Genomic DNA, 144179 nt, shown 5'->3' with positions numbered 1-144179 from the left:
ATTATCAACATGGAACGCTATACCTTGTTGAGCAACATTGCTGGATGGAAATTTACTTTCAATCAACATGGCTGCGTGTGGTAACGCGTAGGGCGGACGCTCCGTCCTTTCTCTAGCGCGTGGGGGCGCGTGGCTAAGCAGAATCCGATGGTCCTTCTTGAAACTTGTAGATCGGCTTCTTCTGTTTCGAATGGTGCGGATCTTGGTCGGAAATGTCGCCGGAAAAATTTTCCGACGGCTGCTGACGGCGGTGGAAAGCTGGGATTTTGCCTTCTACAGTGATTGGGCCTTACTTTGCTCTTGGGACTTTGTAGGAAGGGAAAATAACCTTAATAATGGTTGGAGGTTGAGTTTTCCGGCGTTGTGCCGCCGGTTTGACGGTGGTTGTGGTGGCTGAGTTTTCTCAGGACCAACCTGCTCTGATACCATATTGAAAAAGGTTTTCAGTATATCGATATTGAATAATTACATGAGGAATGAGGAGTATTTATACAAGAAAAAATAGCTAAGCATGACTCAGCTACGACTCACCAAACCTAATCACAATCATAAGAATGACTCAGCTATGACTCACTAAACCTAATCACAATTAATTCTAATTAATTACAATTAATCCTAACTAATAGGAAATAAAAAACAATCAATCCTAATTAATCTTAATTATTCCTAATAAATAAAAACGGAAAAATATTTAAATTTGAATTCTGATTTTCTACAGAACCAATGACATTGACCACTATGAGAGTCACTGTATTGGGCATTTCATTGCTCTAGTTAGATCCAAATTTTAATTCTGCCAAAGTCTTCTATTTGACAGACAGTATTGTTTGATATATATCAAACCATAAGAATGAATAACCTTCACAAGTGAAAATGCCTGCAAAACATAGTGATACGACACCAGTCCTTAAAGAGTATTGTAGGAAGCATAGCATATTCCTATCTCAATGCTGACTCAGCAAGTTAGTTAGTTAGTAGAGAATATTCTAGAAGTGGGTATGGATTATAAATAGAGAGGTATGTCAAGGGTAAGGAAAACCTGGGATTTGGAATAGGCTTGGAACTTGGGAGAGAGCGCACCTCTCGAATGTGCTGCACCTTTGGCTGTTCTAGTTATCACATTGTAATAGCTTTATTTTCTGCATTTCATTTCTTTCTCTTTTCTTTACTGTAATTGTGTTTCTTCTTCAATATATATCAGAAAATCTGGGTTTCAGGACAAAATACTTGTGTTATGTTATTCTTTGTTGAATCTGTAATTTGGATCTTATCAATTGGTATCAGAGCCCTCTGATCTAAGGGGCTTTGAAGGATATAAAAAAAAAAAAAATGGAAAATCAATTTCATAGGAAGAAGATCCCTGTATTTTCTGGTGAAGAAGATATATATGAATGGTTAAATTGGATAGAGTGGTATTTTCGCAAGAATGGTAGATCGGAAGTTGAGTGGCTATCACAAGTGAGAAGAGCCTTGCGGGGAGAGGCTTGGGACTGGTATTTTTGGTGGAAGCTCCAGACTATGGAATTTACATGGTCGCGATTCCGAGCGGATATAGTCCAACAATTTCTACCGTTTGTTGAGATGAAGAATTGCCTCAGACATAGAAGAGAAGTCCCAAAGTTCTATGGAGAAGGTGATGAAGCTTGGGGATGGCTAATCTACCTGGAAAAATATTTCAAAGAAGAAAGAATTCATGAAGATGAGAGGCTGACAGAGGCTGTGAAAGGGCTTAGAGGATCTGCACTGAGATGGTATAACTGTTGGAGTTGGCTTAATCCTAAGGTAAGCTGGAGGAAATTTGAGAGAGCTTTCATAGAAAAATATCTACCTCAGATTTGTTTGGTAGATGATGAACCAGAACCAGAAAATAAGACGCTGAAGGAGGAGAGGATCGAAGGTGATAAAAAGATGAGGGATGAGGTTCAAGGAATGCTCAAATATACAGATCCAGAACCTACGAAATTAGAGAAGGTGCAAAAAATTGAACAGATTCAGAATATGGAGGTCGAATCAGAACTTCCACAACCAGAAATAGAGTCGCCAAAAGAAATTGTGTTGGAGGAGTCAAAAGCCATAAGAGAAAAGAAAACAGAAACAGTTGGGAAGCACCACGTGATCTACAAAGAGATGGACCCACTAGTTGTTCGAAATGAGGAAGTGATGGAGTGATTCCAATTGTTGCAGAAAAACCCACCTATGTCGCCAGAAATGATGAAGGAGAAGAAGATGTTGAAGACGACTTATTTGGAGAAGCGAAACCAGACTTGGGCAATTCACAAGTTTGGGCTGGGCCGCACTAATCAATCCTTCAAAGGGGCTTCAAGTGTGTCACGCGTCAGGCACGTGCCTCACTTATCCAACTCTGCCAACACGCAAGCTGAAACGCTGGTCTCTGGTACAGCACTGATAAAGGACGCGCGTTCAGAAAATACCTCTGGGGCAATTGGAGACTTGCGAACCCTAGAAGGCTTTGGAAGTAATGGGACGAAGGGTGAGGAGAGAAGACTCACTAGCTCGGAGCATCTCTGCAGGTTTGCGCAACTTCAGTTTTTGTGCGTGGACGACGCTCAATTCGAAGTGGAGATTGAGGAAGAACGAGAACGAAGCAATAAGAGGAACGTGAGGAAGGTTTCGATTGGGCCGGCAACAATACCACAGCCGCTGAAGCCACCGGACAAGAAGCGCGTTGAGAGAGCGGAGCAACACAGCCATGAACGATTGAAGCTGCAAATGTGTGCAAAAGACGGATGGGAATATTGGGGCAGAGTAAAGAAATTGGCTCAATTTGTTAACACAGAGGATCAGGTCCAAATTTTTATTAAATTGTCCAAAGCCCATCTTCTGCATGTAACGATTTCGTTTGACATTTGGGCTTGTGAGCCCAAAATCATGTTTGGACCTATTTGTCCCCAAACATTTGGGTGTTGTCCAGCAAGCCAAGAAAGGTGAGAATTCACGATGGAGGAGAGCAGAATTTACGTTTCGAGGTTGAAGCTCCAATTTGATGATTTTCAAGCAAGACCAAATTCATCTGTAGTGTACCAAGGTGTTGTTTGTTATTTGGAAGTGAGTATTAGTTCTAGCAAAGAAGCATTTATTTTTTATTTTGGCAAGGACTTCAATATTGCAAAAGGATTTATATATTCATGGAGGGTTGAGATAGATGTCCTAATAGCTGTAGTTGGATGTGGGGAAGGTACTTGGGCAAATGATGAAAAGATATTTACAGATAGAACTACTGCAGAGGAGCAATGGGATCCCGGCAGAGGTTATATTGCCTCATGTATTAGTTGGCCATTATATTTCAAGCAATGGGACCCCGGAAAACGATCATCACCTTGAGGACAAGGTAATTGTTAGGGGGGGAGTATTGATACGACACCAGTCCTTAAAGAGTATTGTAGGAAGCATAGCATATTCCTATCTCAATGCTGACTCAGCAAGTTAGTTAGTTAGTAGAGAATATTCTAGAAGTGGGTATGGATTATAAATAGAGAGGTATGTTAAGGGTAAGGAAAATCTGGGATTTGGAATAGGCTTGGAACTTGGGAGAGAGCGCACCTCTCGAATGTGCTGCACCTTTGGCTGTTCTAGTTATCACATTGTAATAGCTTTATTTTCTGCATTTCATTTCTTTCTCTTTTCTTTACTGTAATTGTGTTTCTTCTTCAATATATATCAGAAAATCTGGGTTTCCAGGACAAAATACTTGTGTTATGTTATTCTTTGTTGAATCTGTAATTTGGATCTTATCACATAGTTAAGGGAATAGCATGCAAAAACATAATATCAAATCTCAATAGCAATACAGTTTCTCCGGCGATCACCTCCTGTAGGAGTAAGGAAAGGCTTTATTAAGTTGAGCTTACTTTTTTGTTTCCAGGTGTATTTCTGTGGAGCAAAATGCTCATAATTTTTAAGGTTCTTTCTTATCTTTATATCTTTTATGTGATACAAATCTGCTCATGGCCTACCACCACTGCTCAGGCCATGATTTCTTTAAGGAAATCTCCTTGAGTGATATGCAAAGGGATTAGAGACTGTTAGGCCCCTAAAAGTTTATGCTAGGAAAAGATACAAGAAATCACTCCCACCCACTGAGTCCGCACATATGCTGTTAAGGGAGAATATTGTTGCTAACAGAATGCATGATGACAAAAATGTTGCTGCTGCTGACATGTTTAACAGAATGCATGATGGGGACCTTGGTTAAATAGAGAAAGTTGCATGATCATAGGTATTCATGAATTTTGGGCTAATCTTGGGAGGGAATTCAGATCCCCTCGAACTGCTCTGTGCTTGGATTCCATTGTCACTATTTTTCCTTTCTTTAGTTATTTTGTTTTATTGCGTCCCCTGTAATCTTTCTTTCTCATTCCCAGAAATTGGTGTTTGTAATTTTGTAGCAAAATTCTGTTGAATATGCTAAATCAATATCAGAACCCGTTTCTTGTTTCTTCATTACATTTCTGGTAGTAGTTGGTATCTATCAGAGACCTTTATAGTTTTTTATGGAGATTGTTTGTTTTTGTGCCTTGTTTGAAGGGGATTTCTAGTCTTACTCTTCTATTCCTCTCTTCCACCTAATAATATTTATTCTCTTATCAAACAATAATGGACAGGTTGCACTGAACAGATGAAAGGTGGAAAGAAGTTGACCAAATTAAAAGTTAAAACTATGAAGATCAGACACTTCAAAAAAGGGGCCATCTTTGTATCAGACACATATAGGACAGACGATAACTTGTATCACACATGACACAACACTTCAAATCATAATGAACACACTAAATTTTTCTCTGTCACAGTTCCCACGCCAATTTTCATGTTTCTTAGTCGAGGCATCCTAACTGCACTCATAGTTTTATTCAGTAAAATCCCATAGGAGAGACCTAAAAGTCATGTTCGTGTTTAGATTAAGGCTACTTCACAGTACAGGAACACAGGTCATAGTCTTACTGCCTGTTGCCAATAACAGTATCAGAAGAAATGCATCAACCTCAATTAATTGATTTCAAATTATATTATTTTATCAAGTGGTGTAAAACTGTGAGTGTTCACCTCAGGATTCGGGACCACTTATCACATTCAATTCAAGGTCATACAATTTTATTATTTGATGGGCCACGGGCCTGAAAGTTAGTGAATTAGTTAGTTATCGAAACTATTTTAGAATATTTCTAAAGTATAGGATAAAAGGAGAGCGAGTGTGTGTAGTGAGGTATGCATGTATTTAGTATTGGTTTAGTGGGGAAAGTGGGGGACCTCTAGGGAACTCTTTGGAGCTTAAGTATGTTGGCTTTGAGGGGGAGTTGAGGTTTTCTCGGTTTATTTTCTGCCATTTATGTTGTAAGGAGCTTGTCTCCATTTATGTTTTCTTCATTATCAATTTAATAAAATTAGGTTCCATCAATTTGGTATCATAGCACTTCCGATGTAGGGGGTGCTTTCTGGTTCAGATGAAATATATATATGGGCGGAATCAGTGATTTAGAGCTTAGGGAAGGTTTGCAAAAAATTGTGAAGGCATGAGGCAATAGAGAAGATGGAGAGACAAAGGCTCGAATACCAGAAGTGGAAGAGTTAGAGCGATAAAAGAATAAAAGAAGCAGCAACGGCTGAAGAAGCGAACGAGGAAGAAGACGCAGATCAAAAAACAGAAGAAGATAACGACGGTGCAGAAAAAGAAAAAGAAATAGATGAAGAAGAAATAGAAAATGGAGAACAACCAGAGAAAGAAGACGAAAAAGAAAAAAAAAAAAAAAGATGAAATTGAACCAAAAAAAAAGAAAAGAACCAGAACAAAAAAAAGAAAAAAAAGACGAAACAGAAATAGAAGAAAGCAACAAGGAAGAAACAATAGCTATGGAGGGGAAAAGAGCTACGCAAGGAGGGACAGAAGAGAACGTCAGCGGCAGTGACAGGCACACAAGGTACAGACGGCTGACGACGGAGGAGATGGCTGACCGCCGGTGACGTAACCTAAGCTTCAGATGTGGTGCACCCTTTTTCTCGGACCTGTGCAGTAACCTGAAAATCCACGAAAGGTTGTTAGGAGCGGGAGTTGAAAGCGAGAACGAGAACGACGAGTGGTGGCGCACCAGCTCGCAGAGAGAATCGAAGAGAAGAATAAGATATGTGAACGGGTCGAGTCAGTCTTGGGGCGAACTGGTAATGGAGCAATGGTTGGAGTAGGTCATAGCATTGGGCAATACAGTCTTTTCACTTATGGGAAGTAGGCCCAATAGAAATAACATTTACTTACTTAATGGGCTGGTAATGATGGGCACAATAAATTCAGCCCAATAAGAAGGGCAACTAAGCAATACAAGAAGTAGAAACAGAGGTCGTGGGTCATGGTTTGTACAGCTCAATACAATGCTAATTTTTTATCTTGCTGGAATTCGTCTATTCTCCCAAGAGACAGAGGAGGATGCAAGTCTCGAATATGATATATTTGCTGTAATTGGATGGATTTTGGATAATATGATTCATGAAACGAAAATGTTGCAGTTGCTAATTGGGTCAATATGCTTCAAGTAGTGGGATGCTGGTGGATGTTTTCTCGCATCACCTACTACCTTCCTCACCTTGAGGAAAAAGTGAATTTTGGAGGGGGAGTATTGATGGGTCATGGGCCTGAAAGTTAGTGAATTAGTTAGTTTGTTATGGAAACTATTCTAGAATATTCCTAAAGTATAGGATAAAAGGAGAGTGAGTGTAGTGAGGTATGCAGGTATTCACACATATTCAATATTGATTTAGTTGGGAAATTGGGGGACCTCTAGGGAACTCTTGGAGCGTAGGTATGTTGGCTTTGATGGAGAGTTGAGGTTTTCTGGATTTATTTTCTGCCATTTATATTGTAAGGAGCTTGTTTCCATTTATGTTTTCTTCATTATCAGTTTAATAAAATTAGGTTCCATCATTATTGAAGTTGAATAAGTTCTAACATCTAATGCAAATGCTAACAATTCCATCTAACTTCAATTTCATTAGGATCTCAAACAAAAACAATTTAACTTTAACTTTTCAAAAAAGGAATGCAAAAGAAACATACCTGCGGGATCACTATTGCAAGGTTTAGGACTCCCATTGACAATCCTGAAAATACCAACAAATTAATATAAATAATTATAGAATCATATATCCCAGAAAGAATAAATAAGCCATGAATCCTACCCACCTTGGCCAAGCCCCAGTGACTGAATATGCGTGGAAATTAATGCATATGGAACACTGTAAGTGATCTGAAATAATCCAAGAAATTAGATCAAATTAACTGTAGGACTCTGAAATTATATAAATATATATTTCAGCTCGTGCACAATTAATGGAGCCAATTCCAAACTTTCATTTGTGACCCATCATGATTCTCAAATTGAAAGGTATTAGAAAATATGCCAGTTTGAGATAAGGAGATTATCCAGCCAAGACACTTCACATGTATGAGCCACTGAGATTTTTTAAAAGAAAAATGCAGGCACACCATAATATGACTGTTTATTTTGAGGAACATAGGATAACGAAAGGGTCAGTTTAAGTTTAAGTTAAGGAGAATATGTAGCCAAAATCAAGCCAATTAAGATACTTGACATGTATGTGCTGCTGAGATTTTAATAAAAAAATGCGGAAGGAGAGAATTTGAGTCTTTATTTTAAGCAACATAGGAGACAGAAAGGGTGCCTTCAATATTGACAGAAAAAGAAAGAACAATATGCCTATAGCAGTAGATAGAGCAACTCACTGCCAGTGGAAACCCAAGAATGGTAAAGATTGTCAATGCAGCCATAACAATGCCGGACGGTGGTAGATCTTTGCCTACATAGCCAATTTTGTTTGCCACATAGGTTACTACAAGCATTGCAATAAAGCAGACAGCCATCAGGATATTTGAGATTCCCCACACAAACCCAGCTCCCCGCTTCCTACATAGCCTTTCCATGAGCACTGATGTTATTCCAAGAACAACTGAATTAAGCAATAAACCAAGCGCTCCCATCCTAACTCCAGTATCATAATTAGGGCCTTGATTTGGCTCACCACCATAAATCTCTCGGCCCATCCAATCAGTATCAAATAGAAGAAATGGAAACCACCCAATCCATGTTAGAGCAGTAACAGACAGTATTGTCCATATAGATTTTGAAAAATATCTGAATGTCCCAAATAGCTCCCACAGGAAAGCTTCTTCTGCGCTACCTGACTCCCCTGCTGAGTGTGCCCCACTTGAACCTAGAGGCACTTCATGAGCTGCCACGATGCTGATATAGGTGGTGAGGGCAATGAAACCAATGTCGAGAAAGAAAGCTGACTTGAGATTTGCACAACTAATATTGCATGCAGGGGTAAGTGTGAAAGAAAAGACCTTGTACCAACCACTATAGGATCCGGATGCATAACCAAGAATGTTACCAATAGCCATAAACAGGGAAAAATAAGCATTTGCAACACGTGTCCTTCGATGATCCTTGCCTAACATTCCAAAGAAGAAAAAGATATGAAAACAAAAAATAAAGGGTGTCAATTGGTTGTTCGTTTTTCATAGTTTATTACTTCTATTTTTCATAAGAATTCCAATTGAGATTGGATAAAATAAAATAAAAACTAACTCTCTTTTTTCTTCTTCTTTTTTTGGGGGGGGAGGGGTTTTGTGAGGGAGTTTTATTGAGACATTGAGGGCCACCTTTGCAAAACAATGTAAGCCAGATGCAATGAAAATAAAAGATAATTACCAAGTCCTTTCAATTTAACTGAGAACTGCATTCAGCAGTACATATCAAGCAGAAAATCATCAGGGGAGAAAGAAACTCCAGTAAAAATTGATGCAGAACTAATCTATTTTCAATTATTCTGATTTTTGGGATCATTTTATCCATTTTTTGGGAAAAACTAGCTTAGGTCTTTATCCTTTCCTACTACCAAACATGAGAAAGAAGAAAATATTTTTGTCTGCCCAAAATCTGGTACAATATTTGTGTTTTCACACATCCACCAACGTTTAATTCTGAATTTTTTATTTCAGATTTCAACCAACATAGGAGAATGCCATTACAATTTACAAACCTAAAAAATGATTTTGGACATAAAATAATCAAGACCCAAACACCACCTTCTGTAGGCCTACAGAAAATGTCCCAACTAACCAAATTATCTATCCTCATAATCTTCTCAACCCTGTTGGCAACTACGGTCGAATTAAGATAACTAGTAAAGAGGAACAACAGGAAAATAAACCTAAATATTTTTTTTCTCTCTCCTATTTGCTAAGACACCTTCCATATCTCTTTCAATGGAATCTTCTTTTCATTTTTAATTTAAAGTTTTTTATTTAAAAAATCCTATATCAAAATAACTTCACTTTCCAACATAATTCTTCCAATTATCTAGTCATTTAAAGATCTTCAAAATCACAGGGTCTCAAAACAAGAAAAAACAAGATGAAAAAGAAAATACAAGGACTTCAACCAAAGGGACCCCCAAACAAGTAAGGGATGGAGAACCTGGCACAAAGCCAAAGCAGCTGAAGTGGAAGACCCTGAATTTCTGCATTAATAGTAGCTAACCCGTTCTATGCCAAATTCAAATCTCAGTCTACCTCGAATACATGAAGAAGAGGTAACAAGTTTAAAAAACTTATACATGTATAAATAACTTAAACCAACTGCTCATCACCTAACACAAGTAGACAATCAAACTACTTTTGGTAAATAAATGGCCATATGAAGTCATGCTCAATATAAACATGAACCATAGTTGGGCATTGAAATCATTAAGTTGACATGGGATATGCATCTTGAATAAAGATCAAACAGAATCCAGCTGCACCCCCATAGTGATAGGATATATCCTATAATAATGAACCATGGTTCCAAATGCTTAGCAATTAGCACCAATTTTGACCTTTACCAGATCATAAATGTAAACATTTGTTCCAATTTTGTCCCAAACTATCAACTTGGTGACACCTTATCATTGATTAGCCTTGGCACAAGTGACGCAATCTTATTGTGTGGAGTCTGGTATCAAACAAAAATTACCAAGCTGCTAATCTATACCAAAAGCACACATTAACATTTCAAATTGAACACCAACTTTTTATCTACTAATTTGTCATACAAGTTAATTTGTTAAAAATTGAGAGATCAGCATTATGTAATACCCACTTTAATGAAATAATTAGCCATTATAGTTAGATTATAAATTTAAAAGTTTTTGAATCTTCCCATGACATGTTACTTTAATAGTGATAACTCTAATGATGACTATATTGGTGCCAAACTGAATATATGAGAACCTGCTTATATTTAAGAAAAGAGTACTGTCAGACAAAAAAAAGACACCTCATTCATATTGAAGGAGGAAAGTGCATATTCAAGCTAGGAGAAAGCCAAGAAATTAATATGTGATGCTCATATACATTACATTGTGAGTCAGTATTTTTAAGTTGCTATTCTGAATCCAAGTTCATTAACAAAGCACATTTGAGTTATCTTTTATTATTTGTGTATATATGAAGGCATAGATATTCATAAGCACAAATGAATTTGCTCAAGAATAAAAGATATAAGCATCTAGCAGTAAATACAGGAATTTCATTTCAAATATTTGAAACAAAAGTTCTGACATAAAAACATATCAACAAAGAAAGAGCATAAGGAAATAGTTACTTAGTGAGAATTTATTGGTGAAAGTTTTGTTTCTTCTTTTCCTTTATCGGAAAAATCATCTGAATAGTAACCTATTTTTCTGACATAAGTGAAACACATAAGATATTATTGAGATTAGATGTACTTCATGAAGTGTTGGGAAAAGATTTAAGTTTTAACTTCAAAACCGGAAATATAACATGTAATATGATTTTTAAATGAATAGAATTTTTAAACATTATTTCAATCATATAAAAGGTATGACTGCGTATAAAGATTTGCCCTCACCCCTACACTCGCTAGGAAGGGTTTAATGAGGAGTGATTTTTATTATTTCAATCAAATCTATTTCAAACTAAATTCTAAAAATCTAGTAGGCCATTCCATTTTCAAGGGCCTATACAGTACACTCTGTGTCATAAAGTTGTTATTGGCCTACCATGTTGTAAGACCCTCTTTAGATAAAACTTGTAGAACCCAAAAATTTGTCAAACTCAACTTTAGAATTTAGTTGCCTCGGTTGGATGCTCAATTTCCGATGAGCAACAATAAAGTCTACAACGTTATACAGAGCGGAATGTTGGCCAAAACATAGACAATATGAGCATAAAATAAGAGTAGCAAAAATAAGGATGTTAAGGTAGATAAGTGGTCATGCAAAGATGAAAAAGATAAAAAATGAAAATATTTGAGAAAAGGTGGGTGTTGTACAGATGGCTGAAAAGATGAGAAAATATAGATTGAAATGACTTGAGCATATTATTCGAAGACCCCTAGATGCTCATGTAAGAACAAAAGTTTGTTACCAAGAGCATGACACAAAGAGAGGAAAAGATCGGCTGAAACTTAATTGGAGGAAAGTAGTAAAACTAGATTTAATTGAGTGGGAGCTAGATTGGAGGATGGTGTGCCTTAGGATAGAGCAGAGGAAAACTATTAGCAGTGTGGAGGGGTAGACCCCTTTTTTTCCTATGTTCCAGACAACCTTTTTAAGTTCTTGTTCCTGATATTTATTTATCTTTCTTTCTAATTTACTTATTTCTTATTATTTAGTTATTTTTCCTCTCCCTTATTTTACTTCGTATTTTTCATTTTATTTTTTTCAATTTTTATTTATTATTTTTTTTTCTCAATCTTTGATTTTTTTTTTGATTAATTGATTGCCGACCTCCAACTTGTTTGGGATAAAAGTGTTGTTGATGTTGATCTCATAATATCTTGATTGTATCTTAGAATAGTTTATTGATCGGATGATTTCTTAGGAATAATTTCTTTATTACTTTATATTTCATGATTTGTTTTCTCATTTCATTAGGATTTAGAATCTAATATTAGTATAAATATGGATTAGTGCTTAGTAGTTTGTATTAAATTATAACACATCAAATCAATTCATATAATTTTAATGTGAGCAACACCATTCTCCGTGACCTATCCCATCACTGTACCGTTCCCAAGTTTCCTAAAATCTAATATCTCCATGGTCCTTGTCTTCTTGCCAATCCTTGCTCCATACACCAAGGCACACCATTTTTCAATTTTGTCAGAGTTTTTTGGTCGTTAGCCTCAAGGCACAACTAGAACACTCTTTTCTGTGGTTGTAAGCCTTCGTTGCTGATCCACCAGTCTTCATTGTCGGATGCCTTCCGTCTATCAACCTGCATTGACAATTCACCAGCCTCCATTATTGAACCATCGGTGTCTTCATTGCAGTTGTCGCCTTCATTGCAACCCATCACTCTTAACTCATTGTCCACGCCTTCATTTTGCTTGAAGACCCATTGTTGTCGCCTACATTGCCAGCCACCATCTACCTGTACGCCTCCAATAGCTATGTCTTATGGAGCTCATATTATATTATTTGGTTATTTGTCCCTTTTAAAGGGTTCATTGGTAACAAACTTAAAGCTTACATTTTTTTAACATTTGTAAGAAGCTTAAAGCTTAGTAAGTTTTAACTTGACACAAAATCTTTGAATATATGAAAAAAACCTCATAATATCTTGATTTTATCTAAGAATAATTTAGAGTATCATAGATGATCTCTTAGGAATAGTTTCCTTAATTTTTATATTTCATGATTTACTTCTTTATTTAATTAGGATTCAGGGTCCAATATTAATATAAATAGGAATTAATGTTTTATAGTTTTATCATATCATTACAACAGTAAATATAAAATTATTAGTCAAGGTTTTGTTTCTTGTTATCAGAAAAACCGTCTGAACGGTAACCTATTTTTCCAACATAAGGGAAGATCCTAAGATATCATCAATAGATGTCCTTCATTAAGTGTTGGGAAAACTTTTTAACTTAAGAACTGAAAATATTTCAATTTTATATGAATTAATTTACAAAACAGGAAATGTAATTTGTAACATGATTTGTAAGAGAATAGAAGTTTTTAAACATATTATTCCAAACAAACCTACTTCAAACTAAAAAATCCTAAAAATCCAGTAGGCCATTCCATTTCCAAAGGCCTAAACAGTACACTCAGTCATAAAGTTGTAATTGATCTACCATGTTGCTGACCCTCAATGTGGATAAAAAAAAACTTGTAGAACCCAAAAATTGGTCAACTCAGTTTTAGAATTTAGATTCCTCTGCTGTATGTTCAATTGACCGCCAACCATATTATAAAATACTTCACAAATTAATAAATGATCAGTTGCGATCAACATTAAATACTCATGCTGATTATAGTGGCCATAGTTTGGTAAACAAGGCCAAAGCTAGACAAATAGATGAAATCATGCTATAACAGAGAGATGCATTGCACCAGTAACCATCTAAGTCATTTGATGCTGTCATACACTTACGGAGATTGCAGATAACCAACATAGAATCTCACAATAATGACAAAAATTGCAACAGCGTACAGTACAACTAAACATCCAGAGCTACGATACCATGTATAGTCTGATTTCCTAAATAAAAGTAATGCTTCGAGGTTGGACAACTAGATGTTGCTTAATTAGCACTTAATAAGAAAAAGAAAAAAATACTATTCACTCAGGACAAGGAATTTCAATTAGGGCTTTCATTTGCGCTGCAACGATAGCAAATTCAATTGTATCACAGGGAGAAGAAAGTTACCAGTAAGATCGCCAAGCAAAGCTCTACAAGGACCTTGAGTAACGTTGTTAGCCACGTCCAAAATCCAAAACCCGAACACAAAAACGGCCACAGCGTACTGCCGATGGTTCTCGGTGTCGCCAAACCACCACCCAATGTCCGCGGCGTGACCAATTAACAGAACAGAGATGACAATCGCCACTGCTCCGACTAATATGAACGGTCTCCGGCGCCCGAACCGGCTGGTGCACCGGTCGCTCATGTGGCCCACCAGGGGCTGAACCAGAAGCCCAGAGAGCGGGCCGCAGAGCCATATGATGCTGGCCCACGCGTGCGGGATCCCGAGCTGCTGCACGTACGGCGTGAGAAGCGATAACTGCAAGGCCCAGCCAAACTGAATGCCACCAGCCACTGACGCTACCCGAAGCAACAGCCTCAGCGGAACCCTAGCCTGAACCGGCGGTTTAGCCTTCGATGTTGATGGTCGAGACTTTGATGTTGACGGTCGAGCCTTTGATGACGACGGTCGAGCTTTGGACCGGTGAGGCTGACGTTGAGTTTCAGGATTCGCCATAGTGTGTGGTACTGTTCACAGCTCCAAGCCCTCTCTATCTTGTTTCCAATCTCTGTGTGACCGTTTCCTCAGGGTATCGCGGAAGACCAGGAGGAGAGAGAAAATCTGTAGAGAGACAGAGGTGGCGGTTTCGCTGGAGATGGCGCATCGCTGCGTAGTGTGATTCAGCTGTGACGGTGCAGTTCTGTTGCTGTGTGATTCTGTTGGTATGGACGTTTTCTTTACAAAAATACCCTCCCCCAGGATTTATTTACGGATCCGCCCTCGTATAACGGCGTTGATCGTGACGGGAAAATAACCGTTTCTTGAATGGCCAACTGATCTGTTTCCAAGGGCAATCTGAATTGCTTTCCCTCGCTTTTTAAAGTCCCAAACGAATATTAATTATCATTGTTAAATGACATCTTCACCCTTAAACGGAACTGGCACATAAACAACTACGACACCGTTATTGCAGAAAGTGGTTGTGTGTAATTTATGCTAGGTCTATTGAACTCCTTTCCTAACTAATTGTTCGTCATTTTGTTGTTGTTTCGGGTCCGTTTGTTCGATATATTTTGTGATTGGACACTCTTATTTGTGGGATAGGTACGTGCCATAATTTTAAAGTAGACATCATTTATGTAAAGAAAAAAATTATTATCACTTTAATTAAAACTATGAATTAAGAAATTATTATCATTTATGTCATTGTGTTTTTGTGTTTTAAAAGTTAAAAATCAAAATACAAAACAGTTATAACTTAGACATGTTTTCTAAATTTAATTTAAAATTTTAAAAAAATTATTTTTACAAAACAAACTTTATTAAACATTTATTTAATTTATTTTAAATTAAAAAACAATTTTTGAAAATGTATTCAAACAGACTCAAAGATACGGGAGATGAAAATGTCGACAACTCAGACGTAATAAAGTTTATGTTTTAACTTAGATGCAATTTCTTTTTTTTTTTAACCGTATTTATATTTCATTAAAATTAAGACATATGTTATGCGAGGGTCAGGAATGGAAATTGGATGTTATATTGGACGTTAGAAGAGTAGGGTTGTATATGGGATTACTCACGAATCACGATTTGTAATTGTATAACGAAGGAATTTGGTGGGGGGGGGGGAAGGAACTTTACCATTTAATTTTGCTAAGAGATATAATATAAAATAAATATATGTATCATCACTTTCGGTTTAAGCTTTTGGGAGATTTTATTGTATGATATGGCATTATAGTTTATTACCAAGCGTTCATCTTTGTCGCATACATCTTCGTTCAAATCCCACAGCTGTCATGTTACTTTTAGTTTTTTTTCTGCTTTTTACCTTTTTTTATGTATAAAAAAAAATTAAGCGCAAGACAATAAAATAATAAGTACTAGATTTGTGCATTATTTATGTTTTAAAGCTCAAAAGACTCTCACCTTGGGGCATGTTAGTAGAGGCGATTAGGTTTTCGTCTCTAATAGGATGAGTTTATAAACAAAACAAAATATGTAGAAAATAGAGTGTAGCATGTGGTATTAACTCATGTAGCATGTGTCATATATACTCATGTAGCATCTTTCATGGGAACTAATAATACTCGTATAGCATGGGCCATATAACTCTTCCCAAACTCAATTAATAGAGCTCATTAATGATTTTAACTGGTGAAGGGTGTTGGTTACGGTCTATTATATTACAGTAACAAGATTTAAGAAGTGTTCAAGTTATATTGAAGTATTGAAGGGTGTATTAAAGAATAATACAAATTGAGTTGAAAATGATTTTTTACATGATGATACTTTCTTGATCAACTTAAGCAAATAATACTACATTCTGATTTATAGTTATAGCTCTTAATTAATAATAAATATTGAATCTAACTAGCAATACGATAACTTTGTTAGATTAAGGAATTGTTTAAATTCAAAATATTGTTGTGTATGATTATATTTAGGAATTTGTTGAGATAGTTTGTTTTATCAATTCTATCATTAGTTTGTTATGCAGTTATGTTGTGTATAAATACTCTCATTTAGAAGAGAAAAGATATAAATGAAAAGAGGAAGTATTTTCAGTGTTCTTAATTTCCAAACACCCTACCAAGCTTTTACATCTCATTTTCCAACCCCACACTCTTCTAACCTTGAACCCCGCATCTTTGGTTGCACCACATACGTCCATATTTCAAAAAGTCAGAGGTCTAAATTGAATCCTTATGCGAAAAAATGTATTTTTGTTGGGTATTCAGATGTTCAAAAAGGATAACGTTGGTTTGATCCATTTTCCCACAAAATACATGTTACTTTAGAGGTCAGTTTCAGGGAGAATGAGCCTTATTATTTGGGGGGAGACTCCACTTCTTCTTCTCAGGGGGAGCAACCATCATCACAAGTTAATAGAGAAGATGAAGGGTGGATCTCTACTCATACAGCACCTATCTTTGCCTCGGAAACACAGAGACCTCAACCAGATGCAGCACACATTGATGAATCCGAGATAGAACAACATACAGCACCTGAAACAGCCATGGATGACATAATTGCTCACTCAGAAAATCCTAGTCTAACACACATAATTGAAGAGCCTCTTATGGTTGTCCCAGAGACTCAACCAGAACCTGTCACAGAGGTAACATCTATATCTTCTTCTCCTACAATAACACACATACACATCAGAAAATCCTATCGGATTAACAAAGGCATTCCAAAGCAATTTTATGAACCTGACCCCAAGGTTAAAGCCAAATATCCCCTTAGTAACTATGTATATCTACCCAACGCTTATTTGAATCATATGCATTATCTGTTAACCAATTATCTATTGTGTCAATTTGAAATAGTGTATAGGAAGCATTAGATGACCCAAATTGGAAAAAAGCAATGAACGTAGAGATGGAAGCACTCCAAAGTAACTCAACTTGGGAACTAACACCTCTACCAAGCGGAAAGAAAACAATAGGATGCAAATGGGTGTTCACAGCGAAATTGAAAGCAGATGGGAGCATAGACCGATACAAAGAAAGATTAGTAGCCAAGGGATACACACAGAAGTATGGGATTGACTACCAACAAACCTTTGCTCCGGTGGCTGAACTCAACACCATAAGGATATTAATCTCATTGGCAGCTAACAGGGATTGGCCCTTGAAACAATTTGATGTAAAAAATGCATTCTTAAATGGTAACTTGGAGGAGGAAGCTTACATGGACATACCACCAGGAGTACAACTAACTGAGTCAAAAGAAAATTTGGTCTGCAAATTAAAAAAGGCCATGTATGGACTCAAACAATCACCAAGAGCATGGTTTGAGAGGTTTTCTGTAGCAATGAAGAGATTTGGGTACAAACAGAGCAACTGTGATCATACTCTGTTTTATAAACTCTGAGCGCAAAAGTAACTATTCTAATAGTATATGTAGATGATATGGTGCTAACTGGAGATGACATTGACGAGAGGATGTCCCTTGAACATAAGCTGGCAACTGAGTTCGAAATGAAGGATTTAGGTCCTCTGCAATATTTTCTTGGGATAGAAATTGCAATATCTCAAGATGGCATATTTTTAACTCAGAGAAAATATACTCTAAATTTGCTATCAGAGATTGGAATGTTGGCCTGCAAACCAGCTGAGATTCCCATTGAAATGAATCATACACTTGAAATTTATCCCAATCAAGTGGAGGCAGACATTAGAAGGTATCAAAGGCTAGTAGGGAGGCTTATCTACCTTTCACACACTCGGCCAGACATTGCTTATGCAGTAGGGATAGTAAGCAGGTTTATGCATTCTCCCAGTGAAGACCATATGAAGGCAGTGTATCGAATTTTGAGGTAACTAAAAGGAACACCTGGAAAAGACATTATGTTCTCAAAAACCAACAAGAAGAACATTGAAGGATTCACTGATTCTGATTGGGCTGGAGACAAAACAACCATACAATCCACCTCAGGTTACTTTACATTAGTGGAGGGCAATCTAGTTACATGGAGAAGTAAAAAGCAAAAAGTTGTTGCAAGATCGAGTGCTGAGGCAGAATTCAGAGGGATGGCACATTGCATTTGTGAACTCCTATGGATTAAAAATATTTTGGGTGATTTAGGAATCAAGTATGATATTCTTATGAGTCTCTACTGTGATAATAAAGCATCTATTGAGATAGCTCATAATCCGGTCCAACACAATAGAACAAAGCATGTTGAAGTGGATAGACATTTTATAAAGGAAAAATTGGATCAGAAAATCATCACTACACCATTCATCATATCAGAAGATCAACATGCAGACATCTTGACGAAAGCAGTTTCGGGAAGAGTTTTAAACGAGACAATTGACAAGTTAGGCACGTGTGACATCTTTGCACCAACTTGAGGGGGAGTGTTAGATTAAGGAATTGTTTAAATTCAAAATATTGTTGTGTATAACTTTGTTTAGGAATTTGGTGAGATAATTTGTTTTAAGAATTTGTTAGAAGATTATTCGGTTATATCTTTAGTTTGTTATGCAGTTATGTTGTGTATAAATACTCTCATTCAGAAGAGAAAAGATATAAATGAAAAGAAGAAGTATTTCCAGTGTTACAAGTCTTGACAAACTTAATTATGAGTTTGATTTTCAGAAAGGAATAAATTGCTAGGAGATGGGTGATACGAGGGGGATTGTTGATTTCGGATGCTAGTCACAAACCAACGAGTGTAACTCACTTTGATGTAGAATGTAGACCTCATCAATTGTCATATTATTTGTGAAATAGAGATGATGCAATGTAAAAGATATGATGACATGAATCATTGCAAGTTGCTTACTGACGATTGCGATCCAATATGGCTTTCTTTTCGTGCCATTGCAATTTGGTATTTGACAACTTGCCGAAATGTCCAGTGGACTCTAAAGATATCAGTGATAATGCTGCTCTGTGAGGCCCAATATTGCTTGCACATGGAAACATTGGGCTACGGACTGTGAACTCAAGCGACCGAAGAAATAAAAAAGTTAGTAAAACGGAAACAGTGTGCGAGTTTTCCTTCATAGCCGGAAAGCTGGCATCGTTACTTAGTCAAAGGAGTCACCGCCTCATGATACACAGAAGCTAATAAACAATTCAGAATTCAGACATGCATGAATTCTCTGGTATGGAGTAGAAAGCTGTCGTTCTAAACCTAAGAAATGAAAATAAAGACATGTTAAACTATTTAAGTACCGATTTGGTTCAGATTTCAAGCCCTTCGATATATTGCTTGTCCTGATCACATGTCAATTCTCACAAATGCTTTAAAAAAAAAATGCCCTTGTGCTATAAATTAAAGGGATAAAGTATTCTCCAACTGTAGATAAATTATTTTCGTAACTCTCAAAATTAAGTTATTTTGAATTAAAAAAAATATTCTCGTAAATTTAAGAAAAATATTGAAGAATATTTTGATAAAATTGTAGAATAAAAAAAAATTATTGAGTACAAATATACATAAGAGATAAAGGATCACTAGACTAGAGACAAACGGAAGAAGCACGAGTATTGGGAAACGAAAAAGGGCGACTTTTCGGAAATGAAGATTGAAGAGACGCGGTTGAAAATAAAATGGCACGACTCTTGTAAGTTGTAACCTGATTCATAACTATTTATACAACAGTTCTCCGCGTCATTGATCCCCTGCCACACACACTCTGTCTCTGGAATAAATATTAAGTGCATCGTATCTAAATTTAGTGCATCATGTTAATAGAAATATTATACATCACAGGATAGAGAAAGAATTTGAAGAAGAAAGAAAATTTTGAGTGACATGTAATGTTTGTGTTGATGGGATGCACTAAGAGCACATTTGGATGAGTTTTTTTTGTTTTTAAAAGCTGTTTTTTTTTTTCAAGAAAAAAAAACACTTTTTATTTTTAGTTCGTTAGATGTATGCTTTAAAAAAAACAGAAGTCACAAAAAAAAGTCACAAATCTATTTTTTCCGGAAGTCAAAAATTTTAATTTCTAAGAAAAACAACAGTCAAAAGTCAAATATTTCTTTTAAAAACTCAATATTTTTATAAAAATATAAATAGCTTTAATTTTTATAAGAAGCACTTCTGAAATAAAATAAAAAAGAGATAAAAATTACTTTTTTTTTTTTGTGAAACCCAAACAAATGAGTTCTAAATCTTTGGTGACACCAAAAATTTATTAGTGTCTCTGGCTTCCACCGCCATGACGAAACCAACAAACACACGCCCTTCCTTAACTGCAAAAACCTTACCTGCTAAGAAATTCTATTATCCAACAATTAAAAAATCGCAAAAGAGACAACACAACACTTTAGCACTTTACACTATAAATTGCTGCATTCTCAAATATCAAATGCACCAACTACTCTTTAAAGAGAGAGAGAGAGAGAGAGAGAGAACGACAATGTTGGTCGAGCAATCATTTGAGGCCTTCTACGATGAGTGGCTTGTGCGACAACAGAACATGCTAGAACAGCTTCTGAGCGTGTCAGCCATGCCCGATTCTCCAACCAAAATTGACCACCAGAAAATGTTAATCGAACAAGTCCTCTCTCATTACCAGGAATATTTGGAAGAGAAATCAAAGGTAGCTAACGTTGATGTCTTCCTTCTTTTCTCGCCGACTTGGCTCTCTGCATACGAGCGAGCTTTGCTTTGGATTGGGGACTACAAGCCCTCCCTGATTCTCCGCCTTGCAGACGGCGGCGTTGAGGGGTTAACGACGGAGCAGAAGCAGATGATAGAGCAATTGACGAATGAGACTAAGAGAGCGGAGAGAGAGGTGTCGGAGGCAATGGCCGGCGTTCAAGAGAGCGTGGCGAAACCGCGCGTGGTGGGATGCTCCGCGATTGAAGGGCTCAAGAAGCCCCTGATGGGTGTTTCCGAGAAAGCCGACAACCTGCGTGCCTCGACGATGAGGAAAGTGGTTGGGATCCTGAGCCCGTCCCAGACGGTGCAGTTTCTGTCGGCGGCGACACACTTTCAGCTGCGGGTGAAGGAGGTTCAGTATGCAGCAGACGGACCAGTGGCGTTTGAAATTGAATGAGAGAGTGAAAATCCCCAACAAATGTCTCATCTTACGCGTGCGTGCGTGCATTTGGGTTTTTAACTTGGCTGCTGAAAACTGAAACTGGGAATTTTTCACTATTAGGAGCTTTTTTCATGATTTCTCTATTGAGTTATTAATAATTAAATAGAATAGTGTCGAGGACTTCGTGCTACCTAAAATGAGCAAGGTGGCATTTATTTCCTGTTTTTAGTATTGCTGGTAGCAGCAGTGCTTAATAAAGTAAACTTATTTATAATTATGTTTAATGTTATTCAAAGCAACCATTCAATAAAAAATTAAGCAAAAAATATTTTGATTTTATTTTATTTAATCCAATGTGAGTGACCTTGTCGGTTGTCACGGCTATGCCAATACAAGAAATTGACATCTCATGAGTTTTACCTTTTACTTTCTTCAATAAAAAAGTAATATTTGTTATTTTGTAAATTTGTTTCATAAAATTCATTTTATTTGGTGTTTATTTAAAGGAAATTAATTTTTTCATTTTACATGAAATTTTTTCCTCATGTTACACATACAATACATGAGTGAGGTCCACAAAAAGATAATAAGATAAAAAAGTCAAGATGAGACCCACTCATGTATTGTGAGTGTAGCATAACAAAATTTTCTCATGTAAAATGAAAAAACGATTTTCCTTTATTTAAACTCTTCAAGGGAAGAAATAAAGTGATTAAGTATTAGATAAATTTCTAAATGTATAAAAAAAAAAAACTATATAATTCAAGCCCATAGACAGACACATTTAACCCATTGGGCCATACATCAAATTGCTGACTCGCAATCATTTTAATCCAATCCAGCTCAAAATTTATTTGACCCGCATTGGGTTAGTCCAAAAAAACAAGTTGAATGGATATATCTAATTGTATTAGTAGAAATTGCATGTCAATTTTATTTTATTTTTTGGTCTTCAAATGAAAACACATTTGCTGCATTTTTTAATCTTAATTTTTTTAATTACCAAATAAGTAAACTTTGAAAATATTTTACGTCTGAATATTGGTGACAATTTTAATACAGTTTTTATATTTGTCGGGGCCAAAACCCAAAAGCACAGTTTTTAAAAGAGAAAATTAAATCCCAGTTAAATGATATTTTAAAAATAACCACTAAAAGAAATACATTAAATGAGCCTTCTGAATACAATTTATAATTCTTCGGAGATAAGAAATGACAAATTAATGTATCAAACAAAAAAAAACGGCAAATTACGGAATATAGCCTGTTAGGAGAGGCCCAACATTGTCTTCATAGGTTCGTCAAAGAATTTGGTTAGGCCCATTTTTATGATTTATGAAGGGCCAAAGCCCAGTGGGTAAACCCGTTTTACATGGGCTTCAATTAGACTGATCCCGTATCAGCCAATTGGGGAAGACGCAACTGAACTCAAGACTCATCCCCTTTCTCTTTCTTTTCAATTTGTTAGGTTCTTATTTTATTGAAAATAATAAAATTAATAAGTAAAAAAAACTATAAAGGACATCTGATTACTGCATATGTTAATATGTAATAAAATATGTGTTTTTTAATTTATTAAAAATTAATGCGCCTTGATTGCTATGTTTAAAAATTTTAGAAAAATGATATAAAAATTAAAAGTAAAAAAATTGAAAGGTTAAAAAATAAGAAAAATCAATAAAGTTGCAAAGAATGGAAATGAAGAATCATCAAAAGAAAACAAAATAAAGTAATAACTTAAAAGAATTACAAAGATAAAAAATTAGAAAAAAAAATGTCATGCGACAATTCTAGTGAAATAATAGCTTTTGGGTTATATATAGATAGATGCTATTCAAAATGTAAAAAATTTAAAATTAAATATTCTATTATTAATTCTGCTACAACATAAACCAAATAGGAACTTACGATAAATACAAAAAAAATATTGTCAATTTTTTTGAAAATATGCTAGTATCACTATTGAAAAGAGAAGAGTACAAGTTTCTCCTCCATAATTTTTGTTTTATCTTCAAATTGATATAAAACTCCAACTAAATGCTATTATCGGTGAGTTATATAGAGAAATGTGTGTATTTATTTTATGGGAAATGTACTTCTCCTTTAATGATAGAAGAAATTTTTTGCAGTAACTAATTAATACTATATATGTCTTACTGGTAAGATATAATTATAATTTTAAAAATTATTTTGTTCTCTTTCCTCGGAAGGTTATCGGCTGACATGATGAAGAAAAAATAAATAAATATTACAACTATATTTTACTGGTAAGATATAGTGTTAATTGATTGCTGCAAAAATATTCTTCCTTATTTTCTATTTAAAAATAGTACTATTCTATTTCTTGAAGAGGTGAAAACATGCCGAAAAAAATAACTTATAAAAAAAGATAAATAATTAGATTCTAGGGTAATTTTTTCTATAATCTATTGAAAATTCTGGTATAGCGCAAAGATAATATATCGTATCTCATATATCTAACTCTATATTCATGTTAACAAAATGTTTAGTAGATTTTAAAATTCAGGTTTCGATGTTCAATTATAAATATATCGGATAGTTCCGACTTCACAAAAATTTAAAATACACTATTGATATTGATAAATTAAAGGAGATTAAAAAAAAATTGATAATAGGATATCTGTGAAGTTCATGTAATATATATATGCCAACTATTTTCTTATCATGTTTTAACACGGCTGTAGATTATGTTTCAACAATTCCCCGCCAATTGATTAATATATTTAATGGTACTTTATGTAAAATATTTTGTGTAAATAAGTGAAAATATTAGATTTCAAAATAAATTTGGCATAATTCAACCTCAAAACTTTGGCATGAGATCTTTACACACCACCTCACACTCAAAACCAATGCGGTAAAAATCAGACCGGACTGGTCGAATCGATTCGGAATTCGATGGACTAGTCATTTGATCGGTCCCGTTATCATATTGGATCAGCCAAGTACTAGACTTGGTGCGACCTGGCCGGTTTTGTTGAAAACTGGTGACTTGGCCAGGATTTTTTCTAAAAAAAATTTAAAAAATTTTCAATTTTTTTTAAAAAAAAATCATAATTGACATATTTTAGTAATCTGTTACTTTTGACTTACATAAGTTATGTATCTATAATACTAATATTATCTCAGTTATGCACTATGCAGAGAATTTTAATTTAATTTATAGGTTAGAGATCTGAACCTAAAACACCAATATCACAAACATTAAATGTTTGTTTGATTCTTTATTCGACAATAATGTATAATTTATTATTTTTTATATTAACAAGTTTAGAATTTATATTATTTTTTTCAGTTATTTGAGTATGTTTATAATTTTTTTTAATATAAATTATAAATTTACATATAATTATCGTGTCATGCGATTGACCCAATGACCTGATACCTCGACCAAGTCAATGAGCGGACCGGTACCTCGACCAGGTTTGCACGACTAGACATTTATAGTGACACAACATTAGAATTGAGGAAGGCTCTAAAACTAAATTAGGATTGATGAGAATAAACTTAACACAACCAAAAAGCTAGAAGTGGGGTTTTAAGATTTCACATAGACTGCGTATTTAAGTAAAATACTACTAATAATGATCTACCAAAAAAAAAAAAATACTACTAATAATGACTTAAAATCCTCCCACTCATGAAGTAACTTTTGAGGTTGAGTTAAATTTGGTACATTCTTAATTACAACCTATCTGAACACATGGTATTCCTTATAACAAACGTAGATCTTTCCTCTTGTTGAACTAGTTTTAACGGGAATAATCTCTTACAACAAGGGTTATTATCACCACCTAGGCTGGTCAATGAGATTGTCACTACCCAAACTGCCATTTTTGACTGTTGACCGACAATTTTTTTTGGTTCCTTCTTTGTGAAAGTGAAAAGTATATGTCTTCTCATTTTCTTCAAATCAGCTGACTGTCCCTTTGTGGTGATGTATATATCTAGATTCTAGACTAATGGCAAAGCAACTTTATGGCACTACACAGTAGAAAAAACGAGAAAGACACCCTAAAAACAGATGAGACAAGAAAGTGGTAAAATGAAAGTGATATTATTGTACGTTCCTTTTTTTCCCCGCACTAAACTGATTTGGCTAAAATAAAGTACACAAAATGTTAATGAACATATAATGCAAACCTTTTTTTTTTTTCCGACCATAATTAGATATATACAACATTCATAGCAACTTTTGTATACTTTTGTTTTTTTATATCAAATAGCATTATAGATGAATTTAGTATACTCTTATAATTCGAAGTCATCTTTTTACTCAAAAATTAATGCATTTCTTCATATTAACCAGACAATTGACTTAAATCTTTGGGTATCATGAGAATATATATAATTGACAATACTCTCCTCGAAGAGATAGATATAGCGAGCGTGGTTGTGTTTTATCCATAGAACAAAGGAGAAAAAAAGAGTAACACAAAATGAGGTGGAATGGAGTGGCTTAGTAAGTGACAATATCGATTGAAGGAAAAGAGTTGATCTCTGACGCAACATGCACTATACATTTGAAACTTTTGTCTAGTTCGTGCCTTTGAAAGAGTGGGCCCAAACTAAGAAGACAAGGATACTTCATTCACATGTTCCTTTTAGGAAGCTAAGGGGTTGTTGACTAGGACTATTTAAATCCACTTAAATGCGATCAAAAATTGGAGTAGGCGCTGAATCACTTAGCATGGGCCATGTTTCTTTTTCAAACAACAGGGTTCAAAGATAAGGTGAATCTGCAAGGCCAGAGTGATCTTCCTTGCTGTTTGTGTTGTCTTTCATATCATCTTGCATTTAATAATTATAGATGGGGTTTTAATTGCACTGCCACGAGATCTGGTGAATATTCTATAATCCACAGATCTAATGCCTCTATCGACCTTTATGGCTTTATCATGCTGGCAAAGTTAGATATAATATATGAGTAAGAGTAGCATATGCTGTCTCTTTTAACTTATAAGTTATTAATAAATTTCTGGCCAGACTATTATTCTTAATGCATTAGCTTGGTTGAGAATTATTTTCACTGTATCCTTAATTCCAATGAAGGTTCCTCTAATTATTTGCCGGCCATGACATATATACCAGTGTCTTGAACCATGTGCTAGTCACCAAATAATTAGACTCGAATTAACAATATTATAATATACAAACCGATACTAGAATCCAAAACTTTGTGAGATGGCTCTTGCTCTATTTCAAAATCAGATTTTGATTAGAAATTCGTAGTTGAAATTTGTTTTAATCATAAACTTGGGATTAGCACATGGTTTGATATATGGCCCAGCCCCATGGATTATAAATCTTCTAGTGTTGTCTTTTCTAAACAAGCTGATAGAGATGTTTGGCAAAATAGTTGTAATACATTTAAATCATTATTCTTTTGGAATGTTTGACTTCATTGGCATTGGTAGAACATCTAGAAGATCTTGAAAAACATGCCTCAAGATCCAAATATAATTATATATGTAGAATAAAATAATTTAAGAGCTAGTAGAAACGAGCTTAATTAATCGTTTTTCATTCATGACATATATGACTTGATTTCGAATTCAAAAAAATTCTATTACTGATGTTAGTCTTAATATTAACTGCCCCGCATCCTAAAATTTTATCTGCAAAATAATAGTATATAATAGTTGAGGAAGAAAATGACACATGGATTTCCAGTTAAGACATGCAAGTGCAAGCTTAGGGTTATAGTTAGCTTTAGTTAATGCTTTCTTTCATTTTCTCTGGCTTCAGTGTTTCTTAATTGATCTCTTTCAAATAAGTTATCATATCATATCATTCTTTCCCTTTCTTTAGTTGATACCCTAAGCGAAAACAATGCATTTATCATGTATGTTTTTGTAAGGAGATAAAATATAAAATTATTTAAGACTCGTTATTTATGAAATTCTCTATTTTTTAATGAAATTAAGTCAAGAGAAGGTAAAAGCTAACAAATGTGTATGTCTAATATCCGCACTTCAAATCTTAAATGCTCTTTTATGAAAATGTATGTTAGAAATATATAATATAAGATTATTGAATACCCAAAACTTACTGCTTAAGTTTTTAAGTTCAAATATTTTTTTATGGGTTTTACATTTGCAATATCAATATAATTTGAACGATTATTATTCATGACAAAATTGTGTTTCTTTTTAGAAAAATCATATTCATTGTACCGAGTCTACCGACACAGGCATTGACTTTGAAAACTCAATTTAATAAAATACTCTCTTTTCAGTTTTATTTGTTTTATGTTACCTTTTTCTTTATTTTTATTGCATTTAACTTACATTTCAAGTTTCAAATGTAATTCCTTGCTATAAAAAATTATCTGTGGCGTAGAGCATAAATTTTTTAATAAATTAAGCATAACAGTTGGGCACATAAATATGTTTATGGTTGCCGTTAGAGGTATAAATAGACTGGACTGGACTGGCTCAAACTTTGGCTTAAATAAGTCAGACTCGTATAAAAAAATAGGTCTGGTGTGATTTGTTTGCCTTTGTAGGTCTAAATTATAAGTCTGGTTTAACTTATATTTAAAAAATAAAAGTCTTAGTCTAGACCTATTAACATGTTTAAACCTATTAGAAATTCAATAATTATAAAAATAATTAAAATAATTATTAATCAAAATCATTAAAATAATAATTTTATTTAAAATAAATAATGTGATATATGTCAGCCTGTAAAAGAATGCATATGACTTATTTTTTAAATAAATTTTTAAAAAAAATTGAATCTATTCTATTTAACTTTATGTAATATACCGAGTCTAATCTAAAGTAGGCTAGGCATAAGTCCCTATTAAGCTATCTGGCTCATTTGGCCATTTACATACTTGCAGGAGATGATGGATATACTTTTTATTTTTTGTTTGTCTTTCAATAATCTAATAAGCAATTTGTAATTATTTTTATTTTATATTCGAAATACATTATAATCAAAATATTACAAGAAGAGATTTTGAAAGAAAAAAAAATAAAAATTTCCTTCCCGGATCAATCAAAACAAAACATGCGCTTTTATTTTATTTTATTTTTTTAAAATAAAACATGCGCTTTTTTAAAAGGGCCAAAATGTACAGAAAATTAAAAATCCTAAATTCTAAATCCTAAATCAACAAAATTAGAAACAGTTCACGGAAAATTTTTAAATTAGCGAAATTTTGACAATAACTGTCTCAATCTTTCAGCTGTAAGAGTAATTCTATTTTTTAAATTCTTAAATTCATCTATAATTATCCAAATTTTGAGTCTCGAGTCTCGACATTCCATTTGTTAGGTGGGCCAAAACAGTACACCATTAGCATCTTAATATACACAATAAAAATATAAATAACTCGAACAGTTGACGTATAAAAAAAAGTGAGTTCGATATTTCAATCATGGGGTAGGATACTAAAATAATCAATTAGTATTACTATCAATCAATTTTACCGTTATATCGATTATGTTGATCCAATGGTTATATTTATTTTCATATTTGTATAATTATAATTTCTCATATTTAATGCTTTCACATTAAATATGAGAAATCATAATCACACAAATGTAAAAATAAATATAAATTATTAAATATAGAGAATCATAATCATATAAAGATCGAAATAAATATAACCTTTGGATCCATATAATCGATCTAATGGTGAAATTGATTGGTAGTAACATTAATAATAACACTAATTAATTGTTACAATATTCTTCCCCTTCAATCATATAGGCTAAAATTTTGGAATTGCTACTAAAAGCTTGAGATACAATGCTCAGTATTATTTGTTAGAAATGATCAATACCACGTCATCACCTATTACCTCCTCCATCACCACTTCCAACATGCTTATCGTCGCCACCACAATCCTACCACCATCTCACCTATATTATCATGTTGTCGCAAATGTCACCACCACTACCTGTCATCACCATTTTCATTGCTGCTGTTACTGTCACCACGAAATATTTCTTTCATAATTAGTTTTCACGTCTTTTCTAATAATTTTATATTTTCCAAATAGTATTTTATTTAAAAAGTGTTTTTCACATGCTACGCTTAAATGCAGTGGTGGAGTTAGAAAAATTGAAAAATTAGTGTCACAAATCAGCCAATCATGAAGGAAGTTAGTGTCAAAATAAGCAGTTATGAAGAGAATAATCCATTTACAATCATTGAAGATCAAAAAAAGCTTCTGATCTGGAAACCAGCTAGTGCCAAGACACTTGCTGGTTTCAATGTGGCTACGCCACTGCCTAAATGTAAGTTTTTTTTTAAAAATTCTTTCTAAAAAAAGTAAGTCATAATAAAGTCTTTTTTTTTTCAAAAGCCTATCAAATAGGCCCTACATTTGGAAGTGAAAAATGAAATACGATGAAGGGAGTGAATCCTTTCATATGTTATTTAATATAATTATGTCATGTGTGAGTATCCTAATTATTCATATCCAAATCAATAAGGATGGTTTTGTCACTGTCTATCCTAATATATTTTCTCTCTCATCTCCTATAATTTTGTCGATAAATGTATATAATCCTGATATGATCATGTTGAATAACACGTAAGAAGATCTATTCATTCCAAAAAATCAAAGAGATGACAAGAGAAAGGATGGAATGTAAAGATGAGTTTTTATTTTACCGTTATATGTTACAAATTTATAGGGAAAAATAAATAATGTTACTTTAAAAAAAAGGTTAACCAACAAAGTTCGGTACAGTTGATAGATGGCTAATTCCCTTAAGCATATATGTTGACAAGGGTTCAATCTCTGGTATATGTATGAAAAAAACTTTGTTGGTAAAGGTAAAACTCACTTTGATAATCTTTACGCCTCAAAAATATTAGTTATCGGTTGTCGATTGGGGATACTTTGATAAAACTCAAAGAAAACGTTTGTTAAATTAAAATGAATTTTAATAAATAATAATATTAGTTTACAATTTCATTTTAAAAAAAATTAATATAATATACTTTTTCTTCATAATTTAAAAAAAAATCAAAATAAGTTCTCTGTATAAAGAATTTCTCTAAAAAAATATTTTTCTTTCTAAAAATTAAAATTATGATTAAAATATAATTTAAATAAGGATGAATAAATAATTTTAGTTATTATTCCTTCAAAATCTCCAATTTGAGAGATTAAAAAAAAAACTTAATAAAGAAATTTATAATTTATGACAAATTGTTCTTCTACAGACTCCCCGAATAAAATAAAATAAAAGAGTTAACCATAACTTAGGAAAATTTATGTATAAAAATGATTCAAATAATTACCTTAAGAAAAGTAAAGTCACTTGGATTTGGATAAAAAAGATTAGTCTGTTAGTGAAAGATTTCGATAATTTGTATAAGGTCATTGATTTAAACATTAGAGCTACTATTATAGACTATAAAAAAAAAGTACAAACGTCATGGTTTTCACTTTTGTAACAAATAAAAAATGTATGTATAAAGAATTATATATTCAAAACAATGCATTTTCCATGTAAATTATTTACTAATAGTGTATGTGAGTTATTTAATTAAGTCCTTTTTAATTTAAAAGAAAAATTATATTTTATAATGAATTTCACACAAGAATTTTCTATTCAAAGAATGCAAGCAAGATCTAACAATTGTTAGTCAAAGATAACAATGAGAAAAAGACAAAAGTGAAAAATAAAATAAAATAAAACCGAAAAGAATGAGATCATTTATTGAATGCTGCTGGTTGATTGAGGTCAGTAACTCAGTACTGTTCCCTATTGCCGACCTCGCCCATACAATATATATAATTTTTGTCCCTTCCTCATCAATCATTCAACACTTCTTTTTCCCTTTGCTCTTTTTTTTTTCCTTTTCTCTTTAGAATATATTTAAGTCATGTTCAATCGCACTTCACTCTCAAAATTAAGTGTTTTTCTCATGCGTCCCCACCATTAAACATAAATCAATTTCGTTGTTACCATTTTCTTGTCAAATTTGTATTGGACGTGAATTAGACATCTTGAGTGAAGAGTTGTATAATGCAGCTAATATACAATAATAGTCATCGTTTCTAGCTGGTAACTATAACAATGACGAAGCCAGATAATTTTTTTAGCCCATGGTCAAGTATGGAGAAAGTTATTATTTTTATAATTTTCTATTATTTCAATAGTTTTATAAATAAGAAGCCAACTATTTTTGAAAATCAGCCAATGTCAAGGCACTTGTTGGTTTCAACATGGCTCCGTCATTTAGGAGGGTGATAATGTTAGAATGATTGCTTTTTCTTTTTTTTCTCTTTGTAAACTCGTACATACCCAAATTAATAACTATGTTGATTTATTAAAAAATATTGTAAAGAATCAATTCAACCCAAAAGTTTAAGCAGTTAGGTAAAAGCTTTTTTAATAGTTCATATTATACTCCAATACGCCAACTTAAGGCGAGAATTGAATCTGGGACACGAGGCTCTGATATCATGTAAACAACTAATTTAACCAAAAAATTTAAGTCGTTAGGTGAAGGCATCTTTAATAATTTTATTATACTCTAATATATATATACAACTTCTCACCTTAAGTGGTTCTAAAAATCATCTATTGTTTGGCTGTACCCTAATTTGTTCCTTTTTTCACCAGTAGAGAATCTGATTCAGTCATACATGGTTCCGTGATTGTCTTTTGTTAATCTACTTGACATGCCTTAGCTGTCAGTTCCCATTAACTAATTGTTTGCGGTTGGTACAAGTATACTGTGCAAATATATAGCATTCATTGGCTTATTTTTTGAAATGATTTTCATTCCTTTTCTAGTGCCCTGCTCATGACCCATTGACCCCCCCCCCCCCCCCCCACCCACCCAGCTCAAAATTACTTTGAAAGCAAAAAGATAATTGATAATTAAAAAGAGAGAGCATAATATGCCAATGACTATAAAATGGTGTTTCTGTGCAGCTGTATAGATCCGAAAATAAATGTACACTTCTAATTTGTTGCATCAAAAGACAAGAGGTCTTTTAGTCACGGACGCAATCTTACCATCTTATCTAGCCTTCGGCTAAATGCTAATTAAACCGTCAACCTTTCTTTAATTGGCTAGTAAAAGATTCACTAGCCTCCTTAGCATCTAAATCGAATTATAGTTTCATTATTATTAATTATGTTTTTTCAAATTGTGTTGAAGTACTGTTTATCAACATTGGACAAAAACATGTGCCGAAGTAAAGATTAGCACTTGGATTTGAAATGTTGTGACTAAATATTATAAGGGGGCATTTGGGAGGAGTTTTTGTGTGTGTAGATATCCAAGCAAATGAGAAGGGTATTTCAAGTTGTTTATATTTGATATAAGTTTTTAAAAAATTCACTCAATAAATTGATTTGCCCATTATTTCTCATTTCTTTGAAAATTATTATGAAAAACACTGTTTAAGAATACCACTTTGAAAGTGGTGTTTTGAGATTAACGGCAAAATGGAAAAAAGGTGTACGAAGTAGATGACGAAAATGACCCTCTTCTATCTCTATTCGAGTATTGTGCAATATTATTTAGTCAAGGGTTATTTTTGTAATTTCACCTCGTTTTCTTAGCAATATTTTACCTTCAACCAAACATAGACTCAGAAAACTTAAATCACAAATTCTCCGGTAATATTTCGGCCTACCAAACAACTTTTTTTTAACTTTCCCAGAAAACTCGTTTTCCCACTATATTCCTAGTAATTATAATTCCCTGGTAAATTTTTTTTTTCTCCTCCACCAAACGTCTCCTAAGTTTCTTTGTAACTAAATCTGATAAGTAAAACATAAAAATTGCATTTTCTCTTTTTGTCACATTAGCTGACAATGTCTGATGAGAGAAAAAAAAAAGAACAGTTTTATTGTTATAACTATGTCTTACTGATCAGACTTAGTTAAAAAAAAGTAAATGTAGGTAGTATTATTTAAAGTGGCTGTTGAAATACTTTTTCATATATATATATATATATATATATATATATATATATATATATATATACACTATTTTGAATTAATTTTAAATTTAATTTATTAGGTCTTAAATTTGCAAGGAATCTCATAACGAATATATGGGGTACGAATTCTCGTTATGTGCCTGTCAAATGATATTGACCTTGTTTCTTTAATGCCAAAAACCCATTGCGGTAGCACAATGTGTATAGCAAGTAATTAGATGATTGATTGTCTATTGAATTAACAACTTGCGTAGATTTGTCGTGTGAATAATGTTTTGTTTTTCTGTTATGTTTTAATTTTCAGTTAATATTCTGCCACACTGATGCTATACTTACACGGTTACACCATCAATTTTATTTTATTTTTAGAAATAAAAAAATTTAAGAGAAGTTAAACACCAATATTACACAGGATTCGAACTTACGCTTTTGTAGAATATAAGCCAAACCATTAATCAACTGTAGCAAACCTTTAGCCTCAATAAAGGGTTCGAATTTCCTTCCCCCAATAAAAACAAAGAAAGCGGTATAGCTTTTAATAATAGTAAAATTGTGTATCATTTTAAAAGATATAAAGTTGTGTAATTTTAAGAGAGAAAGAAATAAAATATGGTATTCAACCGTGTGTATTTTATTGCTTGATCAATGTTTAAATAGAGTTTACATCAAAACAACTTCCTATTCCTACGTACAGTTTTACATGAAGCAAAAATAACAAACACTAAAACTATCCTATTTACTAGTTAACAAACCTAAAAGTATGCTAACAATACACAAGGCTAGCTGATAGAAACTGCCGAACTGAGATCAAAGATTTGCATGAGATCTTCGACTAGTATGTAGAATATTATATTAACAAACATAATATTCTCCAACAGAAAGAGATAGATGAAGGAGAAGAGAGAGTTGACAAAAAAAATAAAGGTGTGAATGTCTTTATAAGAGTAAAATGATATAATTTGTGTTATTTAAAAAGATAAATATTTTTCCCCTTTTTTAATATGTAAATTTTAACTTATTGTTTTTGCTACTTTATGTGTTACTTTACTTTAAAATTCGTCCCAAGTGATGATGTCATCCATTATCTATACTACTGTCTTGGTGTCCAAATGGAACTTATTCACGGACATTTGAGCAAGGTGGCCGTCCGTAACAGGCTAATCGAGTTCTTGATAATTGACGGTTCGATGAAAGAAAAGAAGGTTGGCAAAATTCACATCGATCGGCATGTTCCAAAGTAGAATAACATATCCCTGTTTAATATATGCTTAAAATAATAATAATTATTTTTTTAAATATAAAGAGAGATTTTAGTGATTTTTTTGGTATAAATCTTCAGGTATTCGATCGTTAACTGCACTGATTAATTCAAATTCGAGTCCAATAGAATCACAAGGGTGGTAAAATTCGTTCTATCAAGTTTAATAAATTTTAAAATAGTATAAATAAATTAATCATAAATTAAAGATATATGTATATATTGTGCTATATAGAATTATATATAATGAAAAATCGATATGTGTACTGTGTTGAACTAAATTATATATATATATATATATGGGATCTACGGACAAGATTAAGAGTGTAACTTACACTGGTATAAAATGATCTTGACCCATATATATATATATATATATTGTAATCCAAATTTGATCATAGATTATTGTATTTGCTTACAAATTATTATTTTTTATGAATTTTGTACATGACAGATTCGATACAATGTCGGTGTACGTATTTTACGAGTTTTCATAAAAAAAATTATACACAACGAGAAAACAATCCTAGGAAGCAACATATCTGAATTCTGAGTGAAGAAACCGGCAATATCCTCAAGGACAAGTATGCCACGCACTGCCGGTGGGTACTGGAGAACATGAATTCCATGGCCAGATACTATGCATGTTGTTATTTGAAAAATTAAAATCTAATAGGCTTTTATATGAAATCAAACTAAAGCATGCATACATTTATGAAAAAAAAAAAAAAAAAAAAACTTCTTCTAATTTTTTTTCCCACCGGCAGATTGAAAAAGAAATCCACAGAAAAAAGGAAATGCAGTACCAAATAATTTTATTATTATTTTTTTATTTCAATTCAATATTTGGATTTTAGAATCAAACACGCACTATAACCGTAGATATACTTAAAAGAAGAGAGAGAAATTATCTTTTGTTAGATGTTTTTTTTTACTAAATGCTTTTGCTACCATATTAATTACTTGCGTCAATTAGTGTTTGATGCGACAAAAAGACTTCGAATCCTTTAATCCAAGGAATTCTGCTTGACCCAAGGCTTTGGTGAAGATGTCTGCTAACTGTGATTTGGAACGAACATGAGCAGTAGCAATATTGTTAGAAATAATGTGATCACGCACAAAATGGCAATCCAGTTCTATATGCTTTGTGCGTTCATGGAACACTGGATTAGCAGCTATGTGAAGAGCTGCTTGATTGTCGCAAAATAGTTCCATGGGATCATTATGAGATACACCAAGTGAAGCAAGAAACCCTTTTAGCCAAATTAATTCAGCTGTCGCAGCTGCCATAGCTCTATACTCTGCTTCTGCAGAAGAACGAGACACAGTTACGTGCTTTTTCGTTCGCCAAGAAATTGGTGACGTTCCTAGCATAACAAAAAATCCTGTGACTGATCTTCGGGTTAGAGGACATGAAGCCCAATCTGAATCACAATATGCATGTATTTTAAGATCACAATCAGATTTTAAAAGAAGGCCTTGCCCCGGATTCCTTTTAATGTATTTAAGAACTCTCATAGCTGACTCCAAATGAGCTTGTTTAGGTTGTTGCATAAACTGAGACAAAGTATGAACTGCATAACTCAAATCAGGCCGTGTAATGGTGAGATAAATCAATCTGCCTACAATTCGCCTGTATCTTTCTGGATCACTCATTTCAGGACTTTCCACTAGTGCCAAACGATGATTTTGTTCAATTGGTGAGTTAGCAGGCTTACTACCACTAAGTTCAGCTTCATGAAGGATGTCAAGAGCGTATTTCCTTTGGCAAAGAAAAATACCCTTTTTGCTACGAGCAACTTCAATACCTAAGAAGTACTTCAAGCTTCCAAGATCCTTAATTTTAAAACATGTATTCAAATACTCTTTCACTTCTTTGCATGCTTGTGAATTGTTGCCTGCTAGCACTATATCATCAACATAAATTAGAAGAGCTAAAAATGTATCACCTTTGTTCAATGTGAAGAGAGTATAATCCGCATGTGATTGTTGAAATCCATAGGCGGTCAAGGATGCGCTGAGCTTAGAGAACCAGTTCCTTGGTGACTGGCGTAATCCGTATAAGGATTTGCGAAGCTTGCATACCTTATGACTTGTACCATTGCTGAAACCAGGTGGAAACCTCATGTAGACTTCCTCGCTTAACTCTCCATTCAAGAATGCATTGTGGACATCTAACTGGTGCAATTCCCAGTTGCGTGCTGCAGCCACTGCCAAGAGAGTTCTGACATTAACCATCTTTGCTACTGGTGCATAGGTCTCATTGTAATCTTCACCTGCTACTTGATAGTTACCGGCAATCACTAATCGAGCTTTAAATCGTTCAATGGAGCCGTCTGAGTGATATTTAATTTTGAACACCCATTTACTTGGAAGAGCTTTACGTCCCGAAGGCAGTTCAGTTACTTTCCATGTATGGTTATCCTCCAAAGCATTAATTTCGTTCTTCATTGCTTCAACCCACCGTGGATCACGTAAAGCTTCTTTGTAATTTTTGGGCTCACTACATATATCAAGTGCTGCAACAAAAGTACGGTGTTGAGCAGAAAATTTAGACAAAGTAACAAAGTTAGACTGAAATTCGGTCCCATTATCAGTTCGAAAAAATTTAATTGTCTTGCCAAATTGAGTTTGTATCATCGTGATGAATTTAATGAGACAATTACTTGTTTCTCGTTTTTCTGCTAGCATAAACACCCATACTGCTCTGCTATAATCATCAACTAATGTTAAAAAATAATGAGCTCCAGATGTAGAAGGTGTTTTATAAGGTCCCCATGTATCACAATGCACAAGATCAAAGCTCTCTTTATTTCTAGCGGAACTGACAGGAAAAACAGAACGAGTGTGCTTGGCACGAAAGCATACATCACATGCTTTATCGTGTACAACCTTATTTTGAAAATGAGAAAGAGGCGAAATTAATGAAACTACTTCATATGATGGATGTCCCAGCCGTTTATGCCATACTTCCAAGGAATCGGATGTGTGAGTTGCAGCAACTGAAAAACTTTGAGGCTGAAAAACATACACTCCGTTGTTGAGCTTACCCAAACCAATCTCCTTCTTCAGTGCCTGGTCCTGCAAAACACATTCTTTGTTAGTGAAGAGAACGCTGTAGACTCCTTGTTGCAGTAGTTGCGAAACTGAAATCAAGTTACAACATAATTGTGGGACATATAAGACATTTGTGAGTTTAAGGTGCTGGGAAAGCACAATCGTCCCTTGATGTTCAGCATAAGTGATTGAACCATTGGGTAAGTTTACAGCTAATCGTTCCACTGGGACAACATCAATTAGCAAATTTATTGATCCTGTCATATGTTGGGAGGCTCCACTATCAACAAGCCAAGGGAGATTAATAGCCTTACCAGTCAACTTCTCTCCTTCAACAAGAGCTACTAGCTTGGTGATAAGTTCTGGTGTGAGAGTGGAGAAGGCGTTGACTTGCTGAGATACAACTGGAGGGGCGGCTTGCTGGATAGGAGAAATCTGAGCAGCATTCGCAGTAGGGACGTGGTCTGATGCAAAACATCCTCCATGGCTGCAATCGGAGCGCCCTCTGCCACGACCTCGTCCGCGGGCACTCCCTCGATTAGGAGGGTAGCCATATTTCGACCAGCAACGTGAGGGATCATGATTGTTTTTGCCACAATGAGGACAAGGGCTACGATCAGGTGGCTTCTCAGGGAGCATGGGCTGCGCGGCCATCTCCTTTGCTGTATCCGTTCGAGCAGCATAACTTACAGCAGTGTTGCGTGCGTCATGGCTACGAGCAATAGTGCGGTGTGTCTCTTCTTGAGTGACCGTAGCATAAGCCTTGTTGAGAGTGGGAAGAGGTGTAGTGTTTAGAATTTGCGAACGCAAGTTACCAAACAAAGTGTCATCCAATCCCATAAGGAATTGGTACACGCGGTCATGTTCTCGTTCCTCTTCTGCTTCCTTAGCATATGTGCAGTCATCCCCACACGCGCAAGACTTGCGGGTTTTGTTTCCTTCGAGATCATCCCATACAGCTCGCAATTTGGTGTAGTACTCCCCAACGGTGCTGCCATGTTGACGGATGGTAGTGAGACTCGCCTTTAACTGGTATTGTCGTGGGAAGTTTTGAACAGCATATCGTTCCTTCAAGTCCTCCCACAGGTCCTTCACTTCTTCAAAGCATTTGATAAAGGGTTGCAATGTCGGATCAATGGTGTTATGAATCCAGCCATTAATCATGGAGTTGCACATAACCCATGCACGCCATTCCGCGGCGTTGTCTTTCTCCGGTTTCTTAACATCTCCAGTGATGAAACCGAGTTTATTCTTTGCACTCAGTGCGTTTTTCATGAGCTTTGCCCAGTTGTCATAATTGGCTTCTCCGCGCAACTGTACTATCGTCAAAAGAACACCTGGATTATCGGAACCTCCTAGATAGAAAAGGGAACCAGGGTCCGTAGGTTTTAAGTTGTTGCTGTTTTCTCCTGCCATTGAAACTTGGACAAGCTTTCACACTCACTTGTATTTGCGGAAGTTTTCGTAACCTGCTCTGATACCAAAATAAAATATGGTATTCAACCGTGTGTATTTTATTGCTTGATCAATGTTTAAATAGAGTTTACATCAAAACAACTTCCTATTCCTACGTACAGTTTTACATGAAGCAAAAATAACAAACACTAAAACTATCCTATTTACTAGTTAACAAACCTAAAAGTATGCTAACAATACACAAGGCTAGCTGATAGAAACTGCCGAACTGAGATCAAAGATTTGCATGAGATCTTCGACTAGTATGTAGAATATTATATTAACAAACATAATATTCTCCAACAGAAAGAGATAGATGAAGGAGAAGAGAGAGTTGACAAAAAAAATAAAGGTGTGAATGTCTTTATAAGAGTAAAATGATATAATTTGTGTTATTTAAAAAGATAAATATTTTTCCCCTTTTTTAATATGTAAATTTTAACTTATTGTTTTTGCTACTTTATGTGTTACTTTACTTTAAAATTCGTCCCAAGTGATGATGTCATCCATTATCTATACTACTGTCTTGGTGTCCAAATGGAACTTATTCACGGACATTTGAGCAAGGTGGCCGTCCGTAACAGGCTAATCGAGTTCTTGATAATTGACGGTTCGATGAAAGAAAAGAAGGTTGGCAAAATTCACATCGATCGGCATGTTCCAAAGTAGAATAACATATCCCTGTTTAATATATGCTTAAAATAATAATAATTATTTTTTTAAATATAAAGAGAGATTTTAGTGATTTTTTTGGTATAAATCTTCAGGTATTCGATCGTTAACTGCACTGATTAATTCAAATTCGAGTCCAATAGAATCACAAGGGTGGTAAAATTCGTTCTATCAAGTTTAATAAATTTTAAAATAGTATAAATAAATTAATCATAAATTAAAGATATATGTATATATTGTGCTATATAGAATTATATATAATGAAAAATCGATATGTGTACTGTGTTGAACTAAATTATATATATATATATATATGGGATCTACGGACAAGATTAAGAGTGTAACTTACACTGGTATAAAATGATCTTGACCCATATATATATATATATATATTGTAATCCAAATTTGATCATAGATTATTGTATTTGCTTACAAATTATTATTTTTTATGAATTTTGTACATGACAGATTCGATACAATGTCGGTGTACGTATTTTACGAGTTTTCATAAAAAAAATTATACACAACGAGAAAACAATCCTAGGAAGCAACATATCTGAATTCTGAGTGAAGAAACCGGCAATATCCTCAAGGACAAGTATGCCACGCACTGCCGGTGGGTACTGGAGAACATGAATTCCATGGCCAGATACTATGCATGTTGTTATTTGAAAAATTAAAATCTAATAGGCTTTTATATGAAATCAAACTAAAGCATGCATACATTTATGAAAAAAAAAAAAAAAAAAAAAACTTCTTCTAATTTTTTTTCCCACCGGCAGATTGAAAAAGAAATCCACAGAAAAAAGGAAATGCAGTACCAAATAATTTTATTATTATTTTTTTATTTCAATTCAATATTTGGATTTTAGAATCAAACACGCACTATAACCGTAGATATACTTAAAAGAAGAGAGAGAAATTATCTTTTGTTAGATGTTTTTTTTTACTAAATGCTTTTGCTACCATATTAATTACTTGCGTCAATTAGTGTTTGATGCGACAAAAAGACTTCGAATCCTTTATAGAAACATAATTTAAAGTTTAATTGCTAAATTTATGTATAAAAGTTCAATGTCATGACATATCTTCACTAACATAATTTAGCCTTTTTAACAGCACCTCACACACTTTATATAACTTGTAGATCCACCTCATACTTATTGTTGGATTAAGCCTAGGCTTTCTCCCTCGCGTTACTTAGGCCTCGTTGATCACACACCATCCTTTTTTCTTCATCGTATACATAACGAAAATTATTACTTCTCACCCTCAGTTTACCTCACAAAAACCCAATTTTGATCTTAACATAACTTCAAAGTCAGCTTATACATTAATTCACTTACGAAATTATACATTATTTTTTATTTTGGAACACGAAATTATACATTATTAGTCATACTTCAAACCAACTTCTATCTTGTTCAGTAAAAATATTTTTTTTAAAATCATTATTTTAAGAAATAAGCTTAATGGAGCTGCAATTAGTTTTCTTTCTTTCTTTTAACGAAGCGAATCTTCATTAAAACAGCGACATTTCTATGGTTTATACTTTCCAGAAAACGAGCAACTTGTCAGATAGTATTTATCGTCTCTTCCCTCAATCACTATTATTTTGTCACCTTCTAAGATTTTCCACGCGGTCCCTCCCCATTTGTGTATTCAGCACATTATATAAGTCAATTTCGGCGGCTAGACGCTTCCGTGTTTCGTTGGCTCTGCTCTCATGTCTCCACTTCCCCCGTTTGAATTGCATCATAAATCGCCAAATCTATATTATATTTATGTATAAAAAATCAATATTAACACTAGGACTTTTTTTTTTTGCTAGGATAGTAAAATAAAAAAAAGACCCCGCTATTAAGGAAATAGAAGATTATGCATTAATATCCACGTAATACAGTCACGTAAGTTGTGACATGTAATATTGGCTGAATAATTTCTTTCTTTCTTCTTTTATATAAAAGAAACAAGTATTTGGATAAAAAAGAATAACTGAGGGAGAAAAACGATTTGAACGAGCGACATGGCATACTTTTTTATAAACCATCGCCTCAACTAATTAAATGTTCAACATCTGTTTACCCAAAAAAATATAAAAATTCAACCTCTTAATAAAGATGTTTACTTACCAACTCTGACCCTACATTGGATCTCGATAAAGCAAGATATTGGCCCCTCTTAATAATTCTCGGAACATCGACTAAAGTGTAATTTTTCTTGTAAATTTTTTATTCTCACCTGAATAATATTTTTTATCAGATTTTTAATGTGATGTGATTCGTTATGATTGGTAACGAGTTATGTTTGTCAATAATTTTGTAACACGTGATATGTTTTTGCAAAGAAAAACTAACTAGACGAAATTTGTTACTAATATTAGCAAATTTGGTACACAATGTGGTCACGTGTTATGAAATTATAAGCGAACGTAATTTGCGACTAGTTATAACAAATTATATTATATAACAGTCTAATAAAAAATATTATTCACATAATATTTGAATAAAAAATTTGTCAAAAATAATGATACTTTCGTCACTGTTCCCCAACTCATGTCTCTAACAAAGTGTCATCTCAATAATTAGAATTCATGAGTTCGACTCTAATATTATGTAAAACAACCATTCTATTCAACAGTTCAAACTGATTTTTTTTTTTTTTTATCGGCTCAAGCGTCGTGATTTGATTTGATTTCAATTTTAAAGTGGATTTTGCCAAGGCAAGATATTGGCTTCTTCAACAATTTTTTAATCTTAAAACCTAGGCTGTGTAAATTGAATTACAATTTTGTGTGCAGAACATTTTCTATTTGCATTGTCATGTATGATCCGTCGTAAAGTTTAAAAGAAGAAAATTATGTATCTACTTTATGTCAATGCCCGGGTCAAAAGCAGTAGAAAACACTAACTTGCGGGTCCCTTTTACTTATATACTAATTTAATCAAGGAAAAATTGTGTATCATTTTAAAGGATATAAAATTATGTCATTTTAAGTGAGAGAAAGAGATAAATAAAAAAAAAAAAAGAATAGACAAAAAATATAAAAGTATGAGTCTCACCTCTCTTTATAAGAGTAAAAGAATATAAGTTGTGTCATTTAGAAAGAGAAACACTTTTACCTTTAATCAAACCCGTTTACTTATTTAACTACTCCAAAATTTGACGCACTCTTGTGGTTAGTCATAATTAATTTGCATACTATTAATTTCCAACATTAAAATGGGAGTAAATATGGAGCGTATTCTTTGTTTGGTTTATATCTAATATTTCCTTTACCAATAATTTTTTTTATTACAGAATTAATATTATTTTTTTAAGTCAAGCCCATGTCTGTTTTAACTTTATTTAAATTTTTTTTATCAAAAATTAATTATTATCTTTTAAATATTTAATTTAAACATTCACCAAAATATTTATTAATAAAACAACCCACTTAATTCTCGTGTCTTTATTTCCTTTTAAATTCTCCGTATGTTGGTTGGTTAAGTAATGGATCGTTTTTTATTACTAAATATCTCATGTGTAATCTTAAGCGCCAACTATATATATGTAATGATGTTGCGCATTGTTAAAATTTTGATTTATTATTACGATTTTTTTTTCATCAAAACGATTTTACTAATATTTCAAACGCTTTCACATTTTTATGATTTTTTTACATTACGATTTTACGGTTTACGATTTTTTAATCTCTTTCCGATCTTATTTAAGATCTCAATTTTAACATTGCGTACTTAAGAGTAATTGTGTTTTTAGGTATTAATCTAATACTTGAACTCGAACACATAAAGTAGAAAGTATGACACTCCCTTAATTACTAAGTCAACTTCTTAAATTCTAGCTCTAAAGTTCATTTAAAATATTCTAATTCAGTAAAGTTTTTATATTTCAGAGTAATCCCATTGTCAATGAGATATATGACGTGGGAGTGCATTCAATCGGATAATAACAAAAAGAAACACTGCATTCATTTTAATAATAAGGAAAATACTATTCTTTGGCATAAAAACACTGTTTTATTCGCGCTAATAGAAAAAAATAAGAGAGAAAAGAGATTATGGTGAAAGAGAAAATATGACATGAAACCCTTCCAATTTTACTATCCGCAAAGAATATTATTTTCTTTTCCTGTGACAGAAGAAGATCATTTACCTTAATAATAATAATATAACTTAATTATTAGTGAAGGTATTCGCATCCCCCAACAAATTATTATTTTAATATCATTTTATTTTTAAATAAAAGATAATAAAACAAATAGTCCAAAACCATACTCTGTTTATTTTTATTTTTTAAATAAATAAAATGTGAAAAATGTAAATATTTTGATGTATAAATATTATTTTTACTGAATTAAACGTAACTAATTTTTTGAGAATTAAATATCTCATTTTGTTGCTTATAAAAAGCAACACCATTTAAAAATCACCAGAATTTTAATGGTACAATTAATACTCAATTGCGTTGGTGTAGTTTTTGACTTTTTTCATGGTTGTTATTTACACACACCACACGATTTTTTTATTTTATTTTAGGAAAATATTAGTTTCAAGTTATAGAAAATTAATATCTCATATCATAAATACTTTAATATTTATGTTATCATTTTTTTTTCTAATTATAACCCCACCACTTTATGTCTTGGCCTAAGATGAACTTTCTCTTGCAAGATAAGAGTAAACAAACTCTTTTTTTAATCTCCAGATGAGGTCGGTCTTTTTTCTTTTGTATTTATCTTATTGGTAATAGGGTGCTATTTTTTAAGGCAATCATTGTTTCCGTCTTCCGAGTTCAAGTCAATGGCATGTATGTACATTGGCTGCTTCAGTAAGACAGTAACCGTGCACATCCGTCGACTTGGTGGGTCTTCTTCCACACAAATGACAAAACCTCATTGGAGAAACGAGAGTTAATGGATCAATTATTTTTAAAAAGAAAAAGAAAACACGTGAGTGCTTTAGGAAAAGAAGCATTAACAATCAGCACTCGGGTGAAAACATAAACGAAGAAAGGGACCGTTGTAACAGAAATACGAATTACGACAACAACCTTTTAAACCATAATCCAACGATGTCGTTTTACCTCAGTGTGTGACATCGGCATTGGCAACTTGCTACTCCAATGAGCGCCACTTTCTTTGTCTTCAATGTAACTACTTAACGCGATAAGACCCAAAATAAAAACTATCTCATTGTTTTTTCTTTTTCTTCTGCTGCACTCTCCAAAAACATGTTCGCCGCCTTTGCTTCCCCGCGAGTCCTTTATCCACTTTTTCTTCTTCTTCTCCTCTCATTCTTCTCACTACTCAACAGTGTCAAATCTGACGAGCGTCAAATTCTACTGAAACTGAAATCCTCACTTGAGAATTCAAATTCAAATTCAAATTCAAAAGTGTTTGACTCATGGAATGCAACCAATTCCATATGCAGTTTCAAGGGTATCACTTGCAACTCCAACGGTTCCGTCACCGAAATCAACCTTTCCAATCAAATGCTATCGGGGGTTCTCCCTCTGGACTCGCTCTGCAACCTTCAATCACTGGAGAAGCTCGTGTTCGGTTTCAACTCTTTGTATGGAGGAGTTGCAGAGGAGCTTAGAAACTGTGTCAAGTTGCAATACTTGGACTTGGGAAACAACGTTTTCTCGGGACAATTCCCTGATATATCTCCTCTTAACCAATTACAGTACCTGTTTTTGAACAAGAGTGGAATCTCAGGAACTTTTCCTTGGCAATCCCTTCTGAACATGACGGGTATGTTGCAGTTGAGTGTTGGAGATAACGCTTTCGACCTCACTCCTTTTCCCACGGAGGTGTTGAGCCTCAAGAACCTTAACTGGCTCTACCTGACGAATTGCACCATTGGAGGGAAAATACCGGTTGGGATTGGTAACCTCACGGAGCTTACCGAATTGGAATTTTCCAACAATTTCATTTCCGGTGAGTTTCCCGCGGAGATTGGGAACCTTGGGAAACTGTGGCAGCTTGAATTCTACGACAACTCCTTCAAGGGGAAGATTCCGATTGGGTTGAGAAACCTCACTGGGCTTAGGTATTTTGATGGTTCCACTAATCAAATCGAAGGGGATCTCTCTGAATTGAGGTTCTTGACAAATCTGGTTTCTCTTCAACTTTTTGAGAACAATTTGACAGGGGTGATTCCACCCGAGTTTGGCGAGTTCAAAGACCTGGTGAACCTGTCTCTGTACAGGAACAAATTGACGGGTCCTATTCCTCAGAAGATTGGTTCTTGGGCAGAGTTCGATTTCATCGACGTGTCGGAGAATTTGTTAACCGGTCCTATTCCGCCGTATATGTGCAACAAGGGGAAGATGAAAGAGCTGCTGGTTCTTCAGAACAACCTCACCGGCGAGATTCCGGCGAATTATGGAAACTGTTTGACTTTAAAACGATTCAGAGTGAGCAAAAACTCGCTCTCGGGAACCGTCCCTTCTGGGATATGGGGATTGCCCGAAGCTGAAATAATCGATATTGAAGAGAATGAGTTAGAAGGTTCGGTTACTTCAGATATCCAAAACGCGAAGACGCTTGCTAGTATAATCGCCAGAAGGAACCGGTTATCCGGGGAAATACCAGAAGAAATCTCAAAAGCGACGTCGTTGGTGAGCATCGACCTGAGCGAGAATCAAATTACGGGGAACATTCCAGAAGGAATTGGCGAGCTTAAACAACTCGGTAACCTTCATTTACAGAGCAACAAGCTATCTGGGTCCATACCTGACTCTTTAGGTTCGTGTAACTCCCTCAATGACGTGGACCTGTCATGGAATTCGCTCACCCAAGATATCCCTTCATCGTTGGGTTCCTTACCTGCTCTGAATTCTCTTAACCTGTCACGCAATGAACTCACCGGTGAAATCCCGGGGAGTTTAGCGTTGCTCAGGCTCAGCCTCTTTGATCTATCGCATAACCAATTGAAAGGTCCAATACCACAAGCTCTAACCCTTCAAGCTTATAACGGTAGCCTCACCGGAAACCCTGGTCTCTGCAGTCTCGACGGAATTAGCTCCTTCCCTCGTTGCTCTGATTCCGATGGCTTGTCCAAGGACGTTCGCACACTCATCATTTGCTTCGCAATAGCTTCGATCTTGTTACTCTCGTGTTTGGGGCTTTACTTGCAGTTGAAGAAGAAGAAGGAGGAGGAGAAATATGGAGGAGGAGGAGAACGTTCTCTGAAGGAAGAATCTTGGGATGTTAAATCCTTCCACGTGCTAAGTTTCACGGAGGATGAGATTCTGGATTCCGTTAAGCAGGAGAATCTCATAGGGAAAGGAGGTTCTGGGAATGTTTATAGAGTCACTCTCTCAAGTGGGAAAGAACTCGCCGTTAAACATATCTGGAATACCGATTTCGCCGCCCGGAAAAAGTCTTGGAGCAGCACTCCGATGCTCGGAAAGCGCGGCGGGAAGTCGCAGGAATTCGATGCGGAGGTTCAGACCTTGAGCTCGATCAGGCACGTGAATGTGGTGAAGCTTTATTGCAGCATCACGAGTGAGGATTCGAGCTTGTTGGTGTATGAATATTTGCCAAATGGAAGCTTATGGGATCGGCTTCACACGAGTGGGAAGATGGAGCTTGATTGGGAAACGAGGTATGAAATTGCGGTTGGTTCAGCCAAAGGTTTGGAGTATCTGCATCATGGGTGTGAGAGGCCTGTGATTCACAGGGATGTTAAGTCGAGTAACATTTTGTTAGATGAGTTCTTGAAGCCTAGGATTGCTGATTTTGGACTAGCTAAGATTGTTCAAGCCAATGTTGTCAAGGATTCTACTCATGTTATTGCTGGAACCCACGGTTATATTGCTCCGGGTTAGTACACTGTATAACTCTTCTTTTCTTTTCTTTTCTTTTTTGTTATTCTTGTGTGTGCTATTTGTTTCCCTTATAATGTGTGATTACGTGTATTAATGTATGAATGTTCAAATTGGAGCAGAATATGGGTACACTTACAAAGTGAATGAGAAAAGTGATGTGTACAGCTTTGGAGTGGTGTTAATGGAGCTGGTAACTGGTAAAAGGCCAATTGAAGCAGAATTTGGAGAAAACAAGGACATAGTAAGCTGGGTGCATAGCAAGACACAAAGCAGAGAGAGGTTTACGAGTGCAGTGGACACGAGAATCCCAGAGATGTATAAAGAGGAAGCTTGCAAGGTGTTGAAAACAGCAGTTCTCTGCACGGCAACTCTTCCAGCTTCAAGGCCCACAATGAGAGCCGTGGTTCAAATGCTTGAGGATGCTGAGCCTTGTAAATTGGTTGGAATTGTCATCACCAAAGACGGAAGTGGAAAGAAAATAGGAGTGAAAGACAAATAAAGATCTTCCACTGACTGAAGATTTTTGGATCATCAATGGGAACCACCTCCACTAGTTAACTATAGAACGTAAATTTTACTGGATGGAGGAAGCACTGTAAAATATCAGTCTCAGCTTAATTAATCTGTATTTTGAAGTGGAAGACTAGCATGGGAAAAGGGTATCTATCCACCTAATATAATCCCAATAAAAAGGATGCAAAATCCTTTTCCTTACGAATGCAGTGAAAAAAATAATCCAAATGTAGAATTGGTTTTTCCTGATTCCAATCTATCATATTGTAAGAGGGTTGTGACAAATGAATATTCCTTCCACTTTTTCAATTTCGAATAATCCAAATCTAATGCAAACTCAAAAAATACAAGACGATTGTGAGATGTGACTTGTTAAACAGCAGGAAAACTTTCGGTACAATAGCTATAGGTACATTTATGTTGAAAAAAATAAGAAACCTAAACGGAATTATAAAGAAAAGTATGAATAAAGATAAAAAGAATAATTAATAAAAGGGAGTACCGTCCCATAGTACTAAAAAAAATTGTGTAAATAGCGCAGAAGGAGAGAATGAAGGACAGCGCTAATATCTCAAAAAAAAAAAAAAAGGAAAGAAAGAAAGGACAGCGCTAACTGAATGCTTAATTTACATTTATGAAAATGTCAAATACCTAATCCCTGAAACTCCGATAGTATGTTCATGCATCTGATATTGAATGTCGTGAATTTCTTGTATTGTTCAATGTCATTGTCGCTGTCTTCTACTCTTCTGCCTTTTCTTGTATTATTCATTCGGAGTATGCTTTGGGGTTTCTAGACGTGGCCATTAATTAATTAAAGTAACCACTAAAAATAAATCAATAAAAGAAAGTGTTAGACATATATAAAGATTTTTATACCACAAAAAAAACTAATTAAATCCAAAAAATTAAGTTTTTAAATAAGATTACATTAATAATTTTTTATATATCCATAACACGCTCCTTATATGTGAGCCCACTGGACTTGAGGGGAGAATAATACATAAGCCCACTTACCTGTGCTAAGAATTTTCATAATAGAAAATGGAAGAAAGTGATGATCGAACCCTGAACATCGAAGCACTAATACCATATAAAGAATCAAATCAACCCAAAAAGTTTAAGTTGTTAAATTGGGGCCTCTTTAATGTTAATTGTATCAGAGTTTCGGTATCCCGAATTCAATTCTCGCTTCTCTTATTTTCTTTGTGAAATTTCTTAGCAGATGTAGGCTGATACATCATCCACTTACAAACCAAATGGGCTCTTTTGTGAATGAGCGTGTTAGAGATATATATAAAATCATTAATGTACCCTCATCCAAGAGCTTCTTAAGTTTATGAATTAGATTGATTCTTTACAGAAAGAATAAAAGAAAATCTCGAGAGGACCCACAAAAAAAATTAGATTCATGACTATAAATTAAGTTAGGGTGTAGAAGAATTATTTTCTACTACTAATGACCCTTCAATTTTTGTGCAGCATTTTTTTTAATAGATGTGGCCTTCATATATGTATATATTATGAGAAAATTTTCTCCTACTACATTAGAAAATTGAAACCCGTTAAGTTAATGGATCATGTGATTAATAAATTAAAATCATACAATTATATATAACTAGATTAACAATTGACATAATTTTCTTAAAACAATTTTATGACTTCATCTTGAACTGGTCACAAATCGGACTAGTCGTGAAACGATGAACCGATTGAAATATTTTCAAAAAAATTAACAATTGACATAATTTTCTTAAAACAATTTTATAAAATATTTTCATTTATTTAAAAAATATTTATAATTTGACAAAATTTAAAAATAACGTTCCCTCATTCTTGTTTAGCTGATAAATTATTTGTCTGGTTGGTTCTTTGAGGATTAAAAAAAAAATTAAATAAGGATTCTTCAATTCTAAGTTATGAAAGGTTCTTCACTCCAAAAATCGCCATCTACTTTTGTTTCCTTTTCTTTTTTCCACCAAGTTCATTTCGTTAGATAGAATAGAAACACAAGGCCCGGTAGGTTACCAAAAAAAAACACAAGGCCCGGCCCAAAAACCAAGTACATCTGATATACAAAGACAAAAGAGAAAGAGCGCACGCTGCCTTCACTCAAAAGATCGGACATCTAATTGTGTTCAGAATAACAATATGGGCTGTTGGGTAAGAAAGGTATCCAACATAATTTGGGCCTGTTATGGTGACAGAAGAGGGTTACAGCTCATTACACTGAACACAGGAGAGAAGGAAACAAAAACCCAAAAGGCTAAAACCATGGGCTGACGATGACAAGGGGATTAAAAATAGCCCACAAGCAGATGGAGCCATGATGAAACTGATGACAAGAGTGAACAAAAATCATGTCAACCCAAAATGCTAATGGCCTGGTACCATTGTCTTATGGTTGTGAGTTATTAATTCCTCGGACCAAAATGTCATTTTTTTGGCAAAAATTTTATCCAAATATCACGCGAACAGTATTTTTTACCAAACTGCCACGTTTCATAATTCGCTATCACTGGTAGCGAATTTCGTGGCCAATAATTTCGTGACACGTGGTCATATTACAGACCACCAACAAAAAGCCCAGAGCAAGGGCTTGGGGGAAAGAATGCCGCTACCAGTGATAGTAAATTATAACACGTCAGCTTTTTCCTGCGAAAGTGTGTCACGTGTCATAAAATCATTGGCGATCGTAATTTGCTACAAGTCGTAGCGAATTACGCTCATGTGGCAGTCTAGTAAAAAGTATTGTTCGCGTGATATTTGGATAAATTTTTTGCCAAAAAATGACATTTTGGTCACTGTACCTAATTCCTCAACCCCAAAACCCAACAAAACGTACAAAACCCTAAAAAAATCCAAGCGAGATTCAACTATGGTTCATACGGGCATGTAGAGTTAGTGAAAATAGAAGACAGAACCTGTTGGGTTTGGGTTTGAGGCTTTAAGCCCAAGGATAGTCATAAATCTTGTTGGTTTTCTTGTTATGCTTTAAGGTAAGGCGAAAAGGATTCACAAACAAAGAACTCACTCAACAAGAGCCTCAAATAGCAATCTCCATATGTTTTTATTCAATAATGTCTTAAACCTTCCGACCTATGATGCACGGACACTGACACGAGACACGTCAGGACACGACATGCCGACACATTAATTTTAAAAAATGACATATTTTGATACGCTGAGACACGTCTTGATATTAAATAATATTTTTAATATATGTAATATAATTTATATTTAATAGAGATAACAGTTCATAATAAGTCATATAACTAATCAAGTATTCAAATTTCATAACATAAATATAAACAAAAATTATTTTTCGTACCTTGTTAATTTTTCATGTCAAATTTCATAACAGCAAAAAAATTGATTTATAAATGATTTTTTTATTTTTAGTTAATAAAATAAAATTAAGATTTAAAAAAAAAACGTGTCCGAACGTTGACAACATGTCAAAAAAAGTTGACTGCATGTCAAAACGTGTCGAAGAATTGACTACGTGTCCCAAAATATTAACCGCGTGTCAGAACATGTCCGTGTCAGACACGTGTCCGTCACCAACAATTAACAAAACAACACGAGTCCGTCTTTCGGAGGTTCCAACCACTTGATTCCCCGTTGCATGCTGTTCAAACTACAAAATAGTAAAATCCAATATATGTTATCAATCATTTATTGTTACTGATTGTATTTAGAGTTTAACTTTGATGTATTGTAGTGTAAAAAGAAAAAAGAACTTTTACACAAACATTTACTGATACGTTATAAAACTTTTTTATATTAATAATGCAATAAAAATAAATGATGTATTTAGTAATTTTTTAAAATTTTATAGCAAAAACAGCAATTAACAATTATTACACTCCTCTTTAAAATTAAATTAATTATTTCGGGGAACAAATGAATTACAATTACCAAAAAATAAAATCACTAGAGCACAGCAACATGCCTCAATTTTTGGCGAAAAATAATACCTAATCTTTTTTTTCCTTTTAAATAAAATACTGTGCGTATATTAAATCGAAAATAGAGCATAAATCTTACACAAAATGTTATATAAATATAAATATTGTTTATTTTGAATAATATTTCTGTCTCCGGTGCTAATAATAAATATTTTAATTAATCTCCGTCTTGAATACATGAAAAACAAATCTGTTAAGATTTTGATCTCAACGAAAATAATAATTAAAAATAATTTTCATAAAAGTACAATCTTCAGCCATAACTCGGGATGGAAGGTTTAAAATAAAAATAAAAACTATATCATGTTCAAATTGCAATATCATAGAAAATCTTGAATAAAAATTATTGTCAAATCACAATTATGTCGTAAAGTATAAATTTTGTTGTCACCTAAAATTTCCTTTGTCTATAAATCTTTCTTAACATGGATTTAATCATAAATATAGATTTTATTTTTTTATATTAGAAAAACTCTATATTTTGTAAGGGCATTTCCCCTCTCTCATATAAAGAAACTCAATTTTATCATCATGTATTTCAAATTTAGGGATACGAAATCCTTTAATTTAAGAATACTAATTTATCTAGCACACACATACTAAAATTATTTTCCCAAGGAATTCCGTAAGTTTTTTAAGCAGAAGATTACTCTAAAGGCTCATTAAATATTATCATACAAATAAATAATAGATCATTTCATGTTTTATTTAGTATGATTGTAATCAATTTAACTATGATGATTTTATCATTTTTTATTTTAATATTTTCTCTCTCTTTCTCTCATCTATCGTTATTGTATTTGGCTCAAATTTGAACTCACAATTAATCTAATCCGATTAAAAATTTTATTTTTTACTATTTTATTTTTTGCTTTTTTTAAGGTTAGGCAATTCATTCCATAATATAAAGCGATTTAAATCAAAACTTATCCCGACTGTCACAACAACAAAGGATAGATATAAAGCCTACCCAAGTGTAGTGGTTTAGTTGGTAGCATGGGGACTGAGTGGTGGGAGAGAACCTCGGTTCGAATCCCACCAACACCATCTCGGGAGGGGCATAAGTACCGTAATCCTTGGACTCGCACCCGAACTCTGAATTAGTCCTATAGGCGGTTCAAAGAGTCGAACCCGTGGAGATACTGGAAGATTCTGATTCGCCTCAAAGAAATAATTAATATCAGTTTCCAAAAAAAAATTATAAAGCCTTAGAGCTTGTATTCCATCACTGTTATTTCCATGTTTGTTTGAGAGAATTGTTTTTTATTTTTATTTTAAGCTCGATGCTATCACTAGTATATATTCATGAGTCGACATATATATCTCTATAGATATGCACTCACACACACATACACATGAAAGAAATAGGAATTGTCTGACAAAGATTACCATTATAGTTTTATTTAACAAAAATATTATACGTTAAGCAAAAGCATGATTACATTTATATGTAGACTCGATCTCTCAATTACAAGATCCGATACCAATAGATTATATATTACCGATACACCTTCTACAATATATATATATATATATATATATATATATATATATATATATATATATATATAAAGGTTTTATTAATCTCGTGTTAAAGAAATAAGTTATCTCGTGTCATAGAGATAAATTTGTGGACTCCACCACCTGAAAAAAAAAAAGGTGACATAGTTATCGAAAGATGTGTAGAAGAAAAAGTTATCACATGTAACATAAGAGTAATTTTTCCCATATATATATGAGAAAAATATTTCTCAAGCAGCTTGAGATAAGTTTATCTCCAGCTACTCCAAAACTTCGTCGTTTTATTTATTAATTTTTTTATATTAATTGATTCACCTTTGAATGGTCATGATTTCCTTTTTCTCTGTCTTCCTCTATCACTATTGATCCATCTTTGTACGGTTATGATTTAATAGCCGGAGATAAAATTATCTCAAACATCTTGAGAATCGATAAGTCATATATATATATATATATATATATATATATATATATATATAGGGTAATAGTTTTCTCATGTAGTAGGAGATAAATATTATCTCCTACAGACTCATGTGCAGGTGGGGTCCACTTTCAGGAGGAGAGAGAAAAAGAATAAAGTAGGACCCATCTTGAATTTGTATGTGTAGGAGATAAATTCTATCTTATGCGACATAAGAATAATAAATCCCATATATATATATATATATATATATATATATATATATTACCAATACACAACAGGTTACTAATTGACTTCGCAAAGATAATCTTTATTCTTATACCATAGAAATTAAAGTATAAATAGTATAATTTGTTTTGGAATATTTTGCCATGATGTGTTGGGACGCGGCCTTCAGCAGCATGAAAAACTTGGTTGATGATATTATATCTGCGGTGTAACCATAGTTAACATTTTTGCATGTATAAATTTTTTTAAATGTTTAAGACATTCTACGGCATTAATAGAAAGAATATTAATGCTCAATGGGTATCAATCAGTTGGCGACATAAGATGAGTAGGTCGAGAGAGGATCTGAGTTCAATTTTCATCAAATATATATTTGGACAGACGAAGAGTTATAACTGTGACTATATCCCGACTTGGGATTAGTATCGTAGCCGACTAAAAGAATTGAAGCTTAAGGGAATACTGAGGAACCAACTTGTCTTAAAAAGATAATTAAAGTCGGTATCTCAAAAAAAGAAAAGAAAGAAAGAATATTGATTTAATTAGTGAGGAATTTTTTTTTTTTAATTAAAGTTGTTGAATTCGAATTTTGAGAATGAAAAATAATAATTTTGAAAGAGTCCCCAATATAACAACTTTAATTGTGTTTAAATCAAATTAGTTGGATAATTAATATATAAAAAAGAAAGAAAGAATATTGATAGATCAGAATTATCCATCCATAATGGCTGTCTACTCGTCACAAAAGCATAACCATCTTTTTTGGTTTTAAGAGAAAAATATTTGTTGCCTCGAAAAGAAATTGAAGGTCCATGCAAAGCAAGATTAAAGCAACTCAAGGAATTGGCATGTCAGCGTTTTAGCAAATATCCCTCTTTGCCAAATCAACACTCTGCTTTTGGAGAGTGGGCATCTTTGCTTGCTAGTTGCTTTGCACCTCCATCATTGAGCACTCATCATACAGAGATTCCCACTCATCCTATATGGGTTCATCAACCCCTTTTGGGCTTTCAACGAAGGGGTCCATTTAATTGTTCAATTTGGATTTGGATTCTAGTTATGTGGTTATATTATTTGATCAGAACCACTTATTGATGATGAGATCAGATAGAGAAAAATATGTAAGTTTTAAATAAGTAATTGTGATCAAACAATATGACCATATAACCATTTTAAACATGAGAGAATCCACTTAACTGTTCAATTTCTTGATTGCGAGTAGCTTATTCCCATGATGTTATTTGGTAACTGTAAAGAACCAATTCAACTCAAAAATTTATTCTTATGATGTTATTTGGTAACTGTGAAGAATCAATTCAACCTAAAAGTTTAAGCTGCCCCCGAGGCTCTGATACCATGTAAAGAATCAATTCAACCAAAAAATTTAAGCCGTTAAATGAGACTACATTAATAATTTTATATATCTCGATAGTAACCCTACTTTACAAAAAAAAACAGAAGATTGTTAGGTAACCCCAATTCTAATAAAAGAAAAAGTAACCCTGATAGATGTTTCAGTAAAAAAGCCGAAAGACATATGAATAAAAAAGAAAACGTTCATTCAACGACTCTGTATGTTTGTTTACTTGTCCATTGACTAAAGAAGTTTGAGCCCTTTATTTTTTTTGAGGTTTCTATTTAAAATTAATACCATGTTCAAGCTTAAAAGCTCTTGAAATTATTTTGTTATTATCGCGGCATGATAATTTAATCAATATCATATTGAGAATGCAATAGCATAATAATTTAAGAAATGAAAAGAGGGGATATAATTATATAAATTTTGAATTAACTAAATAATAAAACCACAAAGTATATCTATGTGATGCAACAAGGATCTAATTCAAAACAAATAGAGAGATGACACGAAGTCCCTGACTATATCCCACTAAAGGCTACAACTTTATCCATTCAATGAGAGGGGAAATTGATTCACAAACTTTTAAGCAGAAAAATACAGGACAAACGGTAAAAAGGGAAAGGAAAGGAAAAGAAGACCTTATCTTGGCACCTTTAATTCTCCACGTTCACTTGTTCTGGCATAAAAACAAAACAGAAAACCTTTCTATGAGCTTAACCTGAATGGTCCCAAAGAACGGGTATGGCAGCTCAGTTCATCTCTATCCTGACAGCAGAGAAAGTAACAATCGTTGTTTCGTCTTATTTTTTTTTTCATAAAACAGATTAGGATATTATGCATTTGCTTTACCATTTACCAACCGTAGATTTATAGAATCAACTTGTTACCATCTCATTTCAGCTTAAGAAGAGGTGTTGAGTGCTGTGAAGCAATTGTGTTAAAATTTGATAGTGATAATTTTGTAGCTCATCTGATTCTGCTCAACTCAAATCAAACTAATTGAATAATCGATGAATTGATGAATAATATACCAAAAAAAAAAAAATAGCATAAACTTGTTAGGAGGAAAGAGAAGGAGAAAAAGGGAAGCACATTTGCATAAGATTGCACTTAACATATACAAGTCAAGAATAAACGTGGTTAGAAACCGTTTTAAAAACTGAAATGATTTAAAAAACCAATTTTTTTAAAATGATTAAGAAAATTAATTCAGTTTTTTAATTATGGTTTAGGTTTGATTATCCATTTATTATAACAGTTTGAAAATCTAAAATAACTAAACCAAACTTAAACCAATATATTATCTTATCTTACCAAAGAATATAATACTGATTTTTACCATTGGGCTTTGTACTTTTTTTTACTATATACAACACTCCCACTCAAGTTGTAGCTCTAGCATATAAATCATAAGCATCAAGTTTGTTACATATATACTCTATTCGAGGATCCCTCAAAGACTTAATAAATACATATGCTAATTGATTATTAGAGGGGTACAAAATTACTCATAATTTAACCAAAAATAACCTTTTCTTAAACAAAGTAACAATTTATCTAGATATGCTTGGTTCTTTCATGAAAACATTATATTGGAAGAAATATGTAGTGCTGCTTGGTTATCACAAATGAGAGTTGTTGGTCCAGTGTCTCCAAACTTGAGCTCCCCAAGAAGTTGCTTTAGGCAAATGAGCTCGCAAGTAGTAGTAGCCTTGGAGCGATACTCTGCTTCAGCACTTGATCTGGCAATTAGGTTTTGCTTTTTACTTTTCTAAGAAACCAAGTTGCCTCCAACGAAGACACAATATCCAGTAGTAGATCTCCTATCAGTAGGACAACCTGTCCAATCAGCATAAAAGTATCTGACAACTTTAACATGACCTTAATCTTCATATTCAAGGCCTTTTCATGGAGATGCCTTAATATACTTGATAATACAAATGACGACATTCCAGTTCTTGACATAAAAAATTAAGAAACTGACTTACCACACTAATTGCAAACGAAACGTCAGGCCGAGTGACTTACCACTACTATGTATATACAACTCGAAATACATGATATGAGACTAAGTCCCTTATACTACTTCTAATATATATATGGAAAAAATATTTCTGCAGCCACTTTAAATAAGCTTATTTATAGCTACCCATTTATAACTATGTTCTCCCGGGAGAACATAATTATAACAATAAAGTTGTTTTTTTTTCTCTCTCCACATGAGCAGACAGTTTTTGAAAAGTAAATGAGGAGAGAGAGAAAAAGTAACTTTTAATGTTATAACTATATTCTCTCGGGAGAACATAATTATAAAGGGTAGCTGTAGATAAGCTTATATAAAATGGCTGCAGAAATATTTATCTATATATATATATATATATATATATATATATATATATATATATATATATATATATATATATGGGGCAAGATATTCTTACACCGGTGTAAGAGTTAGAAGTCTTACACTCAATCTTAATCATTGATCCACTTGTATCCAATGGCTCATGTTACTAAAAAATTAGAGCCCTTAGATATAAGTGAGATCAACAGACGAGACGAGATTAAGAGTGATCCTGACCCTATATATATATATATATATATATATATATATATATATATATATATTAAGCTCAGTCTTATCATTGTTAATTATCTCTATTATGACATTCTGATTTTGTTGAGGTGGATATGTGCGGTTTCTGTAGCATATTTTTGTTTTTCTTCAAGTCATTTGAGATTGTTCTTAAAAGTTAAAACTATAGTCTATTTTCAGTATGAATAACATACTCGTTGTTAACATATATCAAATTCAAATGACCCCAAGCGAGTAGCTGTTATCATATATCAGTTACAAAAACTGGTTTTGGATAATAGGTTTTGCAACCGATTTCAAACTAGTTCGGTAAAACAAAACCAGCTATTAAAAAGGAAAAATCGGTTGGTTTAAAAATCAAACCATTAAAATTAATTCACTATTGGTTTTTAATAAAAATCAAATCGAACTGCTCCATGATTACACGGTCGTCTCTCTATGGATTTGTTTGAATAGGCTTTTTTTCGTCTTCAAGAGCTGCTTTCACTTTAAGTTATTTTAGATGTCTGCTTTTAAAAAAAATAAAAGTCACAAAAAAGTCAAAAGTATACTTTTTTATAAACTAAAAATTTTAACTTCTAAAAAAAAGCATAAGTCAAAAGTCAAATATTTTTTTTCAAAAATTAAATATTTTTATGAAAATATAAATAACTTTAACTTTTGTAAAAATTATTTTTAAAATAAGGAAGAGATAAAAACTACTTTTTGCGAAACAAACGGACTCTATATTGTGATTAAATGTAGAATATAGTCCCCACCCTTTAAATGCAAACTATTCTAAACACAACCCAACCAACCAGAGTTTAATATATTTCTATCGAGCAGTGTAAAGTTCCAAAAAGACATAGAATATTTCAACAAAAGATAAAATTGAAACATGTTAGAATCAGATAAATTGATTATAACTACACCTTATTTCTTCTAAAATAGAAACATGAGGGAATCAGAGAAATTAATTATACGCGGTACTAACTCTTTTTGGAGCTATGTGTGGTGCACGATTTGAATAGACACACATACTGCTACACACCTTCTCATTTCTTCTGCACTACCACTTAATGTGCAAGAATGGAATCTAGTGTCACAAAAAATATCCAAGTTAAATATTGAAGATATTTAATATATAGAAAAAGTAAGTGGAATTTACTGTACGAATTGGATATTGAAGAATAAAAGAAATAAGTGGAATTTACTGTGCAAGCCAATTGCAACTACTTTTTTAACCAATAACTCATTTCTCTATATTTTTTCCCACTAATTTTCTTGAGGGGTGGTGGAGCAAGCATGTCAGAAGCAATCTAGAATTGTATATTTTTTTTGTTTCAAGACTCGTGAAAATTGAGAGATAACTATTTGATAATGTTTTGGTTCGTAAACATAAATTGATTTTATCTCTGTACGAAGGACCAACTGGTTTTGTACATTAATTAATTTTAGTGTAAAAAAATTATGTAAAACCAAACTGATGTGCAGGATTTATTACAATAAAGCTGTATTCACCTATGTTACAGATCACGCACATGCGTATGCATATCTCAGTGGTTGGTAATCAAAGTAATCAGAGACGAAGGTTGAGAATAAAGAATTGGTGTCAAAGAGCACGATGATTCTAGTGTAATTTCTAGAGCTTAATACTTCTGAAATTAGTGTATAAAAAGTGACTTTTCAATAGTTAAGGATACAACGGTCGAGTTTGAAGTTGAAGCAGGAGCTTCTGTCGATTATTTTATTTCCCAAGCAAAAAGAGACGTTTCATATTTATTTAAGGAAATCATAGTATCATGATATTCATCTTTCATATTACATTCACATAAAAATATCTCTTTTTCTTTTTAAATTAGTGGGCCCCATTTTATTTATAAGCTTTATTAATCTCATGTAATATGAGATAATTCTCTCATGCAATAGAGATAATTATGTGTGGCACCCATCCATTATAAAAAAACAAAAAAAGAATAAAAAAGTAATGTTACAAATCGATGTATGTGTAGGAGAGAAAAATTCTCTCCTGCAATATAAGATTCTATTTTTCTTTTATTTATCTCGCATCATAAGATTATTTATTTTCTACTACATGAGAGACATAAATTCATTTATTTAAAAGAGTATATAATCTCATATTGTAGGAGACATTCCCTCTCATATCATAGACCCAACACATGGTGAATTCCTATGTTAAAAAATTAAAAAATAATAATATAAGGTTACTCTCTTTTATTACGTAAGAGAATAATTTCCCATTATTTAACTAGAAAAACGAATAACCATTTTTTAGAGGGGGTAAAATATACTTCTGTTCTTTCCTGTTCCTTTTTCTTTAACAATTTCATTTCAAAAAACTAATTGTTGTGATCGTGAACAGACTTTATGCTTTACCCAAACAAAAAACAAGCCTTCTAACATGCTGACTGGATTTAGCTTGTCTATAAAATCAATGTTATATAACTTAATTTGAACTGAAGTGTAATGAAATAAGAGTTAAGTATCTATCGAAGGATAGAGTATCTCGAAATCGATCTATTCTATGTAGTACCGACACCAACACATGACACCATATGATATTTTGACATATCAATTCTAAAAAAATTAGATTTCAATATGTTTGAACATGTTTTAATATTAAATAATATTATATATATATATATATATAATATTACATTTTATAGTCAATAACTTAACAAACAAATGAAATAAAACTAATAATATCCATCAATTTAATAAAAGAAGATTTAAAGAAAATAAATCATTTTCATAATTCCATTACATTGACATAAAACAAAAATAATAGAATATCCATAGAAAACCATAAATTATGTAGACTACATTCATTGAGCATTTTCATCTAGAATAGCACTTTCTTAAGTTTTTGTCAAATGTATTTTATTTTTTTTCAAAATTGTAATTTTATTAATGTATTTTAAATTTTTAAAAACTATAATCTTATTACAAAAATACCCTTTGACCGTGTTCAACACAATCAAATTTGCGTGTTGGATTGGTAAACGTGTCAGAAGCGATATAATCCAAAACTCTTTGATAGTCACCGAGAGTGCAATCACCAAGAAAGCTGTGAACGGGGAGAAGTGTGTGGGATATGGTGGCTTTAAAATCTGACAAAGTAATAGCTCGGATAACATGTGCCTCTTTTATGAGAGAAGAGAAGACTATACAGGTGGGAGAATATTTATGAAAGAGATGAACCTTTAGCCAAATCCTCACTATTGCAATAATATGTTTTTTGGTCATCCTGGATGGTGAGCTGTGGAAGGGGTAAAACCCTAAAGTTCTATATGCTCAGAGCGGGATTCAGTGGCAGAGCAGGGCTCCAATTTGAGCCCTGGCCAGAAAATTATATATGTATTTTTTTTTAATTTTAGTTAGTTCATATCATAATATATTTAAATTATATTAAATACAGAGTATCTGAGCAGACAACACTAAGAAGAGTTATAATTTTATATTAAATATTCTTTAATTTTACTAAAAATATTTTTTTTTATACAAGTAAAAATTGAACACTAACCTAATATAATTTACCCAAATCTTTTACCAAAAATATTTTAAGTTTTAGATAGTGCCAAATTACAAATTGTAGCCCGAGCCAAATTACAATTTTGACCTTGGCCAAACTATAATTAATTATATAATTATATATAATGAATACAATTTGTAAAAATTTAGCCCGATCAAAGTCACACTCAACTTGCGTGTGGCTCGGCCACTGACGGGATTGGACCCTTGATGAAAGTCTTCCGGCGGATCCATTATAATTGGCTTGTGAGGATAAGAAGAACACATACAAAAACAAATAATAAACATATTCAAATTAAATAAATTATGCAATCAACACAATCATATAAACGAACTTTAAAACATTCTTAGAAATTTAGAATTGAAGCATGTATGCCACGAATTTTTTAAGATCACGGCACGAAAGTTAAACATTCTTTTCTAAATTTAATTGAAGTTAAACATACTTTAATCCTTCATGAAATTTGATAAATCTCTCGAATGAGATCTGCTTCACCGAAGACAATAGGGCTGGGGCCAACAGCCTGCCGTTTTATCTATTAATTGTAGACCCCTGTTGGTGTTTCAAGGTTGCTGTTGATGTCCTATTTTTTAGAAGTTAATTAGTTGTTTTTTAAATTGATTAGTCTTTTGTTTAGGAGTTTGTTTACTGCATTTTACTGTTATTGCTTTGTTAGTTTGTTGCTAATTTTGTGGACCAACAAAATCAGCTGGTTAGTAGCAACCGTATGAGCTCAATTTTGTATTTAAAAACAAGTTTATTAGCCAGAATAAAATAAGCTGTTGCACAATATTGTTTCTGATGTTTGTTTTTCTCATAAAAGATCAACATTGGTATCAGAGCCTTCTTGATCTTAAGGGGCTGTGAGTGACTTGAGAAATTAATGGAGGGAGGATTGAGTGGTTTTTCAGGAATGGCTCCACCAATATTCGATGGAGAAAATTTTCAAGCATGGGCAGTGAGAATGCAAGCCTATTTAGAGGGTTGCGATTTTTGGGAAGCTGTAGAACAAGATTATGAAGTTGCTCCCCTTCCTGATAATCCAACCATCAATCAGATCAAGTTTCATAAGGAGAGGATAACAAGAAAAGCAAAGGCAAAGTCTTGTTTATATGCTGCTGTCTCACCTGCCATTTTCAGCAGAATTATGGCTTGTGAATCAGCTCAAGCTATTTGGGACTTCCTCAAAGATGAGTATAAAGGAGATGAGAGGATTAGAAGCATGAAGGGGCTGAATCTAATCACACAATTTGAGAGATTGCAGATGAAGGAGTCTGAAACGATTAAGGAGTATTCTGATAAGTTGGTAAATATTGCAAATCAAGCAAGAGCTCTAGGCACTGACCTCTCTGATAATAGGCTAGTGCAAAAGGTTCTTGTCTCCTTGCCCAAAAGGTTTGAAGCAACTATTGCATCTTTGGAGAATACCAAGGATTTGTCTCAAATCAAGTTGGCAGAATTGCTAAGTGCTCTGCAAGCACAAGAGCAGAGAAGGTTAATGAGGCTTGAAGGAAGTACAGAAGGAGCTTTGCAGGCTAAAGAACATCATAATGTAAGATGGAAGAAAGGAGATGACAGTAGTGGTTCGGAAGCTGTTGTAGGAGAGAACAATGCAATCAACTCTAAGAACAATTGGGGCGGGCATTCCTCATGTAAGCATTGTGGAAAGCAGAATCACCCACACTTCAGATGTTGGAAGAGGCCAGATGTGAAGTGCAGAAAGTGTCATAGGCTTGGACACATTGAAAGGTTCTGCAAAGAAAAAGGAAATCAGCAGCAAGGTGAGGCACATGTTGCAGACCAGCATGAGGCAGATCAATTATTTGCTGCCTCTTGTTTCTCCTCTAGTGCTCCATGTGATAGTTGGCTTGTTGATAGTGGTTGCACAAATCACATGACAAGTGATGAAAAGCTATTTAGAGACCTTGACAAGTCATTGCAGTCAAGAGTGAGAATTGGAAATGGAGAGTATCTAGAAGTGAAAGGTAAAGGGACTGTAGCAATAGAGAGCTATGCTGGAACTAAGCTGGTTTCTGGTGTGATGTACGTGCCTGATATTGATCAGAATTTGCTGAGTATGGGGCAGTTGGTAGAAAAGGGATTTAAAGTGATATTTGAAGAAGGGAAGTGTTTGATCTTTGACTCAAATGGTCAGGAGCTGTTCAGAATAAAGATGCAACAGAAGAGTTTTTCTCTAAATCCCCTTGAGAATGAGCAAGCGGCATTCAAGTGTCCGGCTAGTGATTCAGAAATATGGCACAAAAGGTTGGGGCATTTTCATTACAAAGGCTTACTATTCATGCAGAAGAATGAAATGTCAACTGGGTTACCAATCCTGGAGGAGCAGATCACAAGGTGCAAAGCTTGTTTTTTGGGCAAACAGACAAGACTTCCTTTCAAAGAATCCACCTGGAGAGCTACAAAGAAGCTACAACTAATTCATACAGATCTTTGTGGTCCTCACGTGACTCCTTCACTAAATGGCAGCAGGTATTTTCTTATCTTCATTGATGATTATACTAGAATGTGCTGGATTTATTTTATGAAGCAAAAGTCAGAAGTTGCTGAGATATTTCTGAAGTTTAAGAGATAGGTTGAGACTCAAAGTGGCTGCAAAATTCAAGTCATCAGATCTGATAATGGAACAGAATACACTTCACAAAGGTTTAACACTTTCTGTGAGGAAGCTGGAATTGAGCATCAACTTACTGTTCCTTATTCTCCACAGCAAAATGGAGTTAGTGAAAAAAAGAATAGAACCATTATGGAAATGACTAGGTGTCTGCTGCATGAGAAGAATCTACCAAAAGAATTTTGGGCAGAAGCAGCAAACACAGCTGTTTTTTTGTTAAATAGACTGTCTACAAGGGTACTGGAAAAGAAGACACCTTTCGAAGCTTGGTTTGGTTTCAAGCCATTTCTAAAAAATTTGAAAGTGTTTGGTTGTCTGTGTTTTTCTCACATTCCACAGGTCAAGAGAGACAAGCTGGGAGAAAAAGTTGAACCTGGAATTTTCATTGGCTATAGTCTGGTATCAAAAGCCTACAAGATCTATCAACCACAGACAAAGAAGGTGATCAATAGCAGGGATGTTCAGTTCCTAGAAGATGAGCAGTGGGACTGGACAGATGAGCCACAAGCAAAGCATAAGGAGGTCTCACTGGATTATGATGAGCTAGTAGATGATGATCCAATTAGAGGTACCAGATCTCTGACTGATATATATCAGAGGTGTAGTGTGGCTGTTTTGGAACCTTCAAGTTATGAGGAAGCTAAAAGTGATCAGAGGTGGATGAATGCTATGAAGGAAGAGTTGGCTATGATAGAAAAAAATCAGACATGGGAGCTAATAGAAAGACCCGAGGACAGGATAGTGATTGGAGTAAAATGGGTTTTCAGGACCAAACTCAATCCTGATGGCTCAGTGAATAAGCATAAAGCCAGGTTAGTGGTGAAGGGATATGCACAGGTTTGGGGAGTTGATTTCTCAGAAACCTTTGCTCTGGTTGCAAGACTAGATACAATTAGAATGATTCTTGCCTTGGCAGCTCAACAAGGATGGAAAGTGTATCAGTTAGATGTGAAATCTGCTTTTTTGAATGGAGAGTTGCAAGAGGAGATTTATGTTGAGCAGCCAGAAGGCTTTGTCACACCAGATCAGGAGGAGAAGGTTTATTTGCTGAGAAAAGCTCTCTATGGTTTGAAGCAAGCTCCTAGAGCATAGTACAACAAGATGGATGAGCACTTGCTGGGTTTGGGTTTCATAAAAAGTCTTAGTGAATCCACTTTATATGTCAAGAAGTTAGCATCTGACTTAGTGGTGGTGTCTCTTTACGTGGATGATATGCTGGTAACAGGGAGTAATAATTCTCATATTACTACATTCAAAAGGAAAATGATGAAAACGTTTGAAATGACTGATCTTGGTGAGATGTCATATTTTTTGGGGATGGAGGTTAGACAAACTGAAAATGAAATTTTTATCTATCAAAAGAAGTACTTGAAGGAGATTCTGAAAATATTCAACATGGAGGAGTGCAAGAGTGTAAGTACTCCAATGGGTCAAAAGGAAAAGTTTCAAAAGAAAGATGAATCGGAATCTGCAGATGAAAGAGTTTATAGGAGTTTAATTGGCTGCCTTATGTATCTCACTGCAACTAGGCCAGACACTATGTTTACCGTAAGTGTCTTGTCTAGGTTTCTTAATTGTCCAAGTGAACTGCATATGGTAGCTGCAAAAAGGGTGTTAAGGTACTTGAAAGGTACTCTTTCATATGGAATCAAATTCTGCAGAATTCAGAAGTTTAAGTTGCAATGGTATTCTGACAGTGACTGGGCTGGATCAGTGGATGATATGAAAAGTACTTCGGGTTATTGTTTTACATTTGGGTCAGCTTGTTTTTCTTGGTGTTCAAAGAAGCAGGAAATAATGGCCCAATTAACTGCAGAAGCTGAGTTCATTGCAGCTACTGCAGCTGTAAACCAAGCATTATGGTTGAAGAAGCTGATGGATGACCTGCATTTGGAGCAAAAAGAAGGCATAGAAGTATTTGTGGATAATCAAGCTGCTCTAGCTATTTCACAGAATCTAGTATTTCATGGAAGAACAAAGCATTTTAAGATCAAGTATTATTTTTTGAGAGAAGTGCAGAAGGCTGGAGAAGTGAAGCTAATGTACTGCAGTTCAGAAAACCAAATTGCAGATATATTCACCAAGTCATTTCATGTTAGTCGATTTGAATTTCTCAGGGAGAAGCTAGGAGTGTGCAGCACTTGATCCAGGAGGAGAATGTTGGTGTTTCAAGGCTGCTGTTGATGTCCTATTTTTTAGGAGTTAATTAGTTGTTTTTTAAATTGATTAGTCTTTTGTTTAGGAGTTTGTTTACTGCATTTTACTGTTATTGCTTTGTTAGTTTGTTGCTGATTTTGTGGACCAACAAAATCAGCTGGTTAGTAGCAACCGCATGAGCTCAGTTTTGTATTTAAAAACAAGTTCATTAGCCAGAATAAAATAAGTTGTTGCACAATATTGTTTCTGATGTTTGTTTTTCTCATAAAAGATCAACAACCCCCACCCTATTTCTTGTATTCACATATAATGATGAAATAATCGGGATTTCATAAAATTTCCAATATCGTAAAATAAGCAAGCAAGTTTATTCAGAAATGACCCAAGTAGATTCTCGTAGCACAACGTTGAATGATACACTTTCAATCTCGCTAGGTTATAGGTTTGATATATGTTTCATAAAATTATCTCCCACAAACATAAAAATGTGTGAGCCTTATGTGAAAAGAAGAGAAAGAAAAAAAAAACATAAGTCTCACACACTACTTTTATGTGTGTGTAGTAAATGATTTTATCTCCTACAATATTAGAGACATTAAACTCTAAAACTTATCCTCTACATTAAAGATATTCATAACATTTGAACAATTTCTATATAATTATTATTTACTGAATAAATTTGATGATTATTCGTTTCTATTAGTTGGTTAACAAGGAAGCTTTTTATGCATGTTTAAAATACAAATGAAAGATTGAGCTTTTTGAAGAAGAAAAAATCATCACAATGATTTTATTTTTCACCTTCTTATTTTCTATTTCGTAAACAGTAGCTGTATTTGTAACATGATTATTTCTTTCTTTTTCGATTAGTTTTCCCTAAGATATATGTTTAAACTACGTTTGATTAAGGAAGAGTTTCATCAAAGTTATTAGATACAATATCATGTGTATTAACCTATTTTTACAGGTCAAGTACATCCTTAAAGAAGTTTGAAGTAATATATAATTAAAAGAGACTCTAATAAGAATAAATACAAACAAACATCTCGTTCTGTCAATATATTTTAATGATGTTAAAATTTGTTCAAAAGCTGTTTTAAAAAGAGTAATAATATTAATATGTTGGTTCCTGAGCACTGAAAGTGCATTTGTTCTTTCATATATTTTATAATTGAAGTCACATAAATGTTTGAATTTGGCTAGGGTGGGAATCCATGAGAAAGAGATGGATCACACCACCTGGTAGAAGAAAAATATTATTTATTTTCTTCTTCCAAAAGAAAGCGTAATTAATCACATCAAGAGGTCCTGGTCAGTGAAATATGCGTTGATCAGGATCAGATGCAGCATACTCTACATGCTGTACAGGATATATGAGTATAAAGTACACTTGCATTGGTGTTATTCCTCACATGAGTTGGTGATAGTGGAGTATAAACGTAAAGCCTCTTTACCAAAGATGTTCACCTCTCTCTCAGTCTCAGCAATAGTACTACAACAAGAACCTGCCTTTTTAACATCAATTAAGGCTTGTCACTGCTGCCACAAGTGATCCACTCAACCATTCTGTCTTCTATACATCCTTATTTATCTCCTTCCTTGCAACGTTTACACTAACCACAAACATAACCTTCTCTTCTTCTTCTTTTTTTTTCTCTCTCAAGATGGATCATCCATTCATTCTCTTTGTTATTGGACTCATTATTTCCATGGCTAGTATCTCACAGGTTATTAGCAGTACCAACCAGTCTCAGTTTTTTTCTCTGATGAAGGAGTCTCTCTCAGGGAACTACCCTCTGGATTGGGATGTCAAAGCTGGGAAACCAGTATGTGCCTTCACAGGAGTTACATGCAACAACCAAGGGGAAGTTATCAATCTTGACCTTTCAGGTTGGTCACTTTCTGGAAAGTTCCCTTCAGATTTATGCACTTACATGCCAGAGTTGAGAGTTCTCAGCCTTGGACACACAAGGTTCAAGTTTCCTACAAACAGCGTAATCAACTGTTCTCATTTGGAAGTGCTTAACATGAATCATATGTATCTGACTGGCACACTTCCAGATTTCTCTCCTTTGAAATCTCTTAGGGTCCTTGATTTGTCATACAACGCCTTCACAGGTGAATTCCCCATGTCAGTATTCAATCTCACTAGACTCGAGGTGCTAAACTTCAATGAAAATGGAGGTTTCAGCCTGTGGCAGCTGCCAGATGATATTGACAGGCTGAAAAATCTCAAGTCCATGGTGTTGACAACTTGCATGGTGTATGGCCAAATCCCAACATCCATAGGGAACATCACTTCTCTTACTGATCTTGAATTGAGTGGGAATTTCCTCACAGGCCAAATTCCTGCAGAGCTTGGATTGCTGAAAAACTTGCAACAGCTTGAGCTTTACTATAACCAACACCTTGTTGGTTATATACCTGAGGAGCTGGGAAATCTCACAGAGCTCATAGATTTGGATATGTCAGTGAACAAGTTGACTGGGAGCATCCCTGCATCAATATGTAGCCTTCCCAAGCTTCAAGTCCTGCAGCTTTACAACAATAGCCTCTCAGGAGAACTCCCAGGTGAGATTGAAAACTCAACAACATTGAGAATGTTATCTCTTTATGACAATTTCCTGAAAGGACAAGTCCCTAGTAAACTGGGACAATTCTCAGGAATGGTAGTTCTGGACTTGTCAGAAAACAGTTTCTCTGGTCCATTGCCAACACAAGTTTGCAAGGGAGGTAAACTACTCTATTTTCTTGTTTTGGATAACATGTTTTCTGGAAAGATACCAGACAGTTATGCAAACTGCATGATGCTGTTAAGGTTTCGAGTCAGTAATAACCACCTGGAGGGCTCGGTTCCCGAGGGACTCCTTGGTCTACCACATGTTTCAATCATTGATCTGAGTAACAATAATTTGACTGGTCCAATTCCTGAGATCAGTGGAAATGCTAGAAACTTGTCTGAACTGTTCCTACAAAAGAACATGATCTCAGGAGTCATACCTCCTACAATCTCTCGAGCCATTAACCTTGTCAAGATTGATTTCAGCTATAACTTTCTGTCTGGTCCAATCCCTTCGGAAATTGGCAATCTGAGAAGGCTTAATTTGCTAATGTTACAAGAGAACAAGCTGAATTCTTCCATCCCAACTTCACTCTCCTCATTGGAGTCACTCAACCTTCTTGATCTTTCCAACAACCTTTTAACAGGAAGCATCCCTGAAAGCCTCTCAGTACTGCTACCAAACTCCATTAACTTCTCACATAACTTGCTTTCGGGTCCAATTCCTCCCAAACTGATCAAAGGAGGTTTGGTTGAAAGCTTTTCAGGGAATCCTGGTCTGTGTGTGCAACCAACATATGCTAATTCATCGGATCCAAGCTTCCCCACATGTTCAATTGCCCACAAGAGTAAGAGAATAAACACCATCTGGGTAGCTGGGGTATCTGTGGTTTTAATCTTTATTGGAGCTGTCTTGTTTCTGAAACGTAGGTGCAGCAAAGAGACAGCTGCAGTGAAACATGAGGATACACAACCTTCTTCATTCTTCTCTTATGATGTTAAGAGCTTTCACAGGATCAGTTTCGACCAAAGGGAGATCATAGAATCCTTGGTTGAGAAGAACATAATAGGACATGGAGGGTCTGGGACAGTGTACAAGATTGATTTGAAAAGCGGTGATACTGTTGCAGTCAAGAGGCTGTGGAGTAGAAAATCCAAGGATTCAGCTCCAGAGGATCGAATGTTTGTAGACAAAGCATTGAAAGCAGAAGTGGAGACCCTGGGAAGTATTAGACACAAAAACATAGTGAAACTGTACTGCTGTTTCTCCAGTTTGGAATGTAGCTTGTTGGTTTATGAGTACATGCCAAATGGTACTCTATGGGACTCCTTGCACAAAGGTTGGGTCCATTTGGATTGGCCTACTCGCTATAAGATTGCACTTGGGATTGCACAGGGTTTGGCATACCTCCACCATGATTTGGTTCTTCCTATTATCCATCGAGACATCAAATCAACTAATATCCTTTTGGATGTTGATTACCATCCCAAGGTTGCAGACTTTGGTATCGCCAAAGTTTTGCAAGCTAGAGGCGGGAAGGATTCCACAACAACTGTTATTGCTGGAACTTATGGTTACTTAGCCCCAGGTAAATTCTCTGACCAAAGTCAAGTTTTTTAAACTATTGGTAAATTTACATAAATTGATTGATAAAAATGTTGCTTAAGCATACATTAGCTATCTAAAGCAATAAGACCTTTTTACCACATAGTATATATATTAAATAAAAGTAGCACTTGGGATTTAGTCAAATAGTCATATATGGTAACTCCTCTATCATCTCTTAGTGTTTTAACTTTTAGTCCTGTGAGTTTGTTGAGTATCTAATTCAACTTGTTTTCATGGCTGTCACAGAATATGCATATTCCCCCAGGGCCACCACCAAGGGTGATGTCTACAGTTTTGGGGTGATTTTGTTGGAACTGTTAACTGGGAAGAAGCCCGTTGAGTCAGAATTTGGAGAGAACAGAAATATTGTCTTTTGGGTTTCAAACAAAGTAGAAGGCAAGGAAGGTGCTAGACCAAGTGATCTATTTTACCCTCGATCCTCACCCATATTCAAGGATGACATGATTAAAGTGTTGCGAATTGCCATTCGTTGCACGTACAAAGCTCCATCTAGTAGACCAACAATGAAAGAGGTTGTTCAGTTGCTGATTGAGGCAGAGCCACGTGGTTCAGATTCTTGCGAGTTGTTAACCAAAGATGCATCAAATGTCACCTTATTATAATTGAGTAGATTAAAAGGGTAAGAGGAATATATAAATACAACCAAGATAAGCAGTCTCTCCCAATGTAACTGAGAGACTCATTGTAAGATTAGAGAACAAATTAATCTCTTTTTTTTTCCATAGACAGGTAGTTTGTAGATTCTATCTTTGACTCTGGTTCTTCTCTTCTCTTCTCTCTATTGCTGCTTTCCTTTTCTTATATATACTATTTCGAGTTTTGACTTTTGTAAAAATTTGAATTTCTAATTGCTATCCAAGCTTTACAGTAATGCACAGTATCTATAAATTTCATAGGCCCACACTTGAGATCATTCGCCAACTTGCTTTGTGGAATTTGGGTTTTTCCTTTTCTATCCTAGCTTTTTATTTTGAGCGATGTAAGATGGCTCCAATAAAAGGAGCATATGTTAGTAAGGACCAGAAGGTTGTGATTCGAAAGGAGCTCCTTTTTTAATAAATAAATAAATAAATCAAAATGGGTTCCTGATTCTGAATACAATATTAAGGCATTATTTGTATGTGGAGGGGTCCCTTACCAAAGCCATCCAATGGAGAAAAAAAAAAAAAAAAAGTTGAATGGAATGATTGATTGATGAGAGCATCTTGTCTCCATTTTAGCCAGTGAAAAAGAAAAAAATAGCAGCATTGAAGCTTTTCCTTTTTCCTTTTTGTTAAAATGAGGCTTTAGGGGGAGGGGGAGAGGCATCAACCATGTTTAACCGTAGGTAGTGTGAGCCATGAACCTCCACTCACAAGTTGAATGCCACTTTACTTTATTCAAAGGAATTTTAAGTGTGAAATTAGATGAAAACATTGTCCTGAGCAGAAATTGAAAAGCTCTCAATGCTAGGACGATACTATCCCAAATTGAAGCTCAAGTAGTAGTATGCTAGGATAAAAAGAAGAGGAAAATCCCATCAAACTCATTACAATACAAGAAGATCATATATTCATATAGTAACCGAGTGAGGCTACAGGAAACGTGTGAAAATCAAGAACAAGAAAATAACAATATGATGAAACCTTTATAATGATCTAAATGCAAATTGTAATTAAGAAGCACAAAGCACAAAATCATTGGCACATGCTTGCTACCTTGTATGCAAAAGTGTATGCAGAGACAGACAGTCACACGTGTGTGTGCAACACTAGAACTAAATCTACGTTTCTCTTACATTCTTATGTGCATTATGAGTGGATGGCGGGGTCGCCCTAGAAGAATGAGATTCACAAACATAACATTTCTTTAGGCCTGGTGGAGTGCCCACAAAGGAAAAAGTGAGAAGGTTCGATAAGAAGAATAGTTTTCTTAAACGAAAAGACCCAAGGCATCAACTTCCAAAGCATGCTTGGCTGTGAGAAGAAGCTAATTTCAGGACAGGTATGTTCTGCCTAAGTACAATAGGAACCAAATTGTTCAGATCAGACACACAGATACCCAGCGGCACATTTAGGATTTGGATCCTCTCATGTGAAAAAATAATTATCTGATCATGTTATTTGATCACAACTATTCACTTAAAAATCACATCTTTTTTTTTTTCTTATCTCATCGTCAATGAATGATTACACATTATCACTTTTTCATGTGAGATATCCAAATTCGTATCTAATATATATTGTCTATTATTTTCTCATCTCATCAACAGACCCAAGAGGGTGGAATAGATGACTTTCACTGAATTGAACAGTCACTCCAATCAAAAGCAATTGATGTTTGTTAGAACTTAGAAGAACGTACCTATTCGTGCAGCAAGGAATTGTTAAATATGAAATTAACTCCAATACCCGAAGTGTAAAATGGCCAATTCATCCAAAATGATGCACTATAAAGACAATAATTGTCAACCTGAACAGTAACAAAATAAATAAATATATAAGACACAACACAACACGTTATCTGTTTATAATGAGTGTACCCCACCGGGGTCTGCAATCCAAGTTAAGACAAATTTAATATAGCTTAACTGGTAATAATTTCAAGTTCCAATGGGGGATCAATTTGACATTGTTAACATTATTGGGAACATTGCCAATCTTAAGCACTTCAGGAATTGAAGATGCGGAGTGTGTGCCTGCTCATCTCTTAAGAGTAGAAAAATTAGTGGCGCACCCACGTCGAGAGAGAGTTTATAATGGGTCTAAAATAATTTTCCTACATCTTTTTGTCATGGTTTCTAAGGTGGCGTTTGGTTGAAAATTTCTTAAAATTTACTTACGTAAATCAAATTGACAAGGTAAGAAAGCAATGTTTGATAGAAGATTTTACAAAATTTCTCTAAGTATTGTATTTGCATAGCATTCCTTATTTATTCATAGAAAGTAAGGCAAAGTTACTATTTAGAAAGACAACTTGAAGGTAGTATTTTACATTTAGCTAGCTAAATGGCAAAAGAGCAACTCACTAGTAGACTTAAATACCCTCATCTAAAGTGCCAAGGTTTCACTTTTTTATGGGGTTATATTTGTAATTTGAAGTTATTTCTTCATCTATATTTTACCTCAAACCAAACATATACTTTATAAATCTTACTTAATTTGTCCAGTTTAATTTTTTCTAACCAAACAATTTTTTTTACATTTTTCTACCAAACTCACTTTCCAATCATTTTCCTATCAATTACATTTCCCTAATATTCAAAAAAAAATTCATCAACCAAACATCCCTTTAAGTCTAGAAAATGTAACCAAAGAAAGTTAATCTCACTGTAATGTAAATTTACTAACTTCAATAAAATTGACTCCCATAAAAATACAAGTGATTTATGGGAGTAAAAAAAAAACATGTACAGTGAGAATTTTTTATTTTATTTTATTCGTCGCTTGTCAGGGATTGTCTTGTCCCGTGTCAAAAAGGTCAAAGCCTGTAAGGTAATACTGCAAGTTTGGTCTCTCTCCAGGAAAACTCATGCATTAAATGTTTGTTGCTATTAGGATTAGGGTTATTTCAATCCCAATGACAATCATCTTTCATGTTCAATCTCAACTGTTGAGTGGTTGATCATTCTATTTCCTATTTTTGAATCGACGAAAATCAATGTAATAAAATAAAATGATATTAGTTGCTATTATTTAAAATAGAATAAAATAAAAAAATAAGGTTCAATGTATCTCATTTCATTTAATATCTATATATTTTTTCTCCTAATTTAGAAATGTAAGATGAAAAAATTTATTATTTACTAATCTCCTTACAATTCTTCTCATCTCATTTATTCAATGATAAAGAAAAAAAAATTGTAATAAAATATCTAAGTAATGAATTGTCAATGTTATCCTATTTCATTATTATTATTGCATTTCACCCATTATTAAACATGCTATGATGCTAACATATACTTCGTATCATAATCAGCCACTATGAGCACCGAGGAGGGTAAGATATTTTCAATATTTGTGAGAACTAGGAGCCACCTGCAAATAATATTGATTGTTCAGTTCTACATCTTTGGGCCGACTTTAGTTTTAGGCCCAGTTTAGCTCTCCAAGTTAGATGATTTATAAAGTTGGGATTGGGATCTCTTTGAATTTAAATTTCATTTATTGTTTGTCTAATTTATTTTTTCCATTCATACATCTAATTACACAACATCAATATGACCTTTATTTTAAATTAATGAGGATTAATAGTTATGAGAGCCTAAATAAAAAGAAAAAACATAATAAAATAAATAAAGAAGAATGAATAAATAAATACAAAAATAAACCAACATATGAAAAAATAACTAAAAATTTAGCATTTGGAACATAGGAAATAATAGATTTACCCCCTACACAATATTGATAGATTTCCTTCACTTCATCCTAAGACAAGCGATATGTTAATTTATTTTCTTCTCTATTAATTCTTGTTTTACTATTATTTGCTAAGTAAGTTTCTACTGACCTCTATTTCTCTTTGTGTCATACTTTTGGTAGCAATATTTTATTTTTATGGAGCATTTAGGACTTTTTTTTAAGAATATATCAAAACCATATCAATCAATATTCCTTGTCAAATTTTCTTTTCTTTTTTTGGAGTTATTCAACCCTAATTACCTCTTTGAGGCGAGTTGGCTCCCTTCGGTATCCCCACGAGCTTCGACTCTTTGAGCCGGCTATGAGACTAATCCGGAGTGCAGGAGATCAGTGATGGCTAAAGGTTCAGCCCCCTCCCCAAGAATACATTCAGCAGGAATCGAACACATGTCCACCCCCACTAACTCAGCGTCAAGTTACCAACTGAGCTGCACCATTGGGTCAAATTTTCTTTTCTTATTTTATTTTTCATTGTATAAGTATACATCCACCTTAATAATCCCACTTCCATCACTCCCATTATATGATTTATTGTTTGTGCTACCAGTAATTAGTTTCGCACAATTAGTATCATTAAAAAAAATCAATAGTTTTTAAATATGTGACATTAAATAATTCACTTATATTATAATTCTTTTACACACGAGTAAATCAAATTGAAGTTTACTTATTTAAAGTATTTTAACAAAGAATGAATATTCAAACCAAAAAATAGAAGGGGCTTGCTTGTACCCAAAAAAAAAAAAAAATAGAAGGGGCTTCACTTTTTATATATTTTTTTATTTTATGACAAAAGGTCTATTTTTTTATCAGTTTAGTTCTTCACAAATTAATTGTTGCAATCTACTCTATCATTAATCAAATCGACTTCAAATTCAATGCTGTCCGTTTGTTAATTTACCGCTGATGAAAAATATGAAATGCATGACTTGGGCGTGGCATTTTAGTAAGCATGTTTCTCTCTCATTCTCTGAACCACCGTTGGTAAAGGTGAGGAAATTAAATCAAATGAAACAAAGTTTAACTTTAATGTTTAGGAAGTAAAACAAACTTTAACTTTTTTAATAATTATTTAAAAACCATAACATCCTCTACGATCCGGACAAACCGAAAAAAAAAAAACAGAGAGGGAGATAGAGAGAGGAACACATGCTTGTTCGTGAATTAAATGCTGTTTTTTGTAGACAGCATTATGGATAACATTATTAACCCACATCATATATATATTTTCATGTTTCATCTTTTTCACTTCTGGTCCACACAGAAGAAACTGTTTAATTGTACCCAAAAATTATTTTTATTGTAAAACAAATAGTTGTCAAGTGCACGATAAGTTACCAAGGACATGCATTGTGAATTTTTTTAATATTGTTTGGATATTTTGGTTATCTCGGACTATTTAAACAAAAACAATTTGTCCAAAATCTGAATATAAATAACTAGTAAGTTAATTTTTCCAAATAATCCTCTTCACTATCATTGTCATTTAAGTGTTCATCCATTCCCACTTTTTTTAAGCCTCTAAATCTTAATTACTATAAACTATAAACTACAGTCTACAAGCAATTTTTTTATATAAAAGAAAGGGAAATGTCATAGTTACTATCAAATCTTAACCGTTGATTTCTGTTAATCTAACGGTTATAATTTAACAAAAATTAATAATTAATTAATAAGTATGATCCCATAAATTATAACTGTTAGATTGAAGGAAATCAACAGTTGAGATTTGGTAGTAAGAGGTAGTAAAAAAAGAGGTAGTAAATGCCTGTTTGGATCCTCTCTTTTTTAAGCTAGAAGCTACTTATAAGCATAAATTAGGTCAAACAGGTTTTGTGAAAAACTCTTGTAATGGAAAACTCTTTTTTTTATAAAGAATAAAAAAGCTAAGAGCTACAAGCTCCTTTGAAGAGTTTTTTTTAAGCTCTCATTTGTTTTTCTTGAATTGTGCTTTTTTTTTAAAATAAAGAGCTATAAAGATAGAGAGAGATAAAATTTTCTTGAAATATGTGTTTTAAGCTAAAAATTATATGTAATTATCAAACAGCTTTTAGCTTCTTCTTTTTAAGCTCTTTTTTTTAACTTTAGCTTATAAGTAACTTCTAACATAAAAATGAAAAGAGATGATCCAAACAGGTTTAACCTCCCCCAAAAAGAAATTAAAAAATGGTATCAAATACTTGAATCGGAAATCTAGCATTCTTTTACAGTAAAAGTTGGATATGCCATATTTACCAAAAAAAAAAAAAAAAAGTTGGATATCACATTGGTTTTTATATTTTGTTAAGTAAAACAATTTAACTAAATTTGACTCTTTTTAATTAATTTATTCATTTAAAAATGAATAATTGGAAAAATCCTTACAAGTTCAATGAATTAGATTATTATTATTATTATGTACCAAAAAAGATTATTATTATTATTATTATTATTGTTACCATTTAGTGGTGGGGGTGTAACCGGGTAACATAGCGTTCAAGGCACACAACAAAACATAAAACAACATAGCTTTTGTATGTCTGTCATACATAAATATAGGGGCAGGGCGGCTATTTCATTTATTAGTTATTAAACAAATAATTAACTACACTCATCTACCTTCTAACGTTTCTTTAAATGTAGCATCTTTTTGTTTTGCATGTTTAGCTGTTGAAGAAAATTAAATGAAATGGGAAGAAAAAAAAGAAAAAGATAGTTGTAAGTATACAACATGTCGCCTTAGCAGTTTTTTGTTGGCATTTTCTCTAAAAGTTTTAATTCGTGAACTCATTTTGCTTAGCTGTGCCACCAAGTGATCATTCGTTTTCGACAAGTTTAACGATATCCAGGACAAAAACAAGTTAATCATCTCACATATTTTGGATAGTAAATCAATATCATTGAATGGATTTATGTTTAATGTATTTAGATAATTTCATTTTAATTATCTTGTTCCATTTTTATTTTTTTTGAAATAACTTTGTAAACAAACAAAAATGATCAATTTATTAAAAAAAAATCCCTTCAAACATGTTATTATTTCATTGCCTATTTTTTATCGTGCAGACTGTGTTTATAAAATATTTGTTTAGATATGAAACTATGTGATCAGGCTCTCTCGCAAGTAATTTCTTTAGAAATCAAATATTTGTCCTTTCTCGAAAGTGAGCATTAATGCAATATGTACTAAGATAAGAAAATATTAAATTTGCGATTGTACAAAATTTTACTGATACTTTGCCACATCATTGTTTGTTTTTATATTTTTTGTTCAAAATAAAGATAATAAATAATGATATGTTAAGATTATATTAGACATTTATGTAAAACTCTTTCCACATATGATCAATAATATGTCATACAAGAAAATTATTAAATAACTTAAATATATCAATTCATATATACATTTTGAGACATATTATTCTTATATCGGTATAAGAATAATAAGTCTTGTGATACATGGTCATTGATTCACTTGTATTAAATAATTCACGTAATTAAAAAATTAGAGCCGTTAAATATAGGTACAATTAACAGGTAAGAATCAATATGTAGTGTATACTGATATAAAATAATCATAATCCACATATATTATATACATATTGTTTTAATTAAGTAAATTTTTATTTTCCTATTTTACAATTCAATTTACTTGAAAATTAGGGCCTGATATTTACATACATGTTATTGGTTTGAGATTAAATTCTCAATTTTACAATTGTTCCCAATTGAAAGGAAATGAATGATCTATCTAACAATTTATTTATTTTTGGAGGGAGGTTTATTGTATATAACTTTATACTTGTATTTTCGTAAGGAGATAATTCCATATATTCGAACCTGTGACCTTTTCGATCACAACATAACAATCTTATTCTTGTTCAAATGCTCATTCTTAAATCCTTCTTGTATAAATTGGGCTAAAAAACTATTATGGTGCTCACATGAGCAAGTCTTGTTTTATTCGACGTGACCCTTTGTAAGACATCACTTGGGATAGTATATTATAAGTCATCACAACAATGTTTCAATGAGAAGCACAATGTTCATTAATGGGTTTGTTGACAATCAAGTTAGAACCCTTTGTTGCAAAGCTTGTCTGCGGTAAGACCCCAATCTTATTCATAAAGGCTTCTCAGTCTATTTGTCGAAGGCAGATCTTGGATTTAGAGCAATGATTTGTGTAGGTGCAGAGTTGACGAATCCAAAATTTGGAGCGACAACTTGCGCAGGTAAAATTGAACATTCGGTTCGAAGAAGGAATGAAATTAGAAGACGCATTTGATAATAAGTAAGGAAGTGTCAATCATTTGGAAAATTTAAACCATTGACGAAATTGGGGAGTACAACCTGAAAATCAATCTATTTTTTAAGCTAGCAGATGACGATTGGGATTCCTAACACTTTAGTTTATGTTGATAGTCCTATATATCATATATAATAATTCTAATGGAGAGCAAAATTGTGTCGATGATCCAATCTATGATGATTCCGATGAAGAACAAATTTTTGACAATGATTCAATCTATGATGATTTCGATGAAGAGCGAGGTGTGATGGTGATCCAGTCTTTAATGAATTTGATGGAGAATTAGAGGACAGAGAATGTACTCTTGTTGTGTTCTATGGGATGCAAATGACCCGGGGGTTGGAGCCCAACAATGTATTAATGATTACATATGTTCTTAAAGCTTGCAGCCATGTTAGTGATCGAATGTCCAAGTGTGTTGGAGTTGAGGATGCGCACAAGGTGTTTGATGGGATGGATGCGAAAGACCTGATGGCTTTGAATATCGTTGTTGTTGGGCACGGACTATAGGGTCTTGCAAATAAGGCATTGAATTCTTCATTTATTTTGTGCAATATAATTTAAAGAACATTAATGTGGATTCAAATGCGATAACTTGGAACACTTTGATGTATGAATTTTCATATAGGGATGAACCAACAATGATAGTCTTTGATATCTTCAGGTTGATAATTATAGATGACGGTATTGAGTTTGTTGTGGTATCGTAGACTTTTGTTATATTTTTTATTAAGTATAATTTTGTAACAGGTAAGCATTTGATACATTTTAAGCAAATATTGCATCATGAGTTCTGCCCACCTTTAGCTACCATCAACGAAAATAAAATAAATTCAAGGGCAAATTTTTCCAAATTGGGAAGGATGATGCACTTAGAATTGGCTTACATGGGATGTACCAACAATGGTAATCTATGATATCTTCATAATGATGACTGCATATGATGGTGTTGAGCCTTATGTGGTATCCCAGACTTTTCTAATATTTTGTATTGTGCATAATTTTTGTAATAGTGAAACATTTGATATATTTAAGTAAATGTTATGTCATGGGTTCTGCCCATCTTTAGCTACCACCAATGAATATGAAACTGATTCGAAGACGAAAATTTTCCTAGCTAGGGAGGAATATGCAATTAGAATTGGCTTACATGAGAAGGCTTATATTTAAGACGTGTTTTTGATTCATTTTCTTAATATTTTAATTATGGATTTAATATTTTATATGTTATAAGAGATAAAATTATCTCATACACATACATAAAAGTGTGTGAGGTTCACGCGTGGCTAAGAGAGAAAGAAAAAATATGGACCCCACACACTTTTATATGTTCAAGAGATAATTTTATCTACTATAATATAAAAAATATTAAACCATTTAATTATTAGGTTGATTTAATTTAAATGATTCTTTATTTTATTTTCTTTTTTGTAATAAGGAGGAGAATGATTCCTTATTTTAGATGTATTGAATGTTGATTTATTTATAATAAGCTATATTTAAACTTTCTTTTTAAGCATATTTTAGACACTTTATAAAAAGGTAATTAGGATTCCATTTATAGGTATTTTGAATATTTCCTGCCTACCTTTGCCTATCATTCTAAAAGACCCTTAGATTACAATCTTAATTAACATTTATCTTTCTCTCTCCTCTTTAGATTCTAATCTAACGGTATTAGAGAGTGGTTGGCAAAGGTAGGCAGAAAAAATGGTATGTAGAATAACCTATCCCATACATATATATATATATATTAGGTTTACATTTCTATAGCTGCTATATGGACAACAGTCAAATACTTGCCATATATATACATGAAAGTATTAAATATGAGGAATCATAACCATACAAAAGATGAAAGCATTAAATATGAGGAATTATAACCATACACATGACCTTGCTGTACGTAAAGTGATTGTAGAAATAATTTTACCTATATATATATAGAGGAAGGTTATACTTACAACTTTTTTTTTTACAACCTCTTACAACCATATCTTAACACCGTTGATTTTCGCCAATCAACGGTTATGATTTTCGCAAATTAAACTCATTAATTAATTATTAATTCACAATAAATAATAATCGTTGATTGACGAAAATTAAGGATGTTAAGATATAATTGTAAGAGGTTGTAAAAAAAAAGGTTGTAAATATAACTTTTCTTATATATATATATATATATATATATATAACAATAAACTTGAAGAATAAAAGGAAATAAAAAGAAAAGGGGTATGTTTTCCTATGGAGAAAACATATCCTGCTACTCATACATAAAAAATTAAGTTGATATTAATTTTTTTTAAAAAAAAGTGAATCTACATACTTTATGTATATGATATAAGATAATAAATCTCCTACACGAGGAGACTTATATCCCCCGAAAGAAAAACTCTAAATTGCCAAAAGCTCTCACATGCATAAATATAGGAGCTACGAACATTTTCTCAAAGATTCATAACTATTAATAAACATTCATCGATAATAATGATAAGATACAAAATGTATAAGCATATATCATCTATACCTTTTTTTTTATAAAATTTTAAGTTCCATTATCTCAAAAGAATAATATATATATATAAATATGACTGTTATGATAATTTCATAAATAAAATTCTTATTTATATATATGTATATAATTTAAGTTTAGTTTGAATTGACTGAATTTTCAAATTTAAAACTAAAAATGATTTAATTAAATGACAACCTTTTTTTGTATTTTGTATTTTGTAATTTGTAATATTTCAGTTTTAATATTTACTATCTATGGTGGATAATATCAGTTTATAAAAATGGTTGATAACCCGCGGAAAGAGAGCTAAAAAGCAAAAACTAAAAAGAGGTGCACAATAAAATCGTTGTGCAATGCCATAAAAGCCATTAGAATACAATTAAGGAAGCAAGTCAAAAATTCTTGTGACACTGATCTCACGTCATTTCACGCTTTCACAGTCAAAATGGCCAAACAGCCACGATGTACTCAGCAACCCCAAAAGCGCCCCTCACCTTACGCCATTGGTCTCTCTCTCTCTCTCTCACACTTTTTTTTATTATTTTTAATAACACCGATGCAAATGGGTAAACTTAAAACTGGGTTAGTCACAGGACACCCACACTTAAAATCATATTTAAAAGCATAAAAAACAGAGAGAGAGAGAAAGAGAGAGGGTAGAGCAGTGCATAGGAGAGACAAAACGGTGAGTATAACCAAAAAGAGGAACAAAGAGAAAGTTGAAAATGGCCTTTCACCGGCCTTCCCCAAACCCAAAAAGCTCAATGCCTGCAAAAACTCCCTACTTGAACCAATCAAATTTGCCATTTTAGACAACAACACCCACTACTCTCTCTCTCTTTCTCTCTCTAATATCCTCTGATAGAGAGAGAGAGAGTGAGAGAGACAAATCCTAGAGACTGAAAGTGGCAAGGCTACCATTTCTGATGCTGTTTGCTACAATGGGTGTGGTGGAGGAGGATGACACAGTGGTTCCCTTTTCTTCTTCTTCTTCTTCTTCTTTCACACCATGCAATGACCCTTATGCCCTTTCTCCCAAACAGGTACCTTCTCTTCTTCCCTTTGTAAATCCGACATCGTTTCCTTCCATACACAGTCACAGATGAGACACGGGCATGAGCTGTACAATGTAGCTCTCTGTGTCTCTTCCTTCTCTCTTCATTGCGTCCTAAAAGGCAGACAGGATGGAGCCAGGCATAACATATTTTTATATATTTTATATATATATATATATCTATATCTATATCTATATCTATCTATATATTCTCATCTCAAAATATAAATTTTGTTCCTTTTTTTCTTGTGTTTTCATCAAAAGTTGCTGCAAGAACACTTTTTTCTTTTTTTTTTTGGGTGGGGGGGTTTCTCATTTTTGTGTTTTTTTTTTTTTCTTTCTTTGTTGGTATCCTGAGATTTAAAGGAAGAAATAGGAGCATACGACTCGTCATCGATCATGGGTTTTGGTTTTCCCACACTAGAATGTCAAGAAGAAGACACTGTATCGAGGATTTTTCATGATTTATTGACTTTCACATGTATGTATCCTTAAAGTTGTACTCTTTTTCATTACTAATGATCACGATGATGATTATGTATCCTTTTCTCCATTTTTTAAATAGATTACATTGTTTTATTAGCTCCTTGTTCGTTATCTTTTTTTTTTTTTTTTTTTTTGGGTTTTTGTTCTCTCCACATACTCACATTGATGCGTGCTATGTTTTTCTTTTGGGTGTAAAAAAAAGCATTGGTTTTTTGGGGTTTGTTGAGTCCAATAAGGGGGTTTCTTAAATTTGGAGATGAGCTTAAGGTTAAACGAATCAGTCGGGCTTTTTTCTGTGTGATTTCAGACCGAGTGAGAAGTCGCTGATTTTTTCTGTTGTTCTATGGGAAATAGTGTACTGGAAGAAGGAAAAGTGAAAATAAAAACAAAAATAAAACACTTGTTCAAATGTGGTCCAAGAATGTCAGGAAGCATTGTGGAAATGAAATCTTTGGTCACTGTTCCACCCTTTGTGCTTCACTGATGCGGCTGTTGCAGCATGATTTGACTCTAGTGGGGCTTGTGTTGTATGACTTTATTGTTTGTTGCTTTGTCTGATTAGGATTTGCTGTGCATTGAGCAATGAGCATGTTCCTCTTGCTCTTTAGTTTATGAACATAATGGCCTCCATGTATAAAATGGAAGAGTAACGAAGACTCGCTGGGCTACAGTGTTTTGGTCAACGCCTTCAGAAATAAACTACAGAGACCTTTCTTTAGTTGCAAACGTTTTGAATCACCTTTCATTATTAGCTTCACCTTTTTCATTCATTTATGGTCTAATTTCGTAATCTTTAATAGTTCTTCTTTGCCAATGCATTAGTTAGAGTCCTGTATATGTTTTTATTCTGTCACACATCATACTCAATACCCCGTTCATTCTTTATTGAAGCAATTATTTGCATCCTGTGCTAATTTGTGTGTTATTGCATAGCAACTTCTACTTATTGTCAACTACAAGAGTTGGCATTACCTTCTGTTCCTCTAATAAATGTGCATTCTGTAAAATGTTTGAACTCCCGTAGGAATGCTTGGCGATTCTCTTCATATATCAATTTCTCATGTATATATCATTATCAAACAAGAACCTTCATGGATTAGTAGAGATTGGGTGGAATTTCCTACAACTAAATAGATTTTATTTTTCAACTTTTAATTCATATGCTCCTAAAATCCCTTTCCATTCCTTTTATTTTTTTTCTTCAGTTTTGTTAATTGTAAGGTGTCATTATGTAAGTAATTTACCACAGTATAACAGTTCGCCTTGTCCTTGACTCACAATTTGCCTCACTAATTGTTTCTCCCCATGTTAGTCCCTTCTGTACATGTTAGGTGAGTTGGTTGTGGGTTGTCTTATTATTGTTCAGGCAGGGAAGCATCTATTTCCATGATAATCTTAACTTTTTAATTTGAAACTTTCTGTTATGTTCTGAATAATTTCTTTATCTTTAATTTTTATATTAACAAATTGACCGCCATCATTTTACATGCTGTTGAGTGATTCCTTCCTTCTTCACCTTGTCTATCAAGTTGGGGTGCATTTTCCTACATTGAATAGTAGGCAGTATTTCATAAATTAGGTGGTTGGTGTGTGCCCTATTGTATTAGGACTCTGCGTGCATGCATACTATATGCCAAGGCTTCAGTTTTAAAACAGAATGATCTTGTTTCATAGGATGGGGTGGATATGAACTTGGCCAGCAAAATGATTCCACTAAGTGGGAATTATCATGTCTATGTGGCTTTTGAAGATGAAGCATAATTCTCCATCCCTCTGGGAAATCTTATTTCTTTTGAGATTAAAAACTTGAAATGGGTGTCCGTGTACTTGTCTTCCTTGTTTTGAAGGGTGACATTTGCACATTCTGGTTGCTGCTACATTCAAGAGTCTTTCTTCTTGTTTTGTCATATGCTGACCGTTTTTATAAACATAATCTGTAAAGAATCAATTCAACTCAAAAGCTTAAGCTATTGGGTGAGAGCTTCCTTAATGATGTATATTATACGCTAACATAATCTGTCAGCTGAAACTTTATATTTTAGTTATGACCGTAAGATTTTAAAGATACAAATGGGCAGAGGAGATTAAGTTGTGAGCATATCTCTGCTAGGTGCAGAAATTTTCTTTCTCACCAAAATATTTTCAAAACTTTCCTAGTGTCATGCACTTGGTGGTATTCTATGATATATTCATAACAGCGCAATTTGTTGTGTTTTTGTTCCCCAATTCTTCTGTCTTTGATATATGTGGAAACCTAGTACTTCCAATTTTCTCTATGATTCCATTACCTTGAAACTTGTTTATCTAGGCAAAGCATATGATATTTGATCCTCCTAGTCGCCCGCCAATTATTAGTTTATATGAAACTATTTGTCCAGTGTCTTATGCCATTAAAATTTCGCAACTTTTCTCAAACATAACATGCATGTGATATGGACAAAGCAGCAAATTTGCAGTTCTGATCTAACCTCCATATAATTAATAGTTTTCTCAAGTTCTGTGGTTCTCTGCCTTAATGTCCAACACTTGCTAGGAAGTTGAAGGCACATGGAAATTATGCAGAATGTGACTTCCGTCAATATTTTATCCTCTTATTTATTTATTTATATATATATATATATATATATATATATATATATATATATATATATTACCCCTCGGTTTATCGATACTCGACTAATTCTATTTGAGTCGGGTAAGACCACGTAGGAGGCAAAATCATCGCTATCAAGTTTTTAACACAACAGTATTTCCAGAGACTCAAACTTGAGACTACTGGTTAAAATGAAATAATCCCTTACTAGTTGATCCACGTGTTTGACGGTATATATTATGGAAAAAATATTTTTGGTTTTGTTGCTGAAATTTTTTTCTGTCACACTCACATAAAAGTAAGTGAGTCTTATTGTTAAGAGAAGATAAAGAAAAGATTAGAAGGACTCACTTACTTTTATGTGAGTGTGGCGGAGAATTTTTTTCTGTAACAAAAATAAAAATAATAAACCCATATATTATACTTTTTAGTGGTAACGTTTACATTTCTTTCTCCATTACATGATTATGTTGTTTGTTTTGATTTAAATATCATGTTGACGGCCCATGACCATGAGTGCTCCTTTACTCAATGTGAGCTCAAAATTTTTCTTTATATTGGTTGTATGCTTATTTGTTGGTCTTTGTCATTTGAGCCCTCTTTGCTTGGGTGCTGGTAGGATCCACATAAAATGGGCTTGTTTATCACCAAAAAATGTGTGATAAAATTCTTTACTTTTTACAGCAAGTCAGCAAAAGGCCAAAAGCACTGTATAAGGAACACTAGGGGGCATTTGGTACGAGAGTTTTTTCAGGATTTTCGGGAAACTGAATTTTTCTAAATTTTAAATTTTCGGATTTTATCGTAAACTGAATGTAAAAATTATATTTTTGAAAATTGAGATTCTCGGACAAAAAAAATTTCTCCTCTACCAAACGCTGCCTAAAAACATTAAAAAATAAAAAAGGTGATGCAATATAACACAACGGTAATCTTAAAGGAGTAGTGCAGTTCCTTTTTTTCCTTTGGTTTTTGAAAATTTTGTTTTGGATCCTAGTTTCTTTCTTTGCGATTCATCCTTTTCTTTTTAAATTTGTGGTGCAATGATAATGAATTATTCAGTTTTGTGTTTCTTTTAAGTGTATTCATTTCGTAATCCTACGATGTATAAAAAAAAATATCCTAGCCCGAATATGATGCTGTTGGCCCAACAAACTACAGAAGGTGCTGTCATTGTTTGGTCCCAACAAACTGCACATAATTGAATTTTCATTTTTTGTTGACAAATTGTTGAAGTTGATACATCTGACAAATATGCAAGCATTACTATTCTCTACATTAATTGAACTTAGTCTATCGTTTGCGTGACATCTTATTCTACACAAATTTAAAATTGAACAAAAGAACTCGATCTTTGATGACTTCGAAGTAGTTGCACCTTTTGGATTTATTTTGCATGCAAACTCTAATGTTTTACAATAATATTTCATATCATATAAATAGTTTTAAATTATATATAAAGGTATTAAAAATGTAAACTAGTTATTTAGTTGTATCATTTTTTTTACTTATAGATTAGTATATCAAATAACAATAATTACTTACATCCTTTTCAGATCACAGGTTAAGAGAGAATTATACTATAGTTATAAAAACCAAAAATTTAATATAAAAAATGAAGAAATATACGTAAATATGTATTTATCTTTCTTTTTTTAAAGAAGATATTTAACTGGCGGGTAAAAATCATGAAAGCCTGGGTCCGCAATAGAAACGTAGGATCTGATCAATTGAATGTTGACAGCCCAACCGTTGATATTAAAGTATGACCAGAATCTGTGCCTATCACTTACCATGCAAACATCCTTGTTCTATTTTTTTTTTGTCGTACATTTTTTTTTAGTACATTACATCCTTGTTCTTTACCCCTGCCCTTACCCACCAAACATTGGCAATAAAACAAAAAGTATATGGGTTTTATGTTTGTCATTTTAAATGATATAAGTTATATCATTTTACGAGAGAGATAGACACAGAGAATGAAAATCAAAGGAGAGAGAAAGTTGATGATTTTTTTTAATTTAAATTTTAAATAAAATAATAAAATTATGTGTCTATTTCTCTCTTAAGATGACGTAAATTTATGTCATTTAAAATGACAAACACTTTTACTAAAATATAAAAGATTTAAATTTAGGAAAAATTATTTGTAATTTTAAATGACATAAAATTATGTCATTTTAAGAGAGAGATATACGCAAAAAAATATTTTTTATTTAAAATTTAAATTAAAAAAAAATCACTTACTTGCTTCTAATAATTTTTCATTTTTTGTGTCTCTCTCTTCTAAAATGACATAATTTATATCATTTAAATGACAAACATGAAACCCATAAATTTAATCCGTAAGTGAAAAAAAAAAGATAAATATAAAGGGAACAATGTTTGTTTAGGGTAAATTTAATCCGTAAATGACATAAACTTATGTCCTTTTAAGGGAGAGACAGACACATAAATTTTTTTTATTTAAATTTTAAATTATAAAAAATCACGAACTTTCTCTCTCCCATAATTTTTATTTTTCTGTGTTTATCTCTCTATTAAAATGACATAACTTGTAACACCAAACCCAAATATAAAAGATAAAAAATAACTCAAACAAGTGAAATGACAATGATGTTGGGAGTTGTTTGGTTGTGGGGAGAGCGTAAACCAATGGCATTCCTGGAATTTCGGGGTTACGGGTATCAAATGAAATCAAAATTCAAAAAACAAAGGCTCAACGGCTAGTAGTGGGGGGAAAGCAGCGAGCGAGCCAGCCTGGGAAAGTTAAAAAATGCTGTCAAACCCACGTTTTAACCAGGGTCAGCTAGCCATAGTTAATTTCTAACCGTACATTTCAAATTTAGCCCTCTTTCTCTCTCTATATATCTCACACAATAAACCTTTAACACTCAAATTTCAAAGAGAGAAAGCGAGCGTCTTAATAAACGCCGCTTCATCTGTTTTAGCCTTTTTTATTCCCCTTTTCTCTAGGGTTTTTGTTTCTTTGATTTTCCCGAGAAAATGAGAGAATGCATTTCGATCCACATCGGTCAGGCCGGTATCCAGGTCGGAAATTCCTGCTGGGAACTCTACTGCCTCGAGCACGGCATTCAGGTATGGAGCAGAACTAGATCTAGATCTAGATCTACAACTAGGGTTCTTATTTTATTTTATTTTTTAATTTTGAATGTGTTTTTTTAGGGTTCTGAATCTGTGTTTGTTGTGCTTTTGGTTTTTAGCCCGATGGACAGATGCCAGGTGACAAGACCGTTGGTGGAGGAGACGATGCCTTCAACACATTCTTCAGCGAAACCGGTGCCGGAAAGCACGTGCCACGCGCCGTTTTCGTGGATCTGGAGCCCACCGTCATCGACGAAGTGAGAACCGGTACCTACCGCCAACTCTTCCACCCGGAGCAACTCATTAGCGGCAAAGAAGACGCTGCCAACAACTTCGCTCGTGGACATTATACCAGTTAGTGTTCCCTGTTTTCAGTTTTCACCCTTTATCATCATTTTTTCTTGTTTGAATTGAATTCTGATTGATTAATGTTTGTTGTTGTGGTACAGTTGGGAAGGAGATTGTTGATCTTTGCCTTGATAGAATCAGGAAGCTTGCTGATAATTGCACTGGTCTACAAGGTTTCTTGGTGTTCAATGCCGTGGGTGGTGGAACAGGTTCAGGCCTGGGTTCGCTTCTCTTGGAGCGTCTCTCTGTTGATTACGGCAAAAAGTCAAAGCTGGGTTTCACTGTTTTTCCCTCACCACAGGTTTCAACCTCTGTTGTTGAACCCTACAACAGCGTGCTTTCAACCCATTCACTCCTCGAACACACTGATGTCTCTGTACTTCTTGACAATGAAGCCATTTATGATATCTGCCGCCGCTCTCTTGACATTGAGCGCCCCACTTACACCAACCTCAACCGCCTTGTCTCGCAGGTAAAAAAAAAATAAAGAAAATTGAATCTTGATTTTGAACTTTTTAATTTTTGGTATTCAAATTCGATGTTGAAATTTCACTATTGAAATTTTGCAGGTGATTTCGTCCCTCACTGCCTCTTTGAGGTTCGATGGAGCACTGAATGTTGATGTAACCGAGTTCCAAACTAACTTGGTTCCCTATCCAAGGATCCATTTTATGCTTTCCTCTTATGCTCCTGTGATCTCTGCTGAGAAAGCATACCATGAGCAGCTTTCTGTTGCTGAGATTACCAACAGTGCTTTTGAACCATCTTCTATGATGGCCAAGTGTGACCCACGCCATGGCAAGTACATGGCTTGTTGTTTGATGTATCGTGGTGATGTTGTTCCCAAGGATGTGAATGCTGCTGTGGCTACCATCAAGACCAAGCGCACGATCCAGTTTGTGGATTGGTGTCCCACTGGGTTTAAGTGTGGTATCAATTATCAGCCTCCAACTGTTGTTCCTGGAGGTGATCTTGCCAAGGTGCAGAGGGCTGTGTGCATGATCTCTAATTCCACCAGTGTTGCTGAAGTGTTCTCCAGGATTGATCATAAGTTTGATCTTATGTATGCTAAGCGTGCTTTCGTGCACTGGTATGTTGGTGAGGGCATGGAAGAGGGTGAGTTCTCAGAGGCTCGTGAGGACCTTGCTGCTCTGGAGAAGGATTATGAGGAGGTTGGTCTTGAGTCTGGTGACGGAGAGGATGGTGAAGGAGAAGATGACTATTAGAATGGAAATGTTGAATATGCAGTATCGTGTGCGTGTTATGTACTTTTTCGTTTTCTTTGGGACAAAAATTTGTATGTTGTTTTTGGTTGCTGCTTGTGATCAATGTTTGTGCTCTTCATAGCACAAAAGTTTAATCTACATTTTCTACTTTACGTTTCCATAATTTTTCATCTGTGTCTCTTTGGGTGATGAGTTTGATATGTTCAATCTGATTTTATTATCTGTTGCCACAATCTTGCTGTGGTTCTCAATAGCCACAATTCACAATCCGCGAACATAGTTTTGACATAATTAACATGCATTTGAAATAAAGAAACCCTCCGTTGCCACAATTTATTATATGTTCAATCTGATTTTATTATCTGTTGCCATGATTTTTCATCTGTGTCTCTTTGGGTGACGAGTTTGATATGTTCAATCTGATTTTATTATCTGTTGCCACAATTTACTTGCTGTGGTTCTCAATAGCCACAATTCACAATCCGCGAACATAGTTTTGACATAATTAACATGCATTTTGAAATAAAGAAACCCTCCGTTGCCACAATTTATTATATGTTCAATCTGATTTTATTATCTGTTGCCACAATTTACTTGCTGTGGTTCTCAATAGCCACAATTCACAATCCGCGAACATAGTTTTGACATAATTAACATGCATTTTGAAATAAAGAAACCCTCCGTTGGGAATTTCAGTATTACTCATTAGACTAAAGGAGCGTTTATTTTAAAAATGAAATTATTGAAATGGACATGTAATTAAAAAATTAAATTAAAAAAATACTTAACGACGGAAAAATGAGGCTAGTAATTAGTCATTTGTTTTGAAATATTGGGAACCGAGAACACTTTCTCCTATTGCACAGATATTTTTATATTATTGTAAGAATAAGAAAATTTACACCAAATTTTGATTATTGATTTGTTAGCATTTAATGATTCACATATCTAATAAATAAAATTAACGACTAAGATTGAGAGTGTAACATGAAATTGTATGATTGTTAATTTCAGCTATATCAAATTATTCTAATTTTTTAATTATGTGATGAACCATTTTGAAATAAAGAAACCCTCCGTTGGGAATTTCAGTATTACTCATTAGACTAAAGGAGCGTTTATTTTAAAAATGAAATTATTGAAATGGACATGTAATTAAAAAATTAAATTAAAAAAATACTTAACGACGGAAAAATGAGGCTAGTAATTAGTCATTTGTTTTGAAATATTGGGAACCGAGAACACTTTCTCCTATTGCACAGATATTTTTATATTATTGTAAGAATAAGAAAATTTACACCAAATTTTGATTATTGATTTGTTAGCATTTAATGATTCACATATCTAATAAATAAAATTAACGACTAAGATTGAGAGTGTAACATGAAATTGTATGATTGTTAATTTCAGCTATATCAAATTATTCTAATTTTTTAATTATGTGATGAACCATTATAAATACAAGTGAACAATAGCCAAAATCACGTGTAAGACTTCATTTCGAAAGAAAATCAGAATACATGACTAATTATTAGCACACCTAAACAAATTGATTAGCCAGGCAAATTCTTTTATGTACATTGGTGAAAATGAGCAAGCATCTTATAAATGATGGTTGTTGTACGACTCTAAACCTCAAATTCCCTCGATATCATGAGGTCGTAGGAGTGTAAATGGTGCAGAAACATAGAATCAGTTATAATAATCAGATAATAAACTATATAAATATAAAATGTTGTATGGGTATAGCATCATTCTACCAATTATATTTGTACTTTGATGAAGTGGGGGATTAAAAATAGCACTTAAATGTTTATCATTCTTCGTTTTAGGCAAATATAAAAAATATATACCATCGCATCTTTCTCTTGCGAGAACGACAGAATAGTGTGAGAAAGAATTTTAACTTCTACAGGAACACCTCAGTGAAAGAACAAACGAACCTCTTGTCGTTTAAAGCATTATGAAGGCAAAATGACCAATCATTACTTTCATAATAGAGATTTTTTAAAATTTAGAGGGGCATGTGCCATGGATCCGTGCATGTTAGCAGCCACAGAAACATAATTTGATAAATTTTTTGACTTTCATACTTCAAAGTAATGCTTAAATTTTTGTAATCACTTTATTTCATTTACAGCCTGACACAAGGTAGATGAAGCATCTGTCGTTTGCATCAATGAGTTCAGAGCAAAGTAGCAAGTTTAATATATTTCAACAGCGTCCAAGCTTTTGGACAAGACTATTCTCTATCTCAATTCTCTTTTTCATGAAAGAAGCATACTTAGAAACCAGCTCCGAATCTCCAGCATTCACTGAAAGTTTGCAGCTCAGAGAAGTTTTTTCCAATTTGTCCATGTACATATCAGATATGGGTATAAAACCACCCTTCTTGTTGCAGAGCCAGCCATGTGCAGCTCTCAATGCAGCTCCAAGAGAAGCTGAATCTGTTACCAAGTTTAATAATTTTTTATTTAATTAGTTGAGTTTATTGCTTACAAATAAGAATAATAACAACAAAATCCATCATTTATATGATTAAAAAATAGGTTGCAGTGGAAATATGTATATACATAAATTAGAAAAAAAAACAAAAAGACGAGCTACCTTGTTTCGCTTAAAATGTAGTGTAAACTTCAAACTCAAAAACTCATGGTCAACTTTAGTTTAAAGAAAAGTAGATATTTTTTTGTTCATATTTCATTATAGGAATCTATAAAAGGGTTAAGACAGAACTTAGAGGTATCTAAACGTTAACATAGTAACATATAATGTTTCATAATGAGATTGTCAATTTTTGCTTACCAGGTCTTTCAACTGTATAGACATCACAGCCAAAAATTGAAGCTATTGAGCTAAGGATGCAATGATTTGCTGATGCTCCACCAGTGGCTATGATTCTCTTTGGAGGAGAAGGCATGCCAAATCTTTCAGCATGAGCTCGCATTGAGAGAAATTGACCCTCAATTAATGACCGTACCTGTAATTTAGCTTATTGGTCAATGGAAATGATTTTATGTAGGATTTCAACTACCCTGATGAATTGACATGCATTTCCTAACCTCAGATGGAGGATCAAACTCTTCTACTTCCCGTTCCTTCGCTCCATTCAGTGAATTTTCTGAGAAATTTTCTATAGCATAGCGGTGGAAACCAACTGGGACCATTAAAAACTTGTTAGTAACTTCTTAAGTAAAGCAAAGTCAATTTATTATTCAGTACAAGTAATTTAGTAGGTGCGAAAATTAAATAGCCACCTGGAAGAGGAGGCAGAATTTCATGCTCCTTGTAATAGAAACCAAACTTTCCACCTATTAACAAAAAAATTGTTAGAATGGAGAATGGATAACGTACAAGGAGTTTTGTGATACCCACCATTTAAAGGTTGTGTTTGCTGCAGAAATTTATTGAAGACATCCCAAGATTTCTCTGCATAACGGTTGCGCACATCTGACATTTGAGATGGGGAAAAGAGTTAGAAACTACAAGAACCATTTATATGGTTGTATATGCGAACAAACAATACATGTATCAGACAAGAGCAATGACAGAGTACCTTCTCGGGTAAGGGATCCATTTTTGTATACCAGCATTACCATGTAGCCTTCGGCATCAACTGGACTAGGGAAGACATGTCCTTCTAATCCTGGATTAGGATCTTTAGTGATCATAAATACCTGAGGGATAAGCCAGAATGTATTATGAGTAAAAGTGTGTTAGTTTAAATTTTTTAAAAAATAGCTTCTATACTAATACGAAAAGCATATAGTGGGATTTAATTATAAAATAGTTACTATTCTTCCATTGGCAGCAAATGCAGCTGCTGTCATTTCCTAGTTTTCCACTAAGAAATTAGGACAGATCAACAGAGGTAAGGTAACTTAACACTATGTATGTATCTTAACCTACAGTGTCACTAGTGCCGAGGCTGATGGCGAGATCTCCAGGAATATTTAGGGTCAAACCTGCATATATCCAAAATTGTTAATTTTTTTAGACGCGCAGGGGAAAATATAGGCAATATAAATATTTTTCAGATGAAGATGGCAGAGCAGCAACAGTACAGGAATTAAGTTTTGGGTTTTTGATTTTCCCTGGGTGGTTGGGGATGATTTTCATCATTTAATCTTTGAGAAAAGTATATAATTAGATCCCACTAGAAAGAATATAAAAAATCAGAGATAAATGACAGAATATGTTAATGAAGAAATTATGGCACCTGCCACACTATTAGGATTGTCTCCTGACCACTGAACAACCAAGCAGTTCTTGTTAAAGTGATACCTAACAGGAACAAATAAACTTCAGCCATCAATCTAAGTATTTTGATGTAGCTCATGCAACAAATAAGTAGACAAATAACCATAGCAGTTTTATATTTGAATTTAAACAAATATTTCCCCGTACACTTAATATGTCATAAGACAACAAAGACCAAGTCAGCCAGCAAGTGGGTGTGAAGAAATTTTATATCTTTATAATACAACATTTGTCTAAAGTTTTTGCAGACAGCTATGATACAGATAGCTTCGTAGAAAACAACAGAAAATGCAGATTATAAAGAATTATATTTAACCAAAAATTACATCCAAGCCACACCATGTAGGAGATAATTAGAGTAGCCTGCATTTGGTTGGCAATTGTTGCAATTTTGCGAATGGGAAATATTTAATTAACAACGTATCCGTACTCATTTCAAATTTCAAATGACGCTATTTCTCTTTGTATAATTCAACATCAACTCCAGCTGACAATATTTGGTACTCTAATTCTCTGTTATACGCTACATAGGTTTTGATTTGTTGTGAATCTAGATAGGGAACTACAAAATTCATTGGACACTGATAGAATGCCATACAGAATGTAACAAACTTTCTGCTATTTAGCAAAACATAGGATAATTTTCGTTTGCATTCCAAAAAAGAGAAATAAAAAAAAAAAAAAGTGTGCAACAAACCTTTCTACAAAATATGGAGCAATATTTCCAGCAACGGCATATGCAGGGGCTAACTCTCCAAGTTTTGACTCCAAACCAGGGGCAGTTGCCTGCAACAACCATCAGAATTCAAATATATTGATAGAACAGGAACTTAATAACACTAGTCACTAATCCCATGGCCATACTTGGAGATGAATCAAAAACCAATTCAATAAGAGTTGAGGGTAAGGTAATAGGAATAAAAACCTCTAGTGCAACTTTAGACCAGGCCTTTCCCTTTATGTCCATTAAATTCATGCCTCCACCATCAGAATGATCAATAGCAGCATAAGCACCAATCAAAAGGGATGCCATGAAGGAGCTAACAAGAGAGATCCTTTCAGTGTTGTTATAAATTTCTGGCTGGAGATCAAATATTTTCTTAATCTGGGGGCCAGTAAATCTTTCATATGCACGGGATCCAGTTACTCTAGCCAATTCCATGGCCCCCCCACAAGCTTTCTCTATTTCCCTACATTGAGCAGTGGTGCTACAATCCATCCATATTGGTGATTCCTTTATGGAAAAAGCATTTTGAAGCTGATCCAACAATGGCTTCTTAGATTCCAATGATGATAATATCTGAGAACTACCAGTCTTCCAATACACACTACCATGTTGCTGTCCACTACCAGAAACAGTAGCAATCTTGGAAAAATCCAAATTTGATTTGGAGAGCTTTTGAAGCATGAGGTCAAGAGCTTCCACCCACATCAAAGTGGGTGAAACAATTCTGCCATTGCCAGAAGGGTCTCTGTATACCCCATCTTTAGTCTTGTAATGGGGCAACTCAGAATCAAAGTGAACAATCTCAGATGCCACTATGTTGAGGTTGGAGTTCAACACAGTTGCTTTTAACGACCTACGAACAAATAAAAATTGAAACTTTAATTTTCCAAGCAATTTCAAATTTCAGATTACATCAAATAAAAACTGAAATTGGCGATGCAATTATGGAATACAATACTTACTGGGTAGAACTATCAAATCCTAGAAAGTAAGAGTCCTGAGGAAGAGAGAATTCGGCCATTGTAGCAAAGCACGATACTGCAACGATGAGAGATTGTGCTAAATTTCGAAATATAAGAACAATTTCGTCGCCATACAATTATCTATAAATAACTTTTACAGCGTTGATTTTGGATTGGATGAGAACGAATTGTTTGGATAAAGATCGCAAAGGTTAGACTTAGCTGTAAACTTAACGTTCATGTTCCTGATTTTCACTAGCTCTACGCTACATAAATGTTATTTCATTTTCTAATAAAAATTAATATTAGAAAGTTAATATCTTCTACTGATAGATAGATTTTTAAAAATATTAATATCACATGAATTGGAATAACTATATAAATTCTTTATTAAATGATATTTTTATCAAAAATATTTATTTTATTTTATTTAATATTATATAATGCATTATCAAATATCGGACAATATTATCTTATAGTATTATAAAATTTATTATCTTATATAATATTATATCAAAAGTGGAATAACATTAATATTTAATCAGGTCTTATACAATCAGAGATTATATTATAAAAATTCTTTTATTCTATGTACGTAAGAGTCAATATTTTTTTTTTCCTCTTCTCTTTTGAAAGTTATCCCCAACTAATACGAAAAAATAATGTTATATTTATAAATTTTTTATTTATAAATTTTTAATAAAATTATATCATTTAAAATAAAAATACATTTTCCATTATTAATATTATAATCCCTCACATTAACCGAACTTTACTTCTTTTTTTTTATAGCCACCGAACTCTTACTTTTATAACATAACAAAGTGCCAAAGTTAATTTATTTGTTCAAAGAAGATGTTCAACGTTGGCGTTGCCAACACTGCTATCTGTTGAATAATAATTTTTATTTTTATTTTTAACATAAAGATTAACTTATTTTCTAGAGGAAGAAATCATAGATTAAACTTTAAATATTTTGCTACAGTATAAAGGTTATTAATAATTAATATAATAGTTGAATATATAAATTTAATTTTAAAATAATGTGTTAAATTAACAAATAATCATATGAAAAAATGTAGAAATATTTTATAATTTATGACAGTTTCAAATTTATTGACATTTTAAAAAAATTCAAAATATTAAAATATAATTTTTTTATTATTTTTATAAAGACCAAGTTTTTTATTTAGTTACATATCATAATTTGAAATCAGAACTCCAATGTCTATACTCTTATATTTATATTTTTTTCAGTTCATTTTCAAAAACGATTTATTCGTTATCAAAGTGAGAATACTACTGTATGCTATCAGGGTTTCAGGATTTAGAATCTTCAATGGTGAACTTTTAACTCTGACTTTTTTTTTTTTGGTAGTCTAACTCAGTGACTTAACAAGCACAGTGACTTAACAAGCACATAATCATTGTTGTTAAAAATTAGTGTAAAAATATAAAAATTTATGTTTTTACGTTTTTAATAGAGTGGTGTGTGTTAAAAAGCAACTAAAAACGGTCTTTGATAAAAACTGGTAAAAACGTCGCGTAAAAACGTAAAAGCGATAAAAACTTATGTTTTTACCGTTTTGACCGTTTATACTTAAAACAAAAAAAAATTAAAAAAAAAGAAATTAAAAAAACCATATTTTCATTTTTCTCAAATCATATGCACATTATCTTGGTATCTTTTTGTTTGGATATATGTCTTTTATAATTATGTCTTGTAAAACTGCAAATCTATTATAAGTTATGCTATGAGAAACGTTTTGTGTTTTTCGATTATTGTGTGCATCGAAAAAAGTGAAATTATATCCTGATGAGTGATGGTCCAAAATCTGCAGAGTGTATAAAGCAGTTAGAGCAGATTGGTTATCCATTACTTGTTAGTTATCACTGTTTATAATTTTACTACTTTGGTTATAAAAAATAATTTTCCTTTTTAGATAGATAAGTGGCTCAACACATATGTTCATTATGTGATTTTTTTTACATACATATATATAATTTTGTATCTTGACCTTAAATATTAAAAAATAAAAATTTTACGTTTCGTGTCGTTTCTACGTTTTACGTTTATAAGTTCTGACATCCCTTTCCGTTTCTACGTATAAACTTGAGTTAACATTGCACATAACAACACATTTGATTCACGGATTACCAAAGCAAAAGATAAATTCTCAACATTACCAAGGCATCTTCAATAATTTTGGATAAAGAAATGATACAACAACTAGAAAAGTCAGAATCCAATTAGGTAGTGTTTGGTTGGGAGCTTTTCAGCAGATATCTATCTTTCTCAAGTATGGCTTTTAAAAATACCATGTTTGTTTCAACGTTTTTCACCAAAAACCCATCTATCCAATTTGTCTGGATTTATGAGAAACATAGATCCGCACTGTTTAGAAACCCAATTTGAAGGTGGGATTTTTCGAAAAACCGATTATCTGGCTTTTAATGCACTGTTGATTTCATAAAGCTACCTAATTTTCTCAGTAAAGTTTTTCCCCACCAAACAATTTTTTTTTACATTTTTCTACCTATTTCACTTTATCTATCTTTCCAATCATTTCTCTATCTATTTCATTTCCCTACTATTCCAAAAAAATTTCCTGAACCAAATGCCCATTAAAGTAAAAGAGGCTTTCCTCATTTCAGAATTAGGATAAATCATCAAACTTCAGTAAAAATTTACAATAAAATTTGAGATCGCCTGCCTACAAAGATTCAATGATTTAAACCCTAGTCAAGCAGTCTGTGATCAAGTGAGCCAACCCAAGTTGGCTTAAAGGCTTTGATATTAATTGCGTAAAAGCATTAACATTAAATATGTAGTGATCTACCTAACCTAAAATATTACATCACTATATTTCCTTGGCCCTCCCTAAAGTCATGTATACAACTGTTTTCCAAATCAACATCTTGAAGGCAACTAAATATACAACTCAGACGTCTATATGCACCTGCCAACCCATTATTTGAATGCAGAGAAGGCAAATAATGTGTAGCAACTGAAATCTGAGCAATCTTAGTCTCTGAAGCTAATCCTAATACATGGGTGAGAACTTATGGCTGAAGGCTTTGAAACACCTGAATGCAGAGAAGGCAAATCACAGCAGCTGCTATCGAAATAAATCAGGGAAAGACCACATTATGAACCTCGCAAAAATGTCAGAATCCAGAAATTCAACATGTGCAGCCCGCCCAATGTATGAATCCAAATTCTTGCCATAGGCAGAGGCATCAAAGTTGACATCACAGCGCATGAAAACTCGACGATGGGAGGGGTTGGCACGGATTTGGTCCAAACAATCATTCAGCATCTCTAGGAACAGTTTACCCTTCTTTGAAGTGTCATGTGAAGCAGCCTGGCATGATTCAATTCTAGCAGAATGGTAAGGTACATAACCATCCTGAAAAATGCTTTATCAGTTAACAGCAAACCAAATAAATTCTAAGTAAAAGCTAACGTGTCACAAGGAAAGAGAAATTGCAGCACAGAAAAGCAAGGAAAAAAGGTTAAAAGGGAAGGAAACATCACTTCCTTAAGAATAATGCGTTACCATACTGTACCTCACAATTTTAACATTTCACTGGATTTAATTAGGAAAGATAAAATACTTCTCCCATGCTTCAAAATCATAGTTCTTTTGAAGACAATCAAATCTATCTGCCAGCATAAAGTAAGGCTAACAAAATGAAAAACTTCAAAAGCTTGTTTGGGCAGTTTGGATTCAGATGCGCCAAGAGCACAAGACTCTATAAATTTACATTATTATGTAATAGAAGACCTTCTTCACATGCAAATTAATATGTTTTACGATCGATAGTTACGATTCCAATTTTATATAGACCCATATTAAATTCATGATGATGCTTATGTATAACAACCCAATTGCTAAAAGAGTAACAGTAAATAACATTCTAAAAAATGATTTTACGAATCATAAGAGAAGGTAATACCTGAGGGGAAGATAGCAGTATAATATTCCTAAAATGTTCCAAGGTCTTCTGCTGAAAAAAGAAAGAAAGCAAAGGAAAGAACTCTATTAGAAGCTCATCAAAGTAAATAATTCCATATAATATATATGGATGATTCATGCCTTGGAGGGAAAAGTATATAGAACCCTCTTCAACTTTGGGTTTTGGCAAAGCAACACCTCAATTTTCAATTTCAGAAATGAACACCCCACAACTTCGAGTTAAATCTTATTAGCCGCTTCCATCCATTTTTTATTATCCATCCATCTTTACTACCATCCTTGCCCTTATATTTTTTAGTTGAATAATTCAATACCAAAAATAGCTATTATGCACCAACACAAAGTAACCATTGAAACATTTGTCAAAGACACAGGCCTTACCATATTAAAATTTGAGGGGTTCTATTCATTTTTTCCCTAAAATAACAGTGCGTTCAAATGGAAACAGAAAAGATGGGAATAAAACCAACCTAAGTTTATACCATTGATTACATTTTATAGAATATTGTTCTAAATAGAGTAGTATGGAGTAGTTTAGTGTGAGGGACGAAGTCCCACATCATGTATATATTTTTGTAAGTGCTTTTCATTCAATTATATAATGAAGCTTCCGTTGTGTAGTTGAAACACACAGATTCCAATATATGCTTCTCAGGTTATGATATTTAACATGGTATCTAGGGCCTAACAAGAGGAACCTAATTCGTGCCTTTTTGGTGGGCCCATTGTCCACTGAGTAAATTTTTTTCCGAAAACTGCCACGTCCATCAGTTTCCGGCCTTAGTCCTTCTCCAATAGCCGACCAAGAGCCTTTGACTAGCGTTAACCATTGTTGACCAGTGACTTTTCCAGAGTTTACCAGTGACTTTTACGTGTTTACAGACAATTTTTTCGGCACATGTCTGTCTCTTCAGCTTACCCAATAGCTAGATCTGGTCCTTTTGCCCTTCCTGGGGTTGTCTTAACACCAATGGCTTCCAACACCACTGCTTCTGTTGTGCACACGGGTAATAATTTGACTGGCTTAATTCCAACTCCATCTCTTGGTAATAAGTCTTTATTCTCTTTTCTTTCTACATCTGGTTACTTACCTAAATTTACTATGGCTAATGGTTCCCAAGCATAGTAGTTAATTGCTTCGCAATAGCGCCGTATGGGCGTTGTGGTGCCTTGCGGCAAGAAACCGCGCCACGTCACACCGAAACGCAATAGCGGCCATTGCGATCGCATTCGAGGCCAAATTGTGACCATATTGCTGTCATAAGGCAAAATGTCAATTTTATCCTAAATTTAAATGTGTAACAGAAAATTTTTAAGGGTTTTTTAGTCTATCTGCGTCTCTCTCTGCCACTTATGCTATCTTTGTCTTTAAAAAATCTTTCTTTTTGTCATTATTTCTGTCATATATCTATTCCGCTATTTTCGCAACCGCAACCCGCTATAGCGCTATAGCATTTTTCGGGGTTGGCCGCGACATGCCGCAATCCGCATTTGATAACTTTGTTCCCAAGTACAGTCTTGTGGGGTTGGAACTGTCCATCTCTTTCCCTCATTCTATTAATAATGTATTTTATGTCCTTGCTTCCCCCTTTAATCTTATATCCATTAGTTGATTAACTCGTTCTATGATTGTCTCGTATCTTTTACCAAAGACTATGTTGTTTTAAAGGATCAAGGTTCGGGGAGGACTATTGGTGTCGGGTATGAGTGTAATGAGGCTTTATCTCATTCAGGATGAAGACAAGCTATGATTGATGAAATGTGTGCCCTTCAGAGGAGTGGTACTTGGGATCTGGTTCCCTTTTCCTTTGGGAAGTATGTTATTTGGTTGCAGATGAATATACACTGTCAAAGTTGGTTCTAATGGTCAGGTGGACCGTCTCAAGGCTCGGTTGGTAATTAAGGGATATACTAAGGTGTTTGGCCTAAATAATGGAGACATGTTCTCCCCAGTGACAAAAATGACCTCTGTTCGCCTTTTTTTTACTATGGCTATTATCTGTCATTGACTTTTTTATCAACTGGATGTCAAGAATGCTTTCCTCCATGGTGATCTTGCGAAAAAAAATTATATGGAGCAACCTCCTAGGTTTATTGCTCAGGGGAGTCTGGCCTAGTTTGTTGTCTTTGTAAGTCCCAATATGGTCTTAAGCAGTCTCCATAGACTTGGTTTGGAAGATTTAGCATTGTTGTACAACAGTTTGGCATGACTTGGAGTGAAACCGATCACTTAATACTCTATCGCCACTCTATTTCAGGATCTATTTATTTGGTGGTGTATATTGACATTACTCAGGTAAAACATCTCTACCATATTTTTAGACAAAAGACCTTGGAAGAGTCAAGTATTTCTTAGGGATAGAGATGACCCAATCCAATGATGGTATTGTGTTGTCCCAAATGAAATATGCTATCGACATTCTTGACGAGACAACTTTATTAAATGCTAAGCCAGTTGACACTCTTATGGATCCAAATGTCAAGCTTATGCCAAATCAGGGGAAGCCATTCTTAGATCCAAAAAGGTATAGAAGATTTGTTGGAAAGATAAACTACAGTCACTCAACCAAACATCTCGTTTGTTGTCAGTGTGGTAAGTCAGTTCCTGAATTCTTCTTGTGAAGATCATTGGAATGCAGTGATTTATATTATCAAGTACATCACGATAGCTCCAGGAAAATGTCTCTTCTATGGAGACAATGGTTATACCCTGGTTATGGGGTACTCAGATGCTGATCGGGCAGCCTCATTAACAGGAGATCCACCTCTGGGTTTTGTGTATTTGTTGGAGATAATTTAGTATATTGGAAAAGCAAGAAACATAGTATAGTTGCCAGATCGAGTGCTGAAGCAAAGTATCATTCCATGGCCACAGTAACTTGTGAACTCATCTGGCTAAAACAACTACTCAAGGAGCTCAAGTTTGGAGACACTGAACCAATAACTCTCATTTGCAATGATCAAGTTGCTTTGCATATTGCTTCCAATGCAGTGTTTTATGAAAGGACAAAGTACATTGAGATAGATTGTCATTTCGTCAGAGAAAAGATTCTCTTGGGAGATATCGTCACATTTTGTTAACTCAAATGATCAACTGGCTGATGTTTCACTGAGTCAGAGGTCCTCAAATAGATTACATATGTAACAAGCTTGGTACATATGATTTATATACTCCAACTTGAGCAGGAGTATTGTAAATATAGTTTAGTGTCAGGGACGAAGTTCCACATTATGTATATTTCTGTGTAATTAATTTTCATTCAGTTATATAACAGAGCCTCCATTGTGTAGTTGAAACACGCGAATTTCAGTATATGTCTCTCAGGTATTCAACAAATACATATCTGAATAAGTTACCATTGGCTTAGAACAATTCAACATGCAAATCATACATATCAGATTTTAAAAACCACATCAACATTACTTATCATTTTCAAATACAATGAAAACATTGGAAATGCAGATAATATTCAATAACTCCAATTTGACACCAAAATTAGCATGCAAGATCAAGCATAATAAGTGCTTATACATAATGTTATTCATGAAAACAAGACTTTGAGCTCATGCCTGTGTCATTTTATCCAAACCTTTGTAGGACACCTTACCTACCTTACACAGTTTATAAAGGAACGTATTTTGGAAATCTGGATCATCTGTGAAGGTGAGCTGATGAATGCACTGTGTGCCTTTTAGCTTCTTCAAAAACCACAATCCAGAATTAAACAATGAGTTTGAACTATAAAGATATCCCAAGTGTGGACCAGATACTGAAACATATGTATGTAGGTGTCTTAGAAATGGCTCCATCATGCTATCTGCAAACACAAGACAAAGTTTAGCACAAAATTCAAACTGATGTACAGCACCGCTCCTAGCTGACCTACCTGCTATTGCTGTTCTTATGATGAGGTTACCAATGGAATGTCCAACAAAACTTAGCCTAATATCTCCCAAATTCCCATATCTTGATGCTTTGTCCATTTTGCTTTTAAGAAAGGAAATAACTTCCTGAGCTAGCCTATGTCCCATTTCTCTGAAGTCTTCAGAAGTTTTATCTTCATTAACCTCTGACATAAGAAATTCTATCGTGGGATCTATCAAAAGCCATTGATTCCGGACAAGTCGTAGATCCAGATGATGCCCCTAAAACATTTTAAACGATGAAGAATAAGGAGTCAATCAACTTTTTAACCAGATACTGAACAAAATATGGATTTAGTTCATCAATATTTTTCTACAATCTGGATGTAGCTCAAATGAGAATAAAACATCTGATGTCCATGATATATCCCGTCCTATGTTTTCATTTTTATCATTATTTTTTTTTTAAAAGACATTCAATAAAAAAAACACGAGAGTAAACAAATCAAGCATTTCCAAACAGCAAAGTGCTGCTCCATCTGGGCTCAGTTTATGTCAGCTCAACCATACCACAAGCATATTAGTGATCACCGACTTTAGTATACTTGGGCCAAAAAATTAGAAGACTTCACATTCAAAAATTAGAGGAGGGATATTCTTACTACCAAAATTTTCTACTACCAACTCACTACCTATCTAATCACCATTGGATCAACATTTTCTCTTTTTTCAATTTTTTTTTAGCATTCTCTTTCTTTGATTCAATGGTGATTAGATAGGTAGTAAGTTAGTAGTAGAAAATTTTAGTAGTAAGAATATCCTCCCTCCAAAAATTATATTTCTTATTTTACATTTTTCATGCATGTAAACGACAGTGGCAATGGCAATTAACTTGCATTCTTTTATTTTCAGCAAAAGTTTGAGAGATAAATTAAGGGTACCATGGCATGAGTTTAATTTAATTCATTTTTTAAATGAAAACACTTTAATTCAACTATCTGGAAAAAAGAGAGAGTTAAGAGTCACCTATCGTCTTAAATAATTTAATTTCAGTTTTTAAAATTAATATTGTATATAAAGATATATCTAATAAATTGATCACGTTGAACAGAGTTTACCATATCACTGTATTTTGTAACCAGGAAAAAAAAAATATCTCACGAAATATCTTCGTTATTGTAAAGAACCAATTCAACCCAAAAGTTTAAGCTATTAGGTGAGGCTACATTAATGAATTTATACTTCTTTAACACGTTCTCTCACACCAGAGCCCACTGGACATGAAGGGTGGATAATGCACAGGCCCACCTATGTGTGCTAAAAAATTTCATATGAGAAAGTGGGGGGCAGTGAGGATTGAACCCATGAGTGAGGATTGAACCCATGACACCGAGACTCTGATACAATGTAAAGAATCAATTCAACCCAAAAGCTTAAGCTATTAGGTGAGACTACATTAATGATTTTATACTTCTCTAACAGTTATATATCTCATTTTACGCTTGAAAGTTCTCTTGTGAGCTTGCTAGCTATTATGTAGAATAGCTCAAATCCACATTTCAAAGTTAAACTTAAGCTCAAGTTTGAGTTCATAAAAAATCGAGCAAGTTGAGCCTCTCGTATCCCTCATATTTGTGCATTCAGAGTTGTTAAAGAATTATAGGTTTAGGTTTAAGGTAAAAGGAAAATAGAGAGATGGCTAACAATAATAAATTGAAATATATTATTGATAAGATGTAATGTCGTAGAATAACCTAATCCTCCTTTTTATATTACTAATTAGGTCTAGTGCTAGTATCACTAGTACAAGCCCAAGCTCACTAACAATAAAACTAAAGGCTATTAAAATAAGAAAACAGATCAAGAAAGATAGTCTAAGATAATCTAAATATATCTTAAATATTGTCTAACCCTCTCATAGAACTGGATCATAACATAGAAAACAGTGTTTATTGACAGAAACCTGTGTGTCAATATTAATGAGATACAAGATCAAAGATAAGGAAATGAAGATACAAAGAGAATACAGAATAAAGATGCACTATCCTTTCTATTCCAGGTATTCGAGAGACAACCTAGACTCCCCCCAACTCCCTCTCTCAATCAATCAATAACTGCCCTAACTAACTCCCCATCACCCCCCTTTATTCCTAATAACCCTGCGGCTCTTAACTCTTTGCTAAACATATTCGGGTCCCAGTCCCCATCTCCGCTTTCTAATTACAGGACAGTCAGGGCATAAAGCACTAGGTTAAAGGTAAAAAGGAACACGATTGTGCTTGTCCAATGCCACAAACAACAATCTTGGAACCATCAGCTAGGGTAATTAGAGTTAAATTGTTTGACTAGGTAAGAGATGTGAGAAGATCCTTATTACCACAAAGATGATTGGAAACACCGGAGTCAATTATCCACAGTCCAAGAGATGGTTGAGAGTAAGGGTGCTAAACGAGTCAGGGGCCTTTGGCTCGGCTCGTGAAGGCCTGAGCTTACATGTCTAAAATTGATTGTTGGACCCAGGCTTGGACTTGTATAAAAGCTCGTTTAATAAAAAGGCCTCAGGCTCTAATTCAAAAGCTCGGCCTTAGAGCCTCTCAGGCTTGCCTAATATATTATTTTTTTATTTATTTTTTTATTTTTTATACTACTTGTGATAGCCCTCTCTCTTCTCAATTCATTTCATCCCATTTTATTAATTAAACAGACTTTTTAAATGATTTTGTTTTATATTATGTTATTTGGATATACATTAAATTTATGAGTATTTATGGAATTACTAGTGCTGTTGATTGTATATTTTGTTTGGATAAATTTTTGTTGTCTTATTTTTTTTAAACAGGCTAAACAAGACTTTTATTTTTTGTAAATGAGCCAGGCCACAAGCTGATATTATATTCGTAACAGGTAACAGGCTAAGGCTAGTCTGACACATTTGAACACAGGCTCGGCCCGTTAAGACCAAAGCTCGGCTCGGCTCGGCTCGGCTCGTTAACACCCCTAGTTGAGAGATACAAGCAATAGGATTACCGGTTCATGAAAAGACGTTAAGTCGAAGAAGAGCTTCATAGTCTGCACTTGGAATAGTCACACTAAGGGCAGAGGATGCTGGCTCCTTGTGAGTAAGATTAGCAAAGGTAGGCTAGCCATATTTTGGCCTGTAGCGTGCCTCCAAATGTCCCAATTTATGACAGAAAGAGCATCAAAAGTTTGTTGCCACCACGACCATAGTTACTACCGCATAAGAAGAGATTGCAATCTCCCATTGCGACTTTCAAGATGAGAGAAAACATGCTAGAAAGTTTCAAAAGTCTGGAAAAAAAAAGAGACAAGACTTACAAAACACACCAAAAAGTGGCTGAAAAACACCGGAGGGGAGAAAGAAAAATCTGCGAAAAGGGACCAAACAATGGTGATTCGTCGGAATATTCGAAACGGCCTTGACCAACAACAAACAGAGACCAAATGTAGAAAGGGTTTGAGACTTCAAGAAAACATCAAAAACACCTTAAGATTGAGAAGTCACCTGAAAATGATGAACAAAGAGCACCCACGACCGGAAAAGTCCAGATGTGGACAGATAGAGCCCGACAAAAAGTTGCTAGAAAAGTAACTAACGACGGGTGACAGCCAATTAAAGGTTGCTAGAAGGACATGTGGTAGAGAAGGAAGGTTGCCAGTATGAAGCGCAGCAAGGGGTGATGATAGTTGTTGCGCAGTGCACAATAGAATTAGGGTTTTGTGGAAGCAAGATTTCTCATAACGTAAGCTCTGGTACCAACTTGAAATTGAGAAATTGTGTGTATATTGTGACCACACATTGATTATATTTATATCAATAATTAAGCTTGAGCCCTATTTACATGATGTAGGACTAATAACACAAAATCGATGCATATACATTCTAACAAACACCAATCTAAGGTGGCTCTACCTCGATGATAGTTGTTTCCTCCAAGGATAAGCCAACTAAAAAAGTGTGGCTCCATCTCTACCTTATTGATATCTCCTTGGTTCTCACATAATGACAACACCAAACGGGCAGCCCTTTCCTCCCAACTCAAACATAACAAGATGCTCAAAGGTTGTTAACCATGTTAATAACCACAACTAGATGAATATAAAGTAATAACATAAGGGAAAGAGAAGCAATGACGGATACGTCACAGAGGATGGGAGCAGGCTCTAATACCATATTGGAATTATAGGGATTTAGGTATAAAGGGAAAAAAAGGAATATAGACTATAATGGGATACAATATGATATGAAGTAATTGATTGATTACAAATGACAAAGTATTAATCCCTATTTGTACTAAATAAGGGAGTCTTAAAACAATGAAACAAATCATAAAATATAAGGAAATAGAAAACTAATCCTATGAGATCCTCTAGAATACTCTAAACTATATTAAGATATAATCTTAATATCATACGATATCATCTAGATATTCTAGCATATGTAATGTCACGTGATTTGTTAACTTAATACTTTTCTTTATATGACTAATTAAGTTATAGTTTTATTAATACAAGATTGAGATTACTAAAATAAAAAATAAAAAACAAATAAAAAGGATATTTAAGTTAATATAAATATATCTTAAATATTCCTATGTGTTGAACCCAATTAGTTTGGGGGGACAGAATCATTTGACACTGATGTCAAACAAAAAAGTTAGACACCAAATCTTAACGGTTGATTTTCGTCAATCTAACGGTTATAATTTATTGGGAATTAATAATTAATTAATAAATGTGACTCAATAAAATTATAACCGCTAGATTCACGGATATCAACAGTTAAGATTTGGTGTCAAGCTTTTTAGTTTGACACCAGTATCAAAGAATCATGCCCCATAGTTTGGGATAAAAGTGATCTTATTAAATATTCCCACATGTAATGCTATTCATTACTCAAACAACCGCTCCTTCTTGTACAAAAGTTGACAAATGGTTGGTTAGATCAACAACAAAGACAATTTTCCATTTGTGCTAAAGTTGTTTGCCTGACACCTGAGTAGTATTCCTACACCCATATTTGAAATCTGGACATGAAGCACAACTTTAACCCGTAACAGACTTGACAACCTAATCAGACAATTGGACAGGTCTATTTAACTTCAATTTTTTTATGGGTTAGGATTTTCAACTATTGACTTTGTTTAACCCAAGGTCAAAAACTGACCCACGGGCCTTTTTTTATCACCAACCATTTACAAACAGGTTAGTAATTTTTCTTCCCAGATTGATTAAAAGTCAGACCAATCCTACCTTGTCAACCTGTGATTGATTGAGTTGGGCTAGGTCAGCCTATTTCGACAGTGCTACAAATACTTAACGGTAAATGACTTGCCAACAAACTCTTTAAAATAAGTGAATAAACCTAACAAACTCAAGTCCTACATAAAAAGCAAGGTATTGTTTTGCAATAAATTCCACAAGACATGCCTGAAACCCATGCACAAAGACAACAATCTTCAACACACGAGCATTACTTTGTGGTGCAGACTTCTTGCCTATAGTATCAGGGCTGAGATCATGTGAATCTACAAATCCGATATGTCTGGCCAAGGAAGTTTCACTGGTACTACGTCTTGGTGCATTAATCACATGTTCAACAATCACAATTGGTATACGCAAAGGATCTCCGAATATATGCATGTCTTGAATTGAACGGTTGTTAATCTGAAAAAAAGCAATAATTCATTAATAGGTCACATGCAATTGTAAAATAGGAGTTACTAGTCCACATATTCAAGGTGATAGCTTACCTGCATTTGTGCAATGCTCCTTCTATGAAGTTCGGCACGTGTAGCCGCAGTCTGAAGAGGCTGTATGATTTACGGGACAAAATTCACGTTTTTAAGTCTATTGGATAAAAAATTATTCATTTTCCCCATTTTCCTTTTCTCAAAGCAACTTGCAAGATATTAAGAATGTAAAGGAACATACAAGCACTTACCTCATCAGGTAACTTCCACAAACTGGAAACTCTTCTGTGTACACCCCGATGAGAAGACTCATCACTCTCACTATTTATATAATGATGAGGCATCTCTACTTTAGAGTACACCATCCATATTGACCACTCAGCTTTCCGATCATTAGCCCATGCATCACGTAAAAATTCTAGAATCTTTGTTTTGTTACCCCTAGGAAGAAGTAAATATCAACTGATTAAACAAGGTAACATAAAGTTTCATGAATCATGATACAGGCACAACTTACAATTCTCAGGCAGATATTGGAACAATCTCATGTTATATGCATGTCAGCAAGTGCAATCCTTAATATGAATTAACTGTTATAAGCGTTCATGTGGAAATATATTCTAAAACCAACCATAAAAGATGCCCAATTACGCGAAAGAAAGGTTGATAATATCATTTAGCAACCCCATCAAACTGTTACATATACCAAATGGGCTTTTCAAACCAAGTTATATTCTCTTGATAGTTGGAAGGCATTACTTGTATAAAAAATGTTAAAATAAGATAGAAACAGAAAACTAAAGCTACAACAGGAATCAGATTCAAACAAAAGTTAAAAAGAACCACACATCTTGGTCGAATTGTAATCAATTTCATGATACAAGATAAGAAGCAAACCTGTGGAACTTTAAAAATATGTTCCATAAATAGAACAATTGATTTCCCAATAAATGAAAACAGTCCAACAGTTCATTCTGAGAGATGGAATGGAGCATTTCGACATCCAGAAAATCTGGAGCACCATTTCCTCCCTGTACAGGAATAGAACAAAGAATTAATAAAGAAAAAAGAAACCATAAAAACAATATAAATGGCAAAACAAAAAAACAATACTCTGCAGCATGAAATAAAAGCAAGGACCTCAAAACCATTTTGTGGCTTGCCTTGTCCTAAATCTTCAACATCTATTGCAAACGGATTTGCTTGCAGTAGAGACTTTAATAACTTCATATTATTCATTTTTGACACAAACTCTGAAATATCTATAGCTTCAGCAACTGCTTCGCTAATTATTTGTAGTTCTTCAAGCAATATACCACGAGCAGTTAATAATGTTTTAACAAGGATGACATTTTTCACATCTAGAGAAGCGACTCCACCAAAGCCCTGGTTAGTCACACAACATTCTGTTAATGCTTGAAGAAGAAAGTCTAAAGAATTAAAGCAATGGAATATATAGTTTTAAAAAGAATTAGAATCTGCACCATCCTTGATTACTAAGGTTCAAGTTACCATGCTTCCTATTAAATATTTTTTAAATAATTTTCACCCCATTTCAGAGCTGTTCCAAAGCTTTTTACTAGGGTCTGAAGGCGGAAAGCCTCAATTAATCTGTTTGTCCAGCGACGTTTTAGAGAGGCAAATGCATATAATGGTATCTGCTATCTAGCACTTCAGGTGTTCTAATAAAAACATACAGGAAGTTCCTTTAATAGACACCCTCATATTACCGAAAGTCTGTGAGGATAAATAAAGGAAAAGGCAGTGGGTTAATGACTAACGTGGGCAAGAGAGATGAGGTACAAGGATTTGTATGGGAGGTATTCTGGTAATTGCCTAGAGATGTAGCTGCAGGGGAGAGAGTAGTGTGGAAGGTATTCAGTTAGAGAAAATGTTTAAAGTAGAGAGGGAATGGAAGAAGAATTGCGTAGACAGAGGTATTGGGTGGTGGGGTTGGCCCTTCCTAAGGCTAGAAGTCTCACTATTCAGTAATTTTCAATTCTGCGAGTTATTCTTTTCCAAGAATTCCTGAATTCGCTTCTGGTGTAAGGAGCTAGTCTCCATTTGTCTGTCATATTCTTTTTTTTTTGTCCTATTCATCTTTCCATCATATTCATTGTCATATCCTTTTTTTTTGTCCTGCTGAACTTTTTCTCCAATCCTAATTTTAGGCATAAAAATTAGTTTATATGAAATCTATTTGTTCCATTAAACTTAGCATAATAGAATAATAGATTATGTTAAAAAGAATTTATTGTTTAGATGCTAACATTGCAGGGTAAACAGGTTCAGACCTCAGATGATAATCAAAGATAGAAATGAGTACAAAACAAAAAATGCAGCCCACATTCACTAAAATATGTGCATGTGCTTCTACCATAAACAGAGAGAGGTGCATGTGCATAAGTGAATACATGCACATAAGAAGTTTCCCCTTTTTGACTATGCAAAGTTAGATGCATTAAAAGCCATCATACAAGCACAAAATCATTTGCATGAGCACCAAGTACTGTGCCAGTATGCTTGAAGCCAAGTGTAAACATCTAGGTAGCACCGATACTTTAAAATGATTGTCATACCAGTATCCGATATGTATTGCATCAAATACTTCTCGGATTCTTTGGGATTCTTCTTGCCTATTTCTTTCAATTATTTTTTAAACTTCTGTACAAATACGAGTGGGACACCACAATGATTAGATAATGATAATATTTTGTAAACTAAAGCTGACTTATGAAACATCGATGTATAATTTATATTTTTATGTTAATATTGTATTCATTTTATACGTTACATCTTAGCGGTATCATGTCCTATAATTTTTAAAATTTGTGATGTCCATGTATCAATATCATGTCATATCTATGTCCCATATCTGTATCCGTGCTTCTTAGGTAGACATAAAGCAAGTAAAGACCACAAACATGAAACAATACAAAGAAATATCTGCAATAGCACAAAGCAAACTTGATCAGCATTTCACGGTGATTTCCAAATAGAGACATACAATGTTTAGAACATACCTTATTCAACGTGTCATAATTTTTATTAACAATGACTTCAGTGTTGGCAGAATTGCTGAAATGGATAAAGTGAACGGTTGCTCTATGTAATCAAACATGCATAAGAACAAATTTGCAACGAAAGCTGATCTATAAGTAAAACTTATGAATGGAACAAATAATGCTAAAATGAAAATCCAGTAGATTCATACAGAAAATTAGAACATCTGACACACCTGGGCACCTTTGATGCAGACGAGTAAGAGGACGCTGTCAGTAGACTGACATGTACACTTACGTCAACAAGCACTGCATGTAGAGCATCAAAATGAACGGGACAATACGAATGCAATCCTAAAAGAGCTTTAGGAGGAATTCGAAACTCATGAGTAGCAGCAGGGGAAACATCCACAGAACCTTGCAAGTCAGCACTGTAGATGGTATTCTTCAGTTAGCATATCAATTTCACCAAGGAAATATCAACCAGAAAGGGAACAAGCAGTGCTTGGATCTTATAATAGACCGCTGAATACACTACTGTTATGACTCACCCATTCTCAAATGTGGGGGCATACATAAGCTCAAACTTTAAAATAACAGCAGTTGTTAAATCCTGCAATTAAGAGCCACATAAAACAGTTCAATTTGATAAGAAGATTGAACTAAAGGACAAGTTGCTGTGAATAATGTGTTATGCTACTTAGTTTCTTATATAAGGTTAAGCAATCTATAATATTGGCTATTATAGATCCCCTTTAGGCTTTAGCCACAGAAGCAAACTAGTTTGTATTTTTCCAACCCTTGATTAAGTTTTAGTATACGTGTGAAAATAAGCATACGTAACCTCAATCTGACAAGCAAGTCCCAACCAATATATTTGGGAAACAATAAAATAAAAGTAGATTTGATGTATTTGTTGACTTGAATATGACATTTGAATATTTCACAATCCAGAAAAGTATGTTGGTTGTTTGGAAGTTGACAGTGTGGTGTGAACTATGGGACCTCACTAACAGATACTTGGCACCCAAGATAAAATTTGATTCCCACAAGATTTCCTTTCCCATTGATAACCCTAGAAAGAGAAGCGAATGACAGAAAGATCATTACCACAAATCCACTATGCGATAAGTTGAATGAGATCATCATATATAAATGAATATCCTGCCTAGCGTATTTTATACGAAAGGTCGGTGTGGAGAAGCTGTTGTCTGTATCATCAATCCTCCATACACCATTTATACTGCTAGGATCCAGATCAGGAGCTGCAGAACCAAAAAAATTCTACTTGTTAATTTTGCATAGAAGAAAAAGCTTCTCTTATAATTTTCATTTAAAGAAAATAGAGTATCCGTAAAAAAATATATATGTAGAATTACAGGAAATAGTGTCAAAGAGTAGCGGAACAAAAAACCCAAAATCTCATGCATACCTATGAAACATACTTGGTAAACTACGTATGCAACCTATTTATGGCATACTGAACAATTTCAACGAGTATAACATATAACCAAGTTTCGTCTCACACAAACACATTAGAGCATAATTTAGATAAATTACCTTCATATTGAACAACTCTAGCTGGAATTCCGAAAGATGTATTTTCACAGTCCTCCCATCTCATAGTAATCTTAATCTGATACCATCTATATAAAATAAAACATAAATCAGTTTATCAAGTTAGGAATTCTCAAAGAAAATTGGAAAGGAGAAAATAAAAAGTAGAAACGGATGCATACCCCTGCTTAAAAAGGTCAAGATTGTGAAACCTATGAACATAGATACAAATCTCCTGTACAGTTTCCAACATATCCACTGGCTTGGCCTTAACAGGACGTGGCATTACATCAGGCACACTCTCTACTGGCCAACTTCAGTGTTTAAGACCAACAAAACATCCTCTCCTAGTTGCTGCAGCAGCATTCATATACCACAATAACCATCACAACATCTCTCCCTTTTGGATAATATTAGTAATAATAGTAGTAGTAAGCAGCAAATTCAAATGCTCCCTTCAGTCCCTGGCATATCTCGTACATGATACACCCCCGCAATGCTTTACCAACATAACCAACACTAGATTGCAGTATGTATTGACTTTCATCAATCATCAACTTCCTAGGGAAACTAAACCTGCAAATAAGAATGATGGAACAATCAGAGATTGTAAAGAAAACAACCTGACACAGCTAGCTCTCATAAACAATTGGAGGAGACCCCCATTCTAAGTTAGTGAAGTAATAATCAACGTAATAGACAAAAATGCGATTTTTTATTATTATTATTAAGGTGATCGTGGCAGGGAAGCCTCAAAGTTCTGAACTGAAAAGTGACTACATAATCTCAAAAAATCTGAAACTTAGGAACAAATTCACAAAGATTTTATTCTGAAACAAGTACGGTTACGATAGCATTGGAGATTATCAAAGTTATGCTGGAAAAAGAAAAAGAAAAAAAATTAGCGATTGAGCAAGAGAAACAAATACCTTCAATAACTAATATGGCAGCTATGCGGAATAATGTAATTAACCACGTATCATTTGCGACAATGGCACAACAATCCACAAAAATGTGGTAGCCAAATCTAATTGACTCGTGAATCTGATAATGGAGCTCGTTAGATAGAGAAAATGGAAAATGCGAAAGAAGAATAAGTAGAGAAATCGAAGATCTGAAAGAGGAAGGGAATTCAATTCTAGGGTTCGTAATTGACGCAATTTGGGGGAGGATATATCCAAAAACATAATCCTTTTTCTAATTTTCGTAAGGCCTTCACTTTGAATAAAACTCAAGAGAGATTGACACGATGATTCCCAATAAGCGGAGTCAAATTGAAGTTCTTTTTTATTAATTGGTTGATGTCTTGTATAGTATATATTGTAACAACATTACTATTGATTATCATCAAGATTACTGACTAATTAAGGGGGCGGAAAGAGTAAACGCATGAAAATATGAATGCTTGTTCGTGGAGGATAAATACATTAGATGAAGAGGAAACATATTAGCAAACGCTTGAGAATGTGAATGATTGATTACTCGTCGACGATAAATAAATTAGAGAAAAGACATTAGCCATGTTCAGAAACCAATCCGAAACAACCAAACTCGGAATCTTCGAAAAAAAAAAAGTTATATAGATTTTTTTCACCTATTCATCCATTAAGTAATTAAATTTTTCATATCAAATTTTTAATACAAATTTTAACCTATAAATTGAATTCGATATTAATGATTAGGATGAATAATTTCATGCCAATTGATTTATTGAAAAATAATTATCCTTTTAAAGGATAGTCTTTTTAAATAAAAATTATTGTTTTTCATTTAAAATTTAAATTAAAAAAAAAACCTTTTACTTTATCTTATCCTAATTTCTTTTCTTTTTTTTTGTGGCTAAGGATGCGAAGCATCCAGCCCAAACAGAAAAACAAAACAAAACAAAATCAAGTTACAAAGCTACGAAGGTAGCTCACAGAGGCCATATCAGCCAACACTAAATTATAAAGCTCCGGGGGAGGTCCTTGAAGATAACTAAAAATACTAGCTGAATCATGATCCAAAGAGAAGTTCGCCAGCCAGTCAGCACACTGATTCCCTTCCCTGTAAACATGTTGCAGACGGACGGACCAGTCCCTAGATAACCACGCTCGTATCCGAGTCACCAGATGGGACTCACGAGCAGCTTCACCATATTTGGTGAGCACCGCAATAGCATTACTAGAATCACTTTCAACAATCACATTTCGCCAGCCCCTCTCCCAAGCTGTTTCTAAACCTTTTAAGATACCCCCAGTATTCAGCAATCAAAGCAGAACAATAGCCAATATTATAGGTGAACTCACCTAACCAATTACCAGCATAGTAACGAAAAATACCACCACAAGCAGCCAAACCAGGATTACCTCTTGACGCACCATCCGAGTTGAGTTTAATCCAATTCACATCAGGAGGGCTCCAAGAAATGAAAAACAGCGATCTGCCTGTGACTGTTGACATGACAGTATTTCGACTATAAGCCTCCATAACATAAGTAGCCAACCTACTAACAACAACATCTTTATAAAAATCACCATTCAAACTTTGACCATGGACCTGAGCATTTCTCCATTGCCAAATCTGTGAACAAGCTATAAAAAACAATGTAAGCCGAGAAATATTATTGACTAACACAGCCGCATTCTGAAGATTAAGCTGGAGCCAACTACTTAAATCCCCCTGAAAAAATTCAGTCACTATATCATAAGGTACAAGCTCCAACCAGAAACGAGTAACCTTCTCACAATCCCTTAAGACATGAATTATAGTCTCATTCTCTTGGAGGCAAATAGGACAAATTGGATCAACTGTACCCCAGCCAACCAATAACATTTTAGTGGGAATTCTTTGATGCAGAACCTTCCACATAAACAACTTGATCCTTTGAGGACCCTTCCACTTCCACACTTTTTGCCAATCCAACAAACCCGGTTGATGTAAATAGCTGGAAACGTTTGTCAAATGATCATAAATAGCTCTTGTAGTCACTTTCTGAGATCCCTGAAAACACTGTCTCCTATTGTCTAATCCATCATGAGGATGAGGCGGGAGCAAACTTTGGATCTGTTGCACCACCTCATTAGGAAGCAAAACACTCAGGCTCTGCACATCCCAATGACCATCATTATTAACATAATCTACATCTCTTTTGTTAATGTCCTCCATTGGAATAGGGGAAATAGTTTTATCAATTAACCGACAATCCCCGGCCAACCAAGAGTCCTGCCAGATATTAATCAGCTCCCCATTTCCAATTTCCCAAATTCTTTGATGATCAAGAGAATGCCATAACCTACACAAATTAACCCAAAGACGAGAATGTCCTTTTTTTTGGAATAAAACCATCATTAAGCCTATTTTGGCCACAATATTTTCCTCTAAGAACTTGAACCCATAACGCCTCACCATCATAAGAGATCTTCGCTGCCAACTTTGCCAGAAAGGCATCATTCATCTGCGAAAGATTCTTTATCCCCAAACCACCACAGCTCTTGGGCCTCATAATAGCATCCCAACTAACTAAATGCAATCTGCGCTGACCAGGCTTATCACCCCAAATAAAATCACGTTGAATCTTCTCAATCTGGTTACAAATGGCTATCGGCAATTTATTATTCTGCATATGAAAAATTGGAATATAGGAAATTACCAACTGAGAGAGTGTAACACGACCTGATTGAGAAAGACACATACCATTCCACCCATTAAGTCTTGCCAAAACCCTCTCAATTACACTAACATAATCATGCTTAGTAACTCTCCCATGTTGCATCCAAGAGCCAAGATACCGACCAACACTCTGAACCCGTTTAAAACACTTAACCTCAGATATTGTACTAGCAACATTCTCAGGGGTATTCTTAGAAAAATAAATTGAAGTTTTCTGAATACTAACCTTCTGACCCGAAATCTCTGCAAATAATTGAAGACAGCGGAGAATAGTATGAAGCTGCTCCAAATTTGCTTCCGCAAACAACATAAGATCATCAGCAAAGATCAAATGAGATATCTGAGGGCCATTTCTTCCTGCTCTAATAGGTTTCCAAAGACCACCATTTACTGCAGTAGTGATGATATGGGTAAGTTTCTCCATTGCCATAACAAATAAATACGGAGATAAATGATCTCCTTGCCGAACTCCCCTAGAAGGATTGAAATCATGAGTCAACTCTCCATTCAAGAGAACATTTATTGTTGGATAGGTCACTGCTTTCATAATCAACTCTCTTATTATGAAATACAGTAGTTTTGATATGCTTGGTGATGGAATTAATTTAAATATTAAAAATCAAACTTAATGTATTTTTGAGTAAACATGAGCCAAAAAAATTTAAAGAGTAAATACTTTTTTAGGTCCCCATTTTAGTCCTTTACAAAAAAAAATTAGTCTCAAGGTCCCTAAGGCTTTGTTTGGAAGTTTGGAGGGAAAGGGAAGGAAGGGGATCCAAGGGGGAGGGAGGAGAAGGAAGGAAAGAAAATTGAAGGGTAATCTTCCCTTGTTTGAGAGTTAAAAATGGTAAGGGAAAAAAATAGAGGGTTAATGAGATATTTTTACCATTTTACCCCATTTTTAAAATAAATATAATTATTAAATTTTACAAATTAAATCAAATTTAAAATTTCTCACAAAATTATTTATGTACTTTTCACAATACTAAAAAAATTCATATATTCGATGAAATTTCTATGTTGCAAACGACAAAAATTTCATTACAAAATTATTTTTTCGTCAGAATATTTTTCGTCGAAAAACAATGAAATTTTTTCTCCGATAAAAATTTTCACAAAAATAAATTTTCTATCAAATTTTTTGACGAAATTTAGTTTTCGTCAAAAGTTTTGACGAAAATGATTTCTCCCATCATATGTTTTAAACGAAAAAAGAATTCCGTCAAAAATTTTGACGGAATGTTTTTCGTTCAAAATTTCGATGGAAATGTGTTCTGACAAAAATTTCGACGGAAATTGTTTTGTCAAAAATTTTGAGGGAAATGTTTTATTCGAAACTTTCGACAAAATTTAGTTTCTGTAAAGAATTTTGACAAAATGTTGTTTCCGTCAAAAAAATTTACGAAAATATTTTCTGTCAAATTTGTTTGACAGAAATGTGTTCTGCTGAAAATTTTGATGAAAATGTGTTTTATCAAAAAAACTTGATGGAAATATTTTCCGTAGAAAATTTTCGATGAAAATGTGTTTCCTTAAAAGTTTCGACAAAAATTTAACGAAAATATTTCTGTCAAAAACTTTCACCAAAATTAATATTCTATAATGAATTTTTTGAAATTTTTTCAATATGTTTCGTTGAAAATTTTGATGGTAATATTTTTCGTCAAAATTTTTGATGAATATGTTTTTTTGTTAAATATTTTGAGTGAAATATTTTGACGAAATTTAGATTTCGTAAAGAATTTTGACAAAAAAAATTTTTCCTTCAAATTTTTTTACAGAAATATTTTTGGTCACAATTTGGAAGGAAATATTTTTCGTCGAATATTTATGCGAAAATTTTTGTTGAAAATGTTTTCCATAAAAAATTTTGACGTTATTGTTTTACTTTGAAACTTTTCAAAGGAAATGTGTTTCGTCAAAATTTTGGATAAAAATATTTTCGTGGAAAGTTTTGACGGAATTTAGATTCTATCAATAATTTTGACTGAATTTTTTTTCCGTAAAAAATTTATGTCACTTGTTATGGCAAAATCAGGTTCTGGTTCTAATTTCGTCTTTAGTTTTGACAGAAATTTTTTGACGTATATGATTTTCATCAAAAATTTCATCACTATTTTTGGAGAAATATTTTTTGTCGATAAATTCTGTTAGTATTTGAGACTTTTCTAATAATGTCACTTTTAAAATTGATTCACATTTATGTAGTTTTCACATTTTAATGCTAAGAGTAGATAAGTAAATTTAATATTTTCCACTTCAAACCCCCCAATTTGGGGGAACTTTAATTTTAAGAAGAAGGAGGGTTTTGGAGGGTTTAGTAAAAATCTTCAATTATTTTCCCTCATTTTTTTAAACTCACAAACAAATGAGGGCTTACTAAAATCCTTCATTTCTTTTCCTTCTCCTCCTAAAATCAACTCCCAAACAAAGCCTAAGAAATTGAAAGTGGACCCATTTAGTTGAAATCGTGGTCCCTCACAAGTTTGAAAAAGACCTACATTAGTCCCTCAAAAGGACTAAAATGGTCTATTTTGAATTTCTTATGTACCTCGAGACTAATTTTTTTTCTAATGGACTAAAGTGGGAACCGTATTTTTGTTGGGGATCCAAAATGGTATTTACTCAAAATTAAAATACTATTATTTTAATAAGAAATTACGAATAAATAATAGTTTGGAATCAATTTACGGATCTAGTGCACTCAGTTACGCCCAAAATGGGCGTGACCACTTGCACCCATATTAGATGCAATAGAATGTACGATCGCGTCCAATTTAGGCGCGATTCACCTGGTCCTGACCCGTGGCAAAAAGTATCCATTTTTATTGTAAAATTTTGAAAGGCTATAACTTCTTACTCAGGTATCCAAATCAGGTAAAAAAATTTATTCCACATAATTTTGTGAGATCTATGCAATGAAATCTCATTGAAAGGGATTTAGTAAAAAAAACAACAATATTTTTCAAATTTGAGATATTTTACCGTAAAACTTCGGAAGGTCATAACTTTTGACTTCGATGTCCGAATTAGTTTTTTTTTATTCTGCATAAATTTTCGAGACCTACGCGTTGCCAAATTCTTGGAAGGGATTTGGTCAAAAAAAATTCCCAAAAAGTGATTCTTTGTGCCCCTTTGGGATATTTTATCTTTTGGACTTCAGAGCCAAAATTTATGGTGTTCCAAAATTTTACGGTAAATTTGTGCTCTTGGGGTGGCACCATTGTTGCAATTTTTTTGCCAACGCGTAACTCTTGAAAAGTTAGGTGGAATCAAAATTTTTTACCTGATTCAGACACTCAAATCAAAAGTTTTGCGGTCAAACTATTGACTTTTTTGTGCCACGTGTTAGCATCAGGTGAATCACACCTTATTGGGAGCGATCGTGCACCCTATTGCATCTAATCTAAACGCGAGCCGTTACGTTCATTTTCGACGTAACTGAGTTAAAATGTGCAATAGATCCATAAATTAATTTTACAGTACTATTATCTATTTGTAATTTGTTATTTAAATAGTAATATTTAATTTTTATGTCAATAAACATGACCTTATATTTAGATTTATCTCAAACGAATCAGATGTCACGTTATATTTCAAGAACCATTTTTTATATATAAATATTTGAAATTTGTAAAATTTCAAATACAAACGACACAAATCCTTGCAAAAATAATTATTATTATTATTTTTCAAATTTGATTGTAATAAATGAAAGTCCATCTCTGTGATAAAATATAAAAACCTAAATGTGACTATAAGAACCTTTTTTGTGGATAAATATATAAACTTATTTCATGCTGATAGTTAGATGTGGCAAACTCCGGGCCGAGCCCACCAACATATTTTTGTAATTAAATTAAAATTTCGTCTTTCTTCTTTTATAATTAAAATCCTAAATCTGATTGTAATAAATGAATATCCATATCTGAGATAAAATATAAAAACTTAGATGCAAATATAAGAAATTTTTCGTGTACATAAATATGAAAACTTATTACATGCTGGTATATGATGCTGACAATTAGAGGTTGCAAACTGGAGTCGGTCCGGAGAACTGGCCCGCCAATATTTTTTTATAATTAAATTAAAATTTTGCTCTTCTTCTTTTATATTAAACATAACTCAAAAATTTGCCAACTTTATATGTACAAAAAGTTGAAGTTAGGTACCTAACAATATTGATTCAAATAAAATGCAGAGATATATTTTTATGATTTGCATTAACTTTTACGAGACAGACAAACCGATTTGATTTAAATAACTTATACTTAATTTTGATGGAGTTTTTTATGTAGGGTGCTGATTTCAAACATTATTCAAGAGAACTTAGGGGGCGTTTGGTAGAGGAGAAAAAAAATTTTACTAGGAAAATACAATTACTAGGAATATGTAAGAATATGATGGGAAAGTGAGTTTGGTAGGAAAGTTAAAAAAAAGTTGTTTGGTAGACCAAAATATTACTGGAAAAATTGGGCTAAATTTTCTAAATCCATGTTTGGTTGAAGATAAAATATTGATGGGAAAATATAATAAAATTATCAAACTAACCCTGTTAACGTTTTTATTTTTTGATTTGTTTGCTTTTTTCAGCCTCCTACCTATCCTTTTTTCAGCAGTGAATAGTCCAACACATACTCAAGTCGGGTTATTTTTGCCAAAGATTACAACGTTAGTTTTCCATGTCCCTAGGGAAATTAGAATACCATTATCTTGGTGGTATTTTTAAGTTAGATTTTTGTTCTCATTTTACACTGAAAATGGATTCCTATGCAAATGATAATAGTGAGAAAAATTTCTCACATTTGCTACCAAACATGGGAGTCTTGAAATCTCACCCTGACTTTCCCATCCATTTGAAAATAATACTCCTACCAAACACCCTCTTAAAGTTCTTAATGAAAAGTCCATGTTATTTAAGTTCAACGTAAAAAAAAAATTTGGAGTCATATAATGAGCCAAGATATCAAGTTTCACGAGTTTGAAGCAGCGAAGCTATTGTCACCTCATTCTTTAAGTCTTTGGTGGACCTGAATGTATGTTATTGTTTTTTAAAAATTAATCATTGTGAGTTCTTTATATTGTTACAAATGTTTAACATGTGTATTGATTTGATGCTGTTTAGACACATTTGTTCCAATGTAAGCAAAAAAATATGACTCATACATGACTATTTGGTTAATTTGCTTTCAAATCCCTTTTAGACAACGTTTTTTGGGTTCTAAAAAAAAAAACCATTTTTTTTTCTGAGACTATTACTTCTGGGTGTTAACATATTAGCGTAATTTATTTAATGAGCATTTGCATTTTGTATAGTGTTGAGACTATCCCTCGTAATGCATAAACATATGAAATCACATGTTTGGTATGTGTTGAACTCATCCCTCCGATGATTGCTACAGAATGACACTGAATTAATAGCGTTTTCTTGTTATAGGTACAAGTTGATCTTTTAATTCCATATTTGCTTGGTCTGTTTGTTCCCTTGATTTTATTTGTGGCTGTTATAGTTAGCAATAAGTTGTATGCATTTTTTCTTTTTTAGCCATCCTCATTTTAACATAGTCTACTATGGCGTATTTATTTTTTACATAACTCATCGAGTAGATAACTATATTTGATTTGCATAATATTGATCACTCTGGATAGTAGATTTTTATTTATGGTTGATATTTGCAAGGTTCTGTGTCAATGCTGTAGTTTTTTTCACCTGAAATATAAAACAAGATAGCAACACAATTTTTTGTAAGTATAAGGTTTGCAGTGCGATTAACCAACCACAACGGACGACAAATATATATAAAGTTACTTATCATGGTCACATACTTTTCAAGATTGTTATAGAGTTAATTATTGATTTATAAGACACGAGTATGTTAAAAAAAATCTCATATTAAATCGTGTGATAATGAGCTTATTTTTTTAAGGGAAAAACATCTATCATTTTAAAGGATATAATCTTATATCATTTTAGATACTAACCGTTGATTTCCGTTCAACGGTTATAATCTATTGGGTCAAACTTAATGGGCCAAATTTATTATTAATTAATTAATAATTTTGATCCAATAAATTATAACAGTTGATGAACATAAATCAACGGTTAGGATCTAAAATAATATAAGCTTATATCCTTTAAAATGACAGATGTTATTCTCTTTTTTAAAACCAAGTGAACAATTTGGAAAATTTATTTGTTTTCTATTATTATTAGAGTTATATATGTATACGTGTCTTATAAATCAATAATTAACTCTAACAATCTTGAAAAGTCTGTGACCATGATAAGTAACTTTATATATATTTATCGTCCGCCGTGGTTGGTTAATCGCACTGCAAATCTTATATTTACAAAAAATTGTGTTGTTATCTTGTTCTATATTTCAGATAGGAAAAACTATAATATTGACACAGAACTCAAAGGGTGGGAGTGTCCAAGGCCTTATAAAGGTCACATTAGTTGTATGAGCAACCAATGTGGGACTCGTAACATTGCCACCCCCCTTTAAGGGCCGACGTCCACGACGGCTTTCACTCTATCGACACTGACCCGATGGTAGCCCTTTCCTTTTTGGCGACTTCACTCATCTATCAGTATTGAGTACAACACCCCTTTTGAGAGGGTATGGTACCTTAATCCAGCATATAGGTAGCCCTTTCCATGGCTTCAACTCTCAATGAAAGCACCAATTATTACGGGCTTTGAGGTCACCACCCCAAAAGCTAGTTCAAATGGTGGGAGTGTCCAAGGCCTTATAAAGGCCACATTAGTTGTATGGGCAACCAATGTGGGACTCGTAACAGCTCACTAAGCTTGAAAGGTAGATAATGCACAGACTCACTTACATGTGTTAAGAAACTCTACAAGACTTAATTATTTATTAATTAAATGAGGGGCGGTAAAAAACAAACCCGGGACATCGAGACTTTGATACCATGAAAAAAATTAATTCAAGCCAAAAATTTAAGAGGTTAATTGAGGCTACATTAATAATTTTTTTATTTTTCTAACCATTCGTAATAAAAATTAAGAGCAACACTGATTATGGAACGAGTGCAATGTAACGTACTAATAATTTCTTATAGTTTAGGGGGCAAATTGTCAATATTTTTCCTGTACTTTTCCAAAGTAGATTTGCCTCATTGACATATTTTGGTATAAACTGCAATACATCAAGATTGAGCAACTGTTAACTGGAAAGCTTGATTCGCTGAGAATTTTGGGATGGTCCCATGTTGTTCCAATGAAAACGTTTATTGCAGTTTGGATAAGTCACTGCTTTTTCAATGCATTTATCTATTGAAAAACAAAAACAAACATACTTGTCTTGTGGTTGGCTTGCCTAAACCGAAAGGCTAACGAAGAAGATTTTGCAATTAAAAAGAGGACCCAGAAGTCTACTATGAAAGTAAATGTTGACTACTGTCGTAATAGGTGTTGTTTTATTAAATTCCTTTATTAAAAGTAGAAAGAATTGAGATTTACGTAACATTAATCATAAAGAGTGGACAAAATAAATGTAATTAGGTGGAAAGAATTTATATGGCATCAACTATCAAAGAATGTGCAGAATAAAGGTCATTAGATGATTTTTTTTTATTAATTTTTTTTGCTTTTTTTTTTATAAGTGATACTGAGTCTATGAAAAAAAAATTGTAGAGGGCATCGTTTTCATGGAAGCGCGCTTTTTATATTACACACGGGTCGGAGTCTTAGCCCTGAAAGTATCATGAAACTAAAAAACTATTCTGCAGAATAAGATTAAAAAATAAAAGTGAGGATGAGCCCGAATATTTAAAACTTGTGATAGTAATAGAGGCAATAATCTTAACCATTCAAATTGTTCCTTCATGATCATACATGGGGAAAAGTATCAAATTGACAGAAGCTCTCTCACATGCATTTAAATTGATGTTACTTTAGTATGCTACGCGGTTTCTGTTCTTCATTGTTGCCGCAACAATATTAGCATATTCTCAGGCCATCCCTTTCTGATCAAGAAAAGTGCCTAACTAACCCAAGTGGGGCAGCTCACTTCCTTTCAGGGGATTGAGTAAGGTGAGAACAAGAATCACGGTTTAAGTACTACCTAATGCTATATTGGGAAGGAGTAAAAAATACTGTAATTCCATATTACAACCTCAAATTCTGAATTAGTTTCATAGACGGATTAAAGAGTCAAACTTTAGAGATATTAGAGAAATCTAATTCATCCCAAAGAGATAATTAGAATCGATTGTAAAAAAAATTCCAAACTAGATCAAACCGTCCAAGTATTATTTTGGCACCGCTAGAGGGAGTAGTGCTTCTAGTTCCGAGTCGCAAGTCACAGCAATAAATCACATAATTCCTAGTACATAATGAATGAGATAGAATTAGATTTTTAATTATTTTTTTTATTATAGTTTCAAATAACCTAAGAATTTATCCTAGTTTCAAGTTAAAAATTTCACGTTACGATTAATGTTTTGGCCTTGCTTGGCATGGTTGATAATATACAAAACGCGTGATATTTTTTATAATTTATAAAAGAGTTCGCTTTTTGTCATGTCACATGACAAGACTATTTTTCTGCACACACAAATCAAGTGTGGGTCTCACGCTTAAAAAAAAAAGTCAAACCAAAATCAGGATACGGCACCGTATCTTCAAGGTACGTTGCCGGATCCTTATTGCAGGAATGAACAGTGTCATGATTCTTATATTTGCCTTTATAAAATGATCCTTAACTGCCACGTCACCCATGCGCATCGCCGTGTTTCACGGTTATTAAATTCTCATGCGATAGTAATTATTATTACGTGGTTTGTACTAAATATTAGGTATCAGTGTAACTCAAAATAAAATTACAAATTATATATTTAAAAAAATATATAGTTAAGATATTAAAGTTTTTTTTTTCTTTTTTTCTTTTAGAAAATATATCAGCACAATTGTTATATTTTTATTGGTTGGTTGCAGGTACTACACCGTAAAAACCGTCATGTTTCCTATTTATTGTTGAAGAAAAGAAGTTCCTTTTTACGAGCGACTTTTCTTTTACAATGCACCCTGTGAAGAAAGCTGCATCAGCTCATCCTAAAAATAAAAATAATATGCTATAATGAGTTCTCTTACTTTATAATTCGTCTATTAAGCTTTGATAAAAAAAGAAACAGGGAGTTTACAAAATAAATGACACATATACACATGTAAAATATACTATTATTAATATATCAAAAATATATATAATATTATTAATTAAAAGAAACTTACTGACTAAGTGTTGTCTTTATTAAATCTTTATCATCTGTTGAAATAAGAAGGTCCACATGGAACTGCAAAAATGGGGTCCATCATGCTCAAACCTTAACGCATAGGTTTGATGTTTTCAAGTCTCACTGTTGGAGTCAGTGAGTCACACACACAGAGAGAGAAAAATAACTTTTATATTATACAAATTAACCGCAAGTTTGGTTGTTTTTAATTGAATGCCACAGCCACAGGTGCGTAACGTTAACGTAATGGTACACCGTGCTGTGGTCAATGTTAATCAACACGGTTTCTCCATCGGGTGGCTGAGGAAAACTGATAAAAGGACCACAAGGGATTGATTTTTTGGTAGTAAATGCCAAGAAGCAGAGTTTCAGGATATATATATCTCTCTTCATAATCACAAATATTGATAGAGAAGAAGATAGTGATGGACCACTTCAATAGTTTCAATGCATGTTAATTAAGACCTCTCTTCTATAATATTAATTTACTGCTGAAGTTATCCTCATCATCATGGGCGGTGTCACTTTCTATACATGCCATTAATATACACCACCAATTTGGGAATATTAACTCTGGTGATGAAATCAAGGAGTACTGGACTTAGAGTGAAGGTTAAGCTGAGTTTAAACACTATTAAATGATTGTATTTTTTGTTTAAAGAAAAAATATTATTATTATTATTATTTATTTTGTTGTTGTTGATATCTTGATTCTTGATCATGATTTATTGCCTCTGATATTGGAACCAATGAAATGCAGGGGTATACATCTTAATATAATCTTTATCATAACTCACTCAAGTATACAAAGAAAATTGACAAAAGTTAGGTCATTATTCATATCTGATAAACCAAAAAATTAACAAACCAATAAGACAAAAAAGTGGGGGGAATCAAGTGCAAGAGAGAGGCCATGCATGGTGCCTTAGTCAGAGGGATCTTGGGTGCTTTCAAAAAAACCATCATCAGTGGTGCCATCAAAGAATTCTCCAAATGGATGGACCAAAAACAAAAGGGACCAATGTGAGGACACAAGGATTCGACATGCCAGACCAGAATTTGCCACCTTCAATGGTTCAGAAGCGTGTCTAAATTCCACCCTTGCAACTCACCTATCATCTTAATCTCCTCCCTCACCATTAACTCAACCTTTTCAATTTTATATTGTCTTTCTCTTCTTTCATTTGCCCTTTTTCTAAAGCATTCTACTTTTTTCACTAAATTCCTCACCTATCATTAATTAACATGTGCTACCCTCACTGCCACTCTGTGCCCTTTGACTTCTCTTCTCTCCTCTCTATTTAACCCATTATTCTTTTTTCTCACAAACTATCATGCTTTCTCTCTTTTTCCTATAGTACTCACCAAACACTTCCCCTATAACTACAACCTCTCGCAACCCATACCAAACACACCAAGTTCCATCAGAGAAACACAAAACTCCCTTTCTCTTTCTTTGCATTTGTTCCTCCACCCCCGACAAGAGATGAATTCTGATCAGTTTCAGAAGAACAGCATGTACATAGAAACCCCTGAAGCTTTTGGCGATGGTGGCAAAAACTTAGACGACGATGGACGCATCAAAAGAACTGGTACATATATATTGTTATAGTATTTTACTAATCTAATGATAATAAAACCATATATAAGATGGATTATTTTTATTCCGGTGTAACAAAAAGAAATCTTACTCTCACCCGAGTCACGTGCATCCAGCGGTTATAATTTATTAAAATTAACTGTTATTTTACTTCTTATTCTTACACCGGTATCAAAAGATTATCCTATATATATATATGTATCATAATCATAGATGGTTATATAATTAATTAACACATAATATGATTTATGTTATGTGATGGTGATTAATTTGAAGGTACATGGGTGACTGCGAGTGCTCATATCATAACGGCAGTGATAGGGTCAGGAGTGCTATCACTTGCATGGGCAATTGCACAAATGGGTTGGGTGGCTGGCCCTGCTGTTCTCCTTGCCTTCTCTTTCATCACATACTTCACCTCCACTCTTCTCGCCGATTGTTATCGTTCACCTGACCCTGTTCATGGCAAGAGAAACTACACCTATTCCAATGTTGTCAGATCTGTCTTAGGTAAATTAAACTGAAATTCATTTTTATCATTTTCTTTTATGCACCTTTTTTGTCATTTGTTAATTAGTACTTAAACTTAATTGACATGATCAAATTCGAATAAAATTTGATGTAATTAATACTTATTAATTGTTGTTTTTTAATTTCGGTAGGAGGGAGAAAATTTCAGCTGTGTGGATTGGCACAATATATAAATCTTGTCGGTGTAACCATCGGCTACACAATAACTGCTTCAATTAGTATGGTGTAAGTTTCAACGTAAACTGTTGACTTTTATATATGGAATATATTAATTTATCTAAACTTTTGGACTTTAACAGTGTAGTAATAAATTCTCTTCTTTCTTGTTTTTTTTTTCAAATGGTGACAACCAATATTCAGGGCGGTGAAAAGGTCTAACTGTTTTCACAAACATGGCCATCAAGATAAGTGCAATATATCAAACTACCCTTTCATGATAATCTTTGCTTGCATTCAAATTGTCCTTAGCCAGATACCAAACTTCCATAAGCTCTCGTGGCTCTCCATTGTTGCGGCCATTATGTCTTTTGCTTATTCTTCCATAGGCCTCGGGCTCTCCGTAGCTAAAGTAGCAGGTAGGTTAATTAATTAGTATTCAAAACTTTTAACTTTTTTTAACACTAGTAGCCATGATTTTCACTTCTAGATTAATTTATAATAATGATATAAGATTCACACATGCATGTTTGGCCAATGGATAAGGTGGGGGTGGACATGCACGGACATCCTTAACGGGGGTGCAAGTTGGGGTGGACGTTACGGGATCTGAAAAAGTTTGGAGGACGTTTCAGGCTATTGGTGACATTGCCTTTGCTTATGCTTATTCTAATGTTCTCATCGAGATACAGGCAAGTCATGTTTCATTATTATATTATTATTATTTGCAAACATATATATCATTTATAGTTTGCATAAAAAGGGCCATGCATGCATGCCCACGTATACAAAGGATGAGAGGGTATGTGTCAAGTCACATCCTATTCATAATTTCATATAGAATCAAACTTTCATTTAATGCGTTCGATATAGCTTCTTTTGTTGATTATGATATAAAATTACTTTGCTTTGACCTACCTACCCTCCGATAATAAATACAGATAGATCTACATGGCAAAAAATTTTGGTTTGCCAGGTTTCTCTAAGTATGATGCATTAATTTCAATACTGCCATACTTGTATAGCCTATGGCTATACAAGTATGAAAGAGTGTATAGCCTATACCTATACACTTAGAATGGATCATGATTACATGCATGCATAACTAAAGAGAACGTGGCAGTCTGAAAGAGTGTCCAATTGCGGACTCTGATTGATATATTGGGCGGTGATTTTCAAAGAACGAAACTCTTTATTCGCTACATCTCTAAGCCGGCCCAGATAAGAGGCTTGGCAATGGAAAGAAATGACCCTTTAATGGATTAGTAAAATGACTTTTCATTTATGAGTTTGTTATTTCTTATATTATAAAAGATAAATTTATTTCTTATATATATAAAAAATATATGAAACTTATGTTTTTTTTTCTCTTCTAGACCCATATATTTTAATGTATGTGTAAGAGATAAAAGAAACGTTAAATCCTTCATTTATACGGCTTATGTCAGGGAGCTGATTATAGAAATTAAACACTATCGAAATAATTAGAATACTCAGATGCACAGATTTACATCTATATGCACCTCGTATGTTTTCATGCAAGCCAGCTGGATGACACACTGGTTCTATTACAACTTTTTTTCTTTTTTTTAATGGTCTGAATTATATGTATAGTATCACTTTTCTAATTGTTTGCCTTTAATGGTATAAGATATCTTTTCTTTTTTTTTCTTTTGGAAATTGATAAGATATCTTTTTTGTCAAAAGCAAGTTATCACTTCTTCATTAAAGTGGCAGAAACTATTCTAATCAAAACTAAAAGAAAGATTCTTTTAGTCCTTTTATCGAATTTTTCAGTGGAAAGTAAAAAAGATAAAGGAGACCTTTTTACCAAAAAGTCATTAATATATCTTAGAAAAGATGCCAAGAAAAATTATACTTCCTTCATAGGACGTTTATTTGCGTCATTAAGACTCCTTATATGTATGCAGAATAAAAAAAGATTCCTTAATCTCCTTTGGCATTTTTCGGGTCCGGATATATCATGACTATTCACATGTAAGTAATAGATGTATATGCTTAGAGATATCTATAAAAGAAATATCATACGGGAGTAGAAAAAATATACCAATCACTAATAATATACGTATAGCGAAGGCATGAGGTGTGTGCATCATGATAAGCAAAAGAATAGGGAATTCAGAGTGTATACGTGAGAGGCTTGACCCTTTATTTATAGAAGTGTGAGAGGCTTGACCCTTTATTTATAGAAGTTACTTGTAGGTGTAGATCCTGATAGGATTGTGATTGTTGGAGGATAAGATAAAAATTGTTAGGATAGGGACCTAATACTCTGTTCCATTAGAGGCACCTTTTCATAAAAAAAAAATAATATGGCAACTTTATAAAAGTTGAGCCCGATTTAAATCCCCTTTTTCTTCTTCACTTTATCTAGTTGTGTTCCAGACAGACCATATTTTTTCAGGTTCATTTTTATCACCTGCTACCGACCTCTATAGATGAGTGTTCCTTCATCCGTTAGTCGTAGATTGAGCAATTACTGGAAGGGTTGATTTCCCCCAGAATTTGTTAAACTACATAAAAACTTTTTTATGAATTAGGAACTATCGCACGCTCATAAAGGACAGAGGCTTTATTGTTTCAAGCTAATTAATATATACTTTAGCAACATCCTGGTCAGCCCATTATTTTTTATTTTATTATTATTATTATTTCTGAGGGTGTGGGTTGCAGATCGATTAATTATCAACCAGGAGATGTGATTCACTTTGTAAAACTGGAGTCCATATAAGTGAAAATTACTCGCAATTTGGTAAAAATACCCTATGGCCAAAACAAAGCTGAGAAAAAACTTTCGTGGTGTGTGCGCACGCATATATATATTTGTCATCCGTCTAAGAATGATAACTTTCATGGGAATGTAATGATTATTGTCAATGGCACATGATGATATTTTACTTCCATGCCCACTGGGGAATGGGGACAAATGATTGCAGGATACACTGAAATCAAGCCCTCCAGAGAACAAAGTCATGAAAAGAGCAAGTTTGATCGGCATCTTGACCACAACCATGTTTTATATGCTATGTGGCTGCCTAGGTTATGCAGCATTCGGAAACGATGCACCAGGAAATTTCCTCACAGGGTTCGGCTTTTACGAGCCCTTCTGGCTAATAGACTTTGCCAACGTCTGCATAGCCGTGCACTTAATTGGTGCATATCAGGTAAAAAAAGAAACTTGGATTAAGCCCATTTCCTGCTTCTGATGGCACAGGTGTATTTGTTCATGCTTTGGGATTTTATATATTGCCAGGTCTTCTGCCAGCCCATATTTGGTTTCGTAGAGAGATGGAGTAAAGAAAGATGGTCTGAAAGCCAATTTGTAAATGGAGAGCACGCTGTGAACATTCCGCTATGTGGAACTTACAATGTGAACATTTTCAGGGTGGTGTGGAGAACCACATATGTTATCATCACTGCTTTGGTAGCTATGATCTTTCCATTCTTCAATGACTTCCTGGGCCTGATTGGTTCATTGTCCTTTTGGCCATTAACGGTTTACTTCCCCGTAGAGATGTACATTAAGCAGTCCAAGATGCAAAGATTTTCCTTCACGTGGACATGGCTCAAGATATTGAGCTGGGCCTGCTTGATCGTTTCTATTATCTCAGCTGTCGGCTCCATCCAAGGCCTCACTCAAGATCTCAAGAAATTCCAGCCCTTCAAAACTCAGCAATAATACTAGTTCTAAGCTCTATATTGTTTTCTTTTGTCGGTCACTTTTCTTCGTTTTAGTAAGTTATCAGCAAGTCCTTGGATAATGTAATGTTATCAGTTTCTAAGAAAGAAACAAACATAAAACTCAGCTGCAGTGTATATATGTCATGAATAATGCCAAGATGGTTTTATAGTCAGCACTATTATTTAATATTGTCATCTATGATTCTATGGTACGTGAACTATATATACCCATTCAATTCCGTAGAGCCTGCATTAAGCTTGTATCTGCATCAAACGCATTTCAATAGCAGAGAGTCAAGATTCAAATTCACTCACTGGTCATGGAATCCGGTAGCAGAAACAGAAACTGAATCAAAAATCATGTCTAACTGTGACTCATTCGTCATTGGAAAACAATCTAAAATTGGGATGTCAAGACCAATACTAGTAGAACTAAGCATTTAAATCAGTACACAGTCATTCGACAAGCTCGCTCCACTTCACAGCTGTCACACACACACACATATATATTCTGTGTCAATTAAGTCCAACAGAAATGTCTCATAACTATTTTGAATGTTTCTTTCCACCAATAATATAAATAAAAGGAATCCAATAAATCAGAAATTTTAATAGGGTGCACTCAGGTTTATTAAGTACCTTAGGAGTTAGGATCATGAGGTAGTCAGACTTGGATACGTATAGCAGAGCAAATGCTCCAACCATCATATCTTCTCTCTTTCTACGGCAGAGCAAATAGTTGTTAAAATCTAACTATTCAATGCGATTCAGCAAACCAGTGATCCGCATCATGTGATGAATTGGAAATGGCTTTGAATCGTGCAGTATATTGCATCAATGGTGCAATTCCATATCACAGATATGAATAGCAAGATCCAATGAATAGCAAAATCTCTTTCTTTTTCATTTTTTCTTTTTCATAAAAAATTGAAAAAACAAATAAGCTTAAACTGTTGGATGATAGGGAACTAAAGGAACACTATTATTCCATGTTATGTTTTCATTCTTTTGAAATAGGGGATTCACACAGTCAAACACTCACTCGATACACATCCTATTTGGCTATTCTATTGCTCTTTTTCATTGTTTTGAAGCATAAGCTTCACATTGTGACTTTTGGCTATAGCATTGCTTTATTTTCCTTTTTCCAAAACATAGGCTTCACACAGTCATTTCATATGACTCAACTATCACTTATGACTTATATTGAGCATCATCTATCATTCATATGATATACTTCAAGCTACTTTTAATTATGTCTCTGAATCTTACAATACAACACAATTCATGATTCACAACTCAAATTAAATCGGCAATTCAAAATTTGAATTGCGATTTGATAACCTTGTCGTCTTCATATTACCTTCTTTATTACATTCTTTTGGCAATGAGTTTCCTTTTAGGGGGAAGGGGTGGGAGTTCACGGTCATAGAGGTTAAAAATACAAATGGACGGAAGAATTGGATAATTAATATACTAACATGTCCAAGAAAAGAAGTAATGCATACGCCAATGTGCTTGTGTTAAAAATACGAAGAAATGTTGGAAACCTTGACTGTTTATCTTCTACAAGCATCAAAATTGTACTCCATCACTTGACTGTTTTCTGTGAGATCGAAAAGGCATACATTTCGGACAAATGAAATTATTCAAAGATAGGATGTATGTTCAAGTTTGGTCAGATGCACATGAAAAAAGAGCTAGGGCATAGTCGTATTTCTATCCGATAAAGTTTAACAATTTACACCACATTCTTTCTAAAAACTAAAACACGAAGAAATAATATTAAGCAAGAAAATGAGCTCAATTACAGACAAAACAAACAAAATGTATTAGTGTATTACCCAAATAGAGAGATCAACCAGACTCCCTCTCACTCATGACAAATGCCTGAATAAGACTTTGTGCAGCATGAGTTTGCTCTGGGGTTCCAGATATTATAATTTTAGTTTCCACAGCTCCAGGCTTTGGATCAGTAATAGTAATATTTGCATCAGAGATCTGAAAGTGTGAACCACATTGCAAATGTCAAAATCATTAAAAATAATACAATAATTTCATCAACAATCACAGTATCCAACAATTTATGTTCCAATTAAAAATGAGAAGAGGGTAAACAATCTTTTTGTTGTTTTTTTCTTGCGTATTTGGGGCCACGGGGAAGGGTACACATACTTAACTTCAATGTCTAACAGGAAGATGTTACACATTTTCTCACATTAATACAATTATAGCATTCAGTGTTAGGAAAATACAAATGATATCTACAATGTTGGAAAATGTCCCTTTTGTTTGTTCCTTGATATAACTTGTACACACAAGCATATGCGAAAGAATATTGGCGCAGGTGTGGATGCATGAGTGACTCAGGCAACTACTTAAATTGTAAAGAACAAAAACCATCTGAGTAACAGCCATATAAAAGCAACAATATTATCATCATAAATTGTCATATGTAGTGGGTTAACCTGAAGTATTTGTTTTAGGCATTCACCATCTTCCCCATATATTACAGGCACCATCGATCGAGGAACGACAACTTCAACAGTAGTGCTTGTGATAATTGGTTGACTCCCTCTGCATGATAAAACTCAGTTATTATATATATATATATATATATATATATAGAGAGAGAGAGAGAGAGAGAGAGAGCAATCACAAAGGGATTGAAATATAATAAATACAACAAAATTATTGACATTTGAGAGTGATAGACATACCCAGCAAATCCTGAAATTCTTCTAGGAGGACCTCCTGCAAAGTCTGGCAATCCCATGAGTCCACCACCTTCAAGTATCCCCTAGAAACCAAATATCAAATAAGACCAACTCCAACAATTAGGTAGCCATATCAATGTGCAAAAAGAAGCTTGTTCATAAATTAATGGCTTCTCACAACTAAAGATTGATATGCCATTCCTTCTGAAATTTTACTATTGGGAGAACCAAACTAGCAAGTTTGGCCTGGATAATGGGATATTGGTACACAGTCCGATACTTTTCTATTGTCAGATATTTATCTGAACAAGGCATCTATGAGCCTCTCACTGAAGCATGCCTACAGCCCTGGATTTAAAAAAAGAAAAAAGAAAAACTCCTGCCTGGGATTGAACTAGGATGTTGAAATTTTTTATGCTATATATGAAAATAAATAGATTGATTATAACTTTCAAGAATGTAAACTTCTCTTTCTCTAATTTTTCTTTGGTATCTGCTTAAAAATTATTTAAGTCACAATTAAAATATTTTATATAATAAGAAACTACAGACAATTTAGAATTTTTCAAAAATAAAATATACATCACCCAAACTTAAAAACCTATGTTTCATAAAGTTAATTATTACATACACAATTATTTTGATGCCAACCAAGCCTGCTGGACCACTGTCCCCTACTCATTCAGTTCAACTTAAATTCTAATAAGACTAATTTCAGTATCCAGCCCGAGTGTTTGATAGAAGATAACCTAAATCTAAACGACATGCAGATATGATGCAAAGACAGTGGGTAAGCCAAAAATAGTACAAAAAGATAAACAACAGTTCAATACCTGAGGACCCCAAGGCTTCCTCTCAGATATGTGAGAAGGAATGCCTGGTCTATGCATATTATTCATAAAAGGAGGACGATCATCAAGGGGAAAACCAGAACGCGGAGGTGGAGGACCTAGGTCAGAATACATTCCGGGAGGTGAAAGTCCCCGCCTTCCCAAATATGGTGGGAATGGAGGAAGCTGATCCAGAAATGAAGAATTTGAAGGATAATTGACAGATGGATATGCATCGCGGAAGAAATTATGTCTTAATCTAGTGGTTATTTGCAAAAGAGCATCATGCACAGCCTCAATTTCTCCATTTATCTGTCAGAAATTAAACAGGATAAGCAACAACTATATGAAACATTAAATAAAATTTCAAGGTAAAAAATTGTTCAAATTAATAAACACCAATCACCGAACATACATGTCATGTCAAATAAAATAATTGATAAATCAGTACCATGTAAATGTAATTATTAGCAAGTTACTCCAATTGCTCATTTTGAAAAAAAAAAATGACTTGACAATATTAGTTGTAGCTTTCCCTCAGAAAAAATGGTTATTCTGATATGAAGTTTAGGTGACATCCACATCATATCTCCCAAATTCAAGGGGGTGTAGTTTAATTTAATCTAAATAATTGCAACATATCATAATCATTATGTGAATAATACTCATAGGAATAAAATGACAGCTTTTACTTTAAACCTATAACAAACTCAGTAGAAATTGCACCTGAATCACTTCTTCATCTTCTGAAGCACACTTTGGAACCTTATCCTTTCCTAATATACGGATATGGGCCCCTGATAACTTCCTCATTTCACTTATGATGGAACCTCCCTTGCCAAGGAGACAACCTATTTGATTGGAAGAAACAAGAATCCTTGCTAACATACTATGCTCTTTGGCATCAGGTATAGCAATTCTACTTTGCACACGAAATACAGCCTCTTGCACAGGAGATATTCTATCATCTGGGTGCTGCAATTATTAATCTATCAGTGAAAAAAAAATGTGGCTCCATAACTACAGCTCAAATGAGAAAATGGGAAACTTGCACCATACCGCTGGACCAGATATGACAATAATGCAGTCCTCTGAATCCGGGACGCCATCTATAACCTTGATTTCACTAGCTGTCTCTTGCTGCACAGCCTTTATGATTGCTCCACCTTTACCAATTAAATTTCCTACCCTTTCAGCCGGACACAATAAACGAAAAGTAAGCATTTCCTGTAAAGGCCTCATGCGACCATGAATGGCACCTTCATGAAATTTGGGAATCAGAGGAGGAGCAGAATGGAAAAGAGAAATATCATGAGACCCAGTAGCAAATGGTGCTCCTTGAGCAGCAAAAGCTCGGTTATGAGGTGGGAATTGACCAGATGAATGAGATGATAACCCAGTAAAATTGGCAGACAGAGATTCATGATCCCGAGGTGGATTTTCCAAAAGCTGTTGACAAACAGATTGAAGAGCTTTCCTGACAACTTCAACCCCCCCTGTGATCTACATCATAGCATACATATGAAAAGTAATGTTAAAACGAGACAACAAGCATCAACGAGTCTAGAAATGAGTAATATGCACCAAGATAGCAGGCTACGGGACCCAATTTTTGTACTTCAGCCTCTTATTGTGTGTCACTAAAACCATTAAAAATGCATAATTGCAAAACACATTTGCCAAAGCAAACATTCCACCCAGACGTTTGCTACTTCAAATAAAACTAGCAATGATAATTTAATGGAACGATATGCAACTCATCCTTTTTTGGTTCAGACAGTGTAACAAACGTTTACCTGAACTAGCTCATCAGAAGCCGATGCACACATGGGAAGTTTGTCTCTGGGAAGGATTCGAATCTGTGCCCCACTCTCAGCTGACATTTTCTTTATAACACTACCACCCTTTCCCAGAAGGCATCCAACTTGATTCGAAAGGACAAGTAGCCTAAAAACAAAGGAAGAAGATTTATTACTTTCTTCATCACCTTCAGTTGTCTCCTCTACTCCTTCAATCATCCTCTCAAAAACTAGTGATAGAGCCTTCCGAATAGGCAAATTACCCTTCTCGCTCTGCGAATCTTCAACGGGAACAGAATCTTTATCTCCATCATTGTCACCGTCGTCGCCGTCTTCTTCTTTCGTCTCCTCATTCTTCCCCTTGCCTTCATCCTTATCATTATTAACCTCCTTTCCCTGCTCAGTAGTATCTTCTTCAGTCTCTTTATCAGAACCAAAAATGGTAATAACTCTCTCATCGCACCCCGGAACAGGTTCCTCAATTTTAACCTTCACACCAGTTTCTTGGCGAATCTGTGATACGATGGCACCACCTTTACCAATAACACCGCCGATTCTAGAAGCAGGACAGAGTAAACGGAAGACAACATTTCCAGTAGACACATCCAACGGTCCTGCAGATTTTTGGCGTTTCCCTTTCCCATTTGGCTCTACATGGCTCCTATCATTTGGTCTCTTAGAAGATGCCATTGGAACTGACATGAGTATCAAACAATGGCACAACTATTTTGTATCAGTTTAACATTATTAAATCCTATAACTAAAACTATAAAACAAATTCAAAGTACGAACAGTTAATAACAAATATTGTAACCGCGAACTTATTGATGGATTTAATATTTCATTTTCAATGCAATGACATGCACCGTATTAAAATTCAAAAGAGGAAAAGTTAAGCCAGGTGATAGAGGGTTAGAACTATCAAGTTTCCAGTTACAAATTTTAAATAAAAAATAAAATAAAAGAACAACAACAACCGGAGGATGAAGAAAAAAAAGTAGCGGTGTGAAGATCTTAATATAATTCAAACCTTTCCGGAGTCACACGGAGACGAAACAGCACCGTAGCGTCGACGATGGATAGAAGAATGACGGAAAACACGTTCGGAAAGAATTTTCTGTGTTTCCAGTGACCTAAGCACTTAGGAGTGCGTATCGGCCACTCTACTTCCCAGCCCAAAACAATTGGGCCCCCAATTGCAACTCTTGAATTTTATACATAGTGATAGTATGATATTATTGTTTTCTTTTTTATTGAGATGAAATATGAATTTATATTTTGTTATTTACTTTTAGTATATAATAAATTCATAAAGATAAAAATTGTTTAAAAGTCAAATAATTATTTTTTATAAATTTTTTATTATAAAATATTAAATAAATAGACAACGTATTTGCAACAGTGTTTTACTTTTATTAAAAAAATATTTTGAAATGATTAACACAAAAGTGGTTTAATATGTTAGTTGCTATTACAAAGGAAAATTATTTATTTGGAGTCAATTTTTATGATTTTTTTAAAAAATTATTGTTATGATAAAGACTTGGAGATAAATATATTAAAAATAAATCTGTATACATTTTATTACATATATAAAGATTTTATGATAAATGTAAGAAGTATATCATTCCTTCAAAAAGTAAAATTATTCTCGACCAAAAGAATTAAAATAGTTTTCAAATAATAATTAAAATTATGTAATATTTAAAATATATGAATATATATATTAAAAATATTCAGTGAATATCAAAATTCATGTATTCATAAATAAATTTGCAACTATACATTTTAATTGAATCCATAAATTCAAATATTCCCTTCTTTTTTCCGGTAAACTATTCAAGTATTCTCTTTAGTAAATACTTAAAGTTATTGTTCTTTTTTATTAAATTTCATAATCTTCACTCTCATTTCTCCAATAATAAAATGATAGATAAATAATAATAATAATAATAATAAAATATTTTTTTACCAATGGACAAATAAAATCACTCTGGAAGGAATTTTTTCATATGATACTATAGTTTTCATTTCATTCATTCTTATTTTTTTACCTATGAAACTAAAAAAAAAAATCCTATTTATACAAATTAATTACATAGGTACCTTTGGCACGCGGAAAAATAAAATATAATAGTTTTGATCAGTGTTTTAAAATCCGGCTCGGATCGGTCGGGTCGACTCGGTGACCCAGTGGGTTCTCCGGTCCGAGCTGGTAGTTAGACCGGTTATGCAGTCAGCCCGGCTTGGACCAGTTGACCCGGTCGAAACTCGGCGACCCGGTTGACTCGGGTTAAACCGGTTTTTCCTTCTTTCTTTCTTTTTTGGTAAAATTTTTTTGTTGTTAATAAAAACTCTTGAACTAAATCATATTCATATTTTATAATGAATATGATTAAAAGTAAGGTGAAAATAATAAGGTATTTTAGATTAGTGTAGTTCGTTTATGTAATTTAGTTGCATCTTATAATGATCTCATGAAGTTAAGTGATGATAAACATTGATGGTCTCATGATCTCATCTCAACGGTCTAGAGCTAGAAGATTAGAAGTATATAATATTTGCTATCATTGAAAACCAATTTATTTTTTGAAGCTCATAGATAGTTTTCTTATGTGAATTTTTATTAATATAAGTAATATTTTTATATTTTTAATATGTGAACAGTAAAATCGGTTCAACCCGATTGAAACCGGTTAAACCAGTGACCCAGTACCTCGACCGTTTCGATGACCGGTTCGAGTTTTAAAACACTGGTTTTTTGAGGCTTGAATAATATTAGATGCCTTTTTTTAGGATGAGATTTGTAAACACTCTATTACCATGTTTGTTTTTATTTTGATCTATTAAAAAGAAAAAAGAAAAAATGAAGATGTCACATTTTCACATACACCTCCAAAAAAAAGATCAGGTCATCTCCCTACCCCTCAATTTATTTGTTCACTCACAAAACAAGATGCTCTGCTTCATTCTCAAAGGTTCTTTTGCAAAATAGAGCAGTTTCAACTTGAATAGAGGACTCTGACCATTCTTACTTCACTCATAAAGTTCCCAGTCTCACTACATTTAAGCAGCAGAGCATTTTATATTTCTTAAATTTTAACATGTTAAATACATTAATTTTAATTTTATCCTTGTTGTTTTGAGGCTTGAATAATATTAGATGCCCCTTTTTTAGGATGAGATTTGTAAACACTCTATTACCATGTTTGTTTTTATTTTGATCTATTAAAAAGAAAAAAGAAAAAAATGAAGATGTCACATTCTCACATACACCTCCAAAAAAAAGATTAGGTCATCTCTCTACCCCTCAATTTATTTGTTCACTCACAAAACAAGATGTTCTGCTTCATTCTCAAAGGTTCTTTTGCAAAATAGAGCAGTTTCAACTTGAATAGAGGACTCTGACCATTCTTACTTCACTCATAAAGTTCTCCGTCTCACTTCATTCGTGATTTTCTCATTCACATCTTTGGCTTCTCATTTTCTCAACCTTTCATTAACAATCAAATGGGTGGCTGCATTGGCTTAGTTGCTACAGCTAGCCACCTCCACAACAGTCACCCTGAATGGGTGCACCACCATTTGTCCGTATCAACTCCATTTGTTTTTAACTCTTTAGTAATAAAAATGTAATAATATTAAATACATAACTCAAATACATAATTTTAATATGATTGAATTATTTCTATCTAACAGATTATTTGGTGTAAAACTTCTTATTCTAACACTGGTATAGGAGTAAGAAGACTTCAAGCCTAAAACAAGCTCCAAACTTAGTTCCTATTTCCCCAAAAAATGGCCAGACGTTGGAATTGATCTGCAACTCATTGGCTTTCAAAGGTGATCAAAATCGATTTTGCAACTAGGCCGATCATGTGATCTTCCTCTACATAAATGGTTTGGAATCATCTTGGGTCAGAATATTTTGCAGTTGGAGCAGCTTTAACCCATGGGTAACTGCTCATTAACGAGCAGTTAGAGCAGTGACTTCATACTTAATCAAACTTCCTCCAAGACACTATGAAGTTACTTAATTTGTCTTCATGTCAGGCTATCACTTAATTTATATTATTATCTTCATAGTTGATGACATACTTCACGAAGGATTGAGAGAGAGACAAAGACAAGACGGCGTGGAAGGGCATGAAGAAATAGTAGAAAAAAGATAGTGGGCTTTTTGTGTATCTATTGGGCCAATGATGGGCCCATCAATCTCAAACAAAGTGTGGTAGCGGTATGGACTATGGAGCTTAGTTGCACTTTTTTTTTTGGGTACAATTGGTGGTGTTAGTGGTTTGGATGAAATTGATTTTGGAAGCAAAAATTGTTCAATCTAATTTCTTAAGTTTGATCATATAATTATTCATTCAGTTTGGATCCAATCCAATTTTTTTTTATTTAGATTGAATCGATTTTTGATTTTTTGAAAAGCTTAAAATTTGTTTGATGATTATTGTTAAAATAACATATCTTTTATATGTATTGGCTTTGTAAAGTTTTTATTTATTTTTTTGAAATATAGAAACATCATTAAACGATAATCTAATTTTTTTTGGACAATGAGATATAAATGTGTTAGGTTTTTTTCTTGGATTTAGTTTATGAGTTAATTAGTCTTGGGTTTAAAATTTTTGGGCTATGATTGGTGAAAGACCCAGGTATGGAGAGGGAAATTCATATATTGGATCAGTTTGGATTTAATCGATTTTCACTAACCAAACTTAAAACTGATTCAATCCAATTAAAATTTATGATTTTTTTTATTTTTAATTTTTTGATTTTTGATTTATTTTTATCAATTTTTTGATTCATTCAGTTATCAATTTTTGATTCCCAACCATGATGAATTGATTTGAACCAATTGATGAAGCTCTTGTGGGATCGAAACAACACACAAAATCATAGTTCCATTTATGGTAGTAGTTACAAAACACATTAGAGCGGGAATAGGACACAATATTTAATCCTTTTTTAAAATATAACAAAAGTGATGAGATTAAAAAATTAATATTTTTTGGTTTCATTAAAACGATGTAACAACAGAGATCAAAACCAGTGTTTTAAAACTCGGACTGGTCATCGAAACGGTCGAGGTACTAGGTCACTGGTTCAACCGGGTTGAACCGGTTTTACTGTTCACATATTAAAAATATAAAAATATTACTTATATTAATAAAAAATCACATAAGAAAACTATCTA

The 144179-nt window shown here is 33.7% G+C and overlaps 10 protein-coding genes across 15 annotated transcripts; 6 read left to right on the top strand and 4 right to left on the bottom strand.

Moving 5' to 3' along the window:
• Positions 1-5982: 5982 nt before the first annotated feature.
• On the bottom strand, positions 5983-14301 carry LOC133297792 (sucrose transport protein SUC4-like). The gene is made up of 5 exons (XM_061496992.1): positions 13749-14301; positions 7748-8475; positions 7187-7250; positions 7061-7104; positions 5983-6030 (listed from the first exon to the last, which is right to left on the bottom strand). The coding sequence occupies exons 1-5, from the start codon at positions 14299-14301 to the stop codon at positions 5983-5985; spliced, it is 1437 nt and encodes a 478-aa protein (XP_061352976.1).
• A 3404-nt stretch (positions 14302-17705) lies between these two features.
• LOC133297791 (uncharacterized mitochondrial protein AtMg00810-like) lies at positions 17706-18116 on the top strand. The gene has a single exon (XM_061496991.1). It carries the CDS (start codon positions 17706-17708, stop codon positions 18114-18116), a length of 411 nt encoding a protein of 136 aa, XP_061352975.1.
• A 2556-nt stretch (positions 18117-20672) lies between these two features.
• Positions 20673-21430, top strand: LOC133297790 (protein RESPONSE TO ABA AND SALT 1-like). Its single transcript, XM_061496990.1, has one exon. The coding sequence runs from the start codon at positions 20673-20675 to the stop codon at positions 21312-21314; it is 642 nt and encodes a 213-aa protein (XP_061352974.1). The 3' UTR covers positions 21315-21430.
• Positions 21431-44926: 23496 nt separating this feature from the next.
• On the top strand, positions 44927-48312 carry LOC133297788 (receptor-like protein kinase 7). The gene is made up of 2 exons (XM_061496988.1): positions 44927-47525; positions 47650-48312. The coding sequence occupies exons 1-2, from the start codon at positions 44927-44929 to the stop codon at positions 48027-48029; spliced, it is 2979 nt and encodes a 992-aa protein (XP_061352972.1). The 3' UTR covers positions 48030-48312.
• A 19581-nt stretch (positions 48313-67893) lies between these two features.
• LOC133297793 (receptor protein-tyrosine kinase CEPR1) lies at positions 67894-71506 on the top strand. The gene is made up of 2 exons (XM_061496993.1): positions 67894-70610; positions 70877-71506. The coding sequence occupies exons 1-2, from the start codon at positions 68126-68128 to the stop codon at positions 71251-71253; spliced, it is 2862 nt and encodes a 953-aa protein (XP_061352977.1). The 5' UTR covers positions 67894-68125; the 3' UTR covers positions 71254-71506.
• A 17401-nt stretch (positions 71507-88907) lies between these two features.
• LOC133297799 (tubulin alpha chain-like) lies at positions 88908-90811 on the top strand. Of its 2 annotated transcripts, XM_061497003.1 has the most exons (5): positions 88908-89089; positions 89215-89449; positions 89545-89915; positions 90013-90471; positions 90557-90811. In XM_061497003.1, exons 1-5 carry the CDS (start codon positions 88997-88999, stop codon positions 90788-90790), a joined length of 1392 nt encoding a protein of 463 aa, XP_061352987.1. In that variant the 5' UTR covers positions 88908-88996; the 3' UTR covers positions 90791-90811. The 2 variants fall into 2 exon arrangements, with proteins under 2 accessions (XP_061352987.1, XP_061352988.1); XM_061497004.1 differs by having other exon boundaries at positions 90013-90803.
• Positions 90812-92779: 1968 nt separating this feature from the next.
• Positions 92780-96808, bottom strand: LOC133297796 (xylulose kinase 2). The gene is made up of 11 exons (XM_061496997.1): positions 96619-96808; positions 95855-96509; positions 95627-95715; positions 94889-94953; positions 94579-94634; positions 94226-94346; positions 94045-94119; positions 93927-93980; positions 93732-93826; positions 93475-93649; positions 92780-93116 (listed from the first exon to the last, which is right to left on the bottom strand). Exons 1-11 carry the CDS (start codon positions 96675-96677, stop codon positions 92884-92886), a joined length of 1677 nt encoding a protein of 558 aa, XP_061352981.1. The 5' UTR covers positions 96678-96808; the 3' UTR covers positions 92780-92883.
• Positions 96809-99400: 2592 nt separating this feature from the next.
• LOC133297794 (uncharacterized) lies at positions 99401-116085 on the bottom strand. Of its 3 annotated transcripts, XM_061496995.1 has the most exons (17): positions 115662-116085; positions 114915-115308; positions 114736-114821; positions 114297-114440; positions 113956-113975; positions 113727-113788; positions 113412-113606; positions 113197-113251; positions 111314-111559; positions 111071-111204; positions 110425-110614; positions 110234-110293; positions 109911-110147; positions 104486-104744; positions 104211-104416; positions 100579-100629; positions 99401-100028 (listed from the first exon to the last, which is right to left on the bottom strand). In XM_061496995.1, exons 2-17 carry the CDS (start codon positions 115016-115018, stop codon positions 99738-99740), a joined length of 2340 nt encoding a protein of 779 aa, XP_061352979.1. In that variant the 5' UTR covers positions 115019-115308; positions 115662-116085; the 3' UTR covers positions 99401-99737. The 3 variants fall into 3 exon arrangements, with proteins under 3 accessions (XP_061352979.1, XP_061352978.1, XP_061352980.1); XM_061496994.1 differs by lacking the exon at positions 113956-113975 and having other exon boundaries at positions 114286-114440; XM_061496996.1 differs by lacking the exon at positions 113956-113975 and having other exon boundaries at positions 99896-100028; positions 104207-104416; positions 114286-114440.
• Positions 116086-128955: 12870 nt separating this feature from the next.
• On the top strand, positions 128956-133628 carry LOC133297798 (amino acid permease 6). Its single transcript, XM_061497002.1, has 7 exons — positions 128956-129233; positions 129518-129751; positions 129904-129997; positions 130133-130347; positions 130475-130620; positions 132886-133113; positions 133203-133628. Exons 1-7 carry the CDS (start codon positions 129128-129130, stop codon positions 133626-133628), a joined length of 1449 nt encoding a protein of 482 aa, XP_061352986.1. The 5' UTR covers positions 128956-129127.
• Positions 133629-133757: 129 nt separating this feature from the next.
• LOC133297797 (KH domain-containing protein HEN4-like) lies at positions 133758-140141 on the bottom strand. Of its 3 annotated transcripts, none has more exons than XM_061496998.1 (9): positions 140007-140054; positions 138974-139699; positions 138237-138680; positions 137904-138152; positions 137181-137489; positions 136351-136430; positions 136099-136207; positions 135475-135631; positions 133758-133894 (listed from the first exon to the last, which is right to left on the bottom strand). In XM_061496998.1, the coding sequence occupies exons 2-8, from the start codon at positions 139676-139678 to the stop codon at positions 135488-135490; spliced, it is 2040 nt and encodes a 679-aa protein (XP_061352982.1). In that variant the 5' UTR covers positions 139679-139699; positions 140007-140054; the 3' UTR covers positions 133758-133894; positions 135475-135487. The 3 variants fall into 3 exon arrangements, with proteins under 3 accessions (XP_061352982.1, XP_061352984.1, XP_061352985.1); XM_061497000.1 differs by lacking the exon at positions 133758-133894 and adding an exon at positions 135200-135236; XM_061497001.1 differs by lacking the exon at positions 133758-133894 and having other exon boundaries at positions 135247-135631; positions 138974-139671; positions 140007-140141.
• Positions 140142-144179: the final 4038 nt, after the last annotated feature.

Source organism: Gastrolobium bilobum, unplaced genomic scaffold, assembly GCF_033153095.1.
Source record: "Gastrolobium bilobum isolate Gb01-03AN ecotype WA unplaced genomic scaffold, APGP_CSIRO_Gbil_v1 utg33308, whole genome shotgun sequence".
Taxonomy (NCBI): domain Eukaryota; kingdom Viridiplantae; phylum Streptophyta; class Magnoliopsida; order Fabales; family Fabaceae; genus Gastrolobium; species Gastrolobium bilobum.
Note: the sequence above shows the minus strand (reverse complement) of the source record. Positions and strands in the feature narration are given on the sequence as shown.

What these genes read in the sequence shown, in the direction of transcription:
- LOC133297797 (XM_061496998.1), bottom strand. Translation starts at nt 139,678, where the DNA reads ATGTCAGTTCCAATGGCATCTTCTAAGAGACCAAATGATAGGAGCCAT. An exon ending in CTTCTGATGAGCTAGTTCAG is followed by an intron (nt 138,681 to 138,973) that starts GTAAACGTTTGT and finishes GCTATGATGTAG; the next exon opens with ATCACAGGGGGGGTTGAAGT. An exon ending in GGAAGCCTTGGGGTCCTCAG is followed by an intron (nt 136,431 to 137,180) that starts GTATTGAACTGT and finishes TTTGGTTTCTAG; the next exon opens with GGGATACTTGAAGGTGGTGG.
- LOC133297791 (XM_061496991.1), top strand. Translation starts at nt 17,706, where the DNA reads ATGGTGCTAACTGGAGATGACATTGACGAGAGGATGTCCCTTGAACAT.
- LOC133297788 (XM_061496988.1), top strand. Translation starts at nt 44,927, where the DNA reads ATGTTCGCCGCCTTTGCTTCCCCGCGAGTCCTTTATCCACTTTTTCTT. An exon ending in CCACGGTTATATTGCTCCGG is followed by an intron (nt 47,526 to 47,649) that starts GTTAGTACACTG and finishes AAATTGGAGCAG; the next exon opens with AATATGGGTACACTTACAAA.
- LOC133297798 (XM_061497002.1), top strand. Translation starts at nt 129,128, where the DNA reads ATGAATTCTGATCAGTTTCAGAAGAACAGCATGTACATAGAAACCCCT. An exon ending in TGTTGTCAGATCTGTCTTAG is followed by an intron (nt 129,752 to 129,903) that starts GTAAATTAAACT and finishes TAATTTCGGTAG; the next exon opens with GAGGGAGAAAATTTCAGCTG. An exon ending in CTCCGTAGCTAAAGTAGCAG is followed by an intron (nt 130,348 to 130,474) that starts GTAGGTTAATTA and finishes CCAATGGATAAG; the next exon opens with GTGGGGGTGGACATGCACGG.
- LOC133297792 (XM_061496992.1), bottom strand. Translation starts at nt 14,301, where the DNA reads ATGGCGAATCCTGAAACTCAACGTCAGCCTCACCGGTCCAAAGCTCGA. An exon ending in TTCTTGGGTTTCCACTGGCA is followed by an intron (nt 7,251 to 7,747) that starts GTGAGTTGCTCT and finishes GGATTATTTCAG; the next exon opens with ATCACTTACAGTGTTCCATA. An exon ending in TTGCAATAGTGATCCCGCAG is followed by an intron (nt 6,031 to 7,060) that starts GTATGTTTCTTT and finishes GTGGATTTTCAG; the next exon opens with GTTACTGCACAGGTCCGAGA.
- LOC133297790 (XM_061496990.1), top strand. Translation starts at nt 20,673, where the DNA reads ATGTTGGTCGAGCAATCATTTGAGGCCTTCTACGATGAGTGGCTTGTG.
- LOC133297796 (XM_061496997.1), bottom strand. Translation starts at nt 96,677, where the DNA reads ATGGCCGAATTCTCTCTTCCTCAGGACTCTTACTTTCTAGGATTTGAT. An exon ending in GCCTCGGCACTAGTGACACT is followed by an intron (nt 94,347 to 94,578) that starts GTAGGTTAAGAT and finishes CTTATCCCTCAG; the next exon opens with GTATTTATGATCACTAAAGA. An exon ending in AATTCTGCCTCCTCTTCCAG is followed by an intron (nt 93,827 to 93,926) that starts GTGGCTATTTAA and finishes TAATGGTCCCAG; the next exon opens with TTGGTTTCCACCGCTATGCT.
- LOC133297793 (XM_061496993.1), top strand. Translation starts at nt 68,126, where the DNA reads ATGGATCATCCATTCATTCTCTTTGTTATTGGACTCATTATTTCCATG. An exon ending in TTATGGTTACTTAGCCCCAG is followed by an intron (nt 70,611 to 70,876) that starts GTAAATTCTCTG and finishes TGGCTGTCACAG; the next exon opens with AATATGCATATTCCCCCAGG.
- LOC133297794 (XM_061496995.1), bottom strand. Translation starts at nt 115,018, where the DNA reads ATGCCACGTCCTGTTAAGGCCAAGCCAGTGGATATGTTGGAAACTGTA. An exon ending in TAGAGTTGTTCAATATGAAG is followed by an intron (nt 114,441 to 114,735) that starts GTAATTTATCTA and finishes TTGGTTCTGCAG; the next exon opens with CTCCTGATCTGGATCCTAGC. An exon ending in GGAGCATTGCACAAATGCAG is followed by an intron (nt 110,148 to 110,233) that starts GTAAGCTATCAC and finishes GCTTTTTTTCAG; the next exon opens with ATTAACAACCGTTCAATTCA.
- LOC133297799 (XM_061497003.1), top strand. Translation starts at nt 88,997, where the DNA reads ATGAGAGAATGCATTTCGATCCACATCGGTCAGGCCGGTATCCAGGTC. An exon ending in GCCTCGAGCACGGCATTCAG is followed by an intron (nt 89,090 to 89,214) that starts GTATGGAGCAGA and finishes TTTGGTTTTTAG; the next exon opens with CCCGATGGACAGATGCCAGG. An exon ending in ATTCCACCAGTGTTGCTGAA is followed by an intron (nt 90,472 to 90,556) that starts GTGTTCTCCAGG and finishes AGGGCATGGAAG; the next exon opens with AGGGTGAGTTCTCAGAGGCT.